Here is a 138,560-nt window from a genome sequence, read left to right on the forward strand (position 1 = left end):
GTCTTTCCTTTGGCTTGATTTAATGTTACATGTTACTACCTTTTTCTTGTCAAAAAGGAGGTTTAATAGATCTCCTCTTTTGCATTATTTATAGTGCATTAATTAGTGCTATTTCCAACCAGTTACCTGTGCCTACAGGTAATGGATGTGCATAAGTATTTGAAATTGCTTGTCACATCTAGTTCTTCATCTTTGAAATGAACAACAGAACTGGGTGTTTTATTTATGGTGATGCAAGAGAGTGAAAGACCTGAAGTATTAATTTTTGGGTTACTAGTTGAGTCATTAGAGCTGGCACTTCCCAAAATATTTTTGAAAGTCAAGTAGAAGTGACTTATTGGACAGTAAATTTTGAACTCTTTAGTGCCATTTTTATAGTAATAAATAAAGGAGCAGGACTGTAGGCTTAAATTCTCAGAAGAATGTGCAAGTTCATGAGGTAGTTGTACATATTCAATAATTAGTTCCTGCTGTTTGATCAGGCTAGGGTAAGGGAAGACTAGGAAAGGAAGAATTAATTTTTTGGGGTTGGGTTTTTGATTTTATCTGTTTCAAAGTTCAAAATATGCTATGCAAGAAAATAAGTAAAATTTAATATCTTAATTTTTAGAAAGTGTAAAATTTTTTAACAGGTATATTTTAATTTTTTAATGAGAAGCTTAATTTTCGTTGCTTGGAAAACAGCATATACTTCAGAGTAAAAACGTCAGCCTAAATGATATACCATGAAACAAGAAGCTTTTGTGGTACCTTTCTTTCACACTGTAATTAAAATTCTTCTTGGTGCTATACGATACAAGGTTTGCTGTTCTTCCCTGTAACAATGTTGTGCATCTCACCTTATGCATGAAAATTATTTCCTTCGTTGCGCAGACGAAAAACGTGTTTGTACGATTCTACAGATAAAAACCTAAACGGAACTTTGAATGCTTAATCAGAGATAATAAATCACTTTTAAATGGCAGAACAAGTCCCGGTGTGTATTTTCTGAGGAGCAGGACGGCATGATGTCCTTATCTCCACCAGCTACGGCCTCGCGCTGCTTCATTCCTGGGCTTCCCGGGGGTTTTCCAGGCCCGGCCCGCGGGGCTGGCCCGGCTCTGCCTTCCCCTCACGCCGAGGGCCCCGGCGGGGCAGCCCCGGGGGGCCGCGGGCTCCGTGTGTCCGCCGCCCCTGCCCTTTCGGGGTGCGAGGTGCCCGTGAGTCACCGGGGCCGTGTGAGGCAGCTCCGAGCGCGGCCGCCGCTCTGCCCTGCGCCCCCCGCCTGGCGGGCGCGACGCGCCCTTCTCTGAGGGCAGAGCTGAACCTGCCCAGGAGGCAGTGCTGGGGCACTGCTCGGCCCTGCGACAGCTGCCGCTGCAGGGACACGCACGGAAACAACAGCAGTTTTGCCTACGGAGCAGGTTTGAGGGACAGCGGCGCACAGACGTCTGAGGGAAACAGAGAATGGCTCTGATCTGTCCCGGCGTTTGGCATAAAGGGGCCTTGATGGTAGCGTGCTCGTAGCACAGACTGGGAGGTGCAATTGCCAGGTGTTTAAGAGAGGGATAAGGGTCAGTACGGGACAGCTTTCATTCCGTGGCACCTGGTGACACCACGGGCGTTATCTGGCGGGGGACGTTATCGGACGCGGGCCCGTCACGTGCAGGACGCGTGTGGCCGAGCGATAAGCGCCCGCCGCTGCCCGCGGGAGAGCAGCGAAGGGCTGGGGCACGCACTGGCTCCAGCCTAGCACCGTGACAGACCCGCTGTCTTTTCTTCCCGACGTCCCCTCCCCATCTCCGATCCACGTCCTTCTCCTCCGGCCAGACTCAGTCCTCATCTCCTCAGCTGTTTGTCACCTGCCTCCTTCAGCCCATGTGTGATCGACATCCCCCCACAGCCCACAGCCTCCTGCGGCTCCCGGGCTCTCTGTCACAGGTTAATGCCAGCCAGCTCTCATGCGCTTTTCTCAGTGACGGCTCGGTCCCCAACCTCTTTGTCTTTCCTTCATTACATGTGTTGCTAAAGCCACGTTTTATCTTTTGGGAAGTCACCAAGAGCTGTGGAGGACAGCCTTTTTGCTTTCAGGTCCAGCCATACAGCACTGCAGGTGGTGATAAGGTGCTGAGATCCATCTCTTCTCTTAATGTGGCCCTTAAAATACCCAAACCCTTGGGAAATTGCAGTCCCACCTAAGCAGCTTCAACATTCAAATTTTCAGGGTGTTTGGAAGATTTGTCATACAATGCATAAAGCACACCACCTCAATCAATCTGAAGTTCTCCCTACCACCCAATTTTCAATTCCCTGCTTCAAACTGTAAGACTGTCAGAGATCTGCTACAATTCCCCATTAAGTGTCCAAACTATGATGGAAGACATCTTCCATAGTTGCTCACTAGGGCCACAGGGCATGGTGTTTGAAGCTCAGTGTGAATCTTAGCAATTGGAAACATGGTCTTATTAAAGGAATTACCAGCAACCAGGTGGTGATAGCAGCATTCCTATGTCAGGTGGAAGTACAGGAGGACAAGGAAACATCTTACAGAGCTCTGTAACTTAAGGCTGACATACCCTTGAATGGAATCATGGGTATGATTGCAGATCCTGCACATCTGCCTTCCCAAAGTCTGTATGAACAGCCTCCTGTTAGCTCCAGACTTCCAAGGGAGAGCTGTGAGGATGCACAGGCGGCGTGCAGGCACGCGAGCGCTGAGGGAAGAGCAGCAGAACGAGCCTTAGGACAGCGCAAGAACAGAAACTGGCAGCAGAATCTCATTAACTGCACACCTTGCACAGTGAGCAAAGAACAGAATTACAGAGCCACAGGCCCCTTCCTCTGTGCTTTGCCATGCAGAAGGGCCTTCCTTTTCCCCTGGGTCAGACGTTTCTGCTGGGTGTGAGCATCCCTGGGCTACACCTGCTGTGGTGACTCGCTAATACATCTGCTTGGAAGAGATGCCTTGTTTGCACATTGAAAGGATAAACTGCTTATCCTGTTTTCTGTAATTCTGTCACAGAGAGAAAAAGCTCATCTGACTGGTTTAACTTAAGGGTAAATACAAGGCAATGTGGTTGAAGGAGATAGAAAATGGAGAAGGGACTCTGAATCAGCTGATTTGTATTTAAAGGCTTTATTCTGCTTGCTCTCCCTTTCTAAAAATATTTTTCTGGTTTGGAGAAATAATATATAAATGATACCCTGGCAAGAAGTGCATAAAATCTGACAGATGAATAAATTGCACTCTCCAGAGCTGTAAGCTTGAAAAGAACATTGCAGAGATATGAATGTTCTTGGCTTGAGAGAAATCCTGTCCATTAGAAATATACCTCTCTGAAGATTGATCTAAACTTTTGAGCTTTCTCTTTGAGATTTGAAAAAAAAAATGCATTTATTTAATTTCCCATTCACCAAAATTGAATAACACTGCAGTTGGTGATTTAAAATGTTGTTGAATTAATTATGACATTTTGTTAAATTCCCTTTTGTCTTTCCTTTGTCGGTTTTTTATTTCAAAGGCCTCAGTAATAGGCAAAGTGTATCACCCCAGTAGAGATGAGAGATGAGTCAGAGATTTGTCAGCTTGAATGGCCTTAGACCTACAATTATCCCTGCTGACTACCCAGATGCAAGTCTGAAGTGATGTTACTTGCATCCTAAAGAACAAGACTGAGAAAACTCAAGCTTCCTTGCTCAGCTTTGTTCTGACCTTCTCTGCTACAGCCTGTCATGGCAAACAGGTCAGATTCACACTCACAGAGCTGTAATAAATAATCTAAATCTGGCAGCAAAGGAAAAAGTGAGAAGGGGTGAGTCTGAAGGGTGGTTTCATGAGTGACTGCATCAGTCTCATGGCTGTTTTGGGAGGATCAGGTGTGTATCTGCATCCTCCTTTCCAGCCACCTCACATTACTGGGCCTCAGCCAGGAGTTGGCAATGGGCAACTCAAACAACTCCTGCTAGGAAGGACAGTACAAACCATTAGTACCCTGGCTCAGCTTAAACCATGCCCCTGCCCATGCAGATTTATGGGAAGTCTAATAATATGATGTTACACAAAGTATGAAAAGAGTAGATGAATCTGTTTCCAGCATCTTTCTTCATTCACTTTTAAATTCAGCTATGTAAATCTGAAGTCTCCTTAAATTTTTAAGTAGCAGTTACAAAAGTAACAGCATTAGCCATGAATGTACAGCCCTATTTGCAATCCTGGACATGATTATGGCACAGATTTCTATGACTCTGCAATATGAGAGTAAAATCTCTACACAAATAGCTGCTTTTGAAGCTGGACTAGGCAGCTGCCTGAGTCAGGCCTTTGACAGACAGACTGTGCTGCCAGCCCCTGCCCCTTCCACCCAGCACGTGAGCTCCAGTGCAGGAAATTTCATCAAAGCTGCATCAAATATTAATGCTTCAGACCACAGGCATTGTTCAGACCACACTGAGCCTTTCATATGATCTGCCTCATATCCACACTGCAAACCAAATGTGTTATTCATACTGAAACAAGGAAGGCCTGCAACCACGACTGAGAGAATATATGGTAGGGCAGGAAATAACAGCTGTGCTGATGAGAGGCCTTTCAAAGCCTCTTAGGATGTGGTACATAGGTTTGCAACGTTTTAAATTTCAGCTGAAGACAAATTTCTCTGTTTTTCTGTATCATATAGCTAATTTTTATGTCATACCTGCAATTTTATTGTTCTGTGGCATGATTTACAGCAAGCTATTTATGGGACCAAAATAACTGCCAGCCTGGAGAAAGGACACATTTTCTCTTGTATGTAATGGAGGTTAGAAGACTGCTAGAAGGTTCCTTTCCCAAAATGGACAGCAGGATATGGATGCCTGTACAGGAAAGGTGGAAAGATTTGTTTCTTACTCTGGTTTCCTGCTGTCTCCTATTCTTGAACAGTCGAATTTTAATTTCAGGATTTTGTATTCTCTTTCTGATTTAGGTATGCCATGTTGTATACTCACATCATCAATGCACCTGATATTAAAGCTGATGACTATTTTTAATTATGAGAAAGATTGCTGCCATATAAATTTCCCTGAGATGCCATTCTTCATTTAAAAGGGCAGGCACATGTTTTGCTACTCCACTCACCTGCACTTTGGTGCACTGGAGCAAAATTTAGTTCTGAGGAATGGGCTTTGCATATTTTTATATATCCTTTTAACACTTCATTAATTTGAAACATCTTTTGGTGAAAGAGCATATCAAGAGGCTAAACAGTAATTACCTCCCACAAATCACCCATCCTTGGTAGAATAAGCCACCAGTGTTTGGTGGCAACCCCTTCAATGATGAAACAGAATGCTGGATTTATGAGGTACAATCCAAAGATAGCTGTTATCGAGACAAGACTTCACAAACATGAAATGCAAGTTTAAACCAAAATGAATTCATATTTTGGGCTTACAGAGAAAGGTGAAGGCTAGAACAAACATCTACTGAAGAAAACAGTGCATGCTTATCACCTTGAGGCTTGCAAGCAGATTAAAAAAAAATCTCAGCTCAACAGCAGGTGCCCATAATGGAAAAAAGAGACCTTCCCTTAGGACTTAGTCCTCAGACTAACATCCTGCTGCTTTTGAGAGAGGAGTTATCCCTGGAACACTGCATTTGCATTGTGTCTGCTAATGTCAAGGCTTAGCACAGGACAAAAACATCATGAATTTAGCAGAAGTACTAATTCAGATAAGTACAGGCTCAGCTGTTGCTAAATTGGCAATTATAACTAGATAGTCTCTGCTCCCCTGCCATCATCATTGTCGGCGCTGAAGTGTTGTCTCAGTTCAGTGAGTATTCTATTTTCTAAGCTCTCATTTGTCTTCTGTTTGACAGCTTACAGTGATTTTGTTTAGCTGTACTGATGAACTGCTGTCAATGGAAAAAACTCCAACCACCAGAGGCATATGAGGATTAGCCAAAATGTACAATTCCTTCACAGTTGGAAAATGGGGAGATTAACTATAAAAGGACTGAACCAGAATATGAGATCAGATCATCTTCTCAGATACTGCATGTGTTCAGGATTGCAAATCCATATCCAACTATCTTTATCTCTGACCTTTAAAAATAACTTTTCAGCACTACTGCAGCTACTGGCAGGAGCAGCAGAAGCCAGAAAAAGAAAACAGTGCTGGCAAGTCCAGCATTTTACCTGCTGGGGACCTAGATCTGCTTTCAGCTGGTGCAGAATTCTGAATTCCAGCATCTGCTCTAGGCTTACATCGCTGTGTTAAGGAGGGATAATCTTGTTCTAGACATTAAATGAAATCCAAATTTCTTTTTTCCAAACAGTTGGTATGGTTCCAGAATTCTGCCACAATGCTCTCATTTCCATCTTTTGTTACTCTGCATACTCTGAGGCCAACCTGGCTTCTGTAAAGTTGTACTGTGGTCTGTCTGCATTGGTGTCAGAGTCTTATAATGCACCACTGGAGGATTTTTTAAACATAGTACCTTCTGGGAAGAAAGAGGCTAGAAGCTTGTTCCATAGGTCAGATCAGTCTTAGCCCCACTCAAAGCAAGTACCAGGCAGCTCAGCAGTTTGCATTTCGGTTCTGCTCTCCCAGTACAGCCATGGCAACCTGTGCCCTTCACACCTCTGACTGCTGGGCAGTCTGGCTGCAGGACCGGGACACTGCTGGGCACTGCAGGTGCTTCCTGGCCGGGAAACTGAGCCCAAAGGCTGGAGCATCAGGGTCTCACCTGAAAGACTCCCAACAGCATCCAGCAATCATGTGGAAAGTAGCAATGGGCAAGATGCAGTAGAATTTGAAGCTTCAGGTGGCATATCCATTCATAGCTCATACAGTCACACAATTACTATTTGAGCATCTGCTTGTCCAGGAGACATCATTCCTGAGCTCTGTAACTGCACCTTAAACCACCTGAAATTTAATCTGCAACAATATCCAGCGGTGATAGATTTGTCAGAGGTGCTGGAGGAATCCCAGTCCTCTGTGATGGAGAGCTTATGTTGACAGGTGGTTGCTTTGTTTCTATAGATGGAAGAGGGCATTTGTAGGACTTCTGGGACTGAAAAACCAGATTGTGCAGCTAAAAGAGGCCCTGCAGTCACTGCCTGTAGCAAACACTTGAGTCACCTGCAGATTTTGTCTCAGTTGGTTCTTCCCAAGATCTTGCTGTGCAGCAGTGCTGCTTCCTCCAACCAGTGGGACCCAAAAAGGTGGAGAGAGCAGAATTGCAAGGGCAGCATGGCCAAGGCACTTGGCTCCCACTCTGGGTCTCATTTTTGGTTTGGCATCAGTTTTGAACAAAAAGGCAAGGTTTGTGTGTGTGTGTGTGAGCATGGGTGTTGTTGTTTATCTAATACAGATTAAATTTTTAAAAATGCAAATAGATTTTAAAAGACAAAATTGCACTACTCAAGACAGCACCATATTCACCTGTTAATAAGTATTAGAATTTAATTCCATTGTACAACTTCTCCTGCTTCCTTACCTACTGGACAGGGAATATCAAGTGTTGTTACTGTATTTTGATGGCAATACTGTTCTGTTCCTCCGTAAGCAATTAGTAAAAAAAGATACTCGACTTTCAAAAAAGGGTTGTTACAGAAAAAAGAATATTTTGAAGCCATTTAATTACATCTCAAAAATGCAATCATAATAAAAGAATTTGCTTTTAGAATACAAGACATGTTACAATGCAAAAATACACTTCTGGAGTCTGCCTACCATGAGCCATGTAATTGTGGTGTATATTTGACTTACCCTTGTTACGTTTCAGCATATTTATTTGCTTTTTGACTGGAGCAGAACTGCCACATGCTGATCAATTCAGCTTGCTTTTGCCTTTTGTCCCTCTCCTGGGGTGTGCAGTATGAAAAGCCTTGTTGTTTTAAAAACAGAATAGCACCAAACCAAAACTAAAAATCACCCTCCAAGCTGTACATCATGGTTGATGCAGAAATACTCCATTTCTCCTGGTCATGTTCATAGGTTTGCCAATGTGTTTTAACACTGGCTCATGGATGCCATTCATAAGGTGCAAGGAAAGGATTACTTGACTTCCCAGATGATGATTATGCAGCTGCCAAAAGGGATGAATTCATCCTAAGCACTACTTTTTAAAATGCTTTGTTAATTTGCTTGTGAGGAATATCCAGATGCAGCTGATTACCCTGAGGTTCCTAAATCTGACAAGTCTAACAGGCTTTTGAAGGTGTCCAGCTTATTATACAGAATGATTTTTTTATTACTTTTTTAAAGCTCTTCATATGTGGATGCCATAAATGGATGTACTCCTCAATAATGAGACAGTCTAAAGAAGGTTTATGGGAGTTAATTAATGTGGTAACAAGGAAAAATAAGATAACAATGAAAGACGCCTTCTGCTTGTCAGCTGGAGGTTTGCAAATAGTTCCTTATGTAACATCTGAATGCCAGATGCAATAGAAAAGGACTGGGCCATCATTTTGAAATAAGAAGCCAGTAACATGAGTTACTCTATGCACCTCATAGAGTTTTGGGAAGCTTTGGCACTCTTGTTTCCTTTTCTAAGAATATCCTGTAGTTTCATTATTTGCAGGGCAGAGGTTTATCCCCATCTTGGTACTTGGTTGAAAAGACCAAGGCACAGAGAGCTCAGTACAAGAAGCCACATGATGCTGCCCTTTGCAGGGGATGGACTCAGGACTCATGCCATGTGCTGCTCAGATTTTTGAGGGGACAAGATGATTTCCCTGAAATGTGGGGCAACTTCCATCATCTGTTTCTGGAATTAGCACTAAAATGTTTTCCCAGATGCTACTAGTAAAGCTGGTTTAGTTTTTCTTGGTCCTAATCTGTAGATTAGGGCAAAATATTTCTGTGGGCTGCTAATAATTCTACTCTTCAGTGTTACATAAGGGATTTCAATACACAGTGTGTGCCATTTAGCTCAGTGAGAACAGAAATGCTGGAAGAATGGTATAGACTATCTATGGTCACTTACTCTGACTCTACCCAGAGAGCTTCTGGCCTCAAGGCTCAGGAAATGCACAGGTTTTCTGTCATTTGGCATACAGTACCCCTATGTAAATGTTGTACCTGTACTTCAAAAAAATTAAATAAATGGATGTAATGAATCTTAGCACTTTTGTGCCCCTTTAGAAAGGAAAATAAAAAAAATCTGTGTTAAAAAAGGATCTAAAGCTGAAAAAAGAAATGGAAGCACTCATACTTTTGAGATCACTTGTGAATTTACTCTTTAATTTTATCTGCATTTTAATTAATCTTTCAAATGAGATGGGAAAAGCAGCCTAATTATAAGTAAGGTGCTATGTAGCATAAATCCACAGCACAATTCTGTGTCTGCAGTAGGAGACATGTGGGGCTTGGTAATGGGGGAAGGTCAGTTATATTCCCCCAGTACAGAATTTATGCTAAGTGGAAAGCACCTTCTTTTTCACAGTACCTTGAAATTTAAAAACATGCTGGGTTAGAGAACATCCTGCTGTTAAAAGATGCCATTTGCTTTTCCAAAAGAAACCAACACAAGAACACAATAACAATTGTTTTGCATGTAAAAGGTACCAAAAAATTTTAAAACCTGAAATATTTGTTTAATGAAATTCAAACTGAAATATTTTTATAGGTTACCACCAATTTTCTATGCTCCTCTCAAGAATTCCAAAAAAATTGCTCTTGTCTTGGTTACAAGAAATCCCCCTAGCCTTTCATAGCTCCATGCTAAAGGAATTTGGTCCAAGTCTCAGATTCTGTTATGTCAAAATGGCATTTTCTTCTATTTCTGTTTTTATTCCTACACACATCCACCCTTCCCCAAATGCCTTTCATCATGTACCTTCTGTTCCATAGAGCTACTGCAGTGCTCTTCATCCAGAGGCAGTTATTGTAATATTTTATCTATACTCAACCAGCATCTGTCTTGGATTAATAAAATAAAATACATAAAGCCCCTGAACCTGAAGTACAAATACATTGGATAAGCAGGACTTTCCTCCTGCACTGCAGTCTTGGTTTGAAACAGAATAAAGCAACAGAAATGCAGCAAACTATTATTAGTAACAAACTCTGAACTACCCAAGGGCATGATCTAGGTTAACCTAGCACTGTGCAAGAGAGATAATGTGATAAAGACTTTCTTCCATCAAGTCAGTCAAACAGTTCTGAACTAGCCACCATTTTGCTGCAGAAAAAAAAACCCAAAATCATTCTTGCTTTTCATCAAACTAAGAATATATAAGAATAGAATTAAAAACATTTTATCTTGTGTGCATGAGAAGTATTTTGAAAATTAGGAAGGGGAGGCTCTTTCAGGGGTAGCTTCTTGTAATGATTCATGACAGAGAAATAAGAAAAGCTGACAAAACAGTCCTTAAACGCGCAGTAAATACTCAGAGCAGTGTGTTCCTTCATCAGCTCCCATTAAACTGCAGTCGAGTGTTACTGAGTTTTAGAAAGAGCAGGGGAGCAGTTGAAAAACACTAAACACCCCAAACATCAAGCTGTGCATGCTCTACCACAGAGTGGTCTGAAGCCAGGAATTGCTTTTATTTTTTATTTTAAAAGCACAGTACTTCCTATGGAGGACCACTGCTTAGGCAATTGCTTTTCCATGGCTTAGTCATCCAGCATTAAATGAGATGCCTGCACGATATGTTTTGACAGGTGCTGCTGAGTTGTTTGGTTGAGGCAGTTTCAAGTCATGTCTCCTGTTTGCTTTTAGTGGTTCTGGAATGGAATTTTTCTACTCAACAACTTAGTACAGTACACGAGAAATAACTGCTTTATGCTCACAATATTCAGTGGAGCAAAAGCAATAAAATATCAAGAGCATGTGAATAACTAACTGGCAAGAATGGAAAAAGTGGCCACAAGTCTTCAAACCTTCTGAAGGCCTAGGAGCCATGGTCCAATGGGTAGTTCATCCCTGTTTGCAGAGCACACTTTTCACTCACAACAATACTTTGTGCACGTGTACTGGGAGCTGCCCTTCTGGAGAGTGAGTTCTATCACTCAAGCTCTTGAGTAAGCCTTGAAATTATTTATTGAAATTAACTGATAAATCCTATCTGGATTTCTCTATCTTAGTAAAGCAGAAAGAATGCTTGGCAAATTTTGGCACACATACTTCTAAGTTTTACAGGAAAGAACCACACAAGAAAAAAAAGAAAGAGGTGAAGGAGGGGTCCATCTAAATCTAAGAGTTTAAGGCAGAAGAAAAGAGAGAAGGGGAGAAACATTTTCTGTGTATTTACATAATCACAGTGCAGGTAATTTGTGCCCTTATGTCGATGTAATGGCAGTCTAAGAGAAACCATGTTACATGTAAAAGTATACTGAGAAATGCCAGACAACATTTCATAGTCCCTGTCCTGAAAGTAATGGGACATAAATTAGCTATCAGTGAAAAATACCATTCCTTCAGCCAGTATTATCTTTCTTGATGAAGAGGGATTAATGTATTGCCCAAATCAATGCTGCACATCAGCCAGCCTAAAGATATGTAGTCACTTCCCCACAGTTCTGTGTTACTGCAAGTTGCCCATATTTCAACAGTTCTTTTGCTTTAAATGTTTATGAAGCACATTCCTCTATATCACTTATTCATCTCTAGAGAGAAGGAAAAAAAACTGATGTCAGACTTAAGTCTTAAAGTAATTCTTTCTTCATCACAAGGATATTTCTTTAGTCCATCAACATAAAATTAATTATATAAATCTTTAGGCATGCATTAAAACAAAACAATTTCCATTCAGAAGTTTTGCTACAGGCTTTTTGTTCAACTCACAAAGTACACTAAGGAGTGTAAAAAATATTTATTCAACCTAATTCAACATAACTATAATTTTCAATACTTAAAAACAAGATTTACAGAGTAATGACCTTTAACCACTCATATGAAATCATCTTACAGTCCATACAGTATTTTATAACTGCATTTTTACAACAACTTTAACTTCCAGAGGAGACAATGAGCTTTCCCATGAAACACGTTTCAAACCCAAAAATTTGCATCATTCAATTCTTTCCATAAGACTTTAAAAAACAGTAATAAATTGCTTGGAAATATATACAGTGAAGACCACTGAAAAGCTGTTTTCTTGAAATGAGGAATTCTGTAAGAAATACAAATTATATTGTTTCAAGACTATCTTACAGAGTGTAGCAACTTTCAGAGTTTGCTACTCAGTTTAGGTTTTATATAAAAGTGAGCCTACTAAGACAAATATAATCAGCAGACTTACAAGGTTATAGTAATTCTTCCATTACAGCAAGAGCCTCAAAAGTATTTGATATTGATTGAGCATATAATTTTTAACACCTGTATAGGTTTTTAAAACTAACTGGTCTTTATATACACTTTTGTACAGTTTTAAAATATTACATCTTGGTAATTAAGATAAACATACTATAGAAAAGGTACCTTACTTTGAATTTCTCCTAACATACATTATTGCAGTCAAATAGGAAGTCCATTCTGCATTTACTTCATTTCTGGTGAAAAGAAATATTTACTAATGAATAATTACACTCAAAGATTTTTAAGCTATTTTTCATGCATTTGACATACTAATATGAACAAGAGAAAACTTCGAGAAAAACAAAGAAATTGTTGTTAAGAAAGAACTTCAAATACAAAATCCAGATTAAGTCTGGTATGAATATGCAATGGCCGTATAATGTTTGTCAGAATTTACCTTCACAAAACAGTCAATTCCTGTTGAAATTAGGTTTAGAAACACATCAAATAATGGAACTGCTAATGTCTCCCTCAACTGACTACTTTAGACATATGGGAACAGTAAAGCTTACTGTATGAATAAACTTTCTTACACATTTAAGATTTATCCTGTAGTCCTTTACAAAATGGAGCCCAATGACCTTAAGCCAAGTACCCTGCTGGCAGGATGCTCAGCTCAGGTACCCAGAGTGTAGTGTCAGCCCCTTGCAGCCAGCACTTCCAGTAGGGCAGGAGAGCTTAGTCCTGAGCAGAGCTGAGTTACACACTCAGGTCTGGATGCTTCAGGGGATGTCCTGCTCTGTCAGTTCATATGGAGCTTTAGTGTTCAATGCTGCTTTCTCACAGCTTTTCTATGGGTATTTACACAACATAAAGGAATATGGAAACTAAACAAGTGTTCTAAAACTTAACTACAAAATAAGCAAGTGAAATTTGTTTCCCCCTTGTAATTATTTTAACTGTGGAGGAAAAAATGCAATCCAGCACCAGTTACAAACCAGTAAAGCCATGAGAAAATGACACTAGGCACTGCAGAAGATACAACAGGACACTGAAAATTACTAGTAATAAAATGGTCACCTGAAAGCCACGCTAATTTTAACACCTAATATTTAGGTGGTTAAAGCTGACATACAAGTCCTGTAGAGAGTGATCTATCTTCTGCTTTCTCTGTCATTTGGGTATTTCACACTCCCTGTTTAATACCAGCAAAACTCAAGGAAAATTATTTCTCCTTGGTAATGACTCACATTCCCCTTCTAAAGCAATCTCCCTTCATTGTGTGAAATGCTAAACTGAATGACAGCGTGGGTACTAAATCACCTAGAGAAAAGGCATTTGGATATAGCCTACCTAACTACACTTAAAATGTTCTGTAGTTGATTCTTTTTTTTTTTCATTCAGTATATTGGCTCAAAGAAAATAATTCAAAAGCCTATTGCCCAACAGAAATATCCAAAATATAATGAAAGCCAAATCACATTCTTAGGTTCAGTGGTTGCTGAAAGGATTTACTCTGCCACAAGACAGCGCTTTATTGTATTTAAAGGAAAAAAAAAGAACAGAGGAGCAGCAACTTATCACAATTTTCCACTACTGTGCAATAACAATGGAACCAATACAACATGGAAACCTGTTAGGTGACACTCTGTGACATCTGGAGGTTACAGTCTTACGCTCCTTCTTGTTCAGGATAATTTAAAATTTTGCGGTGAGCTTGGCGCAAATATTGCTGCTGCTTGAAGTAAACCTTAAAAGCTCCTTTTATAGCAACAAAAGCAATTCCACCCTGAAATAAAAAGACATTTTGAAAACCTGCACAGTTCAGTGTCATATCACTGCAAACATTCTTAAAAATTTCCAATCAGAGAAGATTTGTTTTCTAAACATATGGTATTTCCTTCTAAAGATTAACTAATTAACCATTAAAGATTAACTAATTAACCGTTCCAAATGAGTACTCAAAGTTTTCTGTCACAATGCACTATTACAGAGGTTACTTAAAGGGATTACAGACTGAATCTATAAAAGCTTTTATTTCCTTGGAAGTCTCCCCTGTATTCTAAATTTTAAAATCAAAATCTTATTTCAAGAACAAAGAAAATGCAGATATGTATGTTCTCCTCCCTTCTCTGAATGTATACTATACACACAAGGCACAAGAAATAGTACTGATAACCATTCTATAACTAGACTGTGAAAAATGGCACTTGCCAAAAGTGGAGTAAAATAAAATCTATTTTTGTAAAACAATCTTTTTTCCCTCTAGAAAGCTTCACAATATGTTTATCTCAAGTCTTCAAAATGAGACACCAAGAAGCTTTTAGTCTGCATGAACATTTGCAATATCACTGTTTGATCAGCATAAAAGAGAGGGGTGCATAAACATGCAGGAATAGAAAACGGGCTGTGGTGACAGTCAGATGAGCAGGGATTCCCTATTACCAACCTCAGTGTACTTGTCCTTGAAAGGCTGCAACCAGAGAGGTTATTCACAAAGGAAGAGATTGTCATTCCCTCTCCATTTGTACTCTATGGAGAGTTAATTTTCCTCTCCTTGTTAAAATAAGAAACAAAGGGTTTTTCTCTCAAAATCAGTAAGCAAAAGCTAATATGAAAAGGTTTATAATATAAATCCCAGTCTTCCCTTACAGAGACTGCTCTTAGAAGATGCTGGTTCCTCATCTTCATTGTCAGCCTTAATTACTGCTAAGGCTTACCTACTAGAGCGGCAGATAAAACTTTCATCCTTGTCATGAACTGAGATTAGTTTCAGTCATAAAGACAGTCTTTCACACACATGATGTTTGTCCACTGCTAAGACAGGCAACCTTAAAAAAACCCCTTCCTTTAATCAAATACCGTTCTTAAAATTCTGGATCAATTTATGTTCCTTTTTCCTTTGCCTCCCTCCTTCACAACACCTCATATTCCTCTAGTATAATAATTTATGAAACAGAGTATTGAGTCTTACCAAGATTGTCCTTTGTAAATTTGAGTTAACACTGCTGAACATCAGCTTGCCAACTATTGTGGCAATAGTAGGGAAAACTAGAGCTCCACACAGAATACGTGTGGCAGAGACGTGATCTGCCAAAGGGTTGGCCTCTGCAGGGATACGAGGAACAGGACATCCAATGCCTAAAGGGGTAAGAATGAGGGAAGAAAAGGTTACATAGCCTATATTGCCTCAAAAAAGAACACAGAAAATACATTACTGTCCAGTCCCCACTTCACTACAAATCCATAGCCCAATTACTTTTTGAGAGCTATCCCCCTTCTCAGTGAATATTCTGTTTCCATTAAATGACTGCAGTTTTACTTTCAAGTAAGACCCATGAATTTTAGTAACTTGTTTTGTTACTAAAGCATGAACCGAAACCATGTTCCTGCAACTCCTGCCACACCCATCTCAGGACATACTACACAAACACAATCTAAACAGAATGAACATGAAATAGAGGGATAGTGTTAATCATCTCTGTTTAAAAAGAGCAAAAGCTACTTGCCTATCTCCTAAAGGCAGAAGTTCAATATTGGCATTTCCTTTTAAACTGAATCACATTACCTGGAAATATGCTGTTCAAAATTTGTAGCTTATTAGAGTATTTGCGCCACAGTCTGAGCACATAGTCCTCCCAACGGATCATCTTGCCCAGTATTAGCATGACTGGGATAGTGGGAAGGCCAATCAAAAGGAATAAAGGATCAGCTCTCTCCATCACATCAAGACCTTCTTTGTGACCCACAACCTAGAAAATATGCATATAGTTGACAAACATAACAAAGGCCATAACAATCTCACTATGTACAAATGAACAAAAATGTAACCTAAAAGTTGATTTTGTTTGAAGCTGCTCGCATGTTTTAAGCTAAAGAAAAAAGAACACTGTTTTACCTAATTTACTCTGTTTTCTCTTTGTATCCTTGGTTGCTTATGGAGCATAATGCAGGTGACCTACCAGCCCTATTTTGCAATTCATTATTATTGCAGAGAGCTGTAATAGAATTCCCTACCATCTCAAAAAGGTTTTGCGTGTTTCTGTGTAACTAAAAGCCTAAACATCTGAAACGCTAATACAGCAAGCTTTCCAAAATGCATTTAGGAATTTACAGTTTTATAACAATTAATTCTACACTCAGGAACTGATCAGATTCTACTGTTCAAAGGATAAATTGATAATAGGTAGCTAAGGATGTTTTTATCAAAATTTTATGTTTTTCAGAAATACCTTAGATAACAGAGATCACAGTATTTAACTATTGTTTCTCTGGACGATGCAGGAAGATGAACATTATTTTCAACTGTAGAGGAAATATCTTCACATTTACCTTATTTTCATATGTAGTTAGTTCAAGGATTTTAAAGCATCATAATTACTGCTATGTCTAGACTTTTCTGCTGATATATTAAAAAACTGATCAGACTTTTCCATTTATAAAATGCACATGTTACAACTGTAACAGAACGGTGCCTTATGTCTTTTGAAAAGTACACTGCTTTAATTTTAAATAAATCTAATAGGACTGAAGATAAAAAATTACATTAGAGTGGTAGATATCCTCTAGATTTGTCTCAATTTAAGAGCATAAATGCTAATACAGTCCTTGAATTGCTTCCAGGAAGAACAGGCTCTTTCATGACTTTTTCTCTAAGAATCTGGGAAGACTAAAAACACTAAAATAATAATTGTTTGTCAGGTACTGGATTTTCTGATGTGTTTTCACTGACTTCTTGTTTTCCCCACAAGTACAATAACTTATCGAGTCTTCAATTGCACAAAAAATAGAATTAGTAAGTAAGAACATGAAACAGCAAAATTGTAAAAAATGAAAATAACAAACCCAGGACTTCTGGAATAGGTAGGACACAGGGAAGAAGCTACAGTAGTGTACCACAGTACCTTCAAACTGTACATTTTTACCTTGCTCTGAAAAGCATTCCATGTTACACCTCTAAAACAGGAAGTTGTGTTATATACCACAGCCTCTAAAAACAGGCATAAGCAATATTGTTGCTGCCAAAGATTATTCCTGAAAAAACGTTCAGCATTTGTCTTCCAGCTTCTTCAGTATCTTCTACTCAAGCTGTGAAGTCTGACACTATCCTTTTTCTCCTTATAGTCCTTATCCATCCAAAAATGCTTCAGTATCTTGTATCTTTCTGCTTTAGGTAACTGTATTTCTCTGCTTTCAGTAACTCCATCTGACTTGTTACTGACTTAGCTATCACAATGTCAATTCTGTATTTATTTTTCTGCACCTGAAGTCTAAAAATAGCTTCTGTGCTTCTCTCTGGCCCTTCAACTAAAGGAAAGGAGTATGAAATGCATCAGGAGAAAAATTGTATTAAACCTAGCAAGGCTGGGGTGGCAAAAGGGGTAGAATAGTTTCCCTCTACTACCCACTCAATCTCCTCCTCTACAAGCAAAACTAAATTATTGTCTTGCCCAGCATGCCACCCATACAATCAAAACATTAAATCATGAAAATAGCTAATTCTTCATATCTGGGATTTGACCAGCTGCCTAAACTAATGTTTATACAGATCCTCACTTCAAAAGCAAAACAACTTCAGAACAAAGCATTTATTTTTCCATCGGGCTACAGAGCTCTAGGGCAGCTAAAAAGGTCACAATTTCCTACAGAAAAAGACCTCAGTGTAGCAGTGAGCAAGGAGAAAAAGACTGGTGCATTTCCAAAGTTGTAGTATTACAGATGCTCCTGTTGGAGCCACAACAACGAAATATCCAATGAAAAAATACTTAATGCACCACTCTGTAATACACAGACTCATCCACTGGAATGAAGGGGGTATTGAAAGCCATTACACATCACCTATGCAGCTGCCCAACCCGTGGGCACACTGGTACAGGGCAACTGCAATCACTCATTTGGGCTCCATTTCTGCTTTCAGATCACAGAGAAACTGAACCAAAACAGCACACCATCTTGACAGGGAGTGACCTGCAGAACTGCAGGGCAGTACCACACTTCTCAAGAACTAGTGCCAAATGAGAGAAAAACCAGGTTGTATATTTAAAATTAGAACTGTATAGAGGAGTATTTATTAAGATATTGATTTGTTCATTCAATCTACAGCTGAATTAGCATCAGAAATACTTTTATGCTTTCAGGCAAAACACTGGTTATAGGAATCAACAACTAAAAGGGTAAGGAAGTGCTTCTGATTGTACAGTCTCTGAAAACTCTGGTCTCGTGGTTGAACTAGAATCACCATGAACAAGTGTTTCCACAGTTAATACCACCTGTCAACATTACTTTTCTATTTAAATAGTAAGTTCACAAGAACAGAAGCAGGAAAACTATTTTTCGCCTTTCAACTAATCATACAGTCTGAAGTAATTAAAACATTAATTTGCAGTGTTTTGTATTTCTTGTTTATGAATGAATTGCATCATTCGGAGCATGTATTTTCTTTTATACAATTAAAAAAAAAAGTAACATTATCCAGAAAATAATTTACCATCTTTCAATTTCAACCCTTTTGAATGTTACTAGCAGAGTTTTTCTCCAAGTAAAAGAAAAGATTAAGTCTCATGTCTTTATGGAAGAGTTACCCATTATTGGCAGCAAGGTGGTAATGGCACCTTTCCCATGAGAACAGAATTGGGTTCACCAGTCTGCTATACACAGGGCAGCCAGCTAGAGCAGTACTGGATTTTGTTAGTTGCAGACTGAACTGTGCCCCAACAGGCATACTTGCAGTTATAAACTATGACCAGTTAAATGTGAAAAACCATCTTGAATTCACTGGTAACTACACTGAAAGCAGCTAAGCATGTTTTAAGCCAAGGAAAGAGGAGTCTGAATTGACTTTTGCTTTCAGAGCTGGCAGGAAGAGGGAAGACATGTGTACCTGCATGACCGTCACCGCTCCGTACGTAACGGCTGTCCAGTATATAGAGCCCACCATTATTCCAGCTGCAGCAAAGGGACATGCCTTTGAGATCAGGCGATCTGCAAGATCCAAAACGTAAACAACTGGACCTATGATAAAGGAAAAGTAAGGTTTCAAGAGAGAGATATATATATAGATAGATACACACAGATAAAAGCATACTGTAGAAAAGTCAGCATCTATCGCCAATAAGAAAGAACAAACGAGGCAAAGTACAAGTCTGACATACCACACGTGCTGTTTAAGTGAATATATATAAAATATATTATATCATTAAAAAGCTATTAAGCGAAACCTGTAACTTCTGCCTACCTATCATTTCATTTTTCCAGGAGATTGATAAACTGCTTAAAGCACTACTTTACCCACCGATTAGCTTCCTTTGCGTTGAGTAAGAATTGTTCTTTTGTAGAAACCACTTTAGGCTTTGTGCCTTTTTTATTTGTTAGATATTTTAGTTTTCTAAAGGAAAAAATACCGAGTTGTTGTAATGTACTTCATGTCCTTGTCTTTGACAGCTTCACCTGAAAATTCTGTCACTAAACTATCCTGCTATGTAGTAAAAAGTAGCACAGTTAATATAAAAGATTCCTTCCACTGGAAGAAGCTGCATTCAGTATGTTTAAAGGATCACCTCTCAAAACACTGGAGGAAAAAATACTCCTATTCAGGTTATTCACTGCCTTTGATAACAACACATGAATAGGTTCATTGTTCTGTCTATGCACAACTGCACTTTCCAGACTTACATGGGGCAAGACAATAAATACCCTGACTACCTTTGGTGAGGTAAACAAGGGCAATGCCTGCATCTTTTCTTTGAGGGACTGCAAGAGCATGAGTGAGGCAAAAGCCAGAACACTGAAATGTACGCACAGAAGTGAAAACCATCATCACCATAATCCACATTATTTTTGTATTTGTCAACAAATTCTACATACAGACTGTCCTCCCACAGCTCATGTGCATGAACAGTTCCTGAGAGCTCCCTCCTACTTTTTCCTACTAAAATCAGTGAAAATTCTCAAAACCAGCCTACAGACATTCCTCAAGTAACTAATCCCCCATGTCTCTCAAAGTTTACCCACACTGACAAAATTGTGACTCCCATTTCATGACTTACTCAGTTCTCTTTCTAGAGAACAGCTCTATTGTAAATGGCTTCAAAAACCCCACTTCCACTCAGCTCAAGTCAGCTGGTGGAAAAAAAGCAACAGGAACATCCAGTTCAACTCTTAATAGTTGTGTTTGACTTTCCAGAACACTTAAGAAGGTGCTGAGATGTTTATCAGTATGCTGGAAGTAGCAACAAGGTCATAACTAAAGTACTAAATGCACAGGAGTTTACACATCTTGACTGTTTCCCAGAGTCACTGAAAAAGTTGTTTGGTTTTACCATTTTGAAAATTTACATTTGAAGACAGGAGACTCAAATGACACTGAAGGTTGCCTTATAACACAAGTACTAACAAATTACACCTACTGATAGTAATCATTAAGAGAAACCTGGGTATCGAATCTTGAGAAAATATTAGAAAAAAAATTATCGAAACAATCTTTTAATCAGGCCTTAGGAAGGAAGTAGTGAGAAAGGAGGACAAAACAGTTTTTGCTTTTTAAGGTGGTACTGAGGAAGAAACAGGAAAATAAATATCACTGATACTCAAATTAAAGAAGAAAATATGAAACAAAAATATTTTTCATTTTGAAAAATATACCATGCTTTAAAGAGTTTTTTTTCTGCCAAACTGTTTTCTTTTTATTAAACTGAAATAATTATCTAAGAAACACTTTGGTTACTTTCAAAGTGGTAACAATATTTGTTCTATTTAGTGAAAGTTCATGAAAGAGCAGAAAACAGCTCACAGGAACATAATTATCATAAATCACCAGAATTAATAGGCAGTATCAAATCTAAAATGGAATTATGATTTTGAGATATTTCATGAAAGGTTGTTTTGAACTAGTAAATATATAAAGAAACACACACTGTTACTTATATTCACTGATGTCTCCTCAAGTTGATATTACTTCTAAACTATAATAATAAATTAAATTTTGTGATGAGGGTATCCTTTCACAGAATTTTTAGAAAAAAAAGTTTCCAGTAGTACATTAAGGGAAGTCTTAAAGTAAATAAGTTTCTGAACTGTGATGCCTCAGGAAAGGGTATGACTGATACTATCTTCAAAACACACCTGCTGCAGAAGGAATAGGGCCACTAAGCAAAGCTTCTTGGAAAATCCTTACTCTGCCTGGTGTGACCTTGATTGACTTGTAGTTAAATTGTGCTAGAACAGCTCTGAGTTACTAGAAGAGTTACAGAAGGGCAAGACTGGCTCACTTGTTTAAGGCACTTCAAGGTCATGACTGATGTTCCATGGACCCAGATTAATTTCCCTGCTCTACTACCAATGTCTTGTGTACTCTTACACAAGCCTGAATTTTTGTGCCCTTACCTTTAAAAATAGAAAAAGATGGTATTATGAGGAAAAATATATCAAAATACCTGAAGGGAGTCTCACATACTTGTATGCAAGAACTGAACAACCTCATGCAAGAATTTTAGGCCAGTTTCAGAATCCAGGAATGTTGGAATCTAAGCTTTCAAATACAGTATGCCAGGAATTGCAGGAACAAATTAAAATGCTTGTTATGTTAATGTATCCTGTCCAAATTATAGTTGCTACCCCTTTTTGCCATTGTTGAAATAAAATGCAAATGCGTCTCACATTACAATTTCATCAGTCAAGATACAAACAAGAATTTCAAACAGTATCAAGTTTTGTGGTGTATTCTGTGTCCAGATGGAAAGCCAGTTTTCTTCCCAAAGCCAATGCTAAATGTTATTGTTTGATGCCTTCTTTATGATGGGGAGTTACCCTATTCAGCAAAGCTGAATTGTGGCCGTTATATGAATAACTTGTAGTAAGTTTCATACAGGCTTATGTCTTTTTTTATATCAACAATGCAATATTGTTGTGTATATTTTCTTTCCCATTACTCAGTGTTCTATCATGGAAGTAAATGTCATCACTCAAAATTCCCTTGACACCTTCATTTCGTCAGCCCTTAAGCTAATAAGAAAGAGGTCCTATCCCAAAGAACTGCCAGTGAGTTATTTTCAGCTCTTTCATTACAGAAATAAGATTCTTTAAAATCCTCTAAATGCCTGCACTCAATTGCTACATCACCAATTCTCTAACAAGCAGTTTTACTTTTAAACAAAATTAAAGTTTCCATGGTGACATTTCATTTTCTTGATTTGCTTAATATAGCCCATAGAACACATGGGCAAACGAGGGCTGAAATAACAGCAAGCACTGCTAATTTAAATACATGCAACATACTGTGCATTATCCTACTTGGCTACTCAAGTAAGAGACTCTGGAAGACCATGTCCAACTTTTTTTTTTCACCTTGACAAACCAAGTTGCAGCAGTACCCAGCAATCATAAACATTCTGCCTCTTGATTACAGGGCGATATTGTCTCAGAAACACCTCCCGACCAAAGTGAAAGTATGTTTTTCCAGTAATGCCAAGTGCTGCTTAGGAAATTCTCATCTGAATTTCCTCTGATAAAGTGTCTCTGCAAGCTGAGTCAAAAAAAGGATGTGTTTATGTGCTGTGTGGCAATTGCTGAAAGAAGTCACTTTCTGCTCAACAAGAAAAACAATCCCATTAGCCAGGAAATAATTACAGGTCAATCCCAAGATTTATCTGTATACCTAAGTGAAATAGATCCAAAATTTTTAGAAGGTATTTAACTAAGCCACCAAACAGGATGCAAGCAGAATATAAAGTTATTTCTTTCTGTCTGGAAATGGGAATAGACAAATTTCCAACAGAAGTGGTGCTCTGAGCACAAGAAAGGAGGAAAAAAAGGAAAGCAAGAACAAATAAATAAGCAACAATTTAAATTATCCATATCTTACCTAGCTTTGGAAATACTATTAAATATTCTGCATTGCACTGAGGACAAGCAACTCTAGCAGTACTGTTTCCTCTTTGCTTTTCATCCACCCAGCGCTGCAGACAAGTCTGATGCACCCATTTGGTGGAGCCCCTGCACCTGCAGGGCCTCACCCACTCTGCTGTCCGATCATCCTCATCGGTAGCAAAACAAACCCAGCAGCTTCTGTAATCACAGGAAGGAAAAAAAAGATATTTTCTGCTACTTTTACATGCCTCAAATAAACATTCACATGTGAAAGCATACAGAAGGAAAATGTGCATCTTAGAGGAGATGATGGTTATTACTTCACTCTTAATCACCAGAAGTGTAAGTATTTTGTACCACAGTTTTGCTATAAAATCAACATAATAAACATAATTTTTCAGATAGCTAAACAACCGCTTTATACATTCTGAATTATTAATTAAACTTTTAGATAATTTATGATTAAAAAGCATTGAGTCTATAGTCCAACCTTTGAATAATTCAACATATGGAAAATCCATATTTTTTAATGTTTTATCATCTCCTTCTACAACATTTTGGTAAGCTTTTTTAATTTTAAAAACATAAAATCAATACTGTAGTCTGTTACTTGGGAAACTAAGTCCAATCCACTTAAATAATAAAACAACACAAATGATACAATATATCATAAAAAACTCTAAACAGTTATATCAAATTAATTTGCTGTGTTTGAAAAGATGAAGTATTTAGTTCAAACAAGTTGACTTTGTATAATATAAATTAAGTTACAAAGTACTTAAAAAATACTATTGGACCAGTAGAGGAGGAAATTTCTGCTTTGGACAATTATGTGGGCATAAAAATTCAAATATATTAATTCTGTAAGAAGAAAACACAAGACTGACTGATAGTCTATACAAGCTCACCCGACGTGAGCATAGAATCAGGAACTCCCAGATATCTGGTCTGATGATTAGGCCAGACTTTTTGCCAACTTGTGAGAAAAAGCAAAATACGGAGCTAAACTAGGAAAATATCAGATATGTTCAGCCAGTAATTTTTACTGTGAAACAATTTGCTAATTCCCATACTGAAGATATTGAAATTTACATAATAAGCCAGAGTCTATCAAAATAAGAATATTACTATAAGTTTTATATATAAAGATATAAAATTGTTTGATTTTTAAAAAAATCTTTTATGCAAGCCACTATAATCATAGTTAAACCCTTATAAGGGAGCACAGCAACAGCCTCCTTATAATGTAACTACCAAGACATAATCTAATTAGACACTGTGACCAAACTGAAGTTTAACATCACAACTTTGATGTTAAACTTTTTGTTTAACATCAAAGTTAGTTAGTTTTGTTCTCTTAACAACCTGGGTAACATCATTAAGACAAAACACTAAAAGGTTTCTTATCTGTAATGAGTAACAGACAGTAACTGAGGAAGAAGAAACTGAGAAATGCTCAGACACTCGAAAACAAAACAACTTTATTATTTGAGAATAATTATTGTGGATTCTATGCCAGGATGTTACAGTGGTTCACAATGCTTTTCCTCTCACTTTTGATTTTGTTTAACTCCTCTGAGGAAAAGGAAGGGGGAATCTGCAATGGGAAATTAAATTTTGTCAGGCTCCAACTTCAAGACATGAAAAATACTAACAGCTTTGCTTTTAAGACGCCACTGTTTTAGGTAGTATTCTATTTGTAAATTTAAAGTGTTCCTTTACAGAAGAATAGCCATGCTTTTTTAATAGAAATGATTGTGCCTATAAAGTACTTGCAAGACTAGATCTTTTTAACATCTACAGTAGTAGAAGTATGTTGAAAAAGTTGCAAGTGTGTCAGAGTAGAAGGCAACCTGGAGCAATTTTTGTCTTGTAAAAAGGGAATATAATTGAGCACACTGTAAAAGGATACATACAATTGGCATACTTATAAAAGGGAATACAAACTGAGATTCAGATTCCAGGGAAGACCAGAGAGAAAGCAATTTAATACTGAACAATCCATAAAATGAACCTGGAATGTCCATGTGTCCAGTTGTAAGTACAGAACACATTATAGTAGGCACAGATGTAAATTTAAACTGGTGGTCTAAAACTAGAGCTTTTCAGTGGATGACTGACATCTGGAATCAGAACTGTAGTTTCTTCCATTCATCTTAATGGGAAGTTGAAATCAAAGTCTGACTTGGCTTTTTTCTGTCCTTCCCCACACTGGTTTGTATCAAAACTGTCATGCTATTCACTCCTGTAACACCACTCTTCTTTTGCCATGATGCTCCCAATGTGCACCTACTGCCATCCCAGGTGAAAGGAGACATTACCCTTCCTAAGCAGGAGGAGCAAAGACACACAAGCCACAAGTTAGTAAGGATCTAGATGAAAATGCTGAGACCACAACTAAGATTTGTAAGGATTACAAAGCATGGCTGACAGGTTGGTTCATGGCACTCAATATCAAGTTCTTATGGAATAAAAGTTCTTGCATTGTTCATTGATTTTTATCTACATTAAGAATCCCCAAATTTACTTGAACAACAAATAATACCATACAATACTACTGATACTTGTTCCTCTTCAGAAGTTTTTTTTCTGAATTACAGGTAAACATTCACTCACTCATTCCACATCCTATTTAAATCTACAACTGCTCTAAATTTGTAGTTCAGATTTTTATTTATAAATTAAAGGCTTCACAACAGAACTAGTTAGGTCTAAGGAAACATCACAAAATGCAAGTCTAGAGTTATTCAAATAGATTAAAACATGAACATTCAAACAGATTTAAGCATGAACATAATCTTGCTACACTGCAATTTTAACTGAATTTGTCCATGACAATGGTTATAGATTAAATTCTGTTCTCAGGTTCTCTGTCAAGGTTAGTAAATCAAGAAAAATATGCATCTTTTCTTTAATTGCTTCTTGCCAGCCAATCACGTTTGAAAACCTGAAAGACCTATGAAATTAATAACAAAATCCTTCCCAGACTTAAACCTTCAGCAACTCATGAATAATGAACAATAAATTCCCTGTATACTGTCATCAGCTCTATCTCTTTCCATTGACAGCAGCTGTAGCAGAAAGGACTAAATAAAACCGTTTCAAAACAGGTATCTAGGCTCTTGCCAGATTTTCCATTTTCTTGTACTGAATAAAATATGACCTTGATTCTTACCACTGAATCAGGCTGCTACTCAGATAACCTGAAATAGAAAGGGCTGAAAAGGTGGAACAAAGCATTGTTTCTGATAGAAACTTGAACCTTTTTCCTTGATGACTTTCTACATAGCCAAATCAATAACACTAATGTATTTTTCCACACTTCCTTGGCTCAAAAAAAAAAAAAAATCAAAACAAAACATACAAAACTCCAGACCAATATCACTATTGCAGCTCTGAATATAAGGTTACAAATGCCTTTTAGATTCAGCTCCCCAGCCGATGAAGCTTTCCAGTCTCAAAAATTCTATTCTGACTCTGAGAATAAAGCATTTTTTGGATCTGTTTTTATTTTTTTTTTTTCTCTAGCAAAGACAAACTCTTTTCAGGGCACTGCTTGTGCTAAGAGCAAAGGAGATGGGGAGAAAGCTGTATTGAAGAATTAGAGATCCTATACTCCAAATGTTACATGACTAAGAAACCAAGGCCTGTCTAAAACCAGGTTCCTCCAAACCACAAGTTTCTTACCAGCAAGGAGCCTGCTCTCTCTGGTACCTGGTTGGAGATACAGCTCCAACACATCCTTAAGACCTCCAGGATCAGACATACCTAGACTACTCTCCTTTTTATTAAGCTATACCCCTTCTAAAGGTTACTTTTTCCCAAAACCAGTCTTAGATGGGAGGGAAGACAGTATCTAATTCACGTTTTTTAAATCAAATCTGACTCAATTTGTGAAAGCTGAATCCATCTTGAAACAATTTTGTTTTCAAGCAGGCGTGACTGTGCAAACCAATACAAAAAAGTAATTTAAAAGCAGTATGGTGATTCTCTATACACACTAGTAAAAGGTTTGTAAAAATTTCTAAAGCCCCAAAAGCCCAGCAGATATCCTTGTATCCACTTAATGGAAGATGATTTACTAGACTGGGACAGTACAACTGTTTTATAATCTAGTTTCAAACATTCAGTACTGAAGTAGGAATAGAAACATCTTGGAATTTTCCCCCTTATGTTCAGTGCCGTACAAATATGAATGGTCAGCAAAACCAGAAAACTTCTCAGAATAGAAAGTCCTATTTGACTTTCAGACCTAACTCTTACTGTGGGAAATGCAAATTTGAACATGCATGATGTGCTCTAGAATCATGAGCGAGAAACACAGTTTCCCTCTCATTACAGTTCATTCATAAAACAAGAACTTTTCTGCATTTCTCTCACATTATAAAGCTCTTTTTCTTAAAGTGGCAGGAATTTGCTAATATCTTGCTGCAAGAGTAAAGCATCCTTGTCCTACTAAACAAAAGGTGTCAGAGCAGCTTATTGCAATTGAATTTCACATCCAAAAAAAAGAAAGTGAAAAGGCTGAAACATAACTGATAGCAATAATAGCACAGAGAGCCAAGTCAGTGAGGGGTGAAAAGGTACCTTGAAAGAAATGACCAAAAGCATTCCAATCACTAGCCATAAAAAGGCACTGTTCTAAAGGATGACCCAAAAGAAGTTTGCTGTTTGGAAGAGGCAATTTTTCATGAGCTTCTATAACAACTTTTTACGCATAGTCTGTGTCAACAGATAAAATATCTTGGATGATGAATAGTGATATGCTTTATACTAAACTGGCCAGCTAAACATGATCTTGTAGTACTTAGAGTGTAAGTTGGAAGACTAGGATGTCAGAAAAATGGAGTTACCTGGTAGCATTAGGCTGCTTTGGAGCTGGCTGGAATTTTAGCAGGTACAGCAAACCATTCTCTCAAAAAGCAAGAGAAACACCTCATTGCAAATGCTACCACTAAGCATTTCCTTTTCCAGAGTGTGAAGAACCAGCAGCAATAAGATTGTACGCTACAGGGACACTGCCTGGTCACAAGAGAATGTAACCATAGCCTACAAATCCCTGATAAAGGCTACAAAGGAATACCATTAACCTGAGAAATGTTAGCTTATGTCATGCTTCACAGAGGAGATTAAGTGCCAGAAGAGATGAACCCACTTGCAGGATGGAACACTGCTCTTTCCCCAGTATTTTCCCAGCCATCAAACACACTGAAAAATACTTTAATCTTCAATCCAACACTCACCTATCAAACTCAAAACACCCTTACACTATCTTAACAGGAAAAACACACAAGGGAAATACATTGAGTGAAGAACAGACACTGGTGCAAAAATAGTGGAATTAGATGCTCCTTGGGGACTTCAGAGGATGCTTTTAAGGCAGCATGGCATAGCAGCCATAAGCCAGCCTGTTTCACTCATCTAGAAAACATGTTGTCACTTTGAAACAAAGTCTAAAATTCTCAAAGGAAGTCCTGAAAGTCATCTGACCTTATACCAAATTCTGCTCTGCTTAGTCATCAGGATAGCCTGCAAAGCTGAGTAGAGGAGACATTGTTAAGAACCTAGACATACACTTTACTACAAAAGCAATGCTTTCAATAGAAACAGCTCAAGTAAAAAAATCAAGCTAATGTTGGTGTGAACACATAGTCACACAAGTGGTATTTATATATAGGTACTGACTTCCTCTAACCTCAGGATGAGAACCTATAAACTAGATTTTAAAAAGTTTTTAATAAAAGCATGCGGATAACTAAAACTCAGTAAACAAACACATTAAAACCCATAGAATAATTAACTAGAAAGTGCACCAGAAAGATCTACTGATTATCAGAAGTTCAGTTCAAGCTTTATTATATTCTTAATTACGGCTTAAATCAAGGGGAAATATTTCACACTTGCGTTCACTGCACTATATAAAGGCAGAGATATGAGTAAAGGATAGTTCACCCAATCCTGCTGGCTGCTTTCTACCTTGTGGATAAAATAAAACCTTTGATGCCAGCATCACCTACTGTGCTTAAATTTGGCCTTATTTTCTTATTGTCTTTGCTTCTAGCCAGCTTAGAATAAGGAATCCCTCCTCACATCTAGCTATCTTGTTGGATTTTGGTCTCTAGTTTGCCAAAATCTAGACTGTCAGTAAAAAAAATTAGCTTTCATTCTGAATAAATTGAATTTTTGCAACCAATTATTCAGACATGTTCCTTTCACAAAGTCTTCAAAATTCAGTTATCTTAAAGGCATTAATATTACCATCCTCTCACTTTTTCAAAAGGAAAAGGTGAGAAATCATCAAAGCTTGGTGGCCTTGCTATCAGCCTTTAAATATGCAATGAATTTTGATGTTAGAAACATTGTTTTATTTCCTAAGTGAGGGAGGAAGAACAGGGCCCTTCTAGACGTGCACAAAGGACAAATCAGGAAAAACTACTACTCATACAATAAGCACTTCATTATTAAAACATTATACATTTTGCTAACTGAACTCTTACTAATGTACAGTAGCAGCTTGGGCTACAACTATCAATTTAAGCTACTGAGTGCCTGCTGGGGGTGTGTAATACTGATTCTCACCATCCTGGGAAGAAAAACAAAAGTGACTAAAGCTAAGTGGAAAAAGAAAAACCAAACAAACAAAACCTAAACAAAGAACCACATACACACACACAAAGCAATTTATTACCGAAATGGAAACATGCTTTGAAAAACATGATTTGAACAGAAAGCTGACATGTAGTCAAGCACTTACACAGCAAATAGTGAAGAATTCTAATAGCATTAAGTTAATCCTTTAAAAATTTAATGGATTTTTTTATAGTGCAGACAGCATATGATACGATATAGGGAAAACATTTTCTCATGCCTTGTTTGACAAATCTGTCAATAATCACAAACACAGGAGAGATGTGAAGTAACTAGGAAATTACACATTAGAGGCTATTTAAAGTTACTTCCTAGGATGTGACTTTAAACATCTCAGTTACTAATTAATTACCTCTAAGATGACCAGAACCCAAATGAAGACAAAAATATGTCGTTTCTATAACCAACAATGCTATTTTGCACTGGGGGAAAAGGAAAGGGAGTTGCATCAGAAAAATACCAATACTGGTATTTGAGATACATGTACAGAATAGAAGACAGATGCTACAAATATCAGGAGTGACTTACATACAGAATAGACCAAGTCTGACCTGTCTAAAACTGTAACCATCCTAACATTAAGCTGTTGCTGTGATAAGCAAATGGTAAGAAATGCAAAGTTATTCAGTGAGTCTGCACCATGAGAGCTCAATCTCCTCCAGCCATTTTCCAGTGTCAGTTAATGCAGAAGTACAAATGAATCTTTAGGCACAGTAGCTTTAGTTACAAAAGTAAATACTTTAGCATAAACATCTGCTAGAAACCAAACATGGTTCCTTGCTTTACATTCAGTTTTGAGGGAAAGTACTTGTGAAATAGAAGTTTGATGTTTTTTATGTATTCCAAGAGTTTCATGGTTAAACTGACCATACAGGGTAAGCAATCTTCCTGTTGTGTTCTTCCAAAGAAAAGAGAAGGAAAAAAAAAATGGAAGCGCAGCCCTCCAACTCCAAACCTAGGAAATTGCTTTGAACTCAAGAGTTTATGAAAGATAATATTACTCAAGCTATTCTCAGTTTATAATTTCTATTTTTTAACAGAAAATTTACAGTATAAGAGAACAAACCAAAAAGCTCTACTTAAGTCAGTCATCTTTTATAATCCTAATAATAAAAATTGGAGCAATTTCTGACCTAAAGATTACCAAAAAAATTTTAATGCCAACAAGATAAATTCTCGGGATGTTAATAACTCAAGAACAACAAAAACCACCTATCAAATGTGGCAGACATTGAAAATTTGGGAATGTCTTTACTCTGAATAAATGTGAACAAAACTGCACGGTGACTGATGGTAACATTAAAGTAACTCTCCTCGACAAGCTGTGGAACTGACTGCATGACTCACCAGCAGAACAGTCACAAGCACCCTGCACATGGTCTTCTGTAATTACATCCCTCACAGAAAGCTAGCTAAATGTTGGCACATTTTAGGCCAATAAAAAATATCCACTTCTAAACAAAAATATTCACATTCCAGGAGGTACTTAGAAGAAACAAATGAGAAGAGATCTGAAAGGTACATAATGACCACATTGCAGCTTTAAAATAGAGGGTCTTGTCTTACTTAGAAAGTGAAAAAATAATTAATTATATCAACATGGCTTTAAAAAAAAAAACAACACTGAATGTCAGCCCCTCTTGTCCATGACAACTCTTCTATTTACCATCTTCTCACTGTTTTAGCAGTTTCTTTTACTTTGTACACATTGAAGAAAAGCTGCATGGTCATAGGAGGAAACAGACAGAGATATCTAAACTGAGAACACTAAACAGTCCATACTTTCCATCAGCAATCACCTGAAAACCTAGAAACACTAACAACATATCCAAAAAGTTTGCTTCTGTTGTTTCCAAACAGAAGCACATACAAGGATTCCCTAGATAGTCCTTAAATAAAATGGTATTTACTTGTTACAGGGGAAACTATTATATAGCAGGCCAGTTTAATTTTTATGTTAACTTAGAAACAAATGAACAGCTAGCTCCTGATTTAATATAACTTCACTGCAATTTTTTTAAGCAGCATTCAAAAGTGGATATTTTGATTGTAAGTTTTCTTATCCTACAGTAGTGTTAGGAAGGAAGTGTCTAATCCTTCCCCCAGAATCACCGACACAAAAATCCTGAGCAGAAGCACTTCCATTGTGTTTTAGAAATTTTTGACAAAAAGCACTCATATTAGCATTAACATGACAGGAGCAAAAATTCTTCAGAGAAAAAAAGCAAATTCCCAATCCAACTAGGCAGGAAGTTATCTTAACTTCTAGTTAAAAATTTCAGAGCTGGTGCTAAAAAAGACCAAGTGCAGATTTGCTAGAAGGTGCCAGCGGACCGTACCTTCCTATTGGTACCTCCAGCATAGTATGCTTAAATTATGCAGTGCAACTGCTACTGTGCTGTTTTCCCTTAAACAGGGATTGTATCTAGACTTGGTATCACAGAATTACAGCTTGGAAGGGACCACAGGAGATCTTGTCAGATCTCCTGCCCAAGAGAGAAGCAACACCAAATTCAGATGAGACAGCAGAGCATTCTCCAGCTGGGTCCTGAAAAGCCCCACGGGCCAAGATCCATATCTGCACTGGGCAACTTGTTCCCAAGCTCAACTGCATAACTCCCATCCTCACATGCTGAAAACTTCTCTGTTCAAATTTACAGCTGATTCTCATCATCCTGCCAGGAACCTCCACAGTCAGTGTTCTGAACAGCCTCCTTGGTAGGTAGAAGGTAATCAGACCACCCAAGCCATCCCTTCTTCACACAGGCTTAGCTCCCTCCAGCTTTTTCTAGTAAGTCACATGCTCCAGCCCCTTCACCAACTTATGTAATCTCAACAGTTTCATTTAGAAACACCAGCCAGAAGCAGTTTGCTGTAACCACTTCAGATTGACTCCTCTTACTGTTTTGCACTGGCGATGAATTTCCTGCTTGTGGTATACTACTAATGCCAGTAAAAGCATGAGCAAGTCACACACTCTTTTCATAAAGGTAGGTATTTACATCCTATAAAAATCTAGTACTTGGCCCATTCTGCTGCTGAGGAGAAAACAAAAATGTTCATCAGAAAGCACTTATTTTCACACCAGGAATTTTCAACCCTCTTTGCAATGCAGAAAGGCTGTAAACAGGTTGAAATGTAAAAGCCTAAAACAGCTGGCATATTTGTTACCACTTTAAGTGTCACTTTAAAAAGTTGTTGCAAAATTGATACCTTACCCTTCTGATATTTGCCTCTAAATTATTATACATATATTTATTCAATACACTTGCATTAACTGTCAGAAGTTTCCATTTCAGTGAGCACTTAAAGACATCATGGCAAAGGAAACCATTAAAGCTTTAAGCACTATTACAGAGTCTGAACATTTTTATATGGAAGAGATCAATATACAGGAGTTTGTATAGCCTTTTTAGATAAAGTGAATGTAACAAATGAAAACATTATCTGAATGCCTTCATAATACATGGGATGCCAAGAGTTTGAATACAAAAAATTGTAAATTGTCTCTCAGGAGCTTCTTCACACTTAAATAGGAAGAGTAATTACCTACTGTCTGCAGGTAGAAGTTAATTGCTAAACACGTCCATTCGTTCCTAAGCATATCAAAGCAGACATCAGAGATAGAAAAATAACATACATTAGACAACAGTCAAAAGGTTAAGACAGTTTATAAACAACATGCTGACACCTGTATATTTCACATGGGCAAAAGGTAATGTACAGGTCTACATTAAGTCTCCAGTCTCCACTAATCATCCTTACTGGTAAGACAAGGAAGAAGTCAATCTACATAAAACCTTCACAATAAAGTGAAGCAAAATACAAAGAGATGTACCTGGGATGAAGCAGTAATGAGAAAGCCAAGCTATTATAAAGCTATTACTATTTCAAACTTTCTTTCTTGAAACCCACTCTCCAAGATAGGTGTGATTTTGCTTTTCCCATCTTGTATCAAAATCAACTTCCAAACAGTTGGGCTAAGGACAGGGAAAAACAAACTTCTTGTTTTCTTGCTAGAGATTAACTCAGCACAGTCCATTCTCTACTCTTACACAGCCTTTCCTTCTAAGCATGAATAACCTACTCAAGGAAGAACAGAAAGCCAGGTAATTCTAGACACTGACAAACTTCAACCAGAAGTTAGGAACAACACTTACAAAAGAGTTTAACTCCGTTGTGAAGAAAGAAAATAATTACTTGAGGTAGGACAAGGAAAAGAGACATGCCTAATCAGCAGAAGTAGAACAAACAGACTAACTGTAGAGATGGCATTCTGTGAAAATTAAAGATAATACATAAATCCTGTACTGTGTTTTATGTTGCTTATTACTCTGCATATCTTATCTGGTTGAACTCCACTCCTACAAAGTTACTCGTGTGTCAACTTCCATCAGTGAGAGAAATCAGAGCACAACATAGAGTACAAGTCTAAGATGTTCAGAATAAACATCTTCAATCAAGGACCACACTGCACTAATTCCACTGTTGAGGTTGTAGCATTAGGGTCTTAATCCAAAACTGTGTATTAGCTTATTAAACTATCAACAGTTAATTGAGCAAATAAAACTAAAACAGTGCCTGCACTTTCAAAGAAGGAAGGCAATTACTGATCTCAACACAAACACCACCAAAAATGGTGAGTAGAATGGAAAGAGAAACTGAAAGTCATGTACAATTCCATACATTTTCTTTTTTCTTGGAAAAAAGAAAAAAAAAGAAAATTACCATGGAATCAGATGACATTTCAAAAAACTGAAATAGAAAATCCAACTATCGATTTATATATCCAACTATAATATATATCCAACTATCCAAAATCCAAATTGCTATTTTGCAATTTTTGAACTACAATTGCTAGCATTTTTCCAATAAATCAATGATCTGGAAAAGAGAAAATTTAATTGCAACAGCATTCCTCTCTTGACAGTAAGAGTAATTTCTTAAGCAATCTACATTTTATTGTTTCATTCTTTTTCCTTTCAATAGGGAATGGCAAGGGTAGAGACTTAAAATCACATCATCTTGCTCTAGTTTTTATCAAGGATATTGACCACAACTAAGTAACTACCACTCAGTCAGAAAATTAGGAATGCGAATTCAAAAGCTAAACCATGCTAAAATTATCACTATGTTGATTCTTCAGCATGTACCTGCACAAGCCTTCAACAGATTTTCCAAAAAATGTTGACTAACACCTCTAAAGACTGAAGTAACAGAAAGCAATGGTGACCATGTTCTGACCATGGTGGCAAATATATGGAAAGAAGGGAGCAGCTGTCTTTAATTTGGATAGCATATGAAATACCACAAATCACTACCACAGGATATGCTTTGAAAAATAGAACCCCAGCATTCTGAAGCCTTGGCATAACCAACTGCAAGAGCAATCTGCATGTAATTCAACTGAAGTCAAAAGAATAAAGCTTAAAAATATAAGTACATTTTAGCATTACAGCTCACATTAACAGCACATAAAAAACCCATTGACACATAATTTCAAGTTTTAATAAAGATTACTATAATTCTGGAATTTATGCATTAAACTAACATGAACGAAGGCATTAAAATAATGAAATAATAATAAAATCTCACCATTTCGCCAGATTACTAATACCTGCCTTAAAAGTGTATGCATTAGTCCAGAAATATGGGGTTTTACCATAGACTGAAAAGATTTCTTCTTGCAGAAAAGTATTTCAAGAATTATTATCTGGAACTGTTATCTGAACATGAAAGAGAAGAAAAAAATTACAAGAGGGATGGAAATTCCAATTTTCAGGCTAAAAAAGATGATGCCAATCATATGGATTACTTTCCTAAATGCTGCAGATGAGAAAATCCACAATGTAGTGTCACTTCACTGTCATGATTCTTGTATTTATGCTACAGCAAATCCTTCAGGTAAGGTAGAAATTTTGAGTAACTGACTCCTTACATCTTAACAGCTATTTATCTTCTTCATTATAAATCCATGGGTTGCTTCCTAGACTGAAATTACGCAGGCAAATAAAGGATGGAGCACAACATACATCAAAGAAAGATGAATCCCAGGCAAGAATGTGGTGATGCTATCAAGTCAGTCCTTGCACTAGAGAAATCCAGCTTTATTAAGGAAATAAACATGTAATCATACAGGTATAGAATCTAAGAGTCAAGAGAAGACTCCAGCTGTTTTCTCTCCCAAACAGAGAATTAAAGAACTTGCTCTGGGAGCTCTGACCCTTGTATACAAAGCAGTGCATGCACTCAGATCTACACCAACACCTAATTCTTGAGACAACAGCATGGCACTACTCCCGGTAGTGCTCTAGGTACTGGAAACAAAAGAAAACTCTTCTTTTTCCCTTCCTCAGTAATTAGAATCCAAACGAAAGTTGTCTTCACTGGAAAGCTGTTTTCTGCACCTTTCACTAAAGGATCTGTATTTTATTTTAAAGTATGCACTTTGTCTTAAGGTATAATAATTTGCAATCACTCTTTAAGATTTTGCATAGATTTTTTCTCACTGAGGAAAACAAATATCTGTCATGAGCAAAAAAGATAACAGGATAGAAGTATTTCCATTCCTCAGAATCCTCTCAGAATAAACAGATAATTTAACCATGGGGTATGTCCCTTAAGATGAAATAGTGAAGCTTTATCTTGATCACCACTACAAACAACATGATCACAGTTATGTACAACCTTCAGAAACATCAGATGAATAAAAATCTGTTTATTCAAATGTAACACTGCTCCATAAACCCAATATAAACCAGAGAAATTATATACACCAACTGCATTTTGAGGTCTTGGTTAATCCAAAATCCTTCTACTGATCTTGTGCTACACTCTGAATTAAACTAAAATCCTAAATACTTGGTTTCTTCTTACTACTACATTCATCCCTTCTGACACTCCTGTTTCTAAAGTTTCCTATAATGAGCCCAAGGAATTCTTACATGAAAGCTCCAGCCTCTCTTCATACCTCCTTTTATGCTACTTAGGTACCTCAAATTCTTTCCCTGCTGTCCTTGATATTAAGGAAATCAGAGACACTGTCCAATTGTTTCACATATCAAGCTACTCCAAACAGACTAGGAAAAGTCTTTTAAAAGAGCCAGAGACACAAATTATAATTTAATAAACTTGAAAGGATACAAGAATATTAAATGTACATCAAACCCCACATCTCTACTACAGGTAACAACTGAAAAACAGTAAACTGGTTTGGCAACCAGGTAACTAACTTCCTTTTTTTTTTTTTTTTTAAATTAATTGTTTAATTTATCTGTTGGTCACAACAAAGATTAAAAACACAACCTCACAGCCATTTCCCAACAGGGTGAACCAAAACTTCACAGTGTGATAGAATACCCATGGGCATAAGGGCAGCCACAGAGAGTATTATGATTTCCTAGAAATCTGAATATTTATTACTAGACTACAAAATTCAGGATGTAGATTACAGTTTGTTGGTTTGTTGGCGTTTCGTTTTTTGAGTTGTTTTTCTTTTTCAGTTTAAGAGGAGTTGATTCAGCAACACTTTTATAACATAAATCATTCCTTCGTCATATCTTACCTTTTCAGTTTTTCTAGAGCACAAACTTTCCCTCCCCAAAACACTTTTATCTCTTTCTATATCAAACTGGAACTTCTCATTCCCAGCTTCCAGGCTGCCCTGCCTCCCACAGTTTGTATTTCTATCACCTGACTGATGACAGGCTGTATTTCATTAAATACAGTTGCCTTAGAGGCAACCTGGAAAGGACAAAAACACCAGGGTTCTTTTTGATTCCTTATGATGAAAACTTGACAGGTTCATCAACAGAAGCCTGACTGCTTCTTGATCCCCACCTTCTCAGATACCAGGCTACTCCTGCAATAACAGGCTGTGAATGTGGTTTGTTTGTAGGAATAGGTTGCAAGGGCTTCATGGATGAGTCGAAATTACACTTAAGGAATCTGAAGTACTCAGGGGAACAGAATGAAAGTGCTACATATTAAAATAAAAGCATATAGAGAAAACAAACATAATAAATAGGGTTTACAAGTAGTAATTACAGACGAGGAACGATGCTTAAGTCGTAATACTTTTAAGGTTGTAATTTTTAAAAACGCTCTAGAAAGCAATTACAGGCCTTCTTCAGATCATAAAACCAACAACAAAAAACACAAGGCCGGCTAAGTTGGGTCATCTTCTGGTGCCTCACTTTACGTGCACGTCAGTGCGTCCCCAGAGGCTCTCCTAGGCCCAGGGAGAGGCTCCTGCAGCCCCCAGCTGCCCCAGGGCCCGGGCCAGCTCCGGCACACACAGCTCCTGTGGCCGAGGGCTGCGGCAGCCATCCCTCCTGGCCCCTCAGCTGCCAGCGGTACCTTGCGCTGCTTTACGACAGCGCTCGCACAACTTCTGTCAGGCCACCAAGGCTTTTAGAGGGCAATAAAGGAAACCGGACCCGCGACACCGGCCCCAACCCGCCGCGGGAGATCACAGCCTAGCCCGAAAGTTCCCTCCGTGTACCTGTCCATGGTTTGCGGCAGCGCCAAGCCCGTCTGCTCGGCCATGGCCCCGGGCGGAGGAGCGGGCCCAGCCGAGGGCCCGGAGCCTGACAAAGGCGTCACGCGTGCGGCGGCGGAGAAAGGGGAGCGAACGGGAAGGCGGCAAATCCGCCCTTCCGTGGGACGGCCGAAGCGGCCCCTCCTTCGGCAGGCGGGACGCGGCTCAAGGCCGGTGGCCGGGGCAGGACGGAGCGCCCGGACCGCCGCGGGGAGACGCGGCGAGCGCTGAGCGCAACCGCGCCGCCGTCACCACCACCCGGCCCCGCAGCGCGCCTGCGCCAAGGGCGGAGCGCGAGCCCATGCCCGGAGCGCCGGGAGCGCTGGGAGCTGTAGTCCTGCCGTAGTCCCGCCGCGGTCCCGCCGCAGTCCTGCCGCCGCTGGGAGCTGTAGTCCCGCCGCCGGCGCGGGTTTAAAGGTCCGGCGGGGCGCTCCCCCTGCCCTGCCCATGTCTCTCCTCGCCGCCGCCGTCGCGCAGTCGCTGCCCGGCTCCGCGCGCGGGGCAGGTACGGGAGCGCGGCGGGGTGGCCGAGCGGGGTCTGCGGGGGGAAGGTCCGCGCCTGACGGCTGCCGCCCCTCCTGCCGCCCCCCGTCGCCGGCCGGGACCACTTAGGGGTGGAGGGAGGGAGGGAAGGGAGGAGAGAGAGGCTGGGCAGCCTGCTCTGCCCCCTCTCCGCTCCCGCAGGGACCCCCTCGGGCAGGAGCATCTCTCGTTCCCTCCCCTGCCGAACAGGTGCAGGCGGCCCCCGCCTCTGCTCGGCCGCCGGGCCCCGACCTGCCCTCAGGGCGGACGGACCTTGCCAGGTTCCAGCCCCGACCGGGCTGCGCAGAAAGGCGGTGGCTGGAACGGCGGAAGGGAAATGAATCCGTTCAGTGGTGGTGTTGTCGATGACAAGGACAAGCGCCCTTGTAAGTGGCACTTGGTGCTCGATGGAGGCCCGGTGACCACTGGTTTCTATGTGCAAGTGGGGTGAGGGATGGCACGGCCGGTGGTAATGGCAAAGCTCTTTTTTATTGGTGTGCTTCCAAATGGGGGGAAAAAAATCCTTCTAAGGTGTTCTTGGAATTTGTTGTATGTTCAGAAGTCGTTAGAGCATCACAATCTGGAAAATTGGAAATTTAGAAGCTGAAGAGCCTTTATAGAGCAAAGAGGTGGATAGTAGCTGGAAAGAAGTTGCCTTTCCAATTACCTCCACCATGGGTGTTTGTCTCCTGCCTTCACATCGTGCTCCCGAAGCAAAGGCAGTAGCCTGCCAGAGGCTGTTGTGACATGACAGATTCTTGGAAAGATTAGTTAGTAAAAATCAGCTTTTAATTTTCCTTTTCAGGTTATATTTTTAAAGAATAGTGCTTATTTGCTATATGAAACTAGTTCCTCTACCTTGTGTAAATTACACTGCAGTTGCTGTTCAAGGTTGCAATTTACAGGGCCAAGCCCTGGGTGCAGCTGTGCAGCTGCATCAACCTAGAGCTGTTCTTGACTGAGATCAAGCTTTTGCATGTACGTGACAACAGACATCAGGTGGAATAGGAAGGCAAGTTTAGGGAATATACCAGATTCTTTGACTGTGGTGCGTTAGCTAGGGACAAATCAGTCTGGTTTTGAGAGTCTTTGGGGAAAGAAAAGTGTTGTCAAAATGTATGTAAAGGACTTGGACTTGTAAGCAGTATTATGTGCATAATATTAAGGGTGTTGTTTATTTTCTAATTACTACAAATATCATAAAGAGGAATGCTGAAGTATTTACAGAGTTGTAAATGTTTCTTACAAGAGGTATAGAAACAGATAGGAAGAAGGCATTGACATCCTCTCCCAGAAAATATATTTTGTTCTTATTTTTGGGACCATAAAATTCAGTGTTGCTACCACTGCTGAGGAGTGTTGGATGTACAGTGGCCTGAGTAAACCGCATGGGCATGACCTCCTGGAAGAGATCCTAATACACACTGTCCCAATTACAGCTGTCCGTGGCATGTAAGAGCAATATTGGATATCAAGAGTTTCTGGTTCCTATTCTTGATCTAGACTAAGCTCTATTGGCCAGCATATTGCACAGCTAGGCTAGCCTAGCTTAGGTTTTTTTTTTATTTATTCTCAAGTGTTACAAATTGAAAGAGGGAAGCAGGTTTTATTTCTAGGAGTATGTGGTTTGTGTAGTTTCTGTATTTTTGCTCTGGTGTTGAAAGGATATGCTGGTTGCCTGCCATTTATGATAAAGGTCATAGTGGCTAATAATAGCTGTGAAGAATATTTACCTGGAGAAATGGAACTAGAACCCAGGATCACTTGGCTACCATTTGAGGCTATAGAACTATCTGTAACAAAAGTGGCTAATTTGCTCTACCACTGGCAAAGGAAGGTATGACAAGACTGGAATAAACAAAACTTGAATATCAGGTCAAATAGTGAACACGCAGCAAGTTTGGACTTTTTTAATTTTAATTTAAATTTTTCCAAACATGAAAAATAAAAATGTAATAGGATACATAAAAGCATAATTGGACAGGCTTTAGTGGTTTCAAACTAAAAAGACGGTAGATTTGCATCAAACATAAGGAACACATCTTTTACTGTGAGGGTGGTAAAGCACTGACACAGGCTGTCCAGAGAGAGGGTGGATTCCTTATCCCTGGAAACATTTAAGGTCAGGTTAAGCAACCTGATCTGATTGAAGACATCCCTCATTGCGGGGAGGTTGGACTAGAGGAGCTTTGAAGGTCCCTTACAACCCAAAGCATTCTATAAAGGTAGACCCCTTAACATCCCATAAATAGCTTAGAGATTCTGAAATCCAAAATTGATTTGTGAAAACTGTTGGCCAGCTTGGGTATGTGTTCTTTTTCTGCTCCTTACAGAATCAAAGAGTGATCCCAAAATACAAATATAACTAACTGGTTTTAAATTTGTCAAAACCCACTTCCTTACTCCTTGATAGAACAAGAATTGTCATTTTATCCTTCTCTATTCTCCTTAACAAGACTGGATATGCAGCTGCTCTGTTTAAATGCTTGCTTTATTCTCCCTTCAATCTCTTCCTTCACTCTCCCTCATCCCCCTTTTCTCTTTAATTTTCTTTCCGCTTTTTGTTCTTTATGCTTCCTTTTTTGCATTGGCAATTTCCACTGTAAATCTCAGATTGCCTCTTGCATTTTGTCTTCATTTTTAAACTATTGCTTGCTATATCATCCCTTAATAGATCCTTCTTTGTTTCTTCTTTCCATTTCTCTGATGTTCGCTGCACTCTGCCTTGCTCTGTCATCTCTTACCTGCACCTGGCAGTGAGTGGCTGCATTTGAGCTGAGAGAACTCTCCTGGGAGCAGGCTCTGTTTGGCCAGAGCAGAGTGAGGGAAAGTGGCTGCTCTTCCTGGAGCTTTGCCAGGGCTCAGCTCCCAGACACTGACTGGAGGTAGCAGCCATTTTAAGTAAATTAAGTAAAACTGCGCAGTTGAAGGCAAGTACAGAACTTAATGAAAATCACCGAATATAAGGTGATTTAGGGCTTAAAATAGAGCCCTACAATTGGCTGTTGGATTTACTACAAAATATAAACTTTAAAAAATACAAAATTGTTTGATAACAAATTTATACAGATTTAAGCTTAATGAAGAAGTTGACAAGCAAGTACTGAAAGAATTACATGGAGGTAGATTGAATATATATGTATATATGACTATTCCAGTGAGGCCTGGAAAAGAGGACAAATATGGAAGTAGCTGTACCTTAATATGGTTCTTTTGACCTGGCAGTATTAAAACTGTAGAAATTATTCATTGTTTACAACAAAGCTAAGTAACCTGACAATATAGGAATATTCTATTTTGGCAACTCTAAATGTTATCTGCTATGATAGCAATATTTAAAATTAAATCAAAACATCAGTTAGGTAGTTTTCATTTACTTGGTTCCATTTTTTAAAAGAAAGTAGCCTTCAATTAGTCTAAAGTGAAACTAATCTAAATCGAAATACATGTTTCTACAATAAAACTTGGGGTTTTTTCAGTACTGTAACACTTCATTTTAACCTTCAACCTAGTTGGAATAGTCACTTTCTGTCAAAAAGACTGACATGGTTTGTTAGTCACAGGAGGCTTTAAGAGGCTTAAATTGCTTCATAATGAATTGCTTAAAATAAAAATACACCTTATACAATGTTAATTGAATTAACTTGGCTTATTTTGGGCCTTTCTTACATTTGTTTCTTTGGAATAGGCCCAGGTCAAGTAATTCTTATACCAGATTGAAATAAGCTCTTGTGTTCTGTTTCAGCTGTCGTTACTATCTTTTAACTTCCAGTTATGAGGGAGTTGGTTGCTCAAAACAAAAAAAAATATGTTTTCTTCTAGTGGCTAGTTGATCAAAAACTGTCTTTATATCTTGATTTTCTTTGCTTCTGAAGTGCTTTTCCTTATTCTAATGATTGATCTATCAAGTGAAACTGTCTCCTGGGAAGAACTGACAGAAACAGTGTGGTCCCTTGAATGTGGATCCTCAAATCATCTAAAAAGCAATAACCCACAAGTAAATAGGGACATAAAGGAGGGGCATAGAATGCCTACAGCCAGCCCTGTGAGAGGTGGGATAGTTCACTGAGTTAAGCATTTTCTATTGCTGTAAGAAAACAGTTTTACTGTCTTTAATGATTCAGAGTAGCACAAACAGGTTAGAGCAAGTGTTGAGAAACTCTTAATTACAGAGTTGATTTAGGGCAGGCAGACCATACAGTCCAACATAAACAGAGTGCAGAAAGCAGAGACATAAGTGTTAGAACAACTCACTTTCAACTGCCCTAATTTATCTTTCTCAGCTTTAGTCATCTCTCTTTCATGCATAAAGCTATGCATATTTCATCCTTGCAAAATCAGCCTGCACTTTTATTAAACACTGTTATTTTCACACTTCTGATTTCAACAATGTATTTCCTTATGAGCATTACTATTTGGTCTGAATAATTAGTATTATGAATTACCCAGAATAAATATGCAGAATAATTCATGGACTAGTGCAAAACAGAGCACCAAGTGCCAGTGAATTAAATTCTGAAAATTTTACCCGACCTACAGTAATGATCACTATATAAATATCTTATGAGAGAAACTCCTGTCAGGCTGTGTATTGATGTGGAGGCTGGAGATATGTAGATGGTGGGTAGTGAAGGGAGGGAGGTGAAGTGTGGCACCACCATGTACAGAATAGATGGAATGTTAAATATTAACATTCACACCTTGATTTTCTTTTGAGCAGCTTTTTTTTTTTTTTTTTTTTTTTTTTTTTTTTTTTTTTTTGTGGAATTTTCAGTGTAGTAACAGCTCAGTAATAAAAAAGTTGTAACTTGAAAATTGGAAACTGTTCAAATAGTACAACTTTTCACCTATGTACTGATTTTGATTTCCTTTAAAATTTTCCTACTTGACCTATTTGTATTTGAGTTTCAGACTGTATTTAGAAATTATATTATGACACATGATTATTTAATATATTCTTCAGCTAAGCAACACGGCACGATTTCCTTTGTAATAGCTGTAAACTTTATAGCTGGTATAGGCTTATAATTAATTTCTTCTGCTAGGAGTTTGTAACGGAAGTGTGGAAATACTGGAACTATTTCTTTGTCTAGCAGTTGTTCTGAATAGGTGGCTATTTGATCTGGCTTCTAAATCAGACTATTTAAAAGCTCATATTTAGTTAGCCACTTTCAGCTCAGTCTGACAGATATTTCCTCAGAGCCGATGATTCAGATTGCAGCAGTTCTCCCTGGGAAGAGGGAGTGTGCACATATATTTTTTTCCTTTGAGCTCTCTTCCTTTCAGGAAGCAGCAGTGAAATGCTGTCGGTAAGACTTCAAACCCCATGATTCCTTGGGAGAGCATGCGCTGAAAGCTTCCAGTTGTCAAAGTGCTTTTGCCACACTGGTCGACTATTTGACATATACCAAACCCGAAAGAAGAAAATAAATATACTGTCCTTTTGTTGATCTTTAAATACAGAAAATCCAAAGGTAACTGTTCCTTAACCATTTCTGTGTTGGCCGCGTGGGTTCTGCATGCAAATGGATCTGGCATTGCTATGGGAATATAGGTTTCCTGTACTGGATTGTAAATTTGTACAAATACTTACACCAAATAATCAAGAGTACTGAATACTAGTCCCACATTAGACATTGGCTGGCCTGTCTTTCAAAGTCATTTATTAACCAGTATTTTTTTATTTGGACTGGCTTCATTCATTAAAGGAAGGTCTTGACCTTGACAAGAGGGTTGAACGGTACAGTGATTTTTGCCTTTAAGAAGCAATATGGAAGGGAATATGAATCACAGTCCTTAGGATAAAGTTCAAAATCAGCTAGCTAAGTCAAGGTACATATTTGAAGCAACTGCTGTACTAGCCACTATAGATAAACTGGTGACTAACTAATTTAAATATAACTTTATTGACGACAGAATTTTAACATTTCAGCTGCTGTGTTTTTCTCTAAATGTATTTTTATACTGATAGGTCAGACCCAGGGGAGAGGGATACACATAATCCCTTTCTCCCTCTGATGTGGAGTCACCAGTAGTTTTATGTAGCCTTAGGAGTAATAGTGATGTGGGTAGAAGTGAAGCTAATGGAAAGTTACACAGACAGAGCTTGGTCTATTGTGCTTTACTGCAGTATTGCTTTAAAATGCCTTGCAAGGTTTTCTGCACTCCCAGCAGCAGCAGTGCTGCCTGGAACAGATGCAATGGTTTACCCCGTCCTTAGGAGCTTAATGCTGTCTCACAGCATGGTCTGCTCAGGAAGCCTTGCTGCTCGCTTTACATACTGGTAAATCAGGGGGAGCATAAGCAGTAACTTACTGGATACCAGAAACCTCTCCTGGAATTCATTTTAACTAAAATGTGTGTGCATGCCTCAGAAGATACTTAAAGGAAAGAACAAAAAATATAAGATACACCTGGACCATTTGATGTCAGAAAGGACAGTTTCACACTTTGCCACCTTTCTTAAACAGTTAATTGATTTGGCTTTACATTGTTACATTACAAAAACAATCCTAAAAAATGCAGTCTTAGGCATGTAAATGCCATAGGATTAACTCAATAGCAATGCATTTAGATATTCAGCAATGGCCATCTTTGCCATAGTTAATTAAAGTAAGTGATTTGGGGCTCATTTAAAATACTTTTGAGATTTAGAATTATCTCCTCAATTGACTAAAAGCCTGCAAAATATGGAGGTTCCTGTTGTGATTTTATACAATTGCTGTTCATTGATGTCTGTATTGTATTAGTACTACTGGGTCTCAAAAATCATAAAATTACATGATCTGCCCTGTTTTATATGGAACACCTTTTTAGCAGATATAAGCCTCAACCATTCCACATACATTTCCTTTCTGAAGTTTAAACTTATGTATTGATTTAGCAAATAATTTGCATCACTAGTCTTTGTCTTGTGCATGTAAAGATGATTTTCAACATGCAGCCTGTCTATATTGTAAATATTTCGATTTTCGCTGGTTTTATATTTCATTTGAAAGCATTAGAAAGATCATAGTCTATTTATACCTCCCCGGTCTGTTCATTTTGACTTTACGGTTTTCTAATGGAGAAATCACCGATGATTTCATATGTATGTGTATAAATAGAGCGGGTATGTATATAAATAGAGCGAGTAGATAGCTATACCTTCAAGTAAAGGACTGCTTTGATGTAAAATAGCGTTTTACGCGGAGAGATCGTAAGGTCACCGAAGGCAAACCTGACACCCATCGGTGGCTTTGTACGCGGAGTGTCTCCGCCCCCCGGCCCCCCTTCCCGGCTGTGCCATCGCCTCGGCTGCCCGGAGCCGGCGCGGGCTGGGCGCAGGGAGCGGGCAGGAAGCGATTGTGCAGCGAGGAGCCGCTCCCGTATCAGCGAGCGTCCCTGTGCGCCTTAGCTCTGATAAACCTCAGTCACTGCGAGCTTGCTTGTTAATTAAGGAAAATCGGTACCCGGCTCCTTTAAAGGTCCCCTAATAGAAAAGGGGGTGGAGAAGAGCGAAGACTGGTGTCTTTTTAACCTTGCTGAAGGACGCAGCAGTATTTATTGACGTATGCAAATAACCAGGGGGAGGAGGTGGAGGAGGAGGGTGCTTGGAAAAACAGGAACCAGAATCAGTTTCTCATTGCAGGGTGAGAGCTCTGAGTTCCGGTGTAAGAGAAAAGAGACGTGGCGAAATTGCTGTATATCTCTGCCCTATAAGCACATCTCTCATTTAGACTGAAGGGAAACAAGGCATCAAAAAGGGTGAAGCATCTTAAAAAATATTTTAAGGGCAATCTAGCACGATCAAAGGTTACATATTCCTAAATGGGGGAGGGGGAAGATTACGGGTTTGCCTTGCAATATGCTGTAGCGTAGTACTAGCAATAGGACGAGATTTTTGGCTGGCAAATGATTAAAACAGACTGGCTTGTGGTATGAATGACAATGTTAATAATCTGTCTTTGTGGTTTTTTCCCCTACTGTTTCAGCTGCGCAAACCATGCAGGATGATTTACTGATGGACAAAAGCAAAGCCCAGCCCCAGCAGCAGCGGCAGCAGCAGCAGCAGCAAGATCCAAACTCAGCAGAAGCCCCCTCTACACCCATCTCGTCGGAGACACCCAAATCAGAAGACAACAGTTCAGTGACTAGTATCGGCACATCGGCTCCTTCCCAAAATAGCAAGGAGAAGATGCAGATGGAGTCTCCCATTTTGCCTGGCTTGAGCTTTCACCAGCCTCAACAAGAACCTGCAGCCGGCACCTCCTTATCTCCCTCGTTTGGCAGCACCTGGTCTACAGGGACCACAAACACGGTGGATGATAGCTTTTTCCAAGGGATTACTCCAGTCAATGGGACAATGCTTTTCCAGAATTTTCCACACCATGTCAACCCTGTATTTGGTGGCACTTTCTCACCTCAGATTGGCCTAGCTCAGACTCAACACCACCAACATCAGCAGCAGCAGCAGCAAGCTCAGCAGCAGCAGCAGCGGAGGTCACCTGTGAGTCCTAACCAGGCACCTTTCGCCCAGAGAAATGCTGCTTACAGCCATCAGCCCATCATGACCAGCAAACCGTCTTCCTCCTCTGCCTCTTCTTCTTCCTCCTCCAGCTGGAATAACCATCAAAACGCAGCTTGGAGTACACCTTCCAACCCTTGGGGTGGGCTGCAGGCTGGTAGGGACCCTCGAAGGGCAGTTGGAGTGGGGGTTGGCGTGGGTGTGGGAGTCGGCGTGCCCTCCCCCCTCAATCCCATTTCACCCCTTAAAAAACCCTTCTCCAGCAATGTCATTGCCCCTCCGAAGTTCCCACGGGCTGCACCCTTAACCCCCAAATCCTGGATGGAAGACAACACGTTCAGGACGGACAATGGCAACAATCTGTTGCCTTTTCAGGTAAATGACTACATGCACCTTCTGCGTGATGACAGCTATCACAGATTTCTGGTTTTTGTAGGGCTGTGTTTCGTGTGACTGTTCTGAGTGGCATCTCCATAACTCATGTTTTCACTAAATAGTCACCTTACATGGGAGAAGTGGGGTTGAACCTAGGGAGTGCATACACAAAGATTTCCAATTCTACCTTAAAGTTTAAAATCTTATTTTTCTTGTAACTTATTGTTAAATGTGGTGTATGGGGATTTTTTTGTTGTTGTTGTTTTTTGGTCTTTTTTAGTATCTCTGAAAGGTAGTAGCCTTCATGAAAAACAGGTTCGGCAGACTACGTTCCCTTGGTGCTGTGTTAGAATTTTTTTTCCTATTCTCCCATATGTGAGAAAGCTGAGATGTTGAAATTGCTGGTTCAATTTTCTAACTGGGCTGTTAATTTTAACCAGAGATGCTTCTTGACCTGAAATTCAGTTAATTATTTTATCACCATTGCAATAGCTAATTGTCCTTATGTTGAGGTGGGATTTAACGGGGAATCCGTTCACATAAGGCATCCATATGAAAAGCTGTGTACATCTAATACGTCCACCCTGCTGTTATATTCACAGTGGACGTTTTGAATACATCTCGAAGCAGCGTGGGTGTGTATGGAAAGAGTGGCGTATCTGTCCATTCCAATAAGGAAATGCCTAATACAATTGACATGATTTAGAAATGGCAGGAAAGTATCGTATAAAATAAACCATTTTATGCTGTTCAGAATATTTGCAGAGAAAAGAGACAATAGGACACGACCTTCAGAGCCATATTGCAATGGAGTCTATTTACTAGCTACATAGCTCTGAAATATTTAAAGCTGCAGTGCCCTTCACTGTTTTTTTTTAAATCTATGACGACAAAGCAGATCAATTGCCGCTGAAACTGGGCCAAATGGAAGATTTGCAATTTTAATGCAGAATGAGACCTGTCATGGTGTGAAATCCATTTTAAGTTGGAAAAAAGCAGAGCTTGCACTTGCACTTATATCTATACTAGGTGAAGTGAATCTCAGACCTTTTCTAGGTTACCTGTTTTGGTGTCCAACAAGTCAAAATTTTCTGCTTTGAAATACAGTTAAATCATTCATATATGCTTGCCCTTTAGGTAGTTGTTTTCTCAAGAAAGTATGACCTCTCAAACATCTTGAACTTATCAGTTTGATAAGAGTAGCATTTAGATTGACACCTAGTTTTAGAAACACAGTAAAAATCGAAATAAAAAAAATGCATCCCCACCCCCATTATTTTAGGAGACTGTTGAAGTAAAATATATGCACTTTCCAGTCCTATTCAGAGGACATCTTACAGTCAGCCCTGAAATTTCATTTTGCTGCTTCATTCTGTTTAAAGGGAGAGTTGCAAATTTTTTATTGGCTGCCCTAAATGAAGGTGGAGTGGCTTGTGGTGAGCTGCTGGTTAATGTCTCTGAAGCACTGAAGGCTGGAGGAAGATTACACTTTAGACACAATATGCCTGCTGTAAATACTATGTTGCACAGAGCACAGCACCATAAAAGCTAATAGCTCCCAGTCATTTTTTAGGAGTGGGAAATGTGTTTCAATTTACAAGTATTCTGAATTGTCTACATGTAAGACATTACAAATCTTGGTATATTTCAATTAGTAGTGAAAGCAACAGTAAATGGTCTTATTTCTGCGGTTTGGTTAGTGAGATACATTTTTAATGAATACAGAAGTTTATTATTGTGACTGTAAATTGTCAGAAATTAAACTGGCAGATATTTACTCATCACAAGGAAAAAAATAGCTAAGTGCTTTTAAAGAAAAGTTCTTTTGATTTGGAAATTAAGGTTTCAAAAAAACTAAAGTATTAGCCAATATGTAAATTGGAAACTTGTTTTCTTCTCTGTGGATTTAACCTGGTATTTTCATGTTCAACTGAAAGCAAATGCGTAGGCTATTCTCAGCACCAGCTGGTGTAACAGTCTGATTTCAGAGACTCAGAACACTTCTATTTTTTTTCCTATTAGGCTCCTTTTTTTTTTTAATACAAGCTGCTGAATTTTGCTTATTAAAAATTGTAATCTGGGTTACTGTTGATTGCTGCTATACTTAACAAAATGCCAAAGACATCTTGAAACCATACTATTGGTAGGAGGCAACTGTTTGGTTGCTCTGATAAAAATAAAATTCAAATTTATCTAAGAGTTTAATATTTGCTGCCAAGGTTCGGGTTGTCTTTTTTCTTCTTCCCCCCACCACTAAATTGGGCAATATGTTGACACAGTAAGTTCTGCTTGTCAGCACTATAAGTAGTTCTGGCAGGTTTATCCGTTTACATCTGCCACCCTCTGTAACTGTGTGGTTTTGAGCAACTTTAGAAATACCTCCAGTAAACTTCTTAGCAACACACTTACGCACATTAGTAAGTTCTTTGTGTTAACCTGTTATTTTATGTTGGGATTATTAGTCTTTCTAAGAAAGAAGAAAGCTATTAATATGTTCACTGTTTGAAATAACATCATGGAGAGCCGTTTTGTAGTTCAGGTCTTTGCAGTGATCACAAATTTTGATCAGAAAAGATCTGTAACTGAGATTTGTGTTCTGAGTCTATAATATATGAAGATAGTTGATACTCAGCTATTGATATATATTTTTTCTAGGAAAAAATGTTCAATTTGAAAATATTTCTCTTAAGACATGTATGTAAAGTGATATGCTACATATTTTCATCCCTTAATTTGAGTAATCTTATATGTCAAAACCAGTTGGTGTCTGTCCCAAGCAGTTGTGCTGCAGAAGATATCAGGATATTTAAAATATGACTTGGTGGGAACTCTGCTGGTGTTTGCCTTATGATTGGTGTGGAAAGGCCGCTAAAATACCTTGAGGGACACTACATTCATACACTTACTAGGAAAAGTCAATTGCAATGTATATATTTAAAAAATGGAGATAGAAAGCTGATAGTTGAAAGGAAAAAAGTGATCAGTCTGGAATGAAATGTAATGTAGCAAGTAAGAGTTGGAGATGAGATTATGGGAGCAGGTGTGGAACTAGGCCAGAGAGGAAATACAAAAACATGGCCAGTTTGTTCTTCTGAATATTTTTTGCCTTCTGAGTGGTTCAGGTGCAGGGTCTCTGACTGTCGTGTGGCAAGCAGTCGTGTTTGCTATTATGTTAGGTGATCCTCAGCTCTGGCATTTGAGGCTGGCACTGGCTTAGTCCCATTTTCCAACAGAGTGGTGGGGCTTGTACAGGACTGTTGTCATCTCCTGCTTCTCTTTCCCTTTACTTGTCTCAGGTAAATGGTGTATTTCTTTTGGCTTTGGGCCATGTGAAGATATTGGGACACAGCTTGTGGGGTTAGGAGGATTGATAGTGCCTGAAATAGACCCTTGGAGGCAAGGATAAGAAATTCTCTTTGCAGGGAAGATAGAGAAATAATTAAATGTTTGCAGACAAGTATTCTAATTAAGTGTGTCTACCTTGTGGATTTGTAATTATAGCAGCACTGTAACAATTTTCCAGAAACTGTGCTGAGTTTTGCCATTTTCCAAGTAATGTTCTTTAGAAACAAAAAATGCATTGCAGTTTGTGCTCTGAAGATTCTGGCATGCATCAAACCATTCTTGGCAGCTTTACTGATAAATATTTCTCTAACAGAAATAAAAAAGGTGCTGTTTATTGTGTATAAAGATAGTTTTAACATGCTATCTTTTGCAGGGAGACTGAGAAAGGATTTTTGGGGAAGTGTTTTGGAGTGGTGTTTTTTTCTTCATTGTTTTCAATTAGAATTAGTCTGGACCAGATAAAATTATAACCTATTGAGGAATTTTTATTTAACTTCAATATTTCATACTTAAACAAAATGCCAATTCTAACATGCAATGAGTTTGTGTTTAAATATAAGTGCATATATGTGTATAAATGTAGAGTTTAAATATTGGAACATTTATGAGCGTAACAAGTAAAGTTCTGTGTTTATGAGTAAGGAGTTTTACTGGCTGATACACTCTGGTGACTAAGTTTAAAAACATTTTTTGAATCTAGAGGGTTTTTTCAGTCAGAAATAGTTGAATGCAACTATGCGATAAGTCTATTTAAAGATAAATTTTTAAAACGTATTTCTTTAGTCTAAATTTGTCATTCGGGGCTCTAGCTTCTTGGCATGGTTAATGTCTGCATGTTCAAATTAACTAAAACATAGTAATGGTACAAGGAAAAAGAAGCACATGACTGTTTTATAGTCAAAGTATGATGGTTGAGCACTGATTACATATTGATCAGAGTTTTGATTTTAAGTAATCAATCATAGTTAATCTGTCAGAGTTAGTGAAGGTAGAGCAAAGGTCTGAGTTCAGTACACAGCTGATGTTCTGATCAACTCTGTACATAGATAGGACTTCCTTAAAAACATTAATGGTATTAATATCAAACAGTGAATCAACAATTCTGTCTTAAAAATTTGATAGAGGATTTATTTGTCTTTGAGAGGAACAGTAGAAGGGAAGGGGAAGAGCATAGAGTTCATTTTGCTATTTCCTTTCTTGGATCATCTCTCCCAGTTTTCATCTATTTGCTTAGACTGCTTTTGTGAAAGGAATGTAAGAGGAAGAGAGACCTGGAAAAGTAGTGTTTTCAGGTTCCAGTGGTTCTTCAAGGAAAAAGAGTTTGCTGAGTGAATGATGAAGATTTCCATTTGTTACCAGTTGGTAAAATAGCTCTCCTTTCATGAAGGTCACTCAGGAGTAATTTCTAGCAGACCTATACTAAGGGGAAGCTAAAATCTAGCACTGTTTAGCCTAAAGTTCAAAAGTGATCTTACCTTAAACAGAACTCATCTGAATTTTGCTTCTGTTTTAGACTTCACAGTTTTTGGGCTATTCTGATATCTTGTATGTTCTTACCTAAATTTAGGGTAGCACTGCCATGTTCTGTTTCATTTTTTTTTAATCTAATTTTTCCATGTTTCACAAAAGCATTACTTTTAAGCAGTTGTTAGAATGCTGCACACGCTGGTACTAACCAGTTGACTCAGTAGTTAGAAGAATGTAACAGAATTACCTCTTCATTTGTGTAATCATTTTATTATTATGTGTAAATTTTAGAATTTTAAAAATGCAAGTTGAGAAAAGAAACTTTGCTTGTGTTTGTTCAGACTTGGTCAACATTTTCATTTCCTTAAGTTTCAGTTATATGATTCCGTCTTTTCCTAAAAGCTACGAGTAGATTTGAAAATCACAATTAATTAATGTCTTCCTTTTCCTCCTTGTTGTGGAAAAGTGGCTTTATCCCTTTATTGCCTGTTTCTCAAGCTCATTCCAGAGATAGAGTAGTCAATTTTTCTAAGATCCTACAGGAGAGAAGCACTGTGACAATCAGGATAGATCCTGATCTGCTTTGTCACAACAGTGTTAGAAGGGATGATGTGAAGTCCATTCTATAGAGGTAAATAAGGTTCACAGAGTTTGGGAAATTAATTTCTTCTCAATGTTTAATCTAAGACTAAAAAATCATAGGTTTTTTCTGAAATATTTAGAAAATAGGTCTTTGAACACAGAACATCCACTGCAGTCTCTTAAGTTTGCTGTTTGTGTGGATCTCAAATTAGGCATGAAAAAATGAAGAAAACTTCCACAGGAACCAATTTGTTGTCAGTTCATGCTACATAGCAAATACTCAGGAATTAAGAATTTTTCATCAGGGAAGAGAAAAGAAGCAAAATATTTAATTGCTTTGATGCCAATTTTTCCTTCAACTGTGTCCATTTTTCTCTGTGCATCTTCAAGATTTTGGAGAATTACTCCTGCTCTTCCTAATTTTTTTTTTCAGTTTGCGAGAATTTGCTACAGTTTTCTTTTAAATTCCTGGAGCCAAATAAACTACTTAAGCAAAACCACAGATTCTGTTGCATGTTAGAATGATAAACTTCACATGATTGATCACCCAAGTTAAGAATCTTTTGATCAACTCCATAGTTCTTTGTTCTTGGTTTTACAAAGTTAATGAAAATTATGTGTACAGAGCACTGTCAGTAGGTGTCAATGGGCATGGCCCGTTTTCTTTGTGTTACCCACCCTTGAACTGTTCAGCTGCTTTCAAACATCTATTTCTTCCTGTTCCTGAATTTTGATTCTTTTTTTCAATGAGGCTTCTCATTTGAGTTGGCCTCCCCTATTCCACTTTCTGTGTCAAAGCTTCAGGTTACAGAGGAAAGCCCAATAAATCCCTGTAGTTGTGCTCACTTAGTCCTGTGCAAAATTAATTGCATGAGGGGTTTTAAAAGTAGGTTTAATCAAATTCAGGGAGAATGGAATTTTCAGAAATACTGGCTAGAAGTTCTGAATTCTAGAAATTTAGACATTTTAACCAAGTGATAAGTTAGTCTGAACAAGCAGACCTGATTTCTTTCCCTGTACCCAAACCGAGCTTAGAAAATCTATGACTTAGGATGGATTTTCACACAGTTTGACAAAGAACCCCTTCTGACATAAATGAGAAAAGCATTCATTATGGCTTTTTCATGGACTTTTTATATATGACTTTATGTCATAGTCATAAATGGATGTTCTGGTGAAATTCACCTTTCCGATGTAGAATTATTGTGAAGGTGCTCAGCTTAAAAAGATTCATCCTAAAAAGTTATTTTTGGCAACACTGTAGGCAACTTAAAGCTGATCATTTAATGAGAAATGTCAGACAACAAAGAAATTCACCCACCAAAGCTCTCTGGGTTTTATTCTCTGAGTGAGGCTCTTTTTTGCAAGACTCATTTCCTAAAGAAAATCTTTGGAATTGTAGCTTCTTCTCAAAATTGCTGAATTAAACAGAGCAAACATTTTCCTTTAAAACACTTGAGTGGTTAAATGTTGTTTTGGATTAAATGAAAATTTCCTAATTCCTTGTTGAAAGTTGCTGCTTCATTCTGCTGAACTATCTTGCTTTGTGAAAGAGATGTGTTAAAAGCATTAATGAATTAACATGGAGGTAGCTAGTGTTACTCCCATTTACTACATGACCTTAACATTTGTAAAGGGTTAACAAGTTATTTATGTATTAACTGGTTGTTAGCATGTTAACAGATGGCTTATAAGCAAATCTAATGTCATCTATTGATGTGCTTAGCAAATGTTAAGGTGTGTAATAACCAAGTGTGTTAAATGTTTATAGCACACTTTGTGGGTTTGATTTTTTAAAAATTACTTATAAAGATAACTTCTAGTTTTAATCATGACACCCACAACAGTCTGACCTAATGATTTCACCTCACTAAAGAATTCTCTTGCTCGTGTATTCTCTCCAGGTTCATATTGTTTCTTTCTGTGACAATTGGAAAAAAAAATTGAGAACAGTGAGACCTCTGACAGTAACTGAAAGGGTTTTTCTTAAAACTCAAAAAGCCTGAAGTAGCAGCTGACTGTGTAGCAGGAAGACTAAGAACAAGAGAGTAGAGGAAACAAAAGTCAGGAACAAGAAAAAGTAGGACTTTTATAGTACAGAATGGAAGGGGAGCTGTGGCATTTTCAAATATGGCAATGCAGCACGACAATACACCCATGCACTTTCTGTGGATGAGAATTTCTGCAAATAAAATCTTGAAAATTTGGACCAGATTCAACATTTAGTGATAAGGGTCCTCAGGTAGGTGGCTCCTGCAACTTTTGGCTGCTAATAAGTGAAGTTGTACTTGTGACTTCTGAGTAAAAAAAAAAATCAGCCATAATTCTCAGCAGATTTTACAGGTGATGTTTTGATGCAAGTTTCTGCAGAGTCTCACCTCCCTTGTCTAAGCAGAAACACACTCTTCTGACATGATTTTACAAACTAGTAGATTACTTATATAACATTCTTTTCTTGCTAGGCAAAGGAGAAGTCCTGCTGTTGTGTATGCCATTCAAAACTACTTGAAAATGGATTGTAGTAAATTTTACAGGTTTCTTTAGAGGCTTCACTTTTGTATAGGAACTGGAAAGTTTTCTTGCAAATTATTTTGCTTGCACAGTAGCTTTGTTTGAATATAAACTTGAACTGGTGAATGTCTCAAAATATAGCTCAGTCCTTGACTCCACTGGACATGTAGAGCAAGGGAAATCAATTTAAAAGGACAAACACAATGAAAAGAGCTTTTTTTATGAATACAGTCATACATACAACCTACAATTTTGTTTACCTTTTCACACATGACATTTGTATTTGTGGTTTATAATTGTCAAGAAATCAACTAAAAAACTCCTGTATTTTTATGTGTCACTCTCACTGATTGATGAGGTCCTACTTTATGGCGAAGATTGAATTCTTGAGGTCATGACCTAGTAGTTAGTGCTATTAAATATCAGTCTGCTTTGCTGCAGTTCTTCAGCTCTTCTTGTATGATGAGCTTATCTCTTCTGGGTTGATGATGTCTTGTAAATATTATTATTATGTTTCTACTTTAATAACCAACATTACTCATTTCAAGTGTCTCAAGTGATCTCAACGAAACTGGTCTCAAGATTTGCCCTTGAGAAACTGCATTATGCACACTTCTTTACCAGATTCTGTTGATCACTAGCAGTTCTTTCCAGTTTCGACATTTTCTTTCTTACCTCAATTGCACTGGTTACTTTTTTGTCTCCATTTATGTGGTTACTTTGTCTGTAGCAGCATGTGAAATGCTCTGTGGAAGTCCTTGTCAGATCAGCCATATCCTATTCTTTCAGGAAGCAGGAATCACCTTTTCCAAGGTATTGTGTCAATAATGCATAATGCTACATTATTTCTGCATTGTGCTTCGTAAGAGACAAAATCCTTGAATTTCAGTCATAAAAACTAGAAACAGTGTTTGTCATCTATAGTTTCATATCCTGCTTCAGTTATTGCAGTTCTTTCATTTTTATTTTGCTGGTCAGATGTACACAGTGCTGACATGGTGAGTTGGACTAGCTTTAGTAGTTCCACTGAAGGCCTTACTGACTCTGGTTCCTTTTGATTACGATGTTGCCATGCTCCTCATCAGTTACTGAGTTGGATAGATGATATTGCTTTCTCTTCCTATTTATCTGTCATCTCTGTTTACCCTTGTTTACCTGGTTTTCCTCTATGAATGTGAAGAGCAGTTATGGAGGCTACATTATTTTCTCCTGACTTCTGGTGTTTTATTTTTTTTTTTTCTGTGTCTTACTAAACTTTTTCTAGACACTTGTTGTCCATGGTATTCCTGCCAACTTTCTTACAATTTCCCTGAATATGCGTAAGTGGCTGAACATCCTGGTTCTTTCCTTGTAGCAATATTTTCTTAAGATGCCTGTCAGTTTTTACTACCCTGTGCAAAAAAAAAAAAACAAAAACCAAAAAAAAACCCAACCAAATAGGAGAATTCTCTTGCAAATCAGGTAGGCTTTTATCTAGAAACATTTTTCATGTCTGGAGCAATCTTTACTAAATTTGCCATGTGCTAATCAGTTTAGCTCTTATGATGTAAAAGAAAAGTGCTTTTACTGCTTGTATGAATATGGTTTTCAATTTCTGCATAAAGAAGGTTTCCTTTTGGTTAATTGGCTGTACACACTTGTACTTGTGTCTTGTAAGTGATTTCCGAATTATTTTAATTAAATCCAAATGTGCAGCAGTAATTTGAATGCATAACACCTACCTGAGAACACAACTGCTCATGGCCTCTTCTTATCTAAGGGGAAGAATTTTTTTATTCTGGTTATTTTAAAGAATTTTAACGTGAGTGTTCAGACATTTTATATTAGTTATTCTTTTCCTCATATCCTCTATGCATTTAAGCCCCTTAGGCAATAAAAGATGGAAGTATGCATAGCATGATTCAGTTACTATTTTAATATATTATCATATGAAGGTAATATATTTAACAAATTAATTCTCAATTTGTTATTAAATTGAACTTTTTTTTCATACATGGGATGATTCAGTACTTGCCACTGGAAAAAATTCCTTTGTTTATAAAATTTAATCTGAAATGGAATTGCTTGCATATAGTTGATCTGAAGACTTGCTTCTAATTAAAAGATAATTTTGGACTGGGATTTTTTTGCTCTGCTTCTGTCCTTCCTTCCTCTGAGTGGAGCTTGATGTTACAAGTGTTCTTTGGATTGCTGCTGTCTGCTGTTTCCTGTTTCCTGCCTGTTCAGTTGCATATATGCAGCCTTTGGTAATTTTGCTGATGATCAAATATGTAATAGCAAATATTTTTTAATTAGAGTTTCTGACATAATGACACTTCAGGAAAAGGTTTGCCTGGTATCTCACTGGCTATACAGGAGTCTTCAAATCATGTTTAGAAGTAGGTGCACAGCTTGAGAAAGCCTGTAGTTCTGTTTTCCTTACATGAAGGTGTCTGAGGCAGTCTGGCATTCTGTGATTGATTATGTCCTAGATAAAGTCCCAGGATGGACAGGAGTTGCTACCTGACTATTCTCAATCCCCTTAGGAAGAATGTGATAGAATGGGTTGTTGTGTGCCACAATTTATCATGCATATTCATCATGCTGTATAATGGTATAAAGTTAGGATTTGGGTAGCTCACATGAGTAATTGGTAAGTAATTAGTAATTAAAAGCATATTGCAGCTAATAGGTTAAAATTTTTCTTTAAATCCTGCTGGATGCAAAGAGACATCACACTGCAAAGGTGACATCACCTCCTTTTCTTCTCTGGGAGATGTTTTTCAGTTTGCTGCTTTAGGCATATGAGTTATTGGAGAATAGCCCCGGTTTCCCCCCAGGCCTTAGGAACAATGATCCCCACTGTACCATTTCCTCTTCTGAAATGGAGCATGACTCTGAAATGGAGCATGTCCTCTCTTAAGTTCTCCAGACCTGTAGGTGAGGATCTTGTCCTGTGTGAGCAGATGAAATGTGGTATCTCTCTTTTGTTGAAATAGCTCCTGGAGTTCCGACACCTACAAGATTTTTGTTAGGAGGCACAATTTCCTGAGCACAACAGAAATGGAACAGGAGTGTGACATGGAATATGCCAGTTAGATGTTATGTTTGTCACATTTTTCATAAAAGCACAATGATTTACGTTGAGAGACAATATTTTATTTGTCATCAGGCTTAAACATTTCAGTGACACTTTTTTTTCCTTTAGCAATATATTCCTTGTCACTGATGATCAGTAACTGTAGACAAAACCACTGTTTCAGAGAAATCCTTGAGTCTCCTTTGCTTGGTGGCCACAGTTAATGCAGCTGCTGGGCAATGGTGCTCAGAGATCTGTTTGACAGTGATTACTTGTGTTCTTTTCCATCTCCCATTTTGTCTCATTATGCTATCATACCACAGACAGACTGTAAATCTTTGAGACAACAGCTTCCGTATACAACATGTCTCCTCTGTCTTTTACATTCTGTGGTCCAGCCTGCAAAGTGTGATTATTCAGCTGTAGCACCTTCTCCTTTGTATCTCTGCAGTGCTTTCATTTTGTGATTAGAAGTTTGCACTTGTGCTGATTTGTCTGGCAAGGAGTTCTTAGGTCAATGTTACTTTTTCCTTGCTATGGGACACAGGCAACATTCTACTGAACAGAGAGGTAGAAGCCCAAAGGTAACTTATCAGTGCTGAACTCATGCACAGCAGGCCAATGAACCAGTTAAATTATGTCATTTTAATAGCTCAAGGGTATAATGAATGGGCTTGTAAATTCTGCTGCTGACATCTTTTTTTTTCCACTTGCTTGTTTTTGTGAATTGGTGGTCATCTTGGGTGTAACTACTTTAATCCTATATTTTACAAGTGCTAGAACTGTTTGTTACTGGAATCAGTCACCATAATAGAAAGTGGATACATCAGCTTTTTGAGATGCATTCAGCAGCAGGACTGATGAGCAGATTTTTATCTAAAGCATCACATTGAACAAAATATGACTAAACATAAATCCTGTCACTGAGTGTTCAGTCAGTTGTACTGTCTGCAGATCATTCCCTACAGCAGTGTAATGGCTGTAAAAAGAATAGATGTTTTGTTGATTCTTCTGATTTTTTTTATTTGTCATTGTAGGGATTTTGTTTGGGTTTTTAAATATGTTGTTCAATTGTTTTCATGGCAAAAGATGATGCTTGAAATATTAATTGTGTTATATGATCATATTTCTGTTTGCAAAGATGGAAGCAAGGTAAAAGATGGTGTTCCCCATTGGAGCATTTCACTCTTGGTGCTTGTCTGTCCTTGAATGGAGAAATAACACTAGTGATCATGTAAATAGTAGGCTTGGCATATTATAAAAATGTGTATTGGAAGAAGAACTAAGTTATCAGCTGTTTTTAGGAAAATGCAGTGTAAATTAAATTACTTTCTTCCCCCATTTTGCAAGCAAATATTGAATATTCAGGAACTTGACAGGATAGTCAAGTTTAGTGAGTGTGATGCCAAGTCTTATAGCTATAAAGACTGAACTTTCTTCTATATATTTTGAACATGTACATTAAGGGTGTGCAAAAAGAGAATCTCAACTGTGAAGTAAAGGAACATTTAAACCAAATAATATAATTTTATTAGTTTTTGTAATTCTGTATAGTGCTGATTGTGATTGCATCTCTTCATATTTCTGTGCTTTTTAGTTAATCTGAAAATAAAAATTACAAACATTTCACGAAAAGATTTTAGAACTCAGAATTTATAAGCTGGTAAAGTTTGAATACAACTTTACCTTTCTTTCTGGAAAAATTGCTTGAGTAGGTCACGTTTTCAAGGCTTTTGGATTTAGTCCGAGTTCTTGCATGTTAACTGTGAAAGTTTATATAACAGACAAATACCAACTAGAGTTTTGAACTACTATTTTCTCAAATTACATAGAAATGTTTCCATAATATTTATACATTTAGATATTATTGTACATGTGTATTAGTCTTCTTATTTTTCTTAGAAGCCTTCCAAATAGGCTTTAAAAACCTCACCTTTTGCCTAGTGAACTTCTGAACACCTTTGAAAATAAAATGCGCTACAGTTGGTAGTCTTGAAAAAAGACAAATATATAAGAAGTTTATGTGTTTTGTGCACATTCCAAGAGCAACAAGAACGTAAGAAAACATTCCCCAGTTTGTTCCAGTAAAAGAACACAATAAATCCACCTTAGTTTACTGATACACAAAATTAACTGGAAAGGTAAAGAAAGTGGAATTCGAATAAAATTCCATTAAGACTTGGTGTTAGTAGTTATACCTCATTATGGACATAGACAAATTTACCCTGTTGTTCCATCCTACCTACATTTTATATCTTATTTTTTTCGTTTGTTTCATTTTTTATTAAATCAAATATAAGGAAGAATTACTGAAATTTCTGGTTGTTCTAGTTCTGTGTGTATCTGGATTGTCTGTCATGTTGTTGGCAGCATTCCAGCACCAAGCTGCAAAGGAAGTATGACTTGCTATTTACAATTTTTAAAATTCTTTTGCAGTGATAATTTTACTTTTCCATGTGACCATATTCCTCAGATTTCCTGTATTTTGAAAGACTTTTTTTAACTTTTCTGAGAATGCAAGTGGGATTGCATCCCACCTGAAGCTGTGAGAAGTGAAGGACTGCCCAGCGAGCCTTTAGAGCGTGCTGGGTGTGATCATTCATGTGCACCATCATCATGTTAAGCATGTCCCAAGCTAAACTTGAGAATACTTTTCTTTTTAATTTGCTGTTGTTGGTTTTGCTGTTTTGAATTGAGATACTGAAACAAGACAAACTTGTTTTCCTTGTGTTTTTAGTAATTACCTGTGCTGCAAGTGCTAGAACAGAGTGAGCGAGCCCTGTTTGAAACAGTGCTGGCACTTTACCCTGTGTTTATTGAAAGCTGTGCTTCCATTGACTTCAGCTTTTGTTGGCAATGCTTGGCAATCCTGTCCAGCCAAATCCAGGTTTATGGATAAATAAAATAACACAGCAGTGACCCCTGTGAAGAAGTTTGCATTGATAGGAAAGTTGTTTAAGCCGTAAGAGTTTTAGCTGTTCCCTAGATCTCATTGTTCTGATGAAAATACTACCTGTAATGTCGCAGTCTCTGATGACTCCTGGGAGCCTCACTGGAGTTGTGGTGTTCTGGAAACAGTTAATATTTCTGTGAGTTGAAGCCCTCTTGTTGCTCAGCAGAGTTGGGTTGTGTTGTGCCACATACTGGTGCAGAAAGCTGGAAAATCTAGGGCAGTGTGAAAATGAAGAGCACTGAAATAAATTACTGAAACTGAGATAGTGCTCAGAATATAGGAAGCTTAGTAGGAAGTTCAGTGAACTGAAATATGTAGAACCAGGGAAATGTGTTTTTGGGAAGGTCCAGATACCTGAGGATTTGTTGCTTGCACAGTAAAGAATATGCAGATGAGGCATGTCTCTCAACTCCATGTGAATTTTATGCTATAGATGTAGATGACCATGCCAACAAGGATTTAAAACGTGCAACCATGTGTTTCATGGTTAAGGATTCTGAGTATGGATGGTAGCTGGGCTTGGACACCATGAGTTAGATTGCTGACATGCATTCTTAGGGTAAAACTTCTACCTTTTTAACTGTACTTTAATTAATAGTGGTCAAGTGTCTTTTCTGCCATAATTCTCTGCAGAGTCAGAAGAAAATGATACAGCATCAGGTTTTGGAGCAAGATGCATATTCTCCATGTCTCTGCTATGGGATAGGTCAGTCATTTCCTTTTTTAGTTCATTAGTTCCAATTACTTTGGGCTACTGTTCAAGCTGAGAGAGTTAATGAGGAAATCAGACTGTATTAAGATCCACTTCTCACCTGTTATGGTCCTAGCTATAGATTTGATCTTGACATTTTCATTTGTGATGTAGTCATATATTTTTTTTTCTCATTCTTTATCTTTCTCTCTCAGCAGTAAAGACATGGTTTGTGTATCTACTGGGAGGGACCTGGAGCAGTGCTGGGTATGCCCTGCCCTTACATGCCCCTGCTGTGAGTCTGAAGGGATCATAACAAAGCCTACCATTTTACAGGGTACAACAAATAGGAAAAAGCTTTCTATTTCAAATGTTACAAATGTGTCAGTACTTCAGTACTGCGAAGTAATATTTGTTTCATAAACAAGATAACTTTCAAAATTACTTTTTGCCTTCCTGGAATTTGGTAATGCACTTATTACAATTCAGCCATCTCCTGGAGTAAGTGACATAGGCATTTGTCCTAGAGATAAACAGACCTCTTCAAAGCACTGTTTTGATTCACTCCTAGAGCTCATTTATTATGTGTGTTGGATGGAGACTGGAGACTTCTGAATAATTGTCATGGTTGTGTAATTAAAGACTAGCATAATACATATGCACGAAAGTATACGATTCAGATAAAATGCACATTTGTTGTATTTTCTCATTTTATTTTAGTGTATTGACTCTGCAGTTATTTTTGGCAGTTACTCTTTGATTTTGACTTTTTTTAAAATTAAAAGATTATAGACACTGTGTTATGTGACATTTTTTTATCAGACTTAAGTAAGATATTTAGAAGTAGAAAGTTGAGATCCAGCTCCAACAAAAGGTCCATTTCACTTTGTGATTCTTCAAAATCTCACCCTGATATGCATTTGTGATTTCTCACTATATTGATGTCCACTTTGAGAAAGTCCATGGCATAAATGAATGTATAGATTGCAGCCATGAAGGGTTGGGATTTAAAGTTTTGGGACACATCTCTTCTCTAAAAGCTCATATTACGGAACTGTTTATCTTTCTTTCAAGTCTGGAGAATTCTGAGAACTGAAATACGCTGCTATATACACCAGCAGCTAACAAGGAAGGAGCTGCTGTCTGCACACAGCAGAAATACAATCCAACATGGGCAGGCTGGACTTAACCTTTTGCTGACTTAATGATTATTGTGTGGCCAAAGGCAGTGCCTGGTAGCTGGAGATTTCTCTTTTATCCATAATGCAGTTTATCTAAATAGGTCTTAGGAGCTTTGTCTTCTGTAGGAAGCTATCCCTAGCAAATCTTCCGGACTGGCTGGATTTTAAAACTTCTTTTCCAAGTTATTTATTATGCCTTATCACTCAGTATTTTGTATATATTTTGATTTTAGTTCATGTTCCTAGTCCCAGAACTTTCTTGCAAAGTTCTCATGTGCTGCTAAGGACCTTTATGAATTGTTTCTGTTGTTGGGATTGTTTGGCAATAGATTGGTGTCCTATGGAAACAATGCAAAAGGCAAATCCAAGAGCTGGAACAGGATCAGCTCATAAAACCAGGAGAACCTGTTCATGCTGAGAAATGAGGAAACATAATTGTGTGTGTGTGTGTGCAGAAGCACCAGCCATCTCAGAAGAAATTGCTGAATTTAGAAAACAGTTTTCAAATCTGCTGAGTACAAATGAGTTGCTACTGAAATGAAAGCTACTGAGAAAAATGGTAATAGCCCTTTTATTTAGGAGCTAGAATGTTAGCCCTTACTTGTGTTTTATCACCCACACTGCAAAGTCTGTAGTCAGCGTTATACTTATGCACTGCCACAACATACTCGTAAAATCTGTTGCGTCTAAATTTTCTTTTACTAGATTTAACTTGCTCAAGTGCTATAATGGGAAGTGTTATAATTGCTTGGTTAAGGGTTTTGATTAAATTGATCTTCCTGTGTTTAATGTAGGTCTGTTTTAATCTTGAAAATATATTGCAGGTTTGTGTGTCCCTTAAAAGGTTAGGAAGATGCAGCATTCCAACAAGCCTGCCCTGTGTAGCCTTGCTGCCACGCTACGATTTCTTTCTCCCTTTTCCCACTTGTGTCCATGTGCACAGCTCCTTGGCAGGTTACAGAACAAAGCAGGACCTCCCAGGGATTTGCTGCTATAGTAGCATGGTTAAAATATAACATACATATGTTAATCGAGGGCAATTAAATTCAATTTGTAGGCTGTGTCCTCTTCTGAACTCACGCCTTCTGACCTCTAAGACTGTAATCTCAGGAATGTTTGAAGCTGGAATAAACTACCATTGTGGCAAAAGCTGCAGTCCTGCCCTTTAGCTCTCCTGCCAGTGTTGGTTTTGCCAGCTCAGCTCTGCTATGGCTGTATAGTAAACCAGGTCAGGGCACGCATCTGACTGAAAAATACTTCCTTACCTCTATTTAGGATATAAGCTATATCTTTGCATTCATATTTTCTCTTCAAAAGGATGTTGTAGTTGGGTATTGAAGCATCTGACCTCTTCAGTTACATGCAGTACGTGTATCTAACAGACACAGATACAAAAAGCCAACAAAAATTCTTGGTTTGAAGGAATGATATAGATTCCATTTAATCAGTTTACTGATACATGACTAGAATGGGTTTTTTCATCAAAGTTAATGCTTTTTGGTTTTGTTTTGTTTTTTTTTTTAAGGAAGTGATTATGAAATGAAACAAACTCTTCTCTACTAGTGCGTATTACTAAGAAGTAGGTTGTTTCAACTAAATAAAGTTTTCTTTTTGGAAAAAAAACCCCAACCTCAGCATTTTGGATGTTCTTGTTTGGTTTGAGGGTTTTTTTTCCCTAGGATCTACTTTGGATTTGCTGGACATACACTGAAACATAAAATAAAATGTATTGATCCATTTGGATAGGGGAACAAGTACTCTTTTAAATACAGTATACAAATGATGGAATTCTGAGCAGCTGTAGAAGACAAGAATTGTCAACAAAGAGAATTGAAAATGAGTGAGCTCATTTGAACTTCAGTACCTAGTATAGCTTCTAACAGAAATCAAGTATTATTCTTTGAACATCGTGTTTGACTGCCAGAAATGCTCAATAGATTAAATAAATGTGTATAGAAAATAATGGTAGTCCACTTATAGAAAATACATTAGCATGTTGGATAAGGGAAAATGTGTCTTCAGTTTAGAGTAGGCACTATGGTAACAGGAGATTTTTGACAGTAGGATTATCTGTATTTCAGAGTTTTCTTTAACAGCAAGCTTTTAATGATGTGTATTTATTTAATTCCAGAACAGGAATATTAAAAGAAAGCTTAATTTATACCAGTGAACTCCATTCTCTCCTTTAGTTCTATTTAAAGACAACCTAAGAACAAGATGGTTCAAGAGAAATAATATTTATTAAGACAGAATTTTATTACCTTTTCTATGAATACTGCTTTTTTTCTGAGGATTTTAAATACTAGTTTTGCAAGCAAGAATATTCATAGTAACCAGAATGTGAAAAACATTGTTCCAGGAATTGTGGGAGCATATTACAATAAAGGTTTCAGTTTGCAGGGTAGGATGTTATACCACTCATTATCAGCTGTAGCATAATATAGTATACAACACCCCCTTTTTTTTATTGCAACTGGTTGTTCTAGTAGGCCTGCTGAAGACTGATTCTGAGTTTTGTTTTTCTTTTCATTTTCCCTTTTACTTACCAAAAGCAGAAGCAGAACTACAGTGAATTAAAAATGGGAGGTTCAAACAATACAGACCAGCCCTTGCTCAGGTTTTTGAGTGCCCTTCAGTGGAAGTGTTATCCTAGCTTGCCTCTATTTTTTCTTGCACCTAGTGTACTTTCCTTAAACCCATCAGGTTAATGTTAGACATTTGAAGAATTAATTGGTACTTTCTGGCACAAAGGTGCCTGCTGGTGTCTTGAGCATTGCTTGCTTCTGCTGTGATATTAAGGTAGCACAGTGACAGAAAGCAGATGATGAAGCTGTAAACCAAGTATCTCTGAAACAATTTCATGTCTCCAGTGTAAGCATTAATACTGCTTTATTTCTAAGCTCTTATTTAAATGACAATATTTAGAATTAGCAGTTGCTTGTATGTATATTTTTAGAAATACTTAAAAGCCTCTTTGCATAGCTGTACTAATGAAAACAGCAGTTGCAAAATGAAGAGTATAATTTTAAACATTTAATTTATACATTTTTGTCTTATAGAAAGTTCTATCAAATTCTGTCATCTAGACTTGGATGCTGGAATTTATATAACAAGAGTTGAGCCTCTGTTAGAAAATTAAATTTTTCAATAACACTTGTCCTTTCTTCCTTTTTTTCCCCTTTCTTCTAGGACCGGAATAGGCCCTATGACACTTTTAACTTGCACTCTTTGGAAAATTCCTTAATGGATATGATAAGGACTGATCATGAGCCTCTGAAAGGTAAACACTACCCTCCCAGTGGCCCACCAATGAGTTTCGCTGATATAATGTGGAGGAATCATTTTACAGGTTAGGAATATTCATATGTCCATGCTTGCTTGGTGTTTAAACAAAAATCAGCTTTTCAGTATTTCTATAAACTTTTTATTAATGAATGAGTTTCCAGTTTTGTGAAATTTCTGTTTTCCCATCTTAAGATAAACTTCTCTACTAGGAAGATAAGGTGAAATGTGTATCCATTTATTCTAAATGTACAATCATAGTATTATCTGACTGGCATATCTGAAACATGGGATTTTGTATCCACAAATTGTAGAGCAAGATCTCTTGCTGCAGTCACCTCAAAAAATGTTTCATGCAACTGGAGTCCAATTGTTGTGTTCAACATCTTTTTCAAAGGTTATACTAAAGTGTGGATTATCAGCTAGGACACACTGCTCCTAAACAAACCACTGTATCAAGGTTAATCTCCATAGTTATTTTACGCTTCTTTTAAACAAATTTATCTTAATTTGCATTTCAGATTTTTAGGAGGAGCCAAAAGATATTAGCTGTTGTTAAGCGCTGGGAAAATTTTGATTATTTATGCCGTTAAACTCTGTTTGTTCTACCAGGTGTTGGCATTAGGGATGAAACCATTTGTAATACTTGGCTGATAGTATAGTAGAAGGTGTGGCAGCATTTCACTGAATTCCTGATCAACCTGCACCCTCCTTTGTCTTTATCTTTCACTAGTTATGCTTAAAAATAGGTACACATTCTTGCTGATATGCATTATTGCTGACTTGTAAGACTGAGGATAGTTGTGAGCCAAATACCAAGGAAGTATTGAACAAGAAATTATTTCCAAATACTAAGAAGTCAGAACACAAAGAAGAACTTTAGTTGTGTATAGCACTTCCTATGTTAATATACATGTTTTTTGATGTCATTACTGCCTCATTACTGCCTCCTCTCCATTGTAAAAATATTTTTTCTTGGTCAAAAGTATTGTGCCTTTTTTGCCATCTCTTCTGGGTACAGGTTTTATTCACAAGCCAAACAAACTGGCTTCTTCACGACTGTTATCTTGAAATTTGCTGTGCCATAGCCTTCATGTGTCTTTAACCATTATTTATCTGTCTAAAATGGCAGGGAATACAGTCTCATGTCTATTCTGATCATAACCCTCTGAAATAAGGGTTAAAGTCGAACATAAATAACCATGGTCAACAAAATTGACATTTCTCCTGGATATATGTTTCATGTGGCTGGCATTAGAACATTAAATAAAATTCAAATTGCTAGTAAATACAGTTAACTATTTATTGCATCTTGTTAGATATATTTTAATTTATCTAAAACTCATTATTTTTATGTTTTTTTTCAGTATTTGTTTACATATACAAATAGAAACTAATTTTTTAAGAATGAATTTCCACATGAATCTTAGTGTGGAAAAAAAAAAGATGGGGTTAGAAATTGGACTGGCTATTAATTATTGAAGTTGGATATTGTGTAAAGTTTAAATTGATCTTTTGATTTGACAATTGGACCATTAGCTTTACTTTTGCTCTAACGAGGGCTTCTGTCTCAGACAGGGTGTGCTCTTTCTAATTATTTCATTTTCTCATTCAGTGTTTCTCACCCATTTTGGCCTTCCTTCCTTGCCAATGAGCTCACTTCCAGTCAGCAGCTGATGGAGAAGTCTGTTTTTCTATTAGTTACCTCCCTGTGTCTCTGCCTATGGGTTTTTCCCCCGATGATACCGTTGCTTTCCCTGTGTTTCTTTTTTCTCTTCCATCTAAGTACAGGGCTGACTTTGCCAGCCCCCAGCCTTGCCCTGGCCTCGTGTGCACTTTCACTGTTCCTGTTTTCACACTGCAGTGTGACTGGGAATATTCATAGGAGCAGCTCTTACAGGACATGTTCATTCTCCCTTGCAAGAGGTGTTGCTTTCCTCTGTGTTAAACAGATCTATGTTACTATTTTAGCTGAATCCTTTTCCTGAAAACCATTCTTCTGCAAAAATTTATTCAGTCCTGACATCACTTTCTTACTGTATCTTTGCTGTTTCTTTTTCGGTGAAAATTGGTCTTGAATGTTTTCTTGTACATCCCACTACTTTTTCTCTACAAAGGTGCAGAAGGTTTTCAGCTGCTGTCCTTCTCTGCACCTTCCTCACATTTCACTTTTTTGTCTTATAAATTCACTTGCTTTTTCTTATTTATTCCACACTCCTCTGACTCTCCCCCTTAAGGCAGCAGGACATTTGAGTCTGTTAGCACATTCAGAAAGTGAGTGATCAGTTCTGATTGCTTTGGCTTGCTCTTAAGTCATTGTCAAATTTTCATTTCTTTTCACCTTGAAGCTTTTTAAATATATTGGCTATGTACTTCAGCTTAATTTTTTCAGTTCCTTGTAGAGAAGCCCATGTGAAGGCCTCTTGTGTGAAATTTCTGGAATATTATTAACTTAACCAACTGTCTGAGCTAGTTCCTCTTCATTTTATCAACTCTGTCTTTCATAGTAAACTGTTTAGTCCCTTTAAATCCTTACTTCCTCTTGCATTTGATTGTCCTCTCTCAGGTTTGTGCACTATTTCTTCTGTAGGTACAAAAATCCCAATACAAAATAAAAGCAATGTGATGGTTTTCAAATGACTTTTCAAAATCGTTCTTCTTTTACTAAATGAGCCTTTTTTTCTCAAACAATCACAGTTAGCAGCACTTACAGGTCAGTTTGTCATACATTTACCATCCAGATTTTTAAGTGAAAGTATGAAAAGGGTGAGTACCAAAATCCTCTGATTTTGAAAATACCGGAAGATTTGATTCTAGAAAAACTGTGTATTTCTTGGGGCCTCCAATGCACATTACAGAGCCTGAAACAGGTCCATGTTTCAGATCATTTCACCTTGCTGCTGGCAGCAAATACTTATTTTTAGAAGTAGTGTCTGTATATGTATTAATGATTAAAATATTGCAAGTAGTTTATCTGGAGTTTGAAACTTTGCTTGGAACATCATCCTTCTTGGCATGTGTGCCCTTCATGTCCCAGCAAATACTTGGAACAAAAAATAATTCACTTGGGTATGGAGAGAGGGCTCTCAATTAGAATGTGGGTGGGAGGATTAACCATAACAGATTCTGATGGGAAGACCAAATTGAAATTCTTCTGGGATATTTTGTTCTTGTTTTGGGGTCTGAGTTCCTCATGCTTTCTTTGGTTCAGAGGAGGCAATGGAGAAGCTCAAGGTGAGAAAGGGAGAGTCTCTTGTTTGTAGTCACTGAAGCTTCATACCCTTCTCTCAGTCTGAGGTATGGTCAGGCTTTGTCCTGTAGGCCATGGAAACTGAGTTTATTTCAAGGTCACCAAAGCAGATCACTTCTTTTAAAGCATGATCCACTTGACCTTGAGAGGACATGTGATTAACTGACATTTTTTGGGGAGGGACTTTTTTATTGCTTTCAAGTGTGGAGCAGGGCAAATCTGACAGATTATTGGTGCAGCAGAAATGATCTGATCCTCACTCCTGCAATGCTGAGTTACTCACATTGAGCCAGTCTGATTGGCAGGCTGGCTGGGTGCTCTCCAGCGAGGACAGCCAGGGTCACTCAGTCACTCAGTTCTTTTTGTGAATTTCTTGCTGTAAATGAGATTTGAAATCTAGCTCTGAGATTTCTGGACCTAAACTACCAGCATATCCATCTAAGTTGCATTTTATCATGAGTCCAGTCTTGGGAGAAGGTGCTCAGTGTCATCTCTTGTTTTGTTTCTAAAACTGATTTCTTTTTCTCAGCTTTTCCTGCCGGATAGGGGAACCCTTCTGTATGTTCCTGGCTTTCTGTCCTCATAGTTTGGGAACTGTGCAACTTTAAAAGTCATTTGCCATTTTCATGCTTTGAGATTTAAGGAATGTAAACTAATTGAAAAGGAATTCTCATTTTTGTTTGTCCCAAGACCCTTTGGCAGACTTTCCTACCTGCTTTCTCTACCATCAAGAAGACCAGCTTCAATATTCTTCTTTTCTTTCAGTCAATAGTCGTAAATCCTTTCCTTCTTTCAAAAGGAGGAAAAAAAAAGAGGGAAGAAGCTGAGTAAAGGATTGTTAAGCTTTGCTTGGTTAATGACAAATTACAGTGTACAGCCCAGGGTATCTGGCTGTTGCCCATGTCAGTCATAACGAGGCCTCTTTGACAGAAATGTGCAGAATCTCCTAAGATGTTTTTCCTGAACAGTCTTGTTTATTTTCTGAATGGCCAATAAGAAACTTTTGTTGTACACTACAAAAGTATGTGGCCAACAGTTTTGCTTTAATGAGGAAAGGTTATACTTGCAGTATTTTACAACCTTCTTTATTTACATTCTGCTTTGACCTAAAGGTGTAGGGCAAAAGTAAATTATCAGAATGGCTATGGGTAGATGCCACTTACCACTGACCAGAACATTTTTTTCCTACATAAAAGTGTCTCCTGTCTGTGGTGTAATATGTCGCTGTTGCAATATGTTTATCCGTGTCAAACTATTGCATTACAACACAAACAGAGGTATTCTGATCTATAAAAAATATTTTGATCAGAAGTAACTAGCAGCTGCCTTTGTTCTATTTTTAAATAATTAAATAAAATATTTCAGCTGTGTTAGATCATACGCTGTGCACATGTGCTACTGACAGCTCATGAAACTAAGTATAAAACTGAGGAAAGAAATCATGTCCTTCAAAGCATTTCTTTTAAATTTACTGTTACACTAGATAACAGTAATATTTGCTTTTTTTATTCTAAATCAGAACAGAAACAAACTTTGTCATTTACAAATCTCCACCTAACAAAAATTGTGGTTTTTTTAAAAAAGAAGTGTGACACAGCTTCAAATATAAATAATTGGAGACAACCTGTGTACAGGGAGAGATTTCAAGAGTAGGCTTTAATATACCTAATTTTAATGGTTATCATACTGTAGAGATACACAAAGCATGTGTTGATTGTGTCACAATATTTCAGTAGAGATCAAAATGTTGAATATAAATGTACAACAGTCCACAGGCAGAAATAGCAACTGTGGGGAAACTTTTTATCTTGATTTTCAGTAATTAATGTCACTCATTTATTTGTGAAACACAAAACTGAAGTTACTGGGTTACTACTTAATAACTTTTGTAAAGACTCTATCAGGTCATATGAAATCTCAGCAAAATTTAGGATTTCTTGTTTACATTTAAATTACTCACATTTTGACAGCCAAGTGTTTGAAGATTATATGCAACTTAAGACTGTTGGATTCTGTTCCACAAAATGGACCTTCACTTTTCCACTTTGATTTCCATCCATTTCAGTACATGCCACTTCATTTTGTTCAGCTGTAAGTGTTCCTAAGCTTTTTGTAAGCAAAGCACAAAGTTTGCCACATGACCTAAGAAAAGTGAAGGTGAATGGATCATATTTGTGTTTGCAGTTGGCAGCTGAACACAAAGGTCATGCAAATAGAACAAATGTTGTCATCTCAGTGCTAGGAATGGTGCTACACTGTTGGAGCTTTTTGCAACACTTCCTTTAGGAAAAAAGTGCAGTGTTCCAGCATTTCCCAAAATCTCAATGCTCATCAGACCCCTTTCTGTAGATGCTCATGAGAAATAGAGTGAGCAGACAGATGTGTTTGCATGTGTATTTGTGTTTAAAATTAGGCCCCTCATGCTAATCCTTTTGAAGGAAAGAGAGTATGTTGCTTTTCCATTTGAAACTCTGCTTATTTTTTAAAATCTTTTTTAATATTTTTTCCTCAGGACAGAATAAGGTCATTAAATGGTTCATATTTTTAAATTAAATAAGTGCCTTTTGCAATGATCCTGTAGTATGGTCATACTTCCTAATTTGCTGCTGGCAAACAGTGTGTCCTTGTTTTTGACCTGCTGAATCTGTTTGGTCAGGAATGGTGGGTTTTTTTGTTTGCTTTGTTTAGTTTAAGAAGTGGTTGTAGAGATACCAAATTTTCCTTCTCTTTATTTCCCTCTTTTCATTGTGCTAGTGAAGATTGGCCTCACAAAGACCTAAAGCTGTTGTGCTTTTTTTCCTTTCTCACTTTGCTACTGTTTTGACAGTTTTGTATATTTTAGTATAGATTACTAATGGTGAAGTCTGCTTTGATACTGTTTTATTTTTGTCCCCCCCAAACACATCAATGAAAAATGCCAATATTACTCTTTTGAATACAGTTCTAGAACTTTGTGTAGAATGAGCATATTGTACAAACACTTGTCTACCACTTATAAGTAATGCAAAATTTAACTTTGACTTCAAGTCTTGTTTTCAAAGTACTATTATCTTGAAAATATAGCTGTTTTCAAGCTAAAAATGTTGCACTACTTAAATATGTGCAAGACAGCTGTGTTTTATTGAAGAAATGTAATTTACTTATAAAGTCTGCATTTCACTGTAATGTATATGCTGTTTTATTTTATACTGTTTTGTTTTTCCTACTGATAGGATATATCTGCTTAGTCAGTGATAGGAAGAACTTGTATTACTGATATTCATAGCTGATAATTATACACTTCTCTTCACATTGCCACAATATGTTTTTGCACAGTTAAAGTATATACATGTGAACACAGTAATAGTTCTTCATATTTCCCTTCTGGCAAACAATAGTACTTTTGTTCTGCTCAGTATTTTAATTTTTTTAAAGATCTCTATGTGGGTGTTTAAATTATGGGTGTGAACAAATGGCAAATATACATTAAAAAAAAGAGGGGAGAAAATAAAGTCAATAAACTTCTTCAGAGAGCTACCTCTTATTTTTATTTTTTTTGTGTAGACCCATGCTTACAACATTCTTGGTGTTGAAATTGTCTTGGGCATGTCTGTTAATGTAGCATAGCTTCAAATATCTGTAGTTTGGGGGAAAAGGAGAGAGAATGGTTGAAGGTCTACTCAGGTAAAAACTGTTAAAATTCCTGTATGTGCACACGTGCTTCATGCTCTGTGGCCATTGTGAATCCTGGAGCACACACTCATGGCTGAGCTGGGGGTGTGGGGAGATGGGAGAGGCTGTGGGGAGTCGTGGGTTGTGCTGTTATCTGGGCTCTCAAATACATGGCAGTCAGATGAATAATCTTATTTCACATGCTTGGGGTAATATTCTGGTTTTTGCACTCTTCAGTCTAAACTTTACCCTACCCCACTTGCTACCTGTCTATTCAAATAAATATTGCTGGATTTTAGTGCCTTTTGTTGGCAGTAACTTGGAAATGATAGAAAAGATAAGAGTCATAAAGGAGGTATAATTACTAAAGAAATAGAGCAGACCTAGTCCTGTTGCCAGTTTCATTTGGCCTTGCCACAGAATTATATAGTCATAAATTGTAATTGATATCAACAGTGATCTTAAGAATTATGTGAGAGGAAGTTCTCATTCCCAGAAAGTTCAGGACAGGTCAAAAGCAGACCAACTTTGCTATTTTCTAACAAATCTTATGCCAAATACTAATTGCTGAATTGGTATAAGTGGTCAATCTAGTGCAAATCATGAGGTATAATAGGGCAAAAAGTTTTACTCCATATATAAGCAATGAACATTGTTTCTTGGAATGCTGATTGTGACATAAGTAAGGTTAGAATAGGTAACTGTAATCTTAAAAGCCCTTCACTATGTGAGTGTTCATATCCAGGTGCTGATTAGGGTTACACAGGTTCAAAATACCATAAAGCACTTAGGAAGAGAAAATGAATAAAAGAAGAAATGCAGTAGTGGTAAAACTGTCTGATGCTGATTTTTTACTATTTTTGGAACAGAATTATTTCTCAAAACTTATCATGTAACTCAAAATTATCTAGATAATTAAAAAAAGTTTATTTGCAAAAGAATCAAGAAAGATTCATATGGGGGAAGGGTATACTTCCTTAAGTTGTTAGAAAGATTTCAGAATTCATTCAAGATCAGTATGCACCTCTACAAAGAACAAGGTAAAGTTAAATTAATTTACTATCTCATTTCCAGTACAATGCAGAAGAGAGGATGCAGAGACTTGATGTGCTCTAAAAAGGAATTGGGCTCTCTGCCATGACAAAGTATGATATTGCACATGCAGCAGGGCACCCAGGCAGTCCAGCTAGAAAAGTCTTTCCAAATGTTGTTAGGAGAGATAATTTAGGAAATTTAACAATGTAAGATAAGCAACAGTGCAGCCTGGGCTATGCAAAAATCATCAAGGCTTAATTTATGCCCTGAAGTGTTTAAAGAGCAGGAAGTATACAGCTAGATTTTTTTCTTTCTTGGAAAAAAAGGAATTGAAAAGACATGGAAGAGTGATTATTGTTGTAGCCTAACTGCAGTACTCTAAGTGTATCTTATAAAAGCATGTAATTGAAAATATACTCAGTAAATAGTTATGAAACCAAGAGAGGCAGACTGAAAATGGCAGATGTACACTGAATACAAGTACTGGGGATGCTGTTACTGGAAGGGTTCCTATTAATGATTTCACTGAACTGCTGGAATCCATAACTTCTGTGCTCTTAACTTCCCTACGTTTCTGTTTAGTGTACTATTGAGAAGTGAGCCCTTTATCTAGAGATTTTGTTTTATAACTATAATTAGAAATATGTGCTTATAGGATTTTGTAAATGTTCAGGTAACGTACATGTGTTTTTCCTAAAATTGATTGTTTTCCAGTTTTCATTTATGTGTTTCATCTAAATAGGTCTTTGAAAGTACATATTATTAATTACATTTCACAGTTTACATTGCACCTTTAAATTAAAAAATTATCATTTCCTTTCTATGTTCTCTTGTTGTTCCTTAGAAAATTATGCAGTTTTGTAATCTACAGATGGTCTCTTTTTTCAATTGAATATAATTTGCTTCAAGCAACAAAATATTAAAACATTATAACCAATATGAAAGGCTGTATAATTGTTCATAATTAATTTGTTGTCTCATGATTGGTATATTGCCAGTCTCTTTTGAATGCTTTTAGTACAGGTGTGTTTTGAAAGGATTCCATTAATCTGTTTCTGTAGAGTTGCACAAGGGAGCTCTGAAGATGTACAGAATTATCCTGCATGCTGGCTTAGCTCAGTGGGAGAACATGTCCTTCTGCCTGTGCTGCTCTGTATTTTCTGCTCCTCTTAAAAGATAGCTGACAAGAACTGTTTAAAAATAGCAGGCCAAGGGCAGGTGACAAAATGTCACACAAGCAGCACCTGGTCCAGTGACAGCCTGGAGGGAGGAAAAAACCAAACCCAGATGTCACAGATAGGATTCTATTTCTGAAGCTGGTCGAACAGCAGAATTTCAGCTTTAGCAAAGGAAAAGAGAAGGAGCCATCCAAGCATTATGCATTCAAATTTTACTCTATTTTTTCATAGTTGGGATTTTTTTTCCCCTTCTATTCCAAGTATTAATTTTAAAGTACAAATTAGTACAGACACCTTTTCTCTTTACAAGTAATACCTGTAACCTCACACTCATTAATACACTGGTAAGGAAAAGGGGATTAATGTTCATCTGGAGATGTCTGAAGTATTTTAGCAAAGGTTATACTAAATGAAATAATAGCAGCTTTAAGGTTTCTGCAGTGCCAGATTAATGTGAAAATATGTATAGGAGAATTATGTCTGTAATTAAGAAATGTGAAGTGGTAATGAAGATCATCTCTTTAAGAAGCTTTGCTCTAGGAGTTGGAAAGTAAAAATGGAAATTCTGTTTACCTTGTTCCTCACTTCTTTCTGGAGGTGCTCTTTGCTTCATAGCCTTATTGTGGTGGCATTTTTTTCTAAAAGAAGGAGAAAACTTCAATGTGAAGAAAAGATTGATTTACTTTTCTTAACCTGCTTCTGACTTAGTTTCAGAAGTATATTGAAACTTCATGTTGCATCTGTTCAGAAAGAACATTCATTACAGCACAGCAGTTTCTGTGACTGGAAATAGAAAGTTTTAATTATCAATAGGAACTAAAAATGTTGGAGAGGATTTGCTTTAGTTCTGCTTTGCCAGAGTTTGTTAAAATTTGGGTTTGCAGAAGTACAGGAACATAACCATTATACTGGTTTTTCAGTGTGATGAGTGAATCTTGAGCACCCATGTTTGAGTGTCCACATAGTGAAGAAATGGAAAGTGACCTCTTCCTTAGCTCCCAAACGTAGAAACAGACTTAGAGACAGGAGAAGCCTTTGAAATGGAGTTGCATTATATACATGAAGTTACTTAGAATACTTAATTGAAATAAATTTTTATGTGACTATAATTATCTTTTTACATATTTTCCCAAGTAAGGACCAATGCAAATTACAGCTTGCAGATTTTCTTGGGTGGTTTAATTTAAAAGCGTCTTCAGGATGAGGTTTAATCCTTCAGCTCAGTTAAAAAGCATCCAAAATGAATCTGACAGCACTGCTGCTGTTTGCTCATTTTTTGCTCTAACAGTAAAAGTAGATTTCTCTGGACTGAGTCTCCTTTAGGTCAAGAACATCTATTTTTCAAAGTACATATGAATGCACTGCTTGAGAACAATATTCCTTCCAACCCAATGTCTTATCTCAAATGGTAGGTGATGGGAGATTCTTAGGGAAGAATGCAAAACCAGGGTAAGAACTCCTTCTCCAGCTGACTGGTAACTTGAAAGCTAATGGTGCTGCATGTAGTCTGAAAAATAATGATTTATTTTTACCAATTAAATGCAGTTTTGTAATACTGTACTCATTATTGGAAGCCAACTATAAATGATGTAACTGCAGCAAGGCTGAACTTGAGGCCTTGTTTTGAAAGGGTAAGCATAATGCATTAATGTAGGCATGTATTAAAATAATTGTTTAGTTGTTTATATTTTAAGTACATAATACTGAAGGTACTGTGGTGTTAAGTATTTTAAATGTGTATTCTTAGGAAGTTGTCAATATGTAGATGATTCAGCTACCCTGACTGTTCATTCCCTTTAGAAATTTTTCATAGTAATGAATTTAATTCAGTTTTGAAATAAAAACATTGAAAATAGCTTTTACTTACATTGCAGGGCGTATGGGAATAAACTTCCATCATCCAGGAACAGACAATATTATGGCTCTTAACAGTAAGTAGTTAATGTCTAGTGATTTATATTGCTGTGTAGAATATTATTTCTTCCATCTACTGTGTGTGTAGCTGCACAGTCAGACATAAATATGTGTAATGTTTACATAGAAGTTCATGTTCACTCTCTGAGAATGTTTTTCATAAGTCAGTCACCTGTGATTCTTTATATTAACTTTGTAATAGCTTTATGTGTTTCACTGCAAGCTTCATAATGCCTGCTAAGTAGAATATTACAGAACAGTCTCTCTTGTTCCCTCTTTTGTGGGTGTGTATGTGTGTTAAAGCTGTTAACTTTGATTTCTGATATCTCTCCAGACATTTCTTCCTGTTGGGATGAGCTGTTACAAGTTTTGCATACAATTACACGGACTGACGGCACTTGCCTTGTTGGTTTCCATTATGTAGATGGGAATTGGGAGAATGTTTAGACATCTAAATAATGAGGAAAACTGCACTTCACTGAGAGATTATTGCTCTTTTTTTCTGTCAGGAAATAAAAGTGAGATTAAAAGTCCAGTCATGAACATATGGACTCAAAAAACCTGGCAGAATGGATGTAGAAGACAGTTCCTGTGTGGGGAGGGTGGGGGACAGGGTGTCAGGCAGCACCAGCAGAATGCTGGACTGAACTGTGCAAATCAAAGCAGATATTTGTCAGTCTAATCCTGAGAAATGCTGACTGTTTTGAAATGTCCATTTTTGTTTACAGTGTCGTGTTAGACATTTTAGGATTACTTACAAACTTCTCTAAAATGTTTTGCCTTTGCACTGCCTATGTAAGTTAGACTGTGTATAGCTGAAAACTGCAGGGATTTTTTGTGTAGTACCAAGCAAAGAATAATTTATAGATTATTCTATAAATAATCTTCTATAAATTCTATAAAATCTTCTATCTATATAGAGATAGAAGAACCAAACTTTTTTAATAGATAAGATGTAAGGTGTTTAACATTTGGCTTTAAAGGTCAGCTTTTGAAAACTGTGACTTTGATTGTCCTCTTCTTAGTTTTACCACAATTAATGGTGAGGTGATATTTTGGGGAGTTTTTGTTGTCATAGTTAGCATATAAACCCCATTTCCTTATGGCACATGAAATTATGGGAAATCAAATAATTAACTAGGAGAAATGTTTTGTTTAGTTAAAGACTTTATTAAAAGAGGAAGCAGTTCATGCCTCTTTGTGTAAATAAGGTCTACACAGTACAGTTGGCAGGTGTTGTATTTGTTGTTCTACAGTGTCCATTTCAACAAGGTAACTGCAATAGAAATATATTTGTGAAGATGGGATACAATGACTGAATTTTGAGTTACCTTTAAAAATTGACAGTTATGATGAAATATATAGTAGCATTTCTTACAAAGTCTAATAGAGATTTTTGAAAGATGGGGATGAAAAACTGAAACAAAAAGTCATACTATTTTGGGATAACTTGCTTTTATCTTAAATGAATGTTGTGTTTTATTTTGATTTATTTTTGATGAAAATAACAAAAAAACCTTTTTTTCTGTCTAATTTCTTTGAACTTTTTACAACAATTATATACTCTAATAGTTTATTTTAAAAAATCATCTTTTGTAGCTATAGTCCTATTGCATGATGAACATATCAGCATAGCTGAGGGACCAAAACTATATATTTATGCATTTGCACTATTTAAAATATCATTGGTTTATTCAAATATTAAATGTTTAAAGACTTAAATAAAACTGGAATCATAAATATGCAATTTGTGCAAAATGAAATTAAGCACAAATGCCCAGTCTGAATAAGTTCCCATATATTTTTTCTCTTCTGCAACACTTTTCCCTTCCTTTCTCTACTAGGCAAGGCCAATCCATTTTTGGCCATCAATGAGAGCCCTTAGCTAGAATTATTGTACTTTGAAACCTGTTGAGTTTTGCTTTAAATCTTTGAAAAGCTGAGAATAAAAGCAAATACTCAAGTACACAAGCTTAAAAATTACTTTCTGTGATTGAAATCCTTTTTTGTATGTAGCTAAACTTGAAAAATTTAGAACTAGATAATTCCCATGTCATTCATTACCTTTTCTCTGTAGTGGGGTAATATACCAAGGAAAATTAGTTCAAGAAGAAACATCATTTTCTGTGCTGGAATGGCTGTGATTTGGGTTAAAAAATAAGTAAAATAAAAATTCCCAAAAGATACTTCATCACAGTATTTTTAAAATAATTTTGAGAACTTATGTAATGTCTTTAAATCATAATACTTGGCATATCTATGTTTAATTTCTGTGAAACCAAACAGTCTCTGCTGAGTCTGCAAATCCAACTTTCACATTCTATTTAAAGTCATTGCTTCATAAGCATTTTTCTCTTTTCCTGTGAAGACACAGTAATAATCTTAAGATTTATTACTCAGAGCCCAATTTTGCAGTGACAGTGTAGGCAATCTTTTGAAGGTGGAATACAACACGTGCTCGTGCCAACAGCAATGCAAAACCTCACATGCTGTAGGGAGAGGGGAAGTTTTTGGGGGATGTTTGTCTCTAGCTCCTCGTTCTTTGTGGCAGCACTTCCAACTGTATTTCAGCTGTTATTCCTGTTTGCTCATTGCAGCCTTTTGAAACTGGGGATTTTCCTGCCTGCCTGTCTTGAGCTGCTGTCTGTAGGTGTTGGAGGGCATTGTTTGCTTTGAGGGAAGAAGGTGCTGCTTACCTGGCAGCACAGGGGGAGCGTGCCACCACTTCTGGTCATTGTGCAAGGCTAAATCATCACCAGCTTAGAACACTGAGCTCTGAAATAATGAAATTCATGGGGGAAAAGAGATTACTTTTAAATGCATAATTATTATGAATCTCTTAGTGTCATTAGTGGCATTAGGCTTGTGTACATACAGAGTTTATACACATACATGTGTATAAACATGTTTGTATTATAAATGCTCTTGAAGTTCAGAATTAGGCTTCTGTTGAGGAATGCAATGTTCAAATATTCAGAGAGATCTGAGCATAATCCTAAAGAGCAGCTAAACAAAAGGAAGATGCAAATATTAGATTAGAAGCATTTTTGAAATGGTATACCTTTTGTCTGTACTAGATCTAAATGAAATTTCTCTAATTGAAATAGTGTTTTAAATCAATTAGTGACATAAGGGAATTTTTTAGTTCATACTGAGCTAAACAGTATAAGAATTTTTATAAACTTTCATCTACAGCACCTTGTTAAAATAATTGATATTCTAATTCTGATAATCTTAACTGTAATTTGTAGGGGAAATGTGGCATAAATTTAACTCAGAGGTGTTCTCAATCCTTTCTCTTGCTAATATCCAGTACCATTTGTAGCCATACATTTCTGCAGCCATTGCTTCTCTTGAATGTAACTAGGACTGAGTGATCAGCATGAATGCATAGTCACCTACATGGTAGGTGGTGAGCTGTCTTTAGAGCTTCTTGGGAACTCCAGAAAGCCTCAGTGACTTCAGTGGGAGAGAAGTGTGGCAGGTGAAAAAGGAAGATGGGAATAAATGAGGGTGTGTGATCTCCATAAAGAAGCACTGAAGTGTTGTGCTGGGATCCCTAACAATCTTCTGTAAAATAAATGTAGCCTAGAGGTAGTTAAATGAAACCCCTTTGTGAAATGCTGGAATTTTGTTTTTTGTAAAGGTCCTCTGCACAGTGACTTTGCAGTCCTGTTGGGCTACAAACGTTCCATCTGCTTCCACTGTTCATTCTTGTCTCATATAAAAATGTGTCATCTGTGAGGTCTGGTACTATTTGCTCTCCATCTGACTGTCTTTTCTTTTCATTAGTGCAATTTAGTTCTATTTATTCAGAGTAAAAAATTTGAAAGAGACATTAAGGAAAGTATTTGGGGCACTTTTTTAGATGTCTGTGTTGAGATTTTGGTTTTGTTTTATTAATCCCATTTATGTGGAGAAGTTGTCATGCCACGACAGGAAATTTAATGACAAGAAAACCATTTCATTTTTTATTTTCATGTTTCTGTTGTTTTTAAAATTGCCTTGTCTCTTTAAGAGCTATTGTACTTAGCTCTTCCTGATGTGCTGTTTTTAAACACATAGAGTGTTCAGATGTAAAAGTTGCTGAAGTAGCATTTTATATTTGAAAGTTTTGCCAATGCTACTGTTATACCTTGAAATAAACTGCTCCAAATTGAAAGCTTGTTGAATTACTTTTGTCTTGCAAGATCTTGGGTTGGCAGTTTAACAGCTAATAAAAGCTTTCTTTTTGTAGTGATAATCTGGGCAAAGGTGTGACTAAATTCCAAGAGGCATCAATCTCATCTAATAGTTTAGTTCTTGCCTGTAGGAATTTGCTGAGCTCTTTAGGCCAGTTGCCAGGTTGGGTTACTAATGTGTCACCATCTTAATGGCATATATAGAATAACAGAGAGGAATAAAAAACACTGAGAAAACTTACAAGGTTTGCAAAACTAGACCTGATTTAGTTGTGAAAAGATCTGAGTGAAGACAAGTGGAGGGAAAAAAAATGCCTGATGTGAAATGTGAGATAGCAAAGGCAGTGGGGTTCAGAGGACTCCCAGAGTGTGGGAGCTGTCTCTTTGCACTTCACCTTGTTAGGTTTTTCAGAACCAGCTGTACAAGCAGTTAGTATTGATGCTGCCTTGGAGGCTGTGAGGTGGGCTTGCTGATATCTCCAAGTCCCTTCTATACCTATTTAAATTTTAAAAAGGGTGAAGGGGGAAGCAAGGGAGCAATAGTAAGAACATGCTTTTTCTTCTTTCTTCCTTTCAGTTTTTTATATTGGCATCTGCACTTCCAGAGATCCAGTCTGGTTACTGAAGGCAGTATCTCTTATCAGTGCCTGCTCAAGGCTTTTTCTAGCAGAGGAAGAGTCTTAAGTTGTCTTCCTTTTAATCCAGCTTGGTAGCTCTTTAATGCCTTCTTGTTTGTTTGTTTGTTTTCCCCACCACTTTTCCTGCCTCACCACCTCACCAATGTGCTTTCCTTTCATCTTTGTGATCCTCTCTATTGTGGGTTAGTGCCATCTGTTTCCTCTGAATTTTAAGATTTGCCAGGCTACTCCCAGAGCATTATATATGATGCTAGAGGAGATGAAGCAGCCTGGCTGTTAAAAATGTGAGTTTTATTGGTAACAGATTTTTTAAACTAAAATTAAAAGAGGAAAACAGATAAACCTTCCCTCTTGCACAGTTGCTTGTATGCCTCAGGAAAGGACACCTAAGCTGGTTTTGGATGTTGAATGCAGTTCATGTGTTTGAGGCCCAGTGTGTGGGACTTAGCTGCATACAGCTTAACTGTAGATTGTGTTTTTCTGGTGATGGGATTCAGTTGTATATGCATGTGAGCATATGTTAAAGGGGAGGTTGCTGCAACATTTGCATTGTTAATATTGGAAAAATATCAACCACAAGGGACTGTTGAGGTTCATATAACCAAAATATTGTAGTGCCCATCTGCACATCCAGCCCATCTATAAGTGGAAGTTGAGAAACACCTTTTGAACCACTTGTAGATGAGAGTCCATCTTTGCAATTCTTCTGGACGATACCTCTGTGGCAGAAAAACACATTGCATAATTATACTTGATTCTGTCACCTTCCCTCAGTTCATGAATGTATTTCCCTGGTATTTTAAATCACTTGTAAACTTCCAGATCTTAAGAACTTCAGAGACCCTCTGTTCAAAAGCAAAAGCTTGATATATTTTCCTTTCTGATGTTAGAAAATCATTGCATAACTCATAATGTCCTAAAGCAAGTATTGTTCTGAACTGCTGACTGCTTCAAGAATACAAATGAGCGTTCCAAGCTAGAAATAAGATTCTGGTACCTTATAAATCAAGGAGGTTCCCCGTCTTGTCAAATAAACTTTCCTTTAGCCAGTATAGCTCCAAAATTTCTAGTCTGAAAATACTGACCTTTTTTTTTTCATAGAGGTAATGCTATTTTATGTCAATTTACCATGTGTCTTTAAGATTTCTCTGAAGTGCATCTTTGATATTGTGGCCACATAACTGCATGAACAAGATAAATACCAGAAGTGAAGAAATGATGTTCTTAAAAATCCCAAAATACTTTCTATTAAGTCTTCCATAAAAATGATAATACAAATAGATGTTGTTGCCTATTTCTAAATTTGAAATTACATGATCAAATTAATTTTAAGTTATGACATGGAGAGCATGTAGATCTAGTCCTTTTGAGTTAATATTTTATGGATTCACAAATGGATTGTTTCCTAGGACTGCTAATTATTTGAGACAAATACAAGGTGCAGTTTCATTCCCACATTATAATAAAACAGTCAAAAATCCCAGAAAAGTTCTTTTTCATCAGTTTCATGTAGCCTTGAGTTGCAGTTAAAATTTGAGTGAGTTTTGATTTACTACAACAATGGGCAATCTTAGCTGCAGGCTTTGGGGAATTCCAAAGCATTAACACTGAGTTTCCTTGATTGCATTTCAAGATTTGAGGTTTGGGGAGTTGGTTCTGCTAGTTTGGTAAAAGCTTACAGTTCTGTCCTTCATGATAGAGTTTCATGTTCATAAAAATACAAAGATGGCTTCTGGGATGAGGGGAGTTAATGGTTTCAGGAGAGTTATCAGCGGGTGAAAAAGAATCTGTTGTTCCTTTGCATTTGAGGCCATGCAATTTGGGACACAGCAGTTATGTAACTCTGTACCTGACGGTTGCAGAACCTTGCTAAGGATGGACAAACACCAACGCAGGGATGATCCTGCTGCGAGCTGCACAATCCATCAGTGCACTTTTTACAGGGGAAAATCTGCTCATCCCCTCCCAAAACACCTGGGTTTGCCTTAATATGTAATGATCTAGGAGGTACCTAGGAAAGAATAATTTGTGTGAATTTAGAAACATTTCAGGAGATGGTTTTCTGTGCAAAAGGACATTTATATGTGGCACTGAAACCAGTACATAGGGAGCAGATGCATTAGTGGGGGTACAGTTTAAGGAGCTCCCAGTTGCTTTTTGTCTTCTGTTGGAGTTGCCAAAAAGAGAAAATAACTTCATGTACATAGCTATGGTAATGTCATTGTTTGTAATAGTGCAGTAATCTTATTTCTAGTAAATGTCTTCATTCAGGAATAATTTCTAAATTGTTTACTTTCAAAGTATTTACTCAGACTGGAGGCATTATGAAATTTACCTGATGAACTATTCCTGCTATTTAATATGTTGTGCTGTGAATTTTGACATGGGCAAGATAGGTATTTTTTATTTAATTTGTTTCAAATGATGCATTCAAACTTCACAGCCTGAGAAAGCAACATAATAAAGTGTGATCTGACATTCTGAAGTTGTCACACTGAATAACTCAGCTTCTTGGAAAAAATTAACATTTTAATATAAATACTAGTTACAACTGAGATAATTTTCTAATTGTGTGTATATGTATACAAAATACAAACAACAATGGTGAAACTTCACCTTCTTTAAGTATTTAAATGTGATGCAGTGTTTTTAAATCAGTAAAAGCTGACTTGCTTTTCTTCCTGTTTAAGTGAATTGCACTATTTTGCCCCTGGAATTTACAGGCAAATATACCTTTAGTGAGTTTAAGTAACTTTTATGGACTTAAAGACTGTGTGTGAATGCAAATATAGGATAAAAGTATTATTCTGCAGTGCAGTATTGTATATAAGTGTTATAATACATGAGTAGCAGTAGGGCATTCTAAAATTTACAGAAGCCTGTGGTAGATTTCTGCCGCCATATGCTTGATCAGAGCCTAAAAGTTTACATTAAGCATATAAAGCTTTCTTCAGTAGAAGTTTTCTTTCTACTGAAGTTTTCTTCAGTAGAAACATAAGAGTCTCTTTCATCCCATGCTGAAATAATGCTTCTCTATTTAATTTTTGGATTGGTAACATTCTGAGAAACCTCTTTCAGATAAATTGCTCTCAGAATGTGTCCATAACTATACCTTGAAACATGCTTTTTTTGGGAATGTGGGCATTCATCAAGACAACGAGTTGCTACAAGAGATCTGACAATGATTCTTTGCCATCATAATAACTAATAAAATAGGGCAATACCTAGAAATCAGGAGGACTAATTCTATTCTTGCTGGAAAGCCAGCTCTGGTGTTATTTCTCAGTATTGCCTGCTATGCAAGAAGCAGAGTCTCTCTCAGAGCTTACCAACCGCCTCAGTGTGGCTGAGTAGCTGTTTTCCCAAACAGCCGCTGTCTTGCTAAATATGTTAAATATATATTGTATATGTTAAATATAAATTGCAAAGCAATTCATCATAGCCCTTGAAATTTTTTAATCCCCCCAATGACAACTACTCATGTAGTTGCTTTTTTGTGACCTCATTGATAGTGGAAGAAAAAAGGTGTAGGGGCATGGTGGTTCTTCAGGGCAGGAAAAAGAAGCTGCTTGGGTAGAAGAGAGGTTCCTGTGCTGAAGGAGGGCAAGCCTTGCTCTGGGTAGCCCCAGGACCCCTAGGTCAAAAGACAAGTAGCCAGGGAATGCTGAGGGGTCTGGTGGGACACCTGGGTGTGCAGGGCAGGACTGCAGGGCACTGTGTCAGAAATAAGAGATGGGGTTGGGAAGGAACAGGAACACTGAGAGTGTTACCATGAGGAGAGAAGGAAACAAAACAAAGCTCTGTTGCCTCTTACCTAAGCTCGCTTCTGTTGAAAAACCTGCTTGATCCCCAGCCTTCCACATTTGATTACCTTGGGAGGATAGATGGCTTTTGTGATCCATCAGAGATCCTGTGCAGAAGACATGTGTTTTCCAGATTATTTTCTGTTTTTCTAAAACTTCGGATCAAAAGTACTGTTTCTTGCATTTGCCACTACATCACAAAATTCAGTTCTAAAGTTGTCCAACATTGTGGATTCGCCATTGATGCATGTCTCATTGAAATGCTGTGTTAATTCTGGTAGTTATGAGGGCATTATGTCAATCTACTTTTATTCATCTGAAGGTACTGGCTATTGAGTTCATATTGTTTTAGTAGGATTTTAGTATTTACATATGGTTAATTATTTAAATTGAAACATAATTGGAAAATATGTTCTCCACAACTATTTAATAAAATGCAAACCTGGTTCTTTTAATTAGGATTACTGTTGATGATGTTTATTGCCACTTAAAACCATAGTCCTAAATCCTTATTTTATAATACTGTCCTATATGCCTGATTTTTTTAATACCTTTGCCCTTTGCTATGTAGAAACCTTGCACAGCAGGTATGTTCTTTTCTTTTTTTTTTTTTTCTTTCTTCCCTGGCTGTATTATCTTCAACTTTTTTTCCTGTCTTGGATTGTTTGAATTTCATCCTGCACTTTTAAATGTCTTTTCCTTCTTTATGGTGGGAGGGGGAAAAGAGAAGAGGTAGAAGCTACATTTTCATTGCTTTTGGAGCTAAATCTAACGACAGCTGTACCGACAATTTTCTTCTGTGTTTACATGCAGCCAGGAGCTATGGGCGGAGAAGAGGTAAAAGTATTTACTAAATGTTTTGTTTGCTGAATAGTGGGAGAAATAAATATTTAGTTTTCTTGTGGTAAGATGATGTTACCAATTTTAACATTATTTAGTTGATCAATTGCTTTGTATAAATCAATCTCATATTCTTCCCTTGCCAAACAGCTCCCTTCTAACAGCATCTTAAAGCAGTGATGATCCTGAGTTGATAACTTCAAGTGTTGCTATTACTAGAGAACTGGAAGTGGCTGAATGTAAAGATTCTCATGACGTGTATTTGTGACTTGAAATGCACAGTGTTCCAAAAAAAATCGGTTTTGGGTGTATGTTTGGTGTTGTTTGTTTTGTAGAAGTCCAGTGTTTAACTGTTGCATTGAACCTGACTTTTTTTCTTACATGAAACAGCTTTCGCTGAATATTAGACTTCATTACATTGAATTGCCTCAGATAGAACATGTATGAATACCAATGCTAGTAACTCCTCAGCAATGAATATTGATCATCATTTTAAAAAGATATAGTATTTGAGCACATTTTAACAGTATTTCATCATAGACAACCCTTAAAACATAAAAGCAAACTGAAAATATTTTATAAGTGTACAGTGCTGCGTATCAGTTTATTCTGAGAGATGAGGGAACAAGGACAATAGCAACAGCTATTGTCCAACAGCTGTACTGAGCAAGCCACTAATGCAGCTTACATTTATGGCTTGTGCTGTAGCTTACACAGACTGGTTGTTATTGAGAAATTACTTTTAGGCAATGCCATCTGCATGGGGTACTTTAGCATTAAACTTAATTTTATCTTCCTTTCCATGAAGTTCTCTGCCAGCTATGCAGGTGACATTGCCCCTTTTCCCAAATGTAGAATTTGCATCACATTTGTGAAGAACCTTAGAGACAGATGTATCCATCACACAAACCAATAGTGCCTAAGGGCTTGTAATTTGCATGGGTTGAGGTGGGAGGCTGTACAGGCCACACTAACACAGTTTGTAATACAGAATTTGCTCTGATTCTGTTCAAAGCTGGCACATTTTAGTGTTCTTTTGATAACTAAATCTGAAACAAAAGATTCAGATTTTCCTCACAAACTTACTCTCTGTGCACATGAACACTGTTTAATTTTATTTTAAGATTGTGGCAGGTGTTTCCAGATTGATCAAATGGCACCAAAATAGGAAAGCAGGTAGGAATCAGTAGGATACTATGAATTACTGGCAACTCCTGTTTACTTGTAGAAGCAAAATACAATAATGCAGAAGTAATTGGGATTAATGTAATTTAGGCTGTTTTATACAAATATTAGTGAAGACAAAACAGGGCAAACAAGTTCTGAATGTGCTGGCTTTTCAGATTTTTTTTCTCACTACCAAGAAGCTTGTTTCATGCCACAAGACTTGTTTCCTGTGTGAAATGCAGGCTTTTCCATGCTAACAAGTAGATTTGTGTGTGTCTTGTCATTAATGTTAGGGATTTCGACTTGCCTCATTCATATTAAAGTCTCTGATGTTCATGCTTTTTCATTACCTTGACTTTTATAATGTTGGTTTTCAGCTTCCTTTACCTTAAGCATGAAATTCTACAACAGTCTGTTAAAATAATGTGTTGGTTATCAAATATTCTCATATATCCCTCTCTATTATTGCTTTTAACATTTGCATTAGGATAGTATGCAGAGTAACCACAGGCAAGTCTGTGCAAGGACTTATTTTATGTTTGTTATACTTGGATATTTTAATTAGTGTTTGATTCTGTCATTGTGACTAAGCACCTGCATTGAGAAGAACTTTAGTCAGATGTGTCTTGAGGCTTGCCATAAACTCTCAGTTCCCTACTTGATTCTCTCTTTCCTTTGAGAAAAGAGATGAGCATTTCTTTGTAGGTGTCATGCTTTGAGCTGTTGAGTCATGTTCTTGGTACCTTGTTTTTTAACTTTTACAACCAGTTTCTCAGGTACAGATGTAAGCACCACTGTGGGAAATCAGCCCAAACTATTTTGCTACACTGACAACTCAGAGATGCCCAGGGAAGGGGTACAGGAGTATGTTACCAAAAAAGTGCATTTAGTGATGCTTTCCCATACTGTTCTCCCAGAAATTTGCCCAGGGGGTCTCTTGAGGTGGTGTTTAAATATTTATTGCCTTAGATTGCATTTTTCTCCTGTTCTTACTCATTCCCTTTTCTAAGCCTACATAAATTTTTAAACATCCCAAAAAGTCTGTAGCAGGGGTTTCCAAAGTTTGCCTTGCTTTCAGCTTTGGCATGTACTGATTGTGTTCAATGCAGTTCATTTTTCCCTTACTGGAGAAGACCATGAACAGTCATTCCCTATTCCCTTGTCTGTATGCTTTCCATTATTTTAAATGTATTCTTCTTACACTTAGCTCTACACTTGACTTGGCTATAAACTTTTAGACCATCATTTGCATTTATTGAAGGTGAGTGCGGTGCCTGTAGACTGCCAAGTGTCTGGCATGGTGCTTAGAGGTGATACCTTGCTTTCTAAGTTGCTGTGAATTATTACTATTGCCTTCAGAAGTCAGTCTCATCTGCAGATCTGTATGTTAGTTGAACACCTAGTTATTAATTTGATATGCCATCTTCCCCTAATGGCTCATGTTTGTTGTTTGTTTACTTCTTTTACAAGAAGGTAGGTTCATAGGCAAGAATGAAAAGATGTTTTATCTCTCCAGTAATGTCAATCTCTGAGATATTTTCAGATTTCCAGCTTTTCAATGAGTGTTCTGATTTGATATTTTTACACAGTTGTAGTATTCTTCATTATTGTTTCTCTCATGCAAATGTTCTCTTTTATGTTGAAATGCATATGCTTATACATGGGCGTGACATGTTTGTCCATAATGGAATATTCATCAAAAGTCTTTTGTGTTTTATGCTCTGACCATTTCTGACAAGTCTTTGAAAGGTAGCAGCTCTACATCCTTCTCTGATTGTGGCATTTACCCTATTTTTTATGTTGATGTGTAAATGCACAGTAGGATTTTTACTTCAGTGGATTTTTGTGTCTGTAATCTCTTTCATTGTTTAAAATTCACTATTATATTATTTTTAATCAACACTTTTCTGGTGCCTGATGTTTGTAATTCAAAAATCGGGCTGGTGTTGTGTGTCAGTGACTTGCCTGACTTTGTTAGCTCATTTTCCCTACACAGGATTACTGCTTCTTTTTTCAATCTGTCCTTTGCTACTGGAGACAATTACTGATATTTTCAGTGTATATGTTTTTCTGACTGCTGTCCCTCTGTCTTGATTTTTCTCCTTGCCCCTGTTTTTATTTCCTTCACTTTCTGTGCTGTTCAGACCAGTATGATATTAAACTGTAGGTCTTGCTATGTCAAATTCATATGATTTATTACCTTTGAATTTAATTATGTGCACTTACAAAAGTATAAATACATTTATATTTGTAATCAACCCTCCTATAAACTGTTAGTATCAATTAGTTATAATTCCATCCCTGGGAGAAATTCTCCATGCTATGAGGGGACAAGTAGCCTTTTCAGAGTTGGTGTGGTTCTTATTTATACATCTCTCTATATTGCAGGATGTATTTTTCAACTCAGGAATAGGGAATTGTTAAATTCCAAAGATGGCAAGTGTTGCTTATATGCAATCTTTGAATATTTTTTTATCTTCCTTGTTAATAAATCTGTTCTTAAGATAATGTATGTATACTTTGTTAGTAATAGAAACAAGTTGCTGTTGCATCAGGTGGTTACAAATAAATTCTTTACGTTTCATTAACAAAGTGAGTAGCAGCCATTTATGTTGATTTTGCCTGTTCATTACTGAAAGGATATTTTAACTCAGTAACAAACAGGCTGACAGGCTGTTTTAGCTAACAATGTTTTCCTTCAAGCGCAAGTTCTTTGTGGTTTATTTAACAAGATTTTTTTCCTTGTTCACTGAATCTCTTCACTTCCTGTTTAATATCCACAATCCAAAGCTTTTCCATGTTTATTTTGCTGTTTGCCCCTCAACTCAGCGTGGGCCTGTGTTCCATGGAGGTGGAAGTGCTGCAGTCCTTGCTGTCAGGATCCTGTACAGCACTCAGAGGACTGTCCTGCTCTGCAGTGCAGTGGCTTGAGGGGATCTTGAGATCATTCCTTCAAGATCTGTTATGGAAGGTGTAAATCTCTAACTGGTTTGAAATGTAAATCTTGCTAAGGTTATTTCTACAGCTATGACACATAATTTCATCAGATAACTTGTTTTTAGTTTCTGTTCATTCACAAGGGTTTGTTTTAAAGCTAAATTAGGTTTATTGTCTTGTAAGGGTACTGCACTCTTGGAAAAATAGAAACAATACTAATGAACGTGAATTGGAAAACTGGACCACGTAGCTGGGTCCTTTAGTGCAAGTTCTGTTAAAGTAAACCAGCAAAAGGGAAAGTCTCTTACTGAAATATTTAATTCTCCAGGAAACAGCATTAACTATAGAGCCTACAAAATCTGTTCCAGGTCGGTCTTCACTGTTTCCTTTTGAGGATGGCTTCCTAGACGACAGCCATGGGGATCAGTCGTTGTCCTCGGGTCTCAGCTCTCCAACACGCTGTCAAAATGGGGAACGAGTGGAACGCTACTCCAGAAAGGTGTTTGTTGGAGGTCTTCCTCCTGACATTGATGAAGGTACTGCGAATCACTTGCATTGCTGACATGTATGTGGGAATTGGCTTTCATAGAATTACTATTAAAAAGGTGATATTTTCATAGAGGCCAATGGATTTTCCCAGGTGTGTCTCTTGTAGTGCTTGTGGCGGTGCTTAGAACAAACACTCCCTGCCACCCCCTGCAACGCCCAAGAGTTTACCTGATGTTCTTGTGTTCTGTAGATCAGAAGAGATGGAGACAGAAGTGGCTGCCTAGCAGGTCTTCTGATCTGCATGTCTTCCCACGACTGTCAAGTGGGAAAGCTGAAAAAGGGAACTTAGTGGGTACTGCCTCTCCTCTGTAGTCTTTTCCTATTCTTGGATGTGGTTGACTTTAAAGACTTTCTTAATGGAGTTCTTGCCAAAATACTGTGGGCTTTATATAATCAGCTCTTCTACCCAGCATGTATCTAGGGTTCAGATGATAAATATAGAGTAATAATATGGTTACAAAGTAATAACCTACTCAGCAAGGATGGTCAATTTTTCTCAATCATTATCTGCTCTACTTGCATGTGTCTCCACAAAGTCTTACTCTCAAATTAAAATCATGACAGTTTGTGGTGTATTTTTCATGGCTGGAATATAGCAGGAATCCACCACTGTCTAGCTTCAATGGGCATACACAGGGAATTTGAGGATGTCTTGTAATGAAATGAGGGAGATCTCTAATCTTCTAATCTGAAGCCTAAACTATGTACAGTTTTAATGAAGAAATAGTGTGAGTTACCAGTCTATGTTTACAAGCCCCTCAAACACAGTTCCCACATCAAACCAAGAGTTGCAGGGCTGTTGTCTGGGGTCTGGTGGGCAATCTGGATTTGCATCTGTAAGAACCAGCAGCCCAACAGGGACAACTGGTGTGCACATTACTGGGTCACTCAGAGTCATTACACATGCCCAGTCTGTCCCATGAGGAAGTAACACGGTGACCTGGGAGCTGTAACCTACTTTCCTGAGAGATCTCCTTCAGTAACCCTTCATCCTCAGCTCTTCAGGTACACAACATGTGTGTTCTGTCTCCAGATGCTTGAAATCCTGGCATGCAATTTCATGGGGTCAGAGAAACTGGACACATCTCAAACAGCAATCCAGAAACTGTAAAACCCCACTGCCTTTTCTCCTGTTGGCTTGTTCTGATTTACCTAACATCACATTAGATGTGATTTTAATCTAATTCTTTCTTTAAAGTATGTTTTAAAATGTATTGAGAGAATAAGATTTTTTTCAAAAACAATTTAAAATACTATTTTCTGAAGGATTTGCATATAAAACAAAATTGTCCTGTAGGGTAGCTTGTGATGTCTGTTACATGGTGGTTCCAAGTTGATGCTTAAAAAGTGAAGAAAAAACTGGATAATTCAAGGCAGATTTCCTGAAGGACCTGAGGAAGGTGAAATGCCCACAGTGCCATGACCTGCTGCAGCCTCTTTCTAGGGTAGGCTGCAAGAAGCAGCCATGCTGACATGGAGCTCCTCCATCAGTCCCATGTGGCTGCATCTAACCCTGCTTTGTGGCTATAATTAGAAATAGACTGCAGCTGAAGCATATTCACTTCTGATAGATCATGTTTGCATTTAATCCTGCTGCAGACTTCCACTAGTGGAATGTAAAACCACTTTTTTAAGCAGCCATGGACACCACAGAGATGAAAGAATATTTGGGCATCTGCTCTGGAAATCAATACAGTTTTCACTGTTCTTGTTTTGTTGTGGTTTGTTTTTTTTTTTTTAAGTAAGACCTTTTTACCTTGTCACTGTCAGTTTTTATGTTCTCTCTAAGGTACTTCATTCGTTTTTTTGTAGATGAGATCACTGCCAGTTTTCGTAGGTTTGGACCTCTTGTGGTGGACTGGCCTCACAAAGCTGAAAGCAAGTCATATTTTCCACCTAAAGGTAATTAGTTTAAAACATGCTTAAGAGGGCTGTTCTGGTAAAAGGAAATTACATCTGCCATGTGGCAATCCACTATAAAGCAAAATTTTGACTCTTTATGGTGAATTTTCTATCTTTCATCAAGCATATTTTCAGCCGTTGTCTTGATGGGGAAAAAATTCACAATTTGGTTGTGCTTTCACAGTTTTGGTTGTGGTTTCACATTTGGAAATGTGGTTCCCTGTGTGTACTTCTTCAGCACACCTTGAACCCTTGAATTATGCCTTAATGTACCACCAGTAGGTAGAATGCAAGTTGCAGAAATGTCATAGTTGATTCTGTTGTGGTTTGCACGTTGCCAAACCCACGGGAGTAAGAGAGGAAGTCCCTTGGCTTGGGTCACTGGGTTGGGGGTGCACAGTCACACTGGGGAAGTGACTCCAGTGTGAGCTGTGACCCAGGAGCTCTGGTCCTGCTCCACATCAGGGCTCCCCAGGCACTGGGGCACAGAGTGGGCACTGAGAGGGCACCTGGGGTGGGCCAGAGTCTGTGCAGGTGGGGCAGCCTCTGATCAGGCAGCACAACGTTATGCACACCTGCTTTGGGTGAGAGAGAAGAGAGAGAACAGCTTATGGGAAATCTCTTTGGGAGCATTACTTGGCTAAATCAAAGTGCTCTTGCTGTACCCTGCTCTCTCTGATTTGTACAGTACATTCTGCTCTCTTTCACATGTGCCTCTTGCGTGTAGTTCCTGAGTTTACTCGTGATCTGAAACAGTAGCAGGAGGTTGTACATAAAATTTCTGGTCTATATGCAAAGATTTTCATTTCTCATTGACCCTAGAAGCTCTTTATTGCTCATTAAGGCGACTGATTATTTTGGCAGAACAATGGGCTGTTCAGTCAGTGAACTAGCTAATCCTGAAATATTTTGATAGATATAGTTTGATTGTAAAAACACACAAATAAAAGCCAACTTAATTTATTTGGAAGCTTAATTGCTGGAGGCAAAATAACACTGTGACAAATACTTTCCCTGTGAACAGTATTTGGGACACTTAAAATCAGAAGAGAAGCCCATACATGCTTCCTCCTTCCTGTTCATTCTCACCACTCAGCCTTGCTATCAGCAATTATGCAGCATCTGTTCTTGAATTTTAAAAAAAACAGCCCCAAAACCAACAAAAAACAGCCACACCAAACCCCAACCCTCCTGCAGTATTCCTAAGGACAGTTGGTAAAATATATGCTTTCCCCTTTTTATGTTATTTTTAAAGATCTCTGGGGTCTTTCTGGCCAGTGAATTCTAATTGAGCCTTCACTTAAATGTTTTTTTTTTTAACTAGAAAAGCCAGCTTCTCCTTGTCCTTACTATCTCTTAGTATTCTCTACTTGTTTCCCTTTTTTATTTTTTTCCTCTTATTAATTCAATAAGTAACTATTTGTTGAATTCACATGGGACTTCCAATTTTGATTTTGTTCTCTATCTGACTGTGGACTAGTTATGCCTTGACAAACTTGTAAAATGGTTTTGAGTAAGATCTATTTTAGCAGAAGACAAGGGAATGCAGCCTCACTTCTATTTTTGTCATGATTCTAATATAGGAAACAGCTTTCAAAGCCCCTGCCAGTTGCCCTGAACGTCTGTCTGAAAGTGCTAAACAACAGTCAATCCCAACTGTTCCAGATTTATTTATATCTGACTTCTTAGTTATCAGTCAGGGCTGTAGCATCAGACATCCTGCATGCCTGGCTCTGACATTCACTTACAGTCATGGTAAGCTCCGTAGGTCAAATGTACTTGATTTACTGTGATCCCACACAGGCAGCACCTACACAGAAAACAGAATATTATTTCCAGGAGTCAGAGGGTAAAGTTTGAATGTCTGTCCTAAATTTTTCACAGCTTTTTTGGTATTTTTTTTCAATAAAGAGTACTTACTTTTCAAAGTTATTATGGAATCATTTTCAGAAGTACCACAATAAAATGTCTACAATGCTCATTTTGATCAGAAGTTCCTTCAGACCTAAAATGTAAGTTGGTGGGCTTTGGTTTTGGATTTTTTTGGTTTTGTTTTACATTTTTATTTTAAGCTGTTTTGGTGCATTATTGGACATTTCCTTAAAAAATACAAAAAGAGATATTTGCAATTATGCTTAGTGCAAAATTCAGTGAGACTTATTCCACTGTCAAGTACTTATGAATTCAAATGTTTTCCCCCTTCATTTTTCTTGATGTCTTGTCTTCCATGTTGCATTGCTAGTCTGTAAATTTTGACAGTTTGAATATGAGTGTTTCAAATGGAAAACATATCCAAAAAAACAATGGACAAATGAAATTATAGAGGAGAGAATGAGCTGGGGTTTCTATGCTAGCAGTCTTGAAAGAAAACAAGAAAAATGAATTGTTGGAGTGAAGTGGGCATGATGCAGAGGCTATTCACACATTGATAAAGCCTGACCTTCAAGGCTTCTCCCAGCTCCTTGAATGTGCCCCAGAGGCAGTAAAATTGAGCCCTGCTCTTTCTGAACATATGTCATCACCTCCAGATGGACTTCATGTCCTTTTGATGGATGGCCTTTTCCATTACTGGAGGGTCAGATCATTGGGCAGTGTCTGGTCCTTCAGCAAGGCTCAGGATTTTTGTCTGTTTGCTTTGCTAAGTGTTCACTGAGAGGTTTGGGGCAGACAACATCAGTAGGTGATGCCATGGGTCAGCACAGGCAGTGAAGTTTTATGCTGCTGCTGCTTCACATCATGGTTTTCTCTCTTCAGTTACATCCAGGTGGTGCAACATCCCCTGCAGTCCTGAGTGAATCAATACAAATTTCCAGTATCTACTTGTTGGTATAATTTATTGAATTTTGGAATGCTTGCTATGCTGGTGCAATACATGAATTCCTGTAGTTGGTCTGTATTAGGAGCACTCTGTTGATATTCTTAGGGCTAGGAAGAGAAGGCTGCAGAAACCATTAGCCATGGCTAATCTGATCAAGCATGAAATCTGAAAGATTAAAATGTTGCTTACAGTCTAGTGACCTCCACCAGCACCCACCAGCCCCCCCGAGGGCTGTATCTGGTTAGTTTAGTGAGTGAGTCAGGCCATAGATGTGTAGTCAGTTCCAGCAAGCCTTATTAGCTAATTTATTAGTTGGTGGGCTTGATTAGCTTAGCTGCAGTGGCATGTAGGCTATCATTGGGACCAGTTGGAGTCCAGAAACATTCCTGCAGCACTGAGCTTGAACAAAGGTTTGGCATCCTGAGCAGGATGGAGTCACCACAGGTCTGCTTAGACACATTACCTCAGATTTAGTGCTAGGCCTGAAGGACATAAATGTTTGTGTGTGAAATGATGCTGAGCTGGGCTCTCCAGCATGGTGGGTAACACCAGGCTTATCCCAGTGGGAGCTTAACAGTGCCATTTTGGATGCTGGGGGATGGCACAGCAACACAGATGTATCTGCAACATATTCCTCAAGCACATCATTGCTATCTGTATTATCCAGGTTTTCCTGTTTTCCCAGGTATTCTAGGGGTTTGTTACCCTTACTGAATCTTGCCTGACATCCCAGAATACACTGATCAGTGTATGTGAAAGCAGTCTGCCTTTGTCAGTATTTGAGTTTTGGGCATTGTAACAGTAAACCCAAAATCATTCTGCAGGTCAAGCACAACTTACCTTACCTTGGTTGCCAGTGAGTTCCATATTTAGGTTGCTGAGAGAACAGGGATGCTCTTGTCACTGAAAGTGAATATTGTGCACTTGGGCAAGAGAAGCTGCCAACAGCTGACAATGTGTGGAAGAGGCTCCTATTTCTAGTTCTGAGCATCTGCATTGTTGCCTTAACATTTCTTTTTACCCCTCCTGTGCATTGTAAGCTTAGCACCATGTTTGTATGTTTGTGTCATGCATGAGGTGGTTTTTAATGCTTTGCCTCTGAATAAGGCTAATTCATTCCCATTGCCTGAGAAGTCTTTGGATTACTTCCTTTGGCATCTGTTTGGATATGTTACTAACTGAACTGGCAAAATTATAAATGCCATGTGTTGGTCTTGGGTAAGCAGATGCCCAGTTCATAATGTGTTTACTTGGCTTTCACCCCAGAATTTGGGAATTAAATGTGGTTTTTGTTAAAGTATCTTTTGAGTATCTATGAGACATTGAGAAATAAAGAAATATGTATTAAAGGATGCTGTCCAAAGTAGCTGCACATTACCATGTCACAGTCTATTTATCTCTGGCAAAATCCAGATAATTCATGTTTTATTTAAAAATAAATTGATGGGGTTTTCATTTATTTACTGGTGTGCTGAGTTAAGCAATGCTTATGCTAACTACAGTAATTTTTTTTCTTTCCTTTTTTTTTATTAAACAGATGGTGCCAACTGTTTCAAAAACATTTTTTCAGTTGTTTTTTCTTTAACAGATTGCTAGCTTTAAAACAACTTTTTAAAAACTCTTTACTGGTTTTTCCTTATGATTTTTCTAATAATCACTTAGAACTGCACCATGTGTTTTAAAATGCCAAAAAATATGTAAAAATTTCCTCCTTATTTTTTTCATTTAGAAAGATTGCTATTTGGATAGAGATGAGAATTAGAGTTAGAAAATGAAGCATGGCAGAGCTTGAAGATAGGATGAGTTTGGAATGGGAGGAATGCTTTGGCTTTACAGTTGATTCAGATGTGTGATGCAGCAGTCTGATCCTTTTGTGTTTTCCCTGTTCTTCAGTTTGTTATGCTGTTATCTGATAAAATTAAGCACATTTGTCCCTACTGCTCCATATGGGACACTAGGGTGAGGGAGATCTCATGAAAAACAAAACAGTGTTAGCAAAGTTGCACAAAGTAACATGAAATTATTATCATGCTTTAATTTAAAACAATTGGTGGGACAGACAGTGTGAGCCTCTGTGATTCTCTCCCAAGTACTGTTTAGACAGGAACACTGTTGTTGTAGTCTTTTGACTGATCTTGATTTCATGGATGAAGACCATTTCCATGGTTAATTTCATTGCCACTGCAGTGGCAGTTGTTGTTTCTGCCAGAGGAACAAGAGTGAACAGTTGCAAGGATAAAGTATGGAATCATAATATCATAATTCCAATTTCATTAGTTATATTCACAAGAAGGTATCTGGTTTGTGCAAATCCAGCAGTCTATTCTAGAAAACTGCCTCCTTTGGCTTAACTGATCAAGTATGATACCAGCACAGTCCAGCATGAAATGCTGAGCCAATTTTTGTATTTAAAAAACTGAAGTCAGGGATGACAGTATTTGTTAGAATGGAAACTGACATTCCCTACCCCGAGTTACATTGTATGGCAGAGAGTGATTCTGGGAGGGTTTTTAGATGTTGTTTATGCTCCAACACAGGGACTGTGTGCAGTGTCAGTTGTTGTACCCACTGACATCTGAGGCCATGTCTGTCATTTGTAGTCCCTGTGTCTTCCCACAGCAGGGCAGCATCATCCCAAATCAATGCAAGTCACAAAATATGTGGTGGCAAAATGCAGTACACACTCATGTGCTCTTCTGTAGCTGTGTGACTTTAGCTTGCTTTTGCAGAGAATTTTCTTTAAGGTTCTTGGTGACTTTTGTTTTGAGTCTCCCTTTTTTAAGCTCTTAACAGTGTTTCCTGTCTTGCCCTAAATGTTTGAGGATTCAAGGTGTGGTGTACTGATAATGATGATTTTTAAATATCTGTCTTTGAGACTGCTGTGCCAGGTGTCTAAGAGCATTCAAGGAGCTTGCTTCACGTAAGAGAATTTCTGTCTCTAAAATGATGTCATTTGCAACTTATTTTTCTAGGGGAAAACAAAAATCTGGTGAAGCAAAATACAAAAATATTTTTGAGCCATCCAAGCCTAGGCAGAACAAATCTGATTCTGAAGTAGCATTGCAGAGAATTATTCTCTCCCAGCTTTCATGTTGCTTTCAACAGATCCTACTTTCTTTCAGAATTGCTAGGTTGCTATAGAAGAAATCACAATTTTTAGCTAGCGTTTAACTCTTTTTCAATAATTTGAACATATCTAAGTACATAAAAAGCTTTCCATGTTTATCTGTAGAGGTAGCCAGAGCATTTTAGTCAAATGGAAGGAGTTAAATATTTGTCCTATTTTCATTAACCTCTCCTAAAACCCAAGTAGATTTTACTGTGGGTTGTACATGTCACCCTTCCCCAATACTATTTTTATTAAATGTCGTATTTTCTTTTGTTTTATAAATGGAAATACATGAATTGATGTCTAAGTATTATGGGCTTCAGGATACATCTGTCCTTTGAGTAGTGTTTAAGTTGAGGACTTAGTATTACTTTGTGCTTTGTAGTAACTTTTGCTGTCTTGTTTTGCTAAGAATTTAGGAAGCACTAAATTATTCTTTCAAATAATTGAAATATGTTGAAAGGATTGTTGCAGGTGGTGGTGTAGAGACAGATTCTGTACAAGCACTGCAGCATATTCATTGTTCTGATGTTCATCTAAACAGTTGTTCCCTACCCCCACCCCCAATCAGTTGTAATTATTTAATGCATTAAAAACTTGGGCTTTCTTCATGAAGTCCTACAGGCATTATATTTATAAGATTATGTATTTAGTTCCTAGGATCACTTCAGTGATTCTACCCTTAAAATAATGATGCTGTAGTTTAAAATTGGTGCAAGATCATTGGAATACAAACATCATAAATTTATCAAAGGTAATACCCCTAATTATACTTGTGTCCTCTCAAATCAGAGGTTAGGACTGGCAGTGTGAGTATTTCAGGGGCTGGAAATGCTGAGGGTGTCTCTGCCCAAGGCAGTGCATCTGCCTCTCTCTGGTCTCAAAATCTTGGAGCAGCTCAGAGCTGCTGTTTCCTTCAGCTGTCTCAGTGCTGTGCTTGGCAGATTGTGTCTGCTCAATACCCTGCAAATCCTACCTGATTTTGGGACCTGCAGTCTATCTGACTGCTGATTATATCAAGAGTGTAATCAGTAGTCAGCTGTATGCCAGTGGAGGCTGGGCTGTTTCTTTAATAAAGGTAGACACATAATTTTTTAGAGGATTTGGTAAGTCCATTATTTTTTGGTTTTATATACTAATCTGATGCATACTTTTATTCACCAGAAACAGTTTCAAATTTTCTTTGGTTTTTGGAGGAATTTGTTGTTCAACATAATCCAGTTTTGGAAAAAAAAATCCTTCTGTTATTAAGGAGGGTTTTTCAAGCTGCATCTTTTTCTTACAGTCAACAAAGACAAGAAATTTGAACAAACCAGAACCTGAAAACCATCCACATGAACATTCAAACCGGTTATTAGCAGCACCACAGCAGCAAATGACAAATTGATGACTTGATTAAAAGAAGGGAAGTCAAAGCCTAGTGCTGAAGCTCTACGCTCTGCCTTTAAAAATGTTCTACAGCTCACAAGAGAGTTACAATTGTACAAAAAATCAGAAAATATGTTACTAACTTCACTTGTGCAAATGACATGGGGTGTCTTTTCTTTTTGATTGAAGTATTCTTTTCTTTTTGATTGAAGTTTTGCTTTGAAGCTCTTGACAACAGTCCCAAATATTTTGGGATAAGCAGCAAGTGCTGCTTGCTTTCTTTTTTAAGAAAAACATATAATTTAAAGTGAAAACTGTTTTTATTGTAAAACCCAATATCAAATTTAATTTAAATGAACTGAAATCCAGCTAGCCTGGATTTTTGGCTTTCTTCCTCTGAATTTTTTTACCCGATGCTGATACTGTGCTTGAAATAGAAGCTGAAATCAAGCAGAGCATTTCTATATCTGTTGAATTTTTCCACGTTAATGTTGGTTGGAGTAGGACTGGAAGATGGTTTTCTTGCAAAGAAGAGTAACAGGTTTTGTTCAGACTTGGAAATAGATGTCTCTTGAGCCATCTGTTCAGAGTAAAAGCAGCAGCAGCAGACCTGACCCCCTCCAGATGATGACCGTGAGCTGCTCTGCCCAGAGCGGTCACCACTGCGTATTGCCCTTGAAAATGAAAATTTAAAAAATTCAATTCTGAGTTTAGTTGGGTTTTTTATATTTACTAATTTGAATGCTTTTTTTTATGTTGCTGACTCAGTAAACTTCACAAAGATAGCTTCCACCTCATCAAATATTTAGTCTTTCTCATATGAAATCCATGTGACTACTCTTAGAACTACATTAACCAAATTGTATATTAGAGCCTTCCTTTTATATCCTTTAATTCTGATTTATAGCTGCTATAGATCATGTTGCAGTCTGAAGTCTGATGTTGAAAATGGCTGTGACCTTTGAAAGAGGAGACAACATTATAAATTTGCTGTTGCAATGTTTTATACTAGTTTAGAAGTAAAATGCCAGATAAAGGCAGACTTTAGTATGCCTGTGGAATATTCTTTTGGTTAAAAAACCACCAGAAAAAAATCCAAGAAATTTATTTCAGTCTTTTCTTTTTTAATACAGGTGGGTGGGAGTATTTTTACTACAGGACAAACTGAGATGGCATATGTATACATTTCTTTTGGGCTTTTTTTATCCATAAGTGATGAAAGTAAAGTAATGATGGAAAGTCTTTCTGCTTTCTGACATGCTTTGGAACTGAAAAGACTTTATAAATCTTTAGCTGTATGTATTTACCACAGCACTATAGAAATGCTGTCCTTTCTGCTGAGAAAACATTGGGGCGCCTCTCCCATGTCCCACAAATAATGCATGTCCAGAAAGCAGAGGTTCTGTGGGGATTGGGTTTCTCCTTCCACTTAAATTGAAGATGTGGAGAAAAACACTCTGTAATATTTATGAAAAAATTGAAGGTTTCTGTTTTCTGTTATTTGTGATATGGTAAGATCATTATTAGTAGGGGTTGTTAGTTTCAATTCTTTGGTGGTCTCATGATGTGGGCTATTCAGTGCTAAGACTGGAAGTATGAAGACATGCAATAGAAGATCCTGATACAGAACCTCAGTTTTCACTCAGCTCTTCTCTATGACCCACTCTGTTGCTGACTTCTCTTGTTATGTCTCCTGTCTTCCATTTGACATGTATGCTTCATTTTATTGCTATTAAGATTAAGGCTCCAATTATTTTTCAGTGTAACTGAGGATATGGAGTACAATCCTTTAATTAAAATCAAACAAATCCTTCCCCAGTACCTGTCTGTAATGTGGCATAGGAGGAATTTCTTACATATCACACCAGCCAGACTTTGTCTGGTATTCATGAAAAACATGTAAAAATGTAAATGTGCAGAAATAGAAGAGTCACTGTAAGATTCTAGACTGTTCCTATTTCTTATACACCTTTTGTTTTTTAGAGAAAAGAATCAGCTGACAGGGTCAAACACTGCCATATAAAATTAGACTGACTAAAAGAAATTAATCTTTGCAGCCCTGACTAATACATAATTTCACTCTTCTGCAGCAGCTAAGTGAGATTACAGCCTTTTCTATTTTGAGGTTTCTTAAGTATTTAAAGCCTTTGAAGTTTTTTTTGAAAATGCAGTCATGTCACTGCAATGTTTAAAGGAAAGTCTGCAGTTTTTTTAACACTTTGGATTTTTATTTTTCAAAAATGAGTTTAATTTTTAATAGTAGTTTCATCTTTGGATTTTGAAATGTGTTTTATTCATATTCAAAGCATCTTCTAATAAGATTACTAAGGTGACTTTGAGCAATGACCCTTGTCATCACATTAACTGGTTTAGAAATTTGGTTCACACTGTTTCTAAATGTTCCTTTCCTGTGGGATTTTAAAACAACTTTATTCTAAAAGTTCTAGTAAATACCACCATAATTCAGTTCAAAACTATTTTTTAAAATCTAGTTTAAAAAAAAATAAGAAAGTGAAATATGTATTTCATGAAAATGTTAAGTCTATTTAAATTTACTTATTTGAGGCAGCCATCTCAACCATCTAAAAATAACGCTAAAGAAATGAGACTAGAACATTAATTTTCTTTGCCATCCTTTTTTTTTTTCACAATATGAGGTAGATTTATTAGCATAAGTGGTCCTTCCCTTGTGCAGATGAAATCAGTGCATATGACTACCCAAAGATGTTTCTGACTTGCTATGCACAATGTAAAGAGGAAATTCTCTTCATTCTCTTAATTCTGCCACCCATCCTCAGTGTTATAAAGCTGAATACCTGGAACCCTTAGATTATGATTCCTGTATCTGATTTTGCAAGTGGGCTGAATTTTGGGAAGTATGGATTTCAGATCAATTACATATGAAATCAGTAGATGATATGCAGACATGTGACATGGAGATTCAAATACTCTTTGACCTTATATATAACTCTTTTATTTCACTTTGTTTGAAAAGAGCCCAGATTCTAATAACCAGAAATAGGTTAATCCTTCCCTGTTGGCTATGTAACATTTGCATGCCAAATGCTGGCTTTGTACCAGAAGACTCAGCTCATGGTTGATGCATTTCAACAACAATTTATCTATTGTTGTTCTCAAATGCAAGAACTTAAATTATTAATTACATTGAGTATTCACAAGTTGAGCATAAAACGATACCCTTCAGGTATTATAATAAAATTGAACTAATTCACAATTAATTGAAATTCTGAAGAAAAACTCTTGATTAAACTCCATCTGCTATGGAGTTCATTAAGTGAGAGATCTGTACTTTTACTTCATTAGTACCTTTCTGAAATATTCCTGTACCACTGAGTAACTAGAGACTGTCCAGATAACCTTTACTCTCACAGTGTTTGCAATGAATCACTTAAACTGAACAGTATAAAAATTCTAATATAACAAACTTTGTTCCTACCTTCTCCCATGGGTTACAAAACAGTCAGTGATTTCCTTTTACTCCACCAAACTATGCCCAACCATGGAGCTGTAAAAAGAAGGTGTTACCAGATTTAGAAGAATAAAAGAAAACCTTTTCTTTTTGTAAACATGCTCTTTTCACAAATGCTGTGAAATGCAGTCAGGCTTTTTCTGGTAAGCCATGTCAGGCATGAAGCTGGATAATCTTTAACTCTTGAGAAGTTTTTGCTTTAGGTCTTTTCTCACAAACTCTACCAGCTGTGGCTTGCTAAGCTGAATGGTGTTCACAGGGTCAGTAAGTTGATTTTCTCTCGCGTGCCTAATACATATAATGCACATTCTGCTATAATAAAGGTGAATGAGTAGTTCCTTTCAGTTAATAACATGAGGAAAGGTGAGCAGAATACAAACCTAATGCATTATTAGCTAAAATTCCAGTATGACTGCCTCTAATTTGTACCAACATGCCAGTTTTTAACATAAAGTATGAATATCAAAATCTTCTTTTATTAGAAAGGCAGAACAGGCACTTTAATACACTTTCCATCTAGCATGTTCTTTTGAAGAAAGAGATCACTGAAGCCTTATTACAAACTGTGCTTTCAGTAATACAGAAAAGTTCCCATCATTAGAGAAGATATGCCAATGTTCATATTAATTTAAATAAGGATTTTTTTTCCTTACTGTTTAGGCTGGCAAAAATGCTTTTGCCAGACTGTAACAACTTCATTTAGTTCCAAGTGTATCTTGCATTTCAAGTGGCAACCTTGTTTCAAGTTTGTGGGACACAGTGTATATGCCAAATTTTTCAGTTTATTCTCAGCAAGGTTAACTGAAATTAGACCAACTGGACTAAATTACCCTTTCATATGGAAATTGTGTCACTGTTTAGATGTCAGAATAGGACATGTACAAAGGAGCTTAGTTCTTACACTGCTTTCCATAAAATAATCAATCTCAGAGCTCAGGGTCAAGGATCTCCTAGACTGGCTTCATAAACTAGGGAAATTAATTTTCTTCTTATCCTGCCTCTGCTGTACCCTTTAAAAAGTTGTAGTGACTTTTCTTACACCAAAATACATTGTTGCCCTTTCCCAGAGAATTCCAATGTTTTTTTGGCAGCATTTACAGTGATGTGTTGCACCAACAGCAGAGGAGAAGCTGGGTTGCTTCTCCTCTGCCAAGAATCCAAATATCTGTGGATAGAGAATAGTCAGCTGTAGTCAGGTTGCTGGTTTTTGAGGCCTCACATATCTTGCCTGTTTTACTTTATGGAATGTGAGGCAAGGGCAGTCCCTTGAGCCCTCAAACCTTTGGAGTGTGTGGTCACGTAAGGAAGGAGCACTGCCAAAGTTTGACTGCAAACTACTACCACAGTGTGCTACCAAAATTCTGCCATATGGCATTAAAAGTTTGAGTTTTATCAAATCTTTTACTTCTTAGGAAAAAATAGATACTTTTAAAAGTGATACGATATTTGTGAAGCATGGACAGGAGAACATGCTAAAGCACACGATGCTGGGGGATTTGAAGAAACTTTCAGCATCTGCTAAATTGCACCTAGTGTGTGATAATTCTTTACTCAATGCCAATTTTGGCATAGGTATTTTCCAATTTAATTTTTTTATACTGAAACCTGAATTCAAAGTGCATGTTCTGCTAGAGAGTTCCAATCAAATGAAGTGCATCCATGGAAGTAAATGTTTTCCCGGATGAACAAGTAGATGAAGCTCTAAGCAGTGGCATTGTGATGAGAGGGTAAGTCTTCAGTAGCAGCAATGTCTAGAACTGCTCATGGGGAAAAGCTGCACCTTTCTGAATTTAAGCTTTCTGCATCCCTATGTGCTTCTAGAAAATGAGTAAAAATACCTTTAACTTTGGCAGATATCTTTCTTGACCATATCAACTTCTGTGGTCCCAATATTATCTGAAGTTCTGTTCATTTTTCATTTTCATGTAATCTTTGTTACTCTCCAGTACCAGAAGTCTTTAAATGATTGGAATAGATGTGCAGTTACCAGGTGTTGAAGTAGTGCTGGACATCGTGTCATGCTAGTCCAGCCCCCTCCTTTGGTAGGTTAGCACAAGGCTGCTCTGTAGACAGCCTCCATGTCTTTGGTGGATCCTTGCCTGCAGCAGGAGAATGGTTTATTCACAGAGATCTAGAGCAGGGAGGAGCTTTTACCTCAATGAACTTCATGGCAGGCTCTAGCCCCAGGTTAGAAAACTGAAGCCCCACCAATTTGTACTAATCTTCTAATCTATCAACCAGAGAAAATAGCAACTATCTGGTTACTTTTAACTGTTAGGGGAAATGATGATCATATCATCTATTGTACCCCCAAGGGTGGTCAACTCCAACTACCACAGATGTAACCCCTCACTATGACCTAGAAACCCCCCTGAAAAAAGACACACAAGTGCCAAAATACAAAGGTCATACCCAACATGTTCACATTGAGAGAGCTGTGCTGTAGTGACTGTGGAGCAGAGAAGCAGTGCCTGCTCCATGGCCAGGCAGCTCCAGTGATGCAGCAGCTGTTGTTACCTGGCTTTTCTGAGCGCAGAGAGTGCTGTCTTAGTTTCACTTCTCATGTAGCAAAGCATGGCCTGCTTGGGTCAACTCTTCATGCAGATTTAACAACATTAAATAGAACTCAAGAAAGTTTCCTTGGTAGCTGCATTCTGCAGAGCACTGAGTGCTACTCACTTGGGTGTACTGGCTAATTTAAAGTCCTAAAATTCTGAATCACAGGAAACAATTTTAGTAGACTTTCTTCTTTCTTTTGAACTGCTTCATTTAAATACAAGTAACAATAGCAGGTCTTTTAATAATAAAGCACAAAGCATGTTGTTCTTTTTCACTGGACTTAGTGTTTTTAGTGAACATTGTTTTCATATTTAGGTGTGTCTGCATAGAATATTTTCCTGTTTATCTGTCCACTTAGTCCTTTCTTCTAGAGTTTATTAATTGTGTATGGTTAGTAGACATTTTGTGCCTCCATTGTAAGATGTTAATCACTTATACCAGCAGATACCACTGATAAATAGCCCCACTGCAGTTGTTGGAAAATAGAAACCCTCATTCACCAGCCTATATTCTCATTCAGAATAATTAATTAATCAAATAAACATCCTCAGATGCAGCAAATACTCTTGTCTCTATTCTGAAATCAGTACTGTGGGGCTCTGTAATGAGGGGATATGTTCAGTGAATTTAATTTATGAAAACAAACTACCAACCTCAACAGTTATTTGGAATTTGTATATTTTACCCACTTCTTTGGCTTGTTTGTTTAGAAATGTTCTATAAATTAATCTGTTACTTTTCTTTCTTGTGCCCTTATCCTTTCCAAGGTTACGCCTTTCTGCTGTTCCAGGAAGAAAGCTCTGTACAAGCTCTGATAGATGCCTGTCTGGAAGAAGATGGAAAACTTTACCTATGTGTGTCAAGTCCCACAATCAAGGATAAACCAGTAAGTAGCTTATGCCATGACACTTATGCTGGTTGCTAACCCATTTGCTGTTACTCTTTTCAGATAATAAATAAATAAACACTATTTAGAGTTTAATAATTAAATTTTTAATAATTTCCTGTTTCTGACCTTGCTGTTACATTGAATTGACTTCCTGTATCAGCATAACATGGCTTTAACATTTGCTTTTTTCTGATAAATGCCATGTTCAATTAACTTTTACATTTGGTACTCCTGGTCTGCTTCAGGAGTGTGCATCCTTTTACAGTGTTAGCTGAAAAACAATGGGATGGTAATTTTTCATCTATTTGATTAAAAGAAAGCCTTATGTGATGAAATGAAGAAACCCTGCCAAATTAAGATCCAGATAGCATCAAATATCCCCTGTGTTTTGTTAGGTTTTTTAATTATTATTTTTTAAGCATTCAATAGCTAATCAATGTAAAATTTAGGCCTCATTTACCTTATAGAAACTATGGGGTAAAATCAACTACTGCAGACAGCTATAGCAGAATAGAAGACATAGAGTAGCCTGTTTTTATTGTTCACATCTCTAACATTCTTTAATGCTGGTCCTTTTTTGTGCCTACGGAGATAAACAAATGAGGTGAAAACTACAGGCAAATAAGATAAAAAATGTGCTGCCTTTTAAAAGTACTATTAAAAATCTTGCAGAGATGAATGAACAGCCCAGGACTACAGCACAGTGAGCAGGCTTGTGTGATTCCTAGGATCAAAGAATGGATTGATGAATCTAAATAACTTCTGAGCAGTTTTTTTTCTGTTTAATCTAAAGATTTCTTATCAGCTGTGTTGCTTGCTGCTCAGTAGAAATAGGAATTCACATATTATACAAATTTCTTTTGTATCCAAGTACAGAAATCAATTTTATGAGCTCCTATCAGTGCTTTTAAATTTGTGGATCACTGTATGTGATTTCAGGAAAGCCGGAAGCCCAAACTGCAACTGTAATTGCACATACACGGTAAAATGCTCTGAAAGTCCTTTCACAGGTTTCTTCCTATGATGGCGATTAGGGGCAGGGAATTAATGAGTGTAGGAGTTTGTGATGAGGACATCTAACTCATGCCTGGCCTCTAGAGGTGATAAATGAGTTGTCCCCCTTCTTTCAGATACTTAGATAAGATACTTTCTCAAATTGTCTTGGTTCTTATTAAACCAACTCACTGCTTTTGAGAAGTTCAAATTTTGTTTTTAATTACAGGAAGATTTGGCATGCTTTTCTTAATTTTAATTAAGTGGCCAAGTTCCTCTGCTAAAAATGATCCTTAATACAGGTGCAAATTCGACCTTGGAACCTAAGTGACAGTGACTTCGTGATGGATGGGTCTCAGCCTTTGGATCCAAGAAAAACAATCTTTGTTGGAGGAGTTCCACGGCCTCTCCGAGCTGGTGAGTAGAAGGAAAATGTAGGACATGAAGCAGATTAAGTAGAAAAGATGAGGAAAGATAAATAGCATCTGTAAAAGATCAGAAATGGATTCTGTGCTTTCCAAAGATCATAGGTTGCTTTCTAAGGCAAGGAGTGTCTTCCGGTTTACAAAATACTAACAGTGAATATTTTTTATCTTTTAAATAGGTTACTAATTAGGATTGTTGGTAGAAAGAGTTTTCCCCAACTTTGCATAATATCCTGGAACTTGGCTGATTTTTTGTAATGCAGACCATCTTAATCTGAACCCTGATTTGTTTGCTGAGGTGCAGACTTTCCTTTTCCTTTGACTAGAAGACAAAGACCAGACCCTTCTCCCAGACCCTTTCCAAACCAATTCCAACCTCAGCCCTAGGATTTCTGTTTCTCTTTTATTCAACCTTAATTCTTCCATGGAGCTATGGACATGGCCTCTCAGCTACTGTCCCAAAAAAAAATTTCTCCCAGCCCAGGTCTCTTGGTGGCCTCAGATGGAAGAGCATTTTCCAGACTTATTCCTTATGTAACTTCCCTCTCTCTGTTTTTCTTTTTCTTCACCCTTAGCTCTTTTTCTTCACTTTTACTTGCAAAGCCATAGACAAGACTCTTTAGCTTTTGGCCAGAGGAAAGATTTATCCCAGCCCAGGATTCTTGGCAGTCCTCATTCTGTTTTGAAGGCCCCATTTGAGCACTGCTCCCAATTGTAGCTCAACCCTGATTCCTTTCTCTAAATTCTGACGTTTTTGGTGAGCCAATGACAAAGCCATGAAGCAATTTAAAATATTTCTCCTAGGCAGAACTTTCGGCAGCCCTCACTTCTGTTTATACTCCCTTGCCATCCTCACTCCAAGGCAGCTGCATGGTTTGTCTTTCTCATCCTCTCAACCCTAATCCTAATCCAGGGAATCTGTAGTAGACAAGGCCTCTCTGTCTGGAAGAAAGACTTTCCTTGTAGCCCTCAGTTTCCTTCAGCAGCCACTTTCCAGCTCACTGGAACTTCAGCTCCTCACTTTATATTTTGCCTAATCCTAAATCTTTTGGGAAGCTGTACCAACATCCCCCAGCTATTGCTGACAGTAAGATTTCTCTTATTCTGTTTCTTGGCAGCTTTCACTTTCTTCACCATCTTAAAATAAGGCCCGACTGTAAGGTGGTAATTATGTAAATAGTAACAATTAAACCTTAGCTCATTCTTAATGAGTGCCTTTATAAAACTGTATGCCATTTGGCCTGTCATAGATCACATTTGAAATGCATTACATTTGAAAACTGATGCCTAGGTAACTTCTCCAAAGCAGATAAACAGTTTCCATTTCTTCTTGTTTGCAGTTTTAAAAATCAGATACAGAAGTTTTCCTAAGATATTTGAACACTGCCTGGTTTCCTTACCCTGGAATCCTATATATTCTTTCTCTATTGGCAAGAGTAACTTAGTGGAGCTACTCTTGTTATTGTGTTCGTGATGTTTATTCTGTACTGTCACTTTCTGAGATCACTACCCAAGGGATGATTTCAAATCATTAGAAATTAGAAGAATCTATTAATCCCTACATTATGCTGGTAGTTTTTCCTTACTCCTTGGAGCAGAAGTATTACCTGGTTTGGTAGAATGAGCCAGACATTGCTTTTGCAGTTTGCTTGTTTCAAATGGACAAGTTAGCATATGGTCTTCCCTGCACACAGATTTATACAAACACATACACCTGGTCAATTTACTAATGAAAATTTTGGAAGAACTATGGGTATTTAAATGTTCAGTATTTGTGAGTTTACATTTTATTTTGGGTAGTTAAATGGTAACGTGCTACAGAAAGTGTTTTCACACATTAGCACATGAAAATGGCTGACTTGGCAGGGGCCTGTACAGGTCTCAGTTCCTGCATTGTCTACCTGACAAATTTTGTGGCCTGTGAGGTTTTACAAAGAGCTTGGCTCGGTGACCATACAACCTTGCACAATGTAAACTTGGATTAAAAAGCCTACCAAATACTAGAGCTTTAATATGCAATATTGTAAATTCTTGTTCATCCGATACCTATTTTAGCATAACTCTGCATTTTTTTCCCACCTCAGCCACATCAAATTTTTAGAGATTCTGTTTTTTTGCCTTTATATTTTATTATAATTCATGTAAGGTTGATTGAATCTGTGTTTCACTTTGGAATTTTAGACCTTGGAAGACACATCTGGTAAGGCAAATGGTGCTTTTTTAAATGCAACAATCCAAATGCGACACAGAGATTTATGTTAAATCTATTATATTTAACAATTGACTTCTTGCAGTTGAATTGGCAATGATTATGGACCGTTTATATGGAGGTGTCTGCTATGCTGGCATTGATACAGACCCAGAGCTGAAGTACCCAAAAGGTGCTGGCAGAGTGGCTTTCTCCAATCAGCAGAGCTATATTGCTGCTATCAGTGCTCGCTTTGTCCAGCTCCAACACAATGACATTGATAAACGGGTAAGTAAAACAGCATGGAGCACAATGGTTGTTACCAGACTGTACAGGAATTTTAAAAATCTTTATTAGAATTGTGTTGGAGAACATTAAGTTCTGTTCTTCAGATAACATTTGTCAATTTTTTAAAAGCTTTTTTAAGCATCTAAAGCAGAGTGAAAAAATACTTTAAACATCTTAAATAACTGTTTAGTGCTAACCCCAGCAAATAGTTGAGTGTAAGCTCGTTTGTCCTTGGTTCTCTTTTGAATTCTATAGGTCAAATTCCATAGCATTTCCCAGCTTCTTTCTCCTCCTTTAGATGTTTGCTCATTGTGCATCAGTGCCTTTAAGTTTAATAACTACTTGTGTAGCTTCTGACAGTTTTGCTATTATTAGCATTTTCTGTCAGTAGTGCAGGTCTAGAGTTGAGGTCCTTAAAGCACAGGTTTATTGTAATTAAAATAGGTAATGCTGACCTCAAAAGTCTTCTGAATTATTTAACTAAAACCAAATGCCAAGAGATGCTTGATAGGCAGAAGGGTGAGAAATGACATGATTTTTTCAGTCCATATGAAATTCCTAAAGGGCTTTTCAAATATGGAGTGAAGTTACAGTATTCACTGAAATTTGGCTTGAACATATTAAAAGGACACATGGCATGGATTGCTGCTATGCATTTTTCTGATAGGGATGGCTTGTTTTTTCCTTAATCCAGTGTAAATGGTTTCTTCAGGAGTCAGTTTAACAGGTACTAGGTATGTCTGTTATGTGCAGTATGCATATAAATCTGCACAGCTGCAAAGTTTAAACTATTGTGACTTTGTCTTTACAAATCTGAATTGTACTTTTTGTCAGTTTGGAGGAGGTCATGGAGTTATAAGTCCTCAAGCAATTTGTGTATGGTGCTTTACACCATATTACATTAACTAAGACAAGGCTATTCCTAAACATTTATTGTCCATTAGATTCTGAAAAATATTACAGAGAGATTGAGAAGATTACTTTTGGAGTCTTAATCACACATTGAACCCTTTGAGATTTATATATCAGCCATGCTTGCTAAAGGGAACTTTCTAAGCTTTAGGCTAAAGCCACAGAAGGTCACTAGCTAGTAATTTTTTTCATCAGTCTGTTCTTTTTTTCTTTTGGTGGACTGATAATTTAAGTTTATTTAGTTATCTTTTATCTATTTTAAAAATAGATTTATGTGTGAGTTTGAAGAAGTATGAAGTCTCTTAACAAGTCCTTAAATTTTAATCGAATAGATTCAGATCTCTGAACTACGCAGACAACTTTTTAAAAATTATTTCACTAGCAACCAGTGCAAGAAAGGATGAGAGAGAGAGAGACATAAAGAGATTGTATTTGAGACCTTCACAATTCACGCTTGGGAAATTTGAGTAGGTGGGGATCTAGAGCCATGCTGGACATTGGACCTGCTTTCTTCCAATTTCATTTGAGACAGAGCTGTTTTATTTTACATTATGCTTCTAATTTTAGTGATATGGCATCTGATATGCAAAATGGCAGTTACTCAGACTTGTTCCATGCAATACTAGTAGCAGGGTGTAATTAAAAAAATAGATTGGCAGCCCAAGCTGTTCCTTAGGCAAGAAATACAACTCACTATAGAAGCTTTACTTCAAAGGAGTAATATTTATTGAAGTGTGATCAGGATAAGCTGAAGTAAATTCAGCATAAAGCTTTTTTGTAGAATGTTTCTTGTCTTTCAGCTTAACACCTCATTCTATGTTTCTTAAAATCTCTGTGTTGTTACTAGACTCAGGTTTTCCTCGCAATATACAATTTTTGCCCGACTAGCACTTGCACAGTTACAGCAAAATTATTTATAATAAATATATACTTCAATTTTTCTGTCTTTTCTAGTGCACTTGACTGTGCTTAAACCACTTTATAAATAGCATCAGAAAGCCATAAGAATTAGACATGCATGAACTCATGATTTCCCTGTAATGAATGAACACTCGATTTAAATGTGTAGGCACAATTCATAGGAACATATTCAATGTCTGTAATAACATTATTGCAAGTGCCCAATCATGCATCAGTCCTGCTGTGTTTGGCACAAATGCTTTAAGAACAAAGGCATATCAGTTGTTTACAAATGAGTTAGAACTAAAGTCAGCAGCTCTCCAGACTGTTTGTAATTGATGGCAAGGCCCTAGTTGGAACTACAAGGAAATTTTATTGCACTTCAAGAGCAAAAAATCTTTAGATAGTGATTTTTGCCAACAAAATAGAGAGTATTTAATACAAGTGCATTTAATTTTGTTTAATCTGAATCTCTTGTTAGTCTGGTCCTTCATTTTGCAAATCATAAAATAAAAAGAGACAAAAATTCTTCTGAGGAAAAAAACTTCTGGGACTCACTAGACCTCTGAAGTTTAGAAATATAATTTTGTTTGTTATAAGTTTTCTTCCTAAATGCTGCTCTCATGGCCTGCTCCTGTTGTTACTTTATTCGGATTCCTGGAGCTTTCTTAGTGGAAAATCCTTGGAGATTTTTACTGTACTTCCCTCTTAGTACTTTCCCAGACCCAACTTTTTCAAGGAATGTTGAATACTTACGAAATCACACCCTTCTTTCTTGAGATTATTCTGACAGGTAAAGCTCATGAAAAATGAGCTTTGTGAAAATTTAACTACCAACCTCTTGGATTAATCCTGCCTCAGCTGAAACCCTGCAGTAGAGACAGAAAGAATAAAAATATTGGGATTTGTGTTGTTGCTTAGCAAAACTATGAAACATTCTTACAGTTGTTTTCTTGTCCCTGGTGCAGGTGGAAGTGAAGCCATATGTGCTGGATGATCAGATGTGTGACGAATGCCAGGGCACTCGCTGTGGTGGAAAATTTGCTCCATTCTTTTGTGCCAATGTTACCTGCTTGCAGTATTACTGTGAATACTGCTGGGCCAGCATACACTCTCGTGCTGGGCGGGAGTTCCACAAACCACTGGTAAAGGAGGGAGGTGACCGGCCCCGCCACGTCCCGTTCCGCTGGAGCTGAACCCCGGCCGCACCCAGCAAGAAGTACTGGAGTAAATAAAATTGAGTGAAAAGAGAGCGCTGCCTCAGGGCTTAGTGTTCTGGAAATCTGTGCATTCGTCCTCGACTTTAATGAAGATATGGGTCTTTTATTACTATTATTATTATTTACAGTCACATTACTGAACTCAGTGTCCAGTATAATACAAACCGGCAGAGTGTAACTGTACTGATTTTGCACTTTGATTCACACAAACATCTGCTTGGTACCTTAATTTCCTACACAAGACTTGTCACTAGTGACATTATGTAGACTGCCATTCTCATCAGTCTTCACTGGGCTGATGCGTATGTGATGAAGATTTTTTTATTGTAATTATAATTATTTTTATTTTTAAACTGGAGCATGCACTTATTTTCAGAAATTTAGACTTGCCCCTAGCAGATGACTTACCAAAGGTAATATTCATGAGTAGGTGGCAGATGTAGCAAAAACTTAAACAGATATTCAGCAATCATTAGTTTGGGTCATTTAGAATAGTAATAACCCTTAAAGAAAATAAGCCTTTAGTTGCTCTCGATTTTGACTTGTAAGGATGATACCTCATAAGCTGGATCAGACTTTTTTCTTTTATTTTGCTGAGGGTTTTTTTTTTGTTTTTTTTTTTTTTTTTGTTTGTTCTGTTTTGTTGGGTTTTTTTGTTTTGTTCTGTTAGGTCTTTTAGTGTTATGTAAATGTATGCTGCAATAGCTTTTGCTGCTATTACAATGGTATTACTAATACCATAATACTCTATTCAGGCTAGGGTATCAATTAAAAATGAATATGTGATTAAAATAGTGATGGCTGCTGAAAGGAGATCAGTATAGCATACAGAAAAGCTTCCAAGGAAGGTCAATATTTTTTGACTGCATGTTTACTTAATCAGGTTGCTGCATGCAATAAATTTTATATATGTCTAATATAAAACCTGCCCACAATGCACAAATTATGAATCTACGTAGGCTACAAAATGCTCAGTAACAAAAACAAATTGATTACTGACTGGAGGAAGGCATGCCTCAGTAAATGTAATGCTTCTGAAATTAGGATCAGCCCATTACAGAATGACCTATATTACAACAAATATAAAAACTAGCTGTAGGATATTCTTAAAAAAAATTTGTGGATGGTAGATGAAGTACTTTGCGGTGCTCTGTTATATATCGTGCAATTTATTTTATATAGTAAAGTGATTATGTCTAGTACTGTGATCAAACTTAACTGTTAAAGCCTCTGTATCTGACATTAACACATTTTTGACAGTTCATAACAGGTACATAAACAGAAATGAGCTCTTAGTTACAATCTCTTTCCTAATGCTTGCATCATTTACGTAGCTGCAGACCTTGTCCAGAAAACCAAAGAGCTCATGCTGGCGTACATACACTACCGATTAGATAGTCTGTCAAACTACTAACCTAGGCACATTTAAGAAAGTTAGGAAACAAAGTGGTGCTAAAGAAATGTCTGCATATTAAAGTAACATGAGATGTCTGCTCTGTGGATGTGGCGTTATCTCTCTAATCCCTGGATGTATCCTGTGAAGCTTGAATACAATTAAGACCTGCTAACACAGTGGACATTTTTTTAGCATGAACTATGGGGCTGCAGATAGCATATAAATATAAACACACTTGGTATACTAATGATTGTGAGAATGTGTACACTATTTTTTTTTTTCTTTTTCCTCCTTTGTTTTTGCAGTTCTGGGGACAATCTGACTGGATATGACACCGCATAGTAGATTTAAATGTTCTGGGTTTTGTTTGTTGTGATGTCCTTCTTTGTGTCTAATTTAGTAAGTTGGTTTTCCCGATGTTTAGTTGCAAGTATTGGCTTTGAAAGGATTTTTTCTGTTTTTGGAGAAAAAAAAAAGAAAAAATAGTTTTTTACTGGTTTAAAATGCTTATTATAATTATCCCTTTTGAAGTTACTTCTGGGCGGTTTTGTGATATTGCTTTTCCCAGCCCAGGTGTCTTTCTGTTTTTTTTCATCTGTACAAGACATTTTGTTATGCACTACTTTTTGTATCTAGACAGTTTTCAACAGTTGGCTGATGATTTTTTTTAAAGAAAAAGGCATGCTTTCTGACTGACATGATCTTTTGCAATACCTCAATTTTGAAATATAGGAAAGAAAATGATATTTTCTAAGTAAGTTTATTCAGAAAAATATATATTAATTTAATTCTGCAAGAAAAATGATTTAACAGATGGGTAACTTTATTTTTTTCATGCTTATTTGAGTTTTTTTGAAAATGAAGAAGTTAGAGCTTTATAACTGTAATATTAAAGATCATAGCTAACCTACAGAAGTCTACCTAATTATGTGAAAGAAGTAAACCTTTTTGAAGAAATACCCCTCTTTCATGTAGAAAAATACTCCCAGAGAGAAAGAGAGCGAGAGCGAGAGAAGCTGGAAAATGTACAATATAGCATAATGTTGGATTAAATCTGAAACAAAATCATCATAAAGAACAGGTGTAAACACAAACTCCATTTGGTGCTGAAAGTTGTGAATAGAAGGTGAAAAAATATTTTCCCTTAATTTGTATATTTATAATCAAGTGTGATTATGCACGACTGACCAGAATTGTGAGAGTTCTTCTGTTTGTATTTTTTTAAAGAGAACTTTTTTTAGTTTATTAAATTATGACATGCTCCCTTTTGTTTTGTAAATGAATGTGCCCCTGAGTTGTTAATATGTTATATTAAAAGAGGGTCCTTCAAAAAAAAGTTATTTTTTAAAATATGGAGTTCTGAACTGCAACTTGACTAAGAAGCCCCTGGGTACAACAGGTCCTATTGTGGCCTTTTCTGATGTGAGACTTGAACTAGTCGATTTTTTTGAAGGCTAACCTAACCTCGACTATTTGTTGTTATGTGCAATACTGTTTGTACTGTTTGTATAAAAAAAAAGAAAAATGAAAAGAAAAAAGGCATAAATCTTTATTGCAGATTTATTTTCATTGCAGACTTTAGACATTGTGATTCACTAAAATCATTTTTCTACTGTCAAATATGTACCTTTTCTTCATGCTGGTATTTTTTCAATAGTAATGTAGCCTTTGTACTGAGACAAATTTTCATTGTTATTTTTAGAAAGATTTTTTGCTAAGAAAAAAATTAAACATATTTACATATTTTTCATTTTTATTTCGTATTTTCTTTAAGGAGTGCTTTCTCAACCATTAATATAGTTGTTTCTGGGAGAGACTTTCATATCTGGTCAATGTCATTAATATTATTTTGTATTTTTACTTGGAATAAATTAATTTTATGATGCTGATTCTTTAAAAGTTTATTTTTTTCATTTTCAGTTATTTTTGAAGCTAAAATCTTTGTAATATTGTTACTAAAGTGTCTAGTTTTTTGAAATGCAAAGCTTTATGTATTAACTTGCTGATGTGGTTTACAATAGTGTGGCAATGATGAAAATGGTTGGTTATGTAAAGTGATTGGAAAATTGTAACAAAGAATTGGGCAATAAAATGACAGAATGAAGCAGAAAAAACGTGATATTTTGAAAAGCCTTTTCCTTTATCAAAATGATTTAGGGAGATAATAGGGATGTCACAGTACCAGTTCGCTGTCTAGATTTATACACCACCAGTGTTGATGAAATACTATTGCCGTTATAAGGAACTAAATCTATTGAACAATGGGTTTTTGACCCTGCCCATTCAGCATAACTCTTCATTACTTTTCTTGTCATTAACTCAATAAACTCTCTTTTCAATAGCCTTAGAGTGAACCTCCTAAAATATATAATCTTCATTGTATTTTGCCACCATGTTATTTATTTAACGAAATTGCCCCTCTCCTGTACAAGTCCTCTCTGCATGCGTTTCTCAGTGGCAGCGTGGAGCAGACTGTCGGTGCCCACAGCATTTCCTAACCCAGCCACTCCACGTGGGTGGGAGCTGCCAAGTTAATGAAAACACTCTCTGTCCATCCCCTGGTAGCAATGCAGTAACTCATATTGCCACCACGTCTGAACATCCGTTCAGCTTCTTTGTCTTTCTCCGTTCTTCTCTGCCTCTCTTGTGTCTTTGTCCTTTTTTTCTTTTGTACTGGCAATACCAAGGGCCAGTATCAAAACGCTTTTCACCTCCATCTCCATCACCTTTGTTTCCCTATGCAGCCAGAAGAAACCCCTTCCTGAAGCCAGTGACTCTGTTCTGGCACCTGAAACAATCCAGACTAAAACTGGTGTTGCGTAAACAGGGCATACAATGACTTTCTCTAGACAAAACTCTTGCTTCCACAAGTTGCTGATGACCTTTTAGACTTAACTTCTGCTCGAGTGTTAGAGTGGCTCGTCCGTGACTTGTGGGAAGAAATGTGCCCAGAGTTGGTCTATTGTGTATCCTCTGTGTGTTCAGTTCTGTAAGTAATGTATAGACTAGATCAAATAGTGAAGTAAAATTTAGACTCAAATTAGGTACTACTGGTTGGAATGTACACAAATTGCAAACAAAGGAGATTAAGGAATGAAGAGGGAATCAAAAATTCCTGCTAAGTGGTACAAAGTTTATGCTTATATTTCTGCCGACATGCTTGTATTTTATAGCCTGCTAGCAAGGCATGGGCTAAAACAAATTGTATTGCAAATATGCAGTTAGCAAATAACTTTGCTGATTTCACTATCTGTTAGAGTAGTAAAAAAAAAAAAAAAAAAAGAAAAAAAAAGAAAAAAAAGGCGCTTAACTGGGAAAAGCTCCCATGTTAATATTTCAGTATTGTGACATCTCTACTTGCAAGGTATGAGTGAAAGATTAGTCACAGATTTGTAGAAATGTCTCTTTTGTTTAATCTGGCTTGTATGTAGTTGCTTTTATGCTGGTTTGTATGATGTCAGCTAAACCCTTTTTCTTTTCCTTCCTTTCTTTCTTTTTTTTTAAACAGACAAACTTCTTAATCTCTGCTGCTATAGTGTTCTATCATACCACGGAGTATTTTATATTCATGTTAGTGACTACTCTATACCCCAAATGGGTAGCTGGTCAGAAATCACATTGGTCACATAAGTCTGACACACTCAAATTTACATGACAAAAAGATCATCAGTAAGTAGAAAACCAGGGTGCTAACAAGAGATAATTTTTGCTCTTTTTTCTTTCCTGGATGTAGTTCTGTTGGGGTATAAAGTATTAGATATTTGTAATTTTACTGTCAAACTAATGGACATAACTTTTAGAGCATTCACAGCTAAGATCTCTGTACTTGTTTTTCAACTAATTTTAAATGTACTGTATCTTTTATTACATGTTCTCTTAGATTGTTTTTGCTAGTAATTCTAACAAGGCTTCTTCCTTTTTGGCTTGGACTAATGCTTGTATGGAACTGCAGTACTGTGACTAAACATGGAGCTCAATGCTGCTATTGCTTACAACTGCTTAAACTTTGTAGTTTGAACTTTATTTTTTTCTGTAATAACTTATTAAATATAGTTGTATGAAGTACTGATATTTGTCATCCTTTGCACATGCTAAGGAAATCTTGGGATATGCATTATGGGAATGTAAACTAGATACAAAAACCCCAAATCTTGTACTGACAAACTGTTTACTAGACAAGGTTAAGCAAAGACACACCTTACATTCACACAAACTGTCTTTTCTAGTTATTTTATAATGCAAATCCAATTATATATTCTCTCTAAAATGGAAAAGCCACCTTAAAGAGGTATTTATTATGCTAAACTGAATGTAAATGCAAAAATAGATATAATGGAAATATTTTTGGGAATGTAGAATCAAGTGCCTCGAGAAAAGGAACTGTTTAATTATTTTCTCTGAGCTAAAGAGAAGTTGGTGGCTAACATATTGCACTCTTTTAGTAGCAGTTTAACAGTGGTTGCAGGCAGAAATTAGACTGATCAGTTTAAAAATGGAAAAAAAGCACCATGACAGAAGTTTGTAAAAGTTTATTTTTTAAGAGTAGGAGTCAATTAAATCTCAGCAATACAGCTGTTTGGAATGCCACAGGACACTTCCTTGAAAAAATGTGAATTCTTCTATGTCAGGGCAAGTGAAAGCCTCAAGAATTGTGCATGGTCTGTCACTGTTTTCTTTTAGTGTCTACATAAATGCAGCTCAAGAGCCCTGCTGGAACTATCAGCACTAGAAATGACAGGCTGAGTTGTTTCCAAACTGGTAGTGAGTACCTGTAACTACCAGGAGAATGGTCTGACTGCTCTGCCAGGAGAAGTGCTTTTACAAGGCAGTGATCTGTAACATTTATTCCTGGACTGAACTGTATGAGAAGCTGTGAGCTTCTTACTTCAGAGCTAAATTTGACAAGGGAGTGCTTAAAAACACCATCCAATTAATTGCTTCGTGTAGCCTCTCACAGTACAATATTCCAAGTCCATCTGGACAAAAATCAATCTGAGTTTTGCCCCTCCTCAATTAAAGAGAACAGTTGTGGGAAGAAGTGCAGCTCCTTTGAACCTTCTAATCCTCAGTCCTTCTCTTCTTGATGAAGTCAGCCATGCTGCTGGCAAGGTGCACTGATACTGACAACTCCCTTCTCCAGCTGATAACAGCAGTTACCTCAGCCTTCGCCTGCATTAAAAAAAGGCTGTAGTAACTTAATTTAAACCAGTGCACTTTACAAAAGGCTGCATGGCCCCTTTTGGTTCTGCTTGGTAGGCATTATTTTGGCAAACTTAAACTGAACTAAAAGAGTCACCTAAGTGACTGTGGAAGTGTATTAAGCTTATTTAGACATGCTCCCAAGCTAAACATTTTTGCACTCAAGGCACCAAAGCAACGTGTTCCCCCTCACACAGACCTGCAGAAAAGCTGAAGCTTAGCTCTTAAAAGCCATAATCTGCTTTCCTCTGTTTAGCAAAAGATAAACAGCATGAGCACAGGGGCAGAACTGCTGCAGTCTCTCCCAGGGATGAACCAAGAAATGGGTTTTAAAACAAGAAACCTCAGTAACCTGTTTTCATAAAAATGTTACAAGCTACTTGCAAAACCCTTATAGCACACAATTCAATTCTGAACACAGGACAAATCTGAATGCACCAGCTGCACATACAGACGATGCCTGTTCAAATGAATCCTCTCTCTCCCCTGGGGCAAGCAAGATTTTGCAGTTTATTTTGGGTGACAAACTGCTCATACAGCAGTCAGAGAAGGAAACATGATAAAGGCCCAGAAATCTCCCTGTTTTCCTGTTTTTGAAGGAGAAATAAACTATCAGCAAGTATAAAGTCATATGGCAGGTCCTTGGCAACAGCTGGGACAGAATTCGTGCTGTCCCCCCAGAGCACAGCAGTTTCCCAGTGTGTCTGTGCCTACCATTACTTGAGTACTGCGGGAGGCTCCTGGGGCTACATCAGTAAAACCAGTTCTCCATTTAGGAGCTTGAGTGATGTTTATTTGCTACCAACTTCCTAAAATCCCATTTGAACTGCTGCCCTAGCTTTGCTTGGGCCTGTGTTTTTGTGAACGGGAATATATAAACCTGCTTGTGTCGTAATACTTCACAATTGTTCAATAACCCAAGATCTACTTATATTCTCAGGCTATTCCCCTGCGGCTTTTTTTTCACCTGCAGGCCTAAATACAGAAAGCACTTGCAAACATATTTGGAGAACAGAGGTGTATTTCTCCTTCTCTACCCAATAGTCTGAGTGATCACAACACCTGGGGATATCTTTATTTTTTACTATTTTCTTTATCAAAATGTCCTCCACTATGGAGCAAAAACTAAACCTATTTATTCATGGTTGTGGAAACTACTCTTAACTATTTTTTGATATGTATTTCGCTCTCTATCAAGTGAAGAAGAATGGTCTCTGCAAGAGCACAATCATCACCATTAAGGTAAATAATCAAAGTTGTTGTTCAGAAAAGTATATATAACAAGATCATGCCCTCTGATACACTTTCTTGACTTCCTTGCCAGCTTCAACTTGTATCCACTGAAATGAAAGTCTGAAAAAAAGATAGAGCTGGTGCAATTCATATGCAAAATAATTCTGCAAAACACTGTCAAAAGTCATGGCAAAGATATACGATCTCATCTCATCTGTCCTCCAAAATCTTTGCCTTTCAGAATTATAAGACACCCTCTAATCTCATTGTCAAACTACAGAACATGGTCAGAATTAAATAACAACCATGAAATTCTAGGAGATGGGCAAAATCTTGTTCACAATGAACCTAATTCCTCCAACTGTACCTTGTGCATATTGTTGTACTCAGGGCCCACAGAATGACAGCATAGACACATGTGCCAGAAATGTCCTGCTGAGCAATCTGCCTCTACCTTTCTTACTTCTGACTGGACCTGCATGCTGTCTTTGTAAATGGGCACATTTCAGTCACTCTGGCAGAATTAAGCAAATTTAACATCACCAGCTTAATTTGGAGATTCAGCTTTGAGACCTTAACTTGTTTTTCTTTTTTTCAGATTTTTATAAAATGTGTACATTAGGTGCTTAGGTTGTCCTATTCAAACATGCTAAATATTGATGCCAGACAACAGCAGAAAATACATACTCCAACAAGCACTGAGAAAAAATTACCTGCCACACAAAGGAAAATTAATCCAAAGTGTTGAAGTGCTGAAGACCTGCACGCTGTGAGGCAAAACATAAAATAATTGATAATGCAATCACACCCCTTGCACCCCTCCATGCCCCTCACCCCAATCCTGCAAAGGACAAAAAAAGCAAATCCAGAAATAGAATGTTTAAGCACTTTTCTGTCAAGAGAGTTTAGAAGCAGAGAAGTACCATTACTTTATGGCCATGAAATGAAAGCACCACCCTCAGAGCAGGATCAGATATAAACATGACAAACTGTAATAGTCTTTTGCTAATGTTTTGTTCTGGAAAAGTCCATCATATACCAGGGAACTTCAGTGCTAAAATTCCTTCAGTAAAACTATTTCAACGACTGCCATGAAAAAAAAAGTTTAGTATAGACTATGCAGCCAGAAGGCCAGAAAAAATCCTGGTCATGAGGAGATGACTTACTGAGTCTGGAAATCTGGAAATCACTATTATATAACCCAGTAACTTCAGTAATTAACTCCCTGCTGTGTAATGGCTGTTGACATCTAATCCTCAATGAAACTGGGGGCTGTATGAGACAAAGGAAAACAAATGCTAAAATATGTGATATCTTCTGCATTTGTAAGACTATTCTTACACAACATATTAGATAACCCTTAAATCTTAAATTTACCTCCATCCTGTGAGTCTTAGCTCCACTGAACAGAGCCTATAGAGTATAGGGTACACGTATGAAGCAAGAAGAAAAGCAGAAAAGTGCAGAAAAGCAGAAAACTGCAGAACCTCTTCTGCAGTTTAGACTTTTATTAACACAGTAGCTGTGACACACAAAAGGACTCTTCACACAAGCATACCTCAGTCTGCCTTTGACAGAGCAACTGCAGCCCTGAGCTGAAGATGTCTGCCACTGCCCTTAAGTAGGACAACCACTTTTGTTTGGAAAGGGATCTTAAGGACCATCATTTCTATCTTGTGTTTGATTTCCTGTTTCTGAACGACATATGAGGGCAGATAGGTGACAATGGCCTTTCCACTGAGGAGTGATGCCAGAAATAGGACAACACTACATGACATTCTCCTTTTACTCTTTTAAATACTACTCAAGCTTATGCTCTCCTAACCTAGTTTTGAGTAGAATTTAGAACTATATTTACAGCAGCTTTTCCACTCTGGAAACTGCCTTCACTTGCAGAAAGGATGTTCTCTAGTAATTAAGTTGTGTATTATAAGCTGCAGTATTGCCCCTGAGCAAAACAGATTGGACTAAGCCTGCCCACTTTTGATCCCAATTTCCTAATTATTATGGATCACCCTCTTCACTTGTGTTTCTGTCAAGTGTGAAGAGTTCATGGGGATTGGTTGTATCAGTTCTTTTCACAGGCGAATTAAGCTGCATTCAAAATGCTGCAGGAGGTAACACAGAGTCAGCAAGTTGCAGTGCCCTTCTCTCAGACAGTCCTCTTAAATCATGCTCTGAAGGAGAGATGTAACAGAAATAGCTTTAGCCAGAAGTGAACACTTCATATCAAATACTCAAGCTGAATCTTTGCCCAATTTCCACAGCAATTCCAAACGCGCTGTCAGATTAGAAATTGGGCGGGGGGGTGGGGGTTTGTCATCCATTTTGTGATTCTTGCAGAAACAGGACTGTGAGAACAACTCATTGGCCCCAGGAAATGGAGTCAGTGGAGTCACTCAGCTGCAATATGCAAATTCTAAAAACTTGGTTCTCTCAGCTTCCTAAAGCTCAGGCTGTACAGCTGAGCCAGAGCCATGTGACTGTGAGTCTGCCCAGCTCTTGCTAAAATGGGTTCTCCCTGGATATCTCCAGCACACATACTGTTCTCACAGACTGAGCCTGTCATCACCAGCTGTACCACCTGCTTGGGCTCCTGGGGCCCTTCTGCAGCTCCTCCTATTACCCAGCCATTTACTTGTAATAGTCTCACCCTGGCAGCGGGACAAGGCAATTGGGGAAGATTCTGGTTCTCTCTAGATCTAAATAACATGATATCCTTTCTGAGGCTTTGGAAGGTGCTGATATCACTGCTCTGTCGGTTCCACCTCTCCCCACGAGCACAGTCCCAGACGTGCTCTAGACCCTTACACACACGTCTCCTCAGATCATCCTTGCTCTGAAGTATGAACAGAAGCCTCAAGAGCACAGCTGAGGAAGGGACAGAGCAAAACCTCACTGGGCTGTCTGATGCAACCCACCGAGCTGCATGCTCCCATTTATTCTACAGTAGGCAGGAAAATGTGTCATAAACTGAATCCCACTTCTTGCTGCTTTGCTTGGAGATATTTGGGGTGCACCTGGTAACAGCTGCGGAATTGCTGACTGTAGTTCTGTCAGTACAGCTGACAGAAGCCCCCAGCTTGTGGCTTTTCCAGCTGGAGGAAGAGCTGAAGATGAGGAAGTCGCTAGGACATAATGAGGAGGGTGGTGTCCAAGGTGCTCATTTAGCTAGACCAACTCTGATGTGAAGTTACACACTTAGCTGTAAATGGAAAAAAAAAAATCTTCCCAAAAAAAAAAAAAAAATCCTGATGGAAATCTGCTTTTGCCACTCTCCTATCTTGACCTGGGTCAGGCTGGACAGGCTTTGCTGTTCAAGGGAGAGACGTGGTTAAAAACGAAGAGAAAGGACTACACTGTCTTCCTATTATAGGCCCATTCTTCCATGTCCAAGGGGGAAATGGCTGATGGTCTGCAGACATTTTTTAGTAGATGGGAATAATAAAAAAAAAAAAGATACAAAAATCACTTCCCAAAAGAAAGAAGAAACTCCCTCACTTGTACATGTTAAGGTGCAATACAGTGAAGGATCCATTTAAAAAAAAATAAGGATAAGGAATAGCACCTTAGATTTAAATATATTTCCCTTACTTGCAAATGTCCCAAACAGTCCTTCCTCTCCCTTAATATTTAAGCTGCTATGTATTCTCCCCACTGCCATGAACAATATTTATCTCACATTTAGCATGGAGCTGATATAGCTTCATGTACCGGTTTAAAGAGGCTTACACATTTCTCTCCCAATGCTGGTGCAAAAGCAATTCCATTTCCAATACATCTTCTGGCTCCTGTACTGCCCTACTTCTACACTTTGTGGAACAAGCACTCAACTTTGTAGAAGTGTGTGTAAAATTTTTGCCAGTTTTCTGGGCTGCACTTTCAATTCAATCTAAATAACAAGTCTCAGCTTCAGCAATCCACATTGTATGGCCTCAAGTAAACCATCCTGTGTTTATTCCCATCAAGGTATCTGCCCAATGCATAAATGACAGAGTCTCACAGGACAGAAGCTAAAGAAAATTTTCTGTCAGTGCTGACAGAGCAAAGCAGGCTACCAGTTTTCTACCAGGAGAGAGTAAAGAAGAAACGTCGTTAAATTTGGAGGAAGACTCCTGGGAGCCAAGATTTGAACAGCTAGAGAAGCCAGAAATTCTCCAGTCAGCAATGTGCTTTTAAAGACAAGCCTGTCTGGAATTACTTATGTGCTTAAAATTACATGGACACTGAAGTAATTGCCAAATTGGGGCCAAGAGCTATATCTGACATGGTGAGCCGAAACATTCCCTACCCCAGAATGTCCCAATGTTCCTGCTCTTGAACCTGCAGAAAGACCTGTGCCATTAATATGTAACTGAAGCCCTTGACTGAAATGCTATGAAGGACCTATTGCTAAACATTAAACTAGACATTTGTCCACCTGGACAAAGATCATATGCACATATGTGCAGCTCATCAAAGCCAGATGTAACTGGTAAAGACAAATGAGCTGGCCACCAATCTTCTCAGATTTTCTGGACAGCTGTGTGCGTGCTTTCAAAACGCACTCTGATGACACCCAGGACAAGCAGATTCCAAATCCAACTTCTGAATGAGGACATGAACCTTGGACTGAAGGAAATTCCTCTGGTTTGTTATCTGTTGAGCCTTTCATCTGCATTTGCTCCCAGCTGATGTAAGGACACCTCATCAAAATGGTTTCTAAGAATATCATGCCCATTGCTCTGAGTGCCTGCCACATCATTCAGAGCTGAGCGCCACAGCACAGGGAATGAGCTCTTCATTTCCATTTGTGGCCCTTAGACGAGAGAGTTGTTATTCCAGCAGTTCATTTCAGAGAAAAACTAATATCTGCCCCTTTTCATATCAGGTGGGGAGCTGAAAAGTCAGGGTTGGCGGATCAAGCAGACAGACTGCAGGCAGAGAGATTGCACACAGAGTCAGGAGGTTCTCTGGCATGATCCTATTTATGAACAGCGAACATGAATTCCTCCTTCTGTCAGTAGAGGAGAAATACATGAAATAGGGACAATATCTGAGGTCACAGCTGCAAATGCCTTTGAAGGTGAAATTGTTGGTGTGGAAAAACCTTAACCTGTGTTAATCAAATTTCACTGAAAAAATAAAAAAAGGATGTAATTAAAAATTAAAATCCAAAATTGTTCCTGAAAATTCCTAGTCAGCTGCTGCATAAACTTGAAGCTGTCTAAACTCTCTAGCTGACTTAGTTGCCTAAAGGTGCCTCTACACAGACCCAGAACTACCTGCCCTGGCAAAGCAGAGTAAGTCACTATATAATAGCTGCCTGAAAAGTACCAAAATCCAAAGAGCAAGTGCTTTTGTAGACCTGCATTGCACAATTTCACTTCCCACCACCAAGCCTCCACCTTTTCTCACAATTCATGAGAAAGCTTCAGTTGCAATGATATATTAAAGAAAGAAAAAAAATTAGCTGACTGCAAGGACACACAGGTGTGAGTCCCATGTGACATTCCCACATGCTACAGAAGGGCAAGATGTCAGGTGCACTGCTGTCCACACCACTTCTCCCAGCTGATCCTGGTGAAGTTGCATTGCCAAGGATGAAAGCATTAGCTTCCCTCAACATGGGGTAGGTTCAGAATTCCCCAACCACCCAACAGACATCCAACAGCCTATAAGGATGCACCTGCCCTACTGGGTCTATGAGATATTATTAGTTGCCCCTATATGCACTACAGGTAAGTGAATTACGAGCCTGCCTTGAGGATCAGCAGGTCTAGTGACCTGGTGTTCTTTCTCAAAAACTTGCAATTACTAGGGATGCTTTTTACTGAACTAGAAAGCAAATTAGAATAGTCCACAATGATGATACCAACAGAGTATCTAAACCTGGACCACTCCCACAACAGAAATATTTTCTCTGATTACAGAGGACATTCTGGTAGTCACAAATCTTCTGAGGGAAAACACACAGACCACAATTTTTGTGTTACATCTGTGGACTAATTAGTGTCGCTTCCTATGTTTAAAGCGCCTTGTACAGAAGTGGGGTGAAGTAAACTGTATATACTCTACCCATCTTTAAATGTGCCCTTCTATGATTACATCAGTCACTCTGACTATTAAAATGTTTTGGGGGGGGGGGAAACGATGACTTCCTTTAGCTTTTAAAACAAAGAAATTAAAGGCCAGAGTAATTGCAACAGTAACTGTCTTTGCAGGTACTCCTCATCATGGCCGGGCACTAACTCAGTGAGAAGGAATTTCTGACTGCACTTATTCCCACTCCTGTGCCACCAGGGCTGACTTAATCTAATCAGTGCATGTTCATTTTCTCTATCTTCTGCTGCTGATCATGGTTAAGAAGTTTCCACTCCCTAGACACTTAATCCTACTTCTCTGACAGAGTTCCAGCTATCTCAGCTCTTATCTATCTAATTACTACAGAATGCAATCTTACTCTACAAAAAACTCAAGCTGGAAAAAATAATTAATAAAGTAGATCAGCTGGTAGAACTGACATGACGAGAACTTCTGAAGAAGCAAAAGTCACAAAATGTAGTCAGACCAAGCATCTCTTAAGCAACTTAATTTGCCCCTCTTACTGTGCTCTAATACCAACTATGCTTCAGAGGAAGAGCAGAATTTTATGGCAGGGTTTGTATGTTGCCTTGCTCTTTATGCTGACTGGACTTTCAGGTGCTGTTGTGATAAAAATAATAGGAAAAAAAAAGAATTAATGGAAAATTTATATAATTCTTCAAAGGAAAGTCTATTTTGATTTGAGTTGTCTGTTTTACAGCCTAAATATTACCACATTGCAACCCTGTGCCCCTCAAGGCGCTTGATGGTTAAATTTTGTAAGCAATCACAGCTGTCTTTGTAGGACAAGGAGTTCTTCAATTTTTACTAAACCTCTTCTAGGCTTTAGATTCTAGTGAGACATGCAGGTATCAAGCTAATTTGATTTTCAGCCAAACACAATTTAACCATTCATATTCCAGCTACTTCAGACTCAGCTGCAACTCTGAAAGCATCTTGAACATTTAGAATGTTTGCAAAAATTTCCAGTCTCCTCCTTTCCAAGAGAATATTCACCAGCAGATAGGGTAGAGCAGCAAAGATTCCTCTTTCTCAGGCCAGACTATAACTTTCCATTCAAAGTCAGTGTAGTTAATTATCTTTGAAAGTATTTATGTTCAATCAGTGTCCAAAGGCCCCAAAGCAAAGCAAAGCTTTTTTAGGCCTGGCATTACATAAGGCAGAGAGAGTGAGATTCTGTCCTGAAGTGCTTTCAGTCTAAGCACGAAAAACAAAATGAGCACATGAAAGTAACCAAAAGAAATAACTTGTCTGAGATCTTACAGCCAGTCAGGAATGCACTAGTCTAACTTGTAATACTCAATAAAGCCAGTCCTTTTTCCAAAAGAAAAAACCTAATTAATGTGATGATCTTTTTCTGCCTCTATCTCCATTGTAGAGAACACATATTGGTATAATTTAATTTCTATACTTAACAACTACAAGGATATAAGGAACTTTAATTGCTAGTTCTTTCTCACTGTGTAAAGAACTGAAGTTGAAAGTCTGATCCCTCTTTGAAAGGACTGTGTTGGGTTAGAGAGGTTATGAACATTTCACTGGCTCTCTAACCCCAGCACTGGATTTTATTAGGTCAATGTTTCAAAGACATGGCTGTGATGTCCAATAAGGACTGGCAGCATTCAAAAAAAACTTGTACACACAAAAGCACAATACAAGAAGCTGTTTCTCAGCAATATCCCATTACATACACATGTCCAACTGAAACTGAATTAGTCAAAACCTATTCAATGCACTCAGGTTAACTCTACAAATCCCTTTGGACTGCAAATCAGATGGGCAGAAACTGGAAGAAAAGGTTTGCTCAGACATTAGGAACAGCTCAGGAATCCAAATTCACAACAGTTCTGACTCAGTCTGGCTCAGTTTCTGTTAGGCAGGTTAAAATGTATTGTTCGTACCAAATAAAGCATGAAAAACAGCTCTGCCTTTGTCTGCTTCTTGCACCTCACTGCTGCTGGAACTGTAGGAGACAATGCCCCCCCCACCTACAACACTCACAGAAACTTCACCTGCAGCTTCCTCCTGTAGATTTTCTGGTGGGGCAAGGCTGGGCTCAGTGATGCAGGGGACTCTTCAGACAGCTCTGAGTCTCTATGTCTTACCAAGTCTTAGAGTCAGTATGCTGAGATTGTTTCTAATTTCAAGTTGTTCTGATCCAACTCTCTTTTTTAGAAATTATAACAAAGTGGTGCTCTCATTAACATATTTGATGAATTAGTCTAAAGGATTCAACCCTGCATTATTCTTTTTCTCAGCTTTATTCTTGGAAGAAGAGCTAACAAGGCTGAATTCCTCATGCTCTAAGAGTGCATTATCATTCCTTTGGCCCACTGAGCAGCATGCTGTCATCTTTTTGAAACAACAGGGATATTCTTTACACTGAAAAGAAGATTAATAGAAAATTGTGTGATATGATGTAATTTCGGGGAAACAAAATCCCTTCTCTTTGTTTATTTTTCTGTATCCCCTGGAGAGCCAAGAAAATGTTTTTCAAGTAGCAGTAGGTAAGTAGCAATTACATTACCAGGACTTTTTTTGCCCTTTAGCCAAAGGAAGTTTTGCTTTAACATGCATAAAATGAGCAGTCTGTGATGCAGAGACACAACCACAGTCTCTTTTCCATAGGGAAGCATGTAAAACCCAGACTAGAGTGAGCAGCCTGATATCCTTAGACATTCACTCTCACATTCCATGCTCCCCATGATACTTCAGATTGTGTTGCATTGTGGAAAAGTTTCAGGGTGAAAGGAATCCCACACAAATTCACTCATATCCTAGCGTGTTGCAGGCCTTTACACTAACATCACTGAACAATCACTCTTGTCCATAAAAATGGAAATAGGACTGGGACTGCCATTTCCCCCTGGTGTTCCAGCTGTGCTCTGAAAGAAAAGGACAGCAGCTGGTATTTGTGCTCTGTTATCCAACCAGGATGAGGAACATTATTCCTGAATCCAAATGGTTTAGGCATGACAAAAATACCAAACTGCTCAGAAAGGAAGTTACAGGCATATGAGAAAGCTGCAACTAAATGCATAGAAATACCAAACCTGTTGGAGTGAGGGACCTCTGCTGGCATTTCCTCAGGTGAGGTTACTCACAGGTCTGGACTTTTGGCCTCATCTTTAGCCAAAGGGCAAGATACAGACCTGGGAGTCCTGAATGTCACTGTTCCTGAGCATGTGTTCTCACTACCACAGTTAATTCAGAAGTACCTTAAATTAGAACTAACTTAGTTACCCACTGTAACTCCCAATGAACTCAAGTTTTTTTACTGTGGTTCCTTTAATTTCAAGAAGCTGTGGACTCCAAGTACCAAGGTGCTCCTGCACCCTGGGGTGTGTCCCTCTGCCTGTGTGACTGTTCCTGGGACTAGAGTAGGTGACTGGACTGCTGCTGCACTGCTGCAGCGCCCTGCCCTCCACTCCCTTGCAGGACAGCAAGATGGCTGCTGGACCATCTAATGATGCAAAAAACTGCACCAGCTGCACCTCACCACACCTCCTCCCAGGATGTAAAGCCTCAGACTTTCTAGCTTCCAAAGTTTTGCTTTAACAGTATTCACCTACTTAATACTTTTTCCCCCTACTTATGCTTCAGAAACTCAGGCAGCAAGAACGCACCACTCAGCAATGCAGGATGTCTCCAGCAGGAACAAATGGACTACTTTGGAAAACATAATTGCTGGGTTGGGGTTTTCAATGCATCTCTAAAAACATAATCTCTTATAATTTGAGTCCTGACTATGCTACCACCTACTAACACACAGAAAGACTCACTGAAGTGGAACTGCTCTTTAGTCTCACCATGATTAACACCTGCCACAGGAGATGTAAATTCCCTAGCAGCTGTGAGCTAGGATTAGAACAAGGTTGAGGTTTTTGTGGGTTTGGGTTGTGTTTTTTCTTTCAATGATGAGGAAAAATAAAGAGCTTTAAGAGACAAAGAAGTCAACATTTTTTTTTCAATTTTCTCTTTTCCCCTTTCTTAAATACAAGATATTTTTTCCCCCTTTCAAAATTTGCTTTGGAAACTTTAAATGCTGATGGGGAAATTTGTAGCAATAATTTTTAGAGCAACCTTCTTTCCTGTACTTCAAGTCCCCTACCAAATTTATTCTGCCTTAACTACCTGCATCATTAGGTACTTCCTAAAATACAATTTACAGTTCCTGAAACACTTTCTGCACATCTGCAGAGAACTGGCTGATTACATGGTCCCAACACCTTTTTGCAACTCAGCAACTGACCTGGATGAAACACCTTCTCTTTTGACGTCAGGTTTCCAAGCAGCCAATGGTAATTCCCCAACAATTATCAGTCATCCACGGGAAGCAAAGAGATAGGACTCTGAACTGCCAAACTCCCAAACACTTACGGGAATGTTTCTTCCTCCTCTCACCCCCCTGTAAAGTAGAATCAGCACATTTAGACAAAAGCATTGAATTTCCAGCTATAATTCTAGTTCTCATAAGGTCAGTTAAGTTTGAAATAGTGATGCCTAACATTTTTGTTATTTTGTCAATGAACTGTTTTACTTTAAAACTAATGTCTGAATCTGGTGGGGGTATGGGTTGGGGTATGTGGAAATAGCAGAATTTTATGTCTGTGTCGTAAAGAAAAATTGTATCCAGATTAAAAAATTGTAAGGTATTGAGTTGTTGCAGAGACAGATCTTGATGCTTTTCAGTTACTTTGAATTCCTCTGAGTGCTGAAATACAGAAGTTATTGATATATGAAGCAAGAATGCCTCTGAAGTCTAAGATCTCTTAGTATGAAAGAGATCTATTTTTGCCATTGTGTCCTTAGCTTCAAAAATCCTAATTAGCAACTGGTCCAATCTTTTAATGAGTCTGTAACATCCTTTAACTCTGCAGCAACTTGCCATTCAGATTGTCTTTTCTATTTTAATGCGAGTTAAATTAAGGTTTAACTTTTACTCATCTCCTAACTTTCTCAGCTGTGAATAATCCTCACAGCTCAGTGATTTGGCTGGTATTTGTTACCTGGGACATGCTGCTTAATTGCTACTACCTGTCCTAACAAGCCCTCCGACTGAGACAGCTGACAAATGTCTAAAAACAAAATGACAGGGGAAAACAGCAACAAATCCACCTCATCTTAACTGTGAAAAAGGGGTTACCTCATCAGCCTTTGTAATTTTCAGGGATTAATTAAAGGATAATGTTTGCTGCAGAGGAGTTTATGAGGCAATAAATAGCTTTTGCGGCTGATTAAGTGCCAAAGCAAAGCTGATAAAGGCATCTAATAATTGCAAAAGCCATTTAGTGCCTTGAATACATCTCTCACGGATGCAAGTCTTACTGTGTGACAGATCAGCAGCAGACTAACGAAACGGAGCGGGGCCCTCCTTGCCTTCAGAGGCCTTGGGTGGATAACTAGAAAAGCCCACAAGGTGCACAACTCGGGCCCAAACCCGGGCTGATCCTCACCTGGCAGGAATCCCCAACCCGCAACTGACGCCCTCGGTTTGGCCGCTCTGCAACGCCCCAACAGCGCAAACCCCCGCCGGGCCCCGCCTTGCTGGGCCCTGCTCAACCCAGGCCAGCCCGCCTTGCTCCGGGGTCTGGGGCGAGGGCTGGTTTCTGGGGCTCACAATGGCTCACAATGGAGGGGGATGAAATGGGAAGACGGGGAGTTTGAGGCCGACTTGCACTGGGCAGCCGCCATCAGTGGGACCCCTGAGGGCGGGGGCACTGCGGGGATCCCACACTGCGCCGCCAGCCCCGCAGCCAGCGCGGCCCCACGGGCGCTGAGGGGCCGTCCCTCCATCCCTTCCCCCGTGAGGGCGATGGCAGGAGCCCGAGGAGCAGGGTGGTTTGGAGGCCCTTTCTTCTGTTGTGCCATTTGGAGAGCCAGGGATAGTGAGGGCATGGAGGCAGGGAAGTGTTAGGCTGGGTGTTAGGACAGGGTTCTTCACCCAGGGGGTGGCTGGGCACTGGAACAGGCTCTCCAGGGAAGTGGTCACAGCAGCAACCCTGACAGCTCAGGAGCTGCTCAGGACAATGCGTACAGGATATTCTGTGGTTTCACGACTCTGTGAAGGCAGCACTGGCTCCTGCATCCTCACGGCCAGTGCTGGGCCTCAGCTCTTGCCGAAGGGTTGTTGTTTCTCTCTAGGTTTCTGTGCAGGTGCAAGAAACTGTGGGGTGTTTGTAGCCATCTGCCACTTAAACTTAGCAGAACTTGGAGTCTGGCTGGTTTGTTTTCTCCTTTGGGGTGGCACAGCAGGCTCCTGTGGTGGTGGTTGGAGTTACTTTTCCTGCTTAAGCGGGAAGGGGATGAAGCAGCACACACCAGGCTCCCAGTGGTAAGGCATTCTAATCTCTTCCACAGCAGTACTTCGGTGGCTTTGCCAGCTGTGACCACATCTATATTGGAGGAAAAAATACTGCACAGTGGGAAACTGAGAGAAATAAACCAAATAGAGCCAGGGAAAATAGGCTGATGGCAAGTGCATCCCATATCCTTTCCTCCTCCTTTGCTTTCCCTGCCTCTACACAGCCCATGTATATTTTTATGGGTTTTGGTGTTTTTTCACTCTCCTTGCTTTGTTTGCTGCCTCGCTCTTCAGCTGATAAATAATAGACAGAGCCAAAGAGTGATGCAACTTCTAACTGTGAGAACACAGAGTTCTGCATTTTATAAACAATAATTAACTACTGCTGACTGTGTCGGCTGTGAGAAGCCTGAAATGCTGATCACATCTTGCGGCTCTCACCAGGGCAGCAAAGAAAGCAGAAGTACCAACTTTGAATTCTGCCATGTTGGCCTTTCCAGCTTGCAAATGAACTGATGATTTAACTGATATGATGCCTAAGTGAGTGAACTTTAAATTAGTCATAAATGAAGACAGACACTGGTGGGCTGGCACTTTCTGCTGGTTTTGTTATTCTGCATGATTCCTTCCTCTGCCATCTCTTGAAAACACATTCTCTTGAATATGAGTATTGGCTGCATTTTGACTTTATGCCCAGAAGTGAACTTCGCCTGTGAATCCAAATGTGTCCAAATTAACATGAAATAGCACCTGAGTATTTAAAGTTTAGATGACAAGTTTGATTCAGTTTGATTGTTGTGCTTGTGAGTAATAATAATTGCAAAATAGAGGCCAAGAATGAACAGTTACAAGTGTCCCAGAAGTGTTTTATAATCTGGACTGTGTGGGGGCGAGGGCAGCTTAGAGAAATAGATCAGAATACAGTGCAGCATTTTCCTAAAGGCACACACTTGTTTTGGTAATGCAAAGGCAAAAGTCAGTTTTGCTGTTAAGTGAGGCAGCTCTGATTCAGAAGGCAGGAATTGGAAAGCGTAATTTTCTGGGAGTTTATGCATTTTTAATGTCTTCCCTTTCTGGCTACAGCAGAGATCATGACAAATTCAACTGACTTTTTTCAAGCTCTGTTGTTGCAAAAGCAGATTTTAACATCTGCCTTAGCTCTTCCCTTGGCTTACCATTACAGATTACTACTTGAAGGCTTTATTTCTCAGATGCTGGGCTGTGATTGATAATTAAATCCCTGTAAGTGCAGTATGAGTCACGAGAAACAGGGTCAGAATACATAAATGTGTATCTGGAGAGCACAGTATTTACTCAGAGAGAGCTAACATTGAAACAACAGCAAAAAGCACACAAGTTAACCACATGAAACGCTTGGGCCGCTACACTGAACAGTATTCCCTTTTCTCAATGGAGTATCTAAGCACTCAGCCTGCATAAACTGTGACATGTAATTACCCTGACATATGGGAAAACTCTGGCAGGCACAGCCTTGGCATGGACAGCACAGCATAGCCCTGCAAAGGCCCCTGGAACCGGAGTGCATTGGAGACATGGCCAGCGTGTTCCAATAGCTCAGCTGTTTCTGAGCCTCTCACTGAACTGCAGAGTAGTTCACTTTGCTGCATCCCTGGAACAGCCATTTGGCAGGATGCAGTGCATCCTTCCTTTCTCGCCCTTCCTGCAGCTTTTGCACCTGAGGCTGAATTTATGGGTTTGAAGTTTCTGCTCTCTAGATCAACTTCCTTCCCTCATTTGAAAAGGGAAAGTGAGCAGTAAATGTTTTCCTTTAGTATGCAGAATTTCTTTTACAACTTAGCAAATCCTGGTCTGAATTTTACTTTAAAAGAAAATAGTTCATTATCTGCAAGAGTTTGTGATTGTTGATTACTTCGTAAATTGTCAGACACCCAATTCCAAGTTAGCTACCCACATGACTGAGCTAAGAAAACAGAACAAGCCTTGACCACATGACTTTTTAAAGGTCTGATAGCCTTAAGGAAGAATAGACTAACAAATTTCCTAAACCCTCATGTGCTGGTTTGTGCAGATGCAAGGCTGGTGGGTACAACTTGAGATGTAAAGTTGCAAGTTTGGATCCCAGTGTCTACAACAAGTTAATAAAAATGTCTTAACCTTGGCAAAGGACAACTTTCTCTCGTCTTCTTGCCTATCTACTGCAGCATATGCACAGTGTATTTAGCATAGTGTATTTAGCTGTTGCTCAAGAAAAAAAGATACAGAGGAGCTTGGACCTTCTTCTCATTATAGGTAGAAGGTTAAAATAAAGGTACCTAGAAACAGAAGAAAATTAAGGTTTTGTTGTTATTGCATAAGGCTTATGAATGGAGAGGACTTGGCATTATGAGCACCATGCTTGCTCCAACAAACAGAGCCTGTCTCAGGGTTCATACTGGCAGAGCTCTGCCTGTGCACACACACAGCAGATGAAGAGCATCTCCTTTTGAGTGACATCCAAGATCACAGGATTGTCAGTGTGAACTTAGAGCTCTGTTACCCTGGTGCTATCTGGTCCTCCCAGGAGGGGAGTGGCATTCCTGTACTGGAGAGGGTAGTGCTGTCAGTCTCACACCAAAGGAAGCTTTCCCTTGCTGGGCACAATCCCTGAGTCTGGTCTGGCTGCCAGAGAATCAATTAAATCCTGATTCCTGAACAGGGACTTGGCCTTAAAAACAGTGTAACTGAACAGATATTTCCAGACCTGCTGTAGAAGAGAATACTGGAGAACTAGTGAAGCTACTAGAAGATAAGGAGCCAACTGAAAGGGTTTCTGACACAAATTCAAAGGTCATGTCTTTTAATAGACCACTGAAAGAATTTAGATGGATTATCATCTCTATAAAAATCCTTATAGCCAGAGAACTTTCCTTGAGAGTAATTCACTTAAATGTGATTTGAAAAATAATGTTTACTCTAAAGCATCTCTCTGGCTGGTTTAAAGAAATAAGTCCATCTTCCAAGCTTTTGATTACAAAGCAACTTAGCACAAGTCAGTTGCTGCTGTGATCCTTAAGAGCTTTAAAGCTTGCCCTATGCCAAAGCTCTATTAACACTGCACACCAAGCTAGATTTAACACTACATTATTTACCATTTGTAAGCAAGGTAATAAAAGCTTTGGTATGGGAATGTGTTTTCATCTTCTAAGTGGAAAACTTTTAAGTTTCCAGCAGGTTCTAATATGGCCTAAAAGCTGCCCTACTACTGCTTGACTTAAGCCTTAATTAGAAACATGTGCTCTTTGCCTTACAATATGCAGAACCCATGAGACAGTAGGAAAGTTTGGGATACCACTAATGGCAAATGTAAGTATTTGTCTTTAAATCTGGAAATCTTAAGGTAAAATATAAGATTTGTAAAGATAATGGGCTAAAGCAAAAGACTCAA

General features: G+C 37.9%; 2 protein-coding genes across 8 annotated transcripts; one reads left to right on the plus strand and one right to left on the minus strand.

Moving 5' to 3' along the window:
* Positions 1–11,771: 11,771 nt before the first annotated feature.
* On the minus strand, positions 11,772–38,506 carry MARCHF5 (membrane associated ring-CH-type finger 5). 2 transcript variants are annotated; one of them, XM_018910776.3, is made up of 6 exons: positions 38,226–38,506; positions 23,070–23,272; positions 19,092–19,192; positions 15,780–15,963; positions 15,186–15,352; positions 11,772–14,000 (listed from the first exon to the last, which is right to left on the minus strand). In XM_018910776.3, exons 1-6 carry the CDS (start codon positions 38,267–38,269, stop codon positions 13,884–13,886), a joined length of 816 nt encoding a protein of 271 aa, XP_018766321.1. In that variant the 5' UTR covers positions 38,270–38,506; the 3' UTR covers positions 11,772–13,883. The 2 variants fall into 2 exon arrangements, with proteins under 2 accessions (XP_018766321.1, XP_009085528.1); XM_009087280.4 differs by having other exon boundaries at positions 19,092–19,222; positions 38,226–38,504.
* Positions 38,507–38,670: 164 nt separating this feature from the next.
* CPEB3 (cytoplasmic polyadenylation element binding protein 3) lies at positions 38,671–118,453 on the plus strand. 6 transcript variants are annotated; one of them, XM_030240889.2, is made up of 10 exons: positions 38,671–38,766; positions 46,757–47,664; positions 66,642–66,801; positions 77,723–77,779; positions 91,697–91,864; positions 93,690–93,779; positions 107,891–108,009; positions 109,308–109,422; positions 111,725–111,906; positions 114,687–118,453. In XM_030240889.2, the coding sequence occupies exons 1-10, from the start codon at positions 38,709–38,711 to the stop codon at positions 114,912–114,914; spliced, it is 2,085 nt and encodes a 694-aa protein (XP_030096749.1). In that variant the 5' UTR covers positions 38,671–38,708; the 3' UTR covers positions 114,915–118,453. The 6 variants fall into 6 exon arrangements, with proteins under 6 accessions (XP_030096749.1, XP_050831964.1, XP_050831965.1 ...); XM_050976007.1 differs by lacking the exon at positions 38,671–38,766 and adding an exon at positions 46,335–46,414; XM_050976008.1 differs by lacking the exon at positions 38,671–38,766 and adding an exon at positions 46,335–46,414 and having other exon boundaries at positions 66,642–66,732.
* The last annotated feature ends 20,107 nt before the right edge of the window (positions 118,454–138,560 follow it).

This window comes from Serinus canaria, chromosome 6 (genome assembly GCF_022539315.1).
Source record: "Serinus canaria isolate serCan28SL12 chromosome 6, serCan2020, whole genome shotgun sequence".
In the NCBI taxonomy this organism is placed as follows: Eukaryota; Metazoa; Chordata; class Aves; order Passeriformes; family Fringillidae; genus Serinus; species Serinus canaria.

What these genes read in the sequence shown, in the direction of transcription:
- MARCHF5 (XM_009087280.4), bottom strand. Translation starts at nt 38,269, where the DNA reads ATGGCCGAGCAGACGGGCTTGGCGCTGCCGCAAACCATGGACAG. An exon ending in TTTGAACAGCATATTTCCAG is followed by an intron (nt 15,353 to 15,779) that starts GTAATGTGATTC and finishes TTACCCCTTTAG; the next exon opens with GCATTGGATGTCCTGTTCCT. An exon ending in ATTTACAAAGGACAATCTTG is followed by an intron (nt 14,001 to 15,185) that starts GTAAGACTCAAT and finishes TTTTTATTTCAG; the next exon opens with GGTGGAATTGCTTTTGTTGC.
- CPEB3 (XM_050976007.1), top strand. Translation starts at nt 46,336, where the DNA reads ATGCAAATAACCAGGGGGAGGAGGTGGAGGAGGAGGGTGCTTGGAAAA. An exon ending in TCCTCCTGACATTGATGAAG is followed by an intron (nt 91,865 to 93,689) that starts GTACTGCGAATC and finishes GTTTTTTTGTAG; the next exon opens with ATGAGATCACTGCCAGTTTT. An exon ending in TCCACGGCCTCTCCGAGCTG is followed by an intron (nt 109,423 to 111,724) that starts GTGAGTAGAAGG and finishes GACTTCTTGCAG; the next exon opens with TTGAATTGGCAATGATTATG.